This window comes from Urocitellus parryii, chromosome 8, assembly GCF_045843805.1.
Source record: "Urocitellus parryii isolate mUroPar1 chromosome 8, mUroPar1.hap1, whole genome shotgun sequence".
Classification (NCBI taxonomy): domain Eukaryota; kingdom Metazoa; phylum Chordata; class Mammalia; order Rodentia; family Sciuridae; genus Urocitellus; species Urocitellus parryii.
The window spans coordinates 37,551,232-37,695,410 of NC_135538.1; the positions used below are offsets into that span (position 1 = coordinate 37,551,232).

General features: G+C 37.1%; 1 protein-coding gene across 2 annotated transcripts; it reads right to left on the reverse strand.

The window, feature by feature from the left end:
* Window positions 1-1,245: 1,245 nt before the first annotated feature.
* Ncoa7 (nuclear receptor coactivator 7) lies at window positions 1,246-121,414 on the reverse strand. 2 transcript variants are annotated; one of them, XM_026381123.2, is made up of 15 exons: window positions 121,360-121,414; window positions 75,728-75,948; window positions 58,329-58,408; window positions 54,379-54,486; window positions 50,124-50,237; window positions 49,481-49,606; window positions 47,866-48,050; window positions 42,627-43,663; window positions 41,799-41,967; window positions 14,138-14,285; window positions 7,879-8,004; window positions 6,181-6,333; window positions 2,732-2,827; window positions 2,284-2,357; window positions 1,246-1,894 (listed from the first exon to the last, which is right to left on the reverse strand). In XM_026381123.2, the coding sequence occupies exons 1-15, from the start codon at window positions 121,407-121,409 to the stop codon at window positions 1,759-1,761; spliced, it is 2,823 nt and encodes a 940-aa protein (XP_026236908.2). In that variant the 5' UTR covers window positions 121,410-121,414; the 3' UTR covers window positions 1,246-1,758. The 2 variants fall into 2 exon arrangements, with proteins under 2 accessions (XP_026236908.2, XP_026236932.1); XM_026381147.2 differs by lacking the exons at window positions 14,138-14,285; window positions 41,799-41,967; window positions 42,627-43,663; ... (5 more) ...; window positions 75,728-75,948; window positions 121,360-121,414 and adding an exon at window positions 9,301-9,384.
* Window positions 121,415-144,179: the final 22,765 nt, after the last annotated feature.

The following is a 144,179-nucleotide window of genomic DNA, read 5'->3' on the forward strand; positions in this document are numbered from 1 at the left end:
AGAACATAGCACAATAATTGTTGATCTGATAAGAGGCCATTGGACAGTTTGTTCTCTTACAAATAGCCTAAAATGGGGAACTAAAATAAGAGAAATATTCTAAGAACTGCTTTTTTTTAAAAATGCAAATATGTAAATACTGCTTGTTATAAATTTTTTCTTTCAAACATCACTGTGGAAATAATTTGTGACATACCTCTTCTCAGCTTTGGCTATTATTTAATTTTTTTCCATTAGTAGTCTTTGGTTTTCATAAAAGTCTAGCAATTAATAATATTAAGTTTTTTATAAGGCTTTATTATTATTTTTAATAAAAGAGGTTCTTTGATGTGAAAATGAGTTCACATTAAAAAACAGTTTTCCTTTTTATTCCAATTTTGGTATAAATGCATTTCTTTGCATTTTTTCTCAAATAAGAGTCTAAAACCCAAGACAATTGGTCCAATTTGACATTTTTTTTCATCTGATTTTTTAAAAAGCAGAAATTAAAACACTCCCTTTTAAAATAGAGGCCTGCTCATTAATGTAAACGTTTGGGGGAGAAATTGTGCAAAAGAACACTATGAAAATAAAGTTTTTGTTATCAACACATATGGTTTTATAAGAAACATAATTTTTTTTCAGAAGCAAGTTTTGTTTTAAGTCTGGGTTCATAAAGGTTTCCATTTCTATAAATGTCAAGAGATGGTATATTCTGCTTTACATGAATATGTTCGGGTAATTTAAAATGTACCTTTGTAATCATCAAATAGAAAGCTGGCCTAGGGTGGCACATGCCTGTAATCCCGGTGACTCATGAGGCTGAGGCATGGGGATAGCCAGTTCAAAGCCAACCTCAGCAACTTAGCGAGGCCCTAAGCAACTTGGCAAGACCCTGTCTCGAAATAAAAAACAAAAAAAAAAAGGGTTGGGGATGTGGCTCAGTGGTTAAGTGCCCCTGAGTTCAATCCCTGGTACCAAAAAAACAAAAAACAAAAAACAAACAAACAAAACCAACCAAACAAAAACAAAACAAAAAAACCTGACTATTTCTATAGTCAAATCAATAAACATTGGTAATGGGCTTTTAAAAATTTAGAAATATATATACTGCTTAAGACCTATCACCCTAAACAATCAGGGCAAAAAAAAAAAAATCAATATAAAATTATATAAATCAAACAGACTTGTTCCCAAAACATAGCACAATATGTATACATTTATTTATTTCAAGATTTGACATATTAAAAGAAAAAAAAACCTGCCAACATATTTTAGACAATACACTAGAAATAATAAATAAAACTGTTTTTTAAAAAAATCATATATTCCCTTTAAGTGCTGTGTCCTTTTAATTTTTCTAAATGAGACTAACCTTTTCCATGGCAAACAATAGCTGTACATTTTGCAATGAAAATTTATGCCGATAAATACACAAGGCATGGATATATTTCCACAGTATCTTTTTTTTCACAGTTACCAAAAATAAAAATTGCATTCAACTCATATAAACACTCCAATTCCTCACTGTATGGATTTGAAAGAAGTGGAAGAACAAAGTCTTTGAACAATCTGGACTTCAAATTTCTTTCTTCAGTGTCTGCCCTCCACACGTACCTTTCAGGATCTTTTTGCAAAGTGACCATGCTCTGAGATGATGGCAGAAAGAAAGCATTGTGGGATGAGGCAGCCTGGGCTGGGGCTTCATTTTCCAGCCAGCTTTAGGAGGGCTGATCCAACCCAGTCTTTTTAATGTTATATTTTAAGGCAGTCCAAATTTCACTCAAATGTCCACACTTCTAGGTCCTGCACAATGAAGTCTTCCTTTTTGGAAAGAATGTCATTATTGAAGGTGCTGCATGAGTTGCTTCGTCCATGGTATAAATCAGCATCTAGCCATAAACCAAATCTTCCCCTGAAAACAAGTTAAAGGAAAAAAAAAAAAGGAAATACACTTAGATCTTACGTGGCATATTTTCTGTTCTCCCTTGCCTCTTCTTTCCTTTATGCCACAGACAGTAAAAACTCTAAATTGCTTGCAAAATAAAGGCCCTCATTCCTTCATTTTGTTTAAATGACCTGTCTTTCCTAAAAGACATGGGGTAGTCATTTCTCAACTAGGTACATGAACAAATGATTTTTATCTTTGATTAATTAGGATAGTGTCATGTGTTAGTCCACTATCCTAATTAATTAAAGCACATGAACTAGCAAAAAATCTGCTGACACTGAGGTTTTGGTTAACTGGGTCAAAACAGACTCTCAGAGGTCAAGTGGTAAAACAATGACAAAGAAAAACCTTACCCTCCACCACCAAGTTCTAAAGAACTTATGTCTCCATTGATAAAATATGAGTTTTCTCCACTCCACTTAAAGACCTTGGGGTAGAAAACAAAACAGAGAACAGACATTTTAATCGGGAGAAATAGCAAAGACAGAATCTTAAATAGAACTATTATGTGGAAGGGAGCCACCCACCTCCCTTTGATGGAGAAGGCTCCTGATTGTCAGACCTGGCCCATACAGAAGGAGATCTCCAAAGTGTAACAAAGTAGGAAGGACCTTGCAGTTACATGCTGGTATAATCTGCATCCCCTCCCTGGTTCCCACACTCCCAAGGCCAGGGACCCTTAAGCAGTTTGTGTGCTACAGTCATAAAGTGCTGACCCAGGCTGAAGTGAGTTCATAAGTTCATAGGACAGTCCTTGCCACTCCCACTACTGAGGAATCAAACATTTCCCCCATCAGGTACCTTGAAATTAGGGCTAAATGTGTAGAGAAAAGTTTCGCCTGTGCCATAATAGTGGTCACTGAACTTGAAGGGATGAGTTGCATATGCTCCAAAAATCTGTCAAAAGAAAACAAATGTGTACTTTCAAACCTAAGCCTCCCATAGAAAGGCTTTCTGAAATATTTTTTTTTTTTTACAATCTTGTTTTAAGATGTAATTATACCTCTTCCAGCAAAGATTTTACTAAATTGGAGCTCTTGAGTAAAAAAGACAACCAAACAAAAGAATCCACCAAATGTCCCCATTTTTGATTGGAACCCAAGTGGCCAGGCTTCCTGGTATATGGAAGAGCCATCAGAGAAGTCAGAGAACTTGTTTGTTCAAGGCCCACAAGTTGCTTCAATCTTAAAAGACTGTCAAAGTCTACTACAGAGACAAATTTCCTTTACAACATATTGGGAACATTAAACAAATGATGATGTGTCTTGCACACAGAAATGCCTGCTTGGGAGAAAATGGTCACATCTCTCAAGTGTTTTATAAGTGGAATTATGGCCAGACATTCCCCAGCAGAAATAAATTCCCTTCCCCTTGATTTGTAAAAACAAGTAATTAATATGCTTATTGATATGCTTAATAAAACTACCACCTAAACATGATGATCAATATATCTTAATTTGAGATAACTTTTAATGAAAAAGTAACTTCATAATCCTATGGGCTTTAAAGGTGAAACTAGATGTGTTTAAATCAATGATTCTTCTGCTTTTTCATACTGGGAGGCTGGAAGGATAGGTAAGTTACATGAGGAACAGTACTTTCAGAATATGTATGGCCACAGCATCAGTACTTGCAGGGATGTGGGCTGGCAGTGGTGAGCATATCTATTTTAAAAATGTCTCTAGGTGATTCATGTATACCTTCTGTTTCAAATCTCTGTGTAGAAACATTGCTTTAATGAAGGTTATCTGAAAAATTTCTAAAAAATCTAAAAAAAATTTTTTAATGTGATCATAACCACAGTATGCTCTCTTCTTTACCAATTACACTTGAAATACTAAATATTGGGTAGAACAAAAGTCTAGAAACTTTCTAACCAATGTTATTCATACTTCCTATTACCAAATTTTTCTGTTAAGAACAAAGAAAAAAACATTAAAATTCTATTTCACTTTCTTCAGAGATCTTTCAGTAATAGTACTAAAAAAATAACATGAAGTATCTCTTTTTAAAGACATGGTGCTAAAATATGATAAGATGGGCAATAGCCATAAGTAGAAAATGGGTTCCTTTCAGACAAATCAACATTAAAAGATATCCTTACTCTCTGACCTCTGCAGGATTCTAAATAATTATATTCTTTCTTAACTCTAATTTTTTTTAGCCAACATGCGAATTCATTTAAGGACTTGGATATTATTATCCATTGGATAATACTAGGAAATTACTGTGATTGTTTTTTGTAATATCTATAGCACTGTGGCTATATAGGAAATGTCTATTGTCTTTTTTCCTGTTCATTTATTTAGGAAGAAACTCCATCAAACAAGTAAATAATGGTATGGATCTACATCATATAAAAATGTAACATTTTTAGCAATAATAGAATAAACTCATCTACAGAAATATATGAAGACAATAAAAAATGCTAAAATGAAGGTTAATATAACAAAACCTATAAATGTATATTTATTCTTTTTTTCTCAACTACAAAATGTAAATTAGTAATCATAGCAGTTTATTTTTGGGTTTGGATCTACTATATCAATGTATAACAAACAGCACTACAGTAAGTGGAGAGGTGTAACAGAGAACTAAAGGAGTAACATTTTTACACCTCAATAAAATTAGATTAGTAAAAATTAGGTGCCATGTTACTTGTCTGACGATTGTTTTCTTGTTTTCAACAGTGATTTGTGCTATAAATTACTCCACAGTCCAATTCAGTTACATTTAGGTGCCTTTGCAAGGGCAGTTTCTTCGGCCAGTCTATGGAGTTTATCCTGATTCTAAGAAGATTCTCCTTAGCTGTCTTTTTTCCAGGTTCTGTCTAGGAAACCAGACTGTCTAGTTCAGGTTGTTGCCTTCACAGGACTACCAGCTTCCTTTTCATTGTTTACCACCAAATTTTTCATTGTTTTCTAGAGTGGGACTTGAACTTCCCTATACTTATTTAAATAAGTTTCTTGGAGATAACTTCAGAGCTCTGTTTTATAGCCTGACTCTTCCCCTGTGAAAAATCTCCAAGTGACTGCTCTGGAGCTCAGACTAGACAATAGCCTGCTTTTCTCAGAGGAATAATCCTGCTTTATGAGCAAGGTGCTGGGCAGAGGCAGTAGGCTGTGGTCTTGGCTTGCCTCGCCTATGGTGCAACTTCTGCCCCATGAGCTGAAACAACAGGACCGGAAATCTCTAAATTCAGCCTGCCATGCCATCGAACAGCCCTGTGAGCAGCGGCTGGATGGAGGAAGAGAGCCTTCTCCCTGCCTTTAGGCCACACTTGCCTGGATTTAAGTCTCCGATACACAGATCTCAGATAGGGAATAAGAAGTGCTGGGAACCTACACTTAGAGGGGATACACCACGACTGGGAGAAGAGGGCGTCCTGTCTTTTTTGGCCATGTGTGCCTAGAGTAAGCTTCCAACAATCTGCACTGGGGATTATGGGGGCAGGAAGTAGGCTGTGTCCCAAGTGGCAAAACACCTGAATACCACACAGATCAAACTGAAATAAATGAAGATCAGGCTCGACTTGTCTTTCTTTTGAGACATAATAGACTGACCGGGTAGTAAATGAAGGAAGCCACATACTCCAAGTTGATTTGAGGGAAGAGCACACTGAAGAGTGGATGGGGGTGGTAATACTTAGATTTAACGAGTGCCTTCTAGAAAGGTCAGCTGTAACTGGTGACCATGCAATTAGGAATGGCACAGAGGATTCCCTGATGCTTCTTTAACAGTTGGGCCCCTGGGCATGACACACTGAGGCTTTGCCAAGCTCCCTTCACAGCCACAGCAGGCAAGTTTTGTGGGTGCTACTTCAGTTACTTGGAAAAAACTCTGGTGTGGCACTGGAACTTATTTCTGAAATTGTCCCCAAATCCAGACCTGACTTTTCTCAACTTTTCAGCTTTAGGTTATTGAATACCATTATATTTTCCTACTCCATGGTCAGCATAGGAAAAAAAAATTCCTTAGAATGTGACTATACTTAGAGATTATGTTCCATTTTCTTTTTAGAAATGATTCTGAAGTACATAGGGGTGCAATGACATCATGATTGGAATTTACTTCAAAATACCTCGGGAAAGAAAAAACAAAGATAAAAGAAAGAGAAGCAGCACACATGGCAAAGTCAGGCTAACTGTGAAATGTGGGTGAGGAGAACTCGTTGTACTCATCTCTCTTCTGTTGGGTAGATTTGAAAATTGACACTAAAAAGTGTTCTCTCTGAGAGAAGCAGGACTCACCTGATTATCCATATCTTTGATGACCAATAAGACTGGACTATCTAGTGATGCTGATTTCCGATAGAGAGTTTTCAAGCTGGTTCCATGCTCTATGGTACTGTAGGCCAGTCTCCATGGATACCCTTGCACCCTTGCTGGAAGGCGTCGGGCCAGCTGCCAGTACAAGAAGATGCAAACACACAATTCAACCACAAATCAGCAAATGACTTGCAAACCTGAGACATAAAATATATGCCTGTGGTTCAAACTCAAAGTTTTATATTTACTTATGCATTGCTTGGTCTGTGGTGGTAAATATTTGCCACCATAAACCAAGAGAGAGAATGGAAAAAAAAAATCATTGCTTTAAAGCATTTACTTTGGCAGGGAGGCTGTTCAGAGGATGCTTCTCCTCTCGGGGCCTGACTGTGGGTTCCTATGCTACTGAGGTATGCTGTTTAATAAGAGGTATATGTTCTGAGAAATGTGTTGTTAGGCAATTTTGTGGTGATGTGAGTATCATCAAGTGTACTTACACAAACTAAGATGCCTGCCATTCACTAGGTGATATAATCTTAGGGTACCATGTCACACCTGCAATTCGTCATTGACTGAAACTTTGTCATGTGATATGTGACAAACTTTCGAAGACACTGATCAAGGCAGGTAAGGAAGTATGAACTAGACACATACTCTTTTTTTTTTTTTAATATCACAATCTGACTTTTAACAAATAGTTCATACTTTTCCAATGGTTCTTTCTAAACTTTCACAGATTCAGAACAGCTCGCGACAATTATGGCTTCCCACAGATCTGATAGCAACAAAACACAGGTGCCTTATGTTAGATGTCAGAGGTTATCTGTCCACCTTGTACCTGCACCTTTCACCCACATCAATATTTAGCTTAAACTTAGCTGCCATAAATACCAATGATGTATATGTCTTCGAAAATATCATGAAAGGAAGTGATGACATGCTGTCTTCAGAATGTTTCAAATCAGTTCCAGACACTGTCAGCATGAACCCTACTTATATTTAGCTCCTTGGTAAATTGTCTTGATTTTCCTGGGCCTTCACTGGCTCATATGTAAACTGAGGAATTAAACTTGATGACTCTTTAAGTTCTGTGAAATTCAGGTTTCTAAGCTAACTGACAAAAGAAGTACAAGTGATTTCCTACCAAAGTTCAGATATAAACACATAATAACATCTCATAAAATACAATTACCAGATTTTTCAGAAAACAAAATCGCAAAGAAAATGACAGAAAAAGAAAAATTCTTTCTAGAGTCAGGTGTTTTCATAAAAGCAAGAAAGTATACTTGCTATATTAATTTTATTGAGCCCTATAAATAATAGCCATTAGAACTCTGCAATAATCACTGGGGATAAATTTGGATCCTTTTAAAATGCATTAGGACCTTGGTAGGACACTTATATTTCTTTATAAGATAAGAAGTAACTTTTCCTTTAGATATGAGAGAAGGGTATTCATGTCTGATCAGTTGCTTATACTCCCAGAAAGGCAGTGGAAAAGACTGTTACAATTTTTCAGAAGCAGAGAAGCTCAGGCTGGCCTTGGTTAGGACTTCACATTCCTCCCTTCAGCCCTGGCTCATCCCTCAGCCGGAGTGAAAAGAGCCAATGCAGTTAGAGTTGGGGAGTATCTCTGAAGGCCTAGCAGACCCTCATCCCAAGTCCCCAGGGAGGACCCACCTGCTCTATATGCATGTTCTCCAGCAGCGCACTTTGGGGCTGCAGGATTGGGAGCCCCTCCTCCTCTTCGTCCTCATAGTAGCTGCACGTGCTCTTCCTGCGCTTCGCCTCCTCAACGGTAATGATCTGAGGCAAAGAAAAAACAACCCAAGACAAAAATGACTTTTCCTCAACTGAGAACAAAGCTATCTTGGATATCTGACTGACTGAAAAGGGAGAGTTTTGGTGGCAGGACATAAGTTAAACAGGCATTTGGGGAAATGGTTAATTTTTTGATTCCAGATCAAATGCACAACTTAGTTCAGCTGAGGCACTTCATATGTATGAATTAAAATCACCCATTTTCCAGTTTTGCTATTGCTGCTGATTGCTCATTCCTTGCGTGAGAGCTGTTTATAACTCCACGAGCAATTTATACCCTTGAAAATGGTCGAAATTATTCTTCTTTAGCCTGCATCTAAATTTAAATTGTCAAGGAAATAATCAGAGATCACTCAGTGAGTAAGTCTTCTATAAATAGGGAGTTTGGAACAATAAGGACAGTTTTTAATCAAGGTTCTTGGTGTTTTCTCTCAAGGTTGTGCACATAGCAACTAAGCCAGATAGAAATAACAGCTACCAGGAACAGCAACAGGAGAAGCATGAAGCTTTGCTCTAAATTACAACCAGGTTACAAATATTACATACAGTTCAGAAATGGCCAAAGTATTTTTCCCTTCTAAACTGAAAAACATTATATTGTATACAACACTTATTGTATAATTATAGTCATCTTTATAAACTACTGTAGTCCTTCTTGCTTTAAAATAGATTTTTTTTGTCCCTTTTAAATTCTGGATAAAACACTAAATTCTTTTAAAATTAAATTATATCAGACAGCTAATTCATCCAAATGCCTAATTACAAGTATTAATGACTTTTGTATTATAGAGAAAAAGCATTTAAATGTCATCTAGTGAAAGTTGTTAGATAATGCATTACTCAATACTCAGTTTCCAAACCACACAGTGACATATACAAAGTAACCACGGCCATCTGGGCCAGATTTCTGGTAGGGAAATTAGCTTATAAATTTTACCATCTTCTGGAAGAGAATTTAGGTAGAGAGAACACTTCCAAAGAAGCACAACCAGCATTTTAAATGTATTAAATAAAGCAGCATGTTTTTGGTGAAACTTATACTTATCATAGCTAAAAAATAAGGCTGTAGAATGAAAAAAAAAATCCTCAAATATGGATTTCTGATTCACAGTGAAAGAGGCAACCACAGTATATCCATATTCACAACAAAAAAATTGACCAGCTCTGGTTGAAATGCTAGCATAATCCTCTCTCCTTAGAACGAATGTGAAAACATACTGGAGTGGCAGATCAGTGAGAATTCAGCACCTTATTATCCCTCAAGGACACACTCCAACCTACCTTCACAAAAGGCTCCTGGTCAGGTTTGGCACAATAGAAAATCTGAATGTCCAAGGGCAATCGTGGGTCTCTCATTGTGACCGTTGAGAGAAGTGTAGCCCGTCTAACAAGGAACAGGTTTTTGCTCTCTGCTTCCACACCAGACACTGGCAGGCACGCTGAGCTACAACTGTTTTTCAGTATCTAGCTTCCTGATTAAGTTTCTGTTTCCCTTAGGAGGAGGTTCAACATTTCTACAGGAACACGCCCAAATTAGGATTTACAGAGAACAGACTTCCTGCCAGGCAGAGCGTGAGACTGTAAAATGACACTTTCACCTTTGAAATGGTGGTTTCCTAACAGTGCAATAAAACCCTATTGTTTGAGGGTGGGTTTTTTTTTTTTTTTTCTTCCTTCATCTTGTCCTTTTTTGCTTAATTGTCCTCTGGCTAACTTTGCTTTTCTCACCCTGACTTTTTTCAGAGTTTTCTTTCTGCCCCTTCTTTTAGGTTCAACCTCTGATTTTAAATGGTACATCTGTTCCCGGGCATCAGTTTTAATCTCAAAGGAAGGCCAAAAGGGAGCCTTCAATTGAGGTCGGTTTATTACAGTTAGAACAATTTTGATCCCAAGTCATGTTCATGGGGTATGAGGGATTTAAAAGAATGGGAGAACATCTGGTTTATATGAGGCTGTGAAAGAGGTCAAATTAAATTCAGATTTACAAAACTACTGGCAAAGTAATATTTATCTTTCTATATTTAAGAATTAGTCTTCATGAACAAAAACCATAATGAGTCCTCCTCTAAAGATCAGATAGCAAGGACTTGGAAAGAAATGTAGATCACCCCTGGTTCAATTTTCAGTGACACTGAAGCCAGAATTAGATAGGCAGTCAGTATAGGTAAATCAAATCAGGTCAGAGGAGGCCAATTTGGGGGAGTCCCAGAAGTTGGAAACTGCCCCCTGAGGGCTTGAAATGCCTTCAGAGCCCTTCCTTCCTCTACCCTATCAAGATAACCTGCTCCAACCTGTTGCAAGGTAACCTGTCCCAGGAATTGTCCCCCCCCCCCCCACAGAGAGCTATCAAGTTGTTAACTAATGTGTCCTGGCCTGCTCCATCCTGCCCTTTCCCCTTCAGTCCACCTGGTTCCCACCTTTTGGCCATCCCACTGAGCATTTCCTAGGCCTAGTCACACATGCAGGAAGGAGAAAGATAAGGGGAAGAGGGCAGGAGAACAAAGGAAGCCTAAGGTATTAAAAGGCAGAATACCTCACTTCTTGGGATACCAGGATACAAGCTATAGCCCCCTTCTCCCTCCCAGGAGAAGTCAATGTCACCCTTTTTAAAATAAATCCTGCTTTATATGCTTGCTTTGGAGTGCTTCTCTAATGTTCAAGCTTCAACAGGTGAGGGAGCAGAACTGGTCACTGATAACCAGTGCTATCAACCCTGCCAGATCTTAGTGGCCTTTCACTCTTGTGGACTACTATGGGGATCAGGGTGCCATTGCACGGCCATCCTGGGGCCGGTTATAAAATGGAGTCTGGCAGGTCAATACACAGTCCCAGGTCAGCTAGAACTGATCCTCGAGGTAGGAGTCTAAACACAAACTGGGGCAGAATCACTCAGATTCGTTGTCAACATGACAGCACTTTCTTCAGTCCCTGGCACTTTATGACAGCTGACATTTGTGAAGTGCTTTCTGTGTGACATTCACCATAACAGGTGCTTTGCCAGGCATAGGGACACAGCGCAGTCCATAGGCTCTGGTGAATGAGGAGATAGTTGAGAGACAACTGTAAATTAATGAATAAATAAATCCACATGATACGTATGCTAAAAGCTATAGAACCTCAAAGGAAGTGGGGGGTCACTTGGGTGTTCTGAGATGCCTTAGTTCACAAAGGAGATGGTACTTTGGTTTGTGAGTAGACGGGGAGATGTGCCAGGTGGAGGGTACAGCGAGAATACGGAGATGGCTTCTAGGTTCACTGTGGCTGGAGACTAGAGAGCAAGGGAAGCAGAGATAAAGGAGGTGGATGAGGTCTGGTGAAAGAGCAAGAGCAGAAAAAATGAAGAACCTTGAAGCCATGAAGGGCCTAGCACTGATCCTATAGGTTAGCATTTCTAAAACTAAGCTATTCTTCGAAACCATCTAGGAAGGGTCTAGGATTTAATAAAAAAAAAAAAAAAAAAAAAATTCCCAGGTGTTATTCTCATGATCTGCCAGGTGGGTAACAATTGCTCTATGCAATGGGGAATTAATTACTGAAAGCTTTAAGCATGGCAATATATGAGCATGCTTGTGTATTTATTTATTTTTTGGGTACCAGGGATTGAACACAGGGGTGCTAAATCACTGAGCCACATCACCAACCCTTTTTATTTTAATATCTTTGGTAGGTGTAGATAGACAGCATGCCTTTATTTTATTTGTTCATTTTTATATGATGCTGAGAATCAAACCCAGTGCCTGACACATGCTAGGCAGGTACTCTGCCACTGAGCCACAGTCCCAGCCCCACTCAGCCCTTTTTATTTTGAGACAGGGTCTCCCTAAATTGCTTAGGGCCTTGCTAAATTGCTGAGTCTGGCATTGAACTTGCTATCCTCCTGCCTTGGCCTCCCAAGCCACTGGGATTACAGGCATGTATCACTGTGCCTGGCTGTGCTTTGTATTTAAATAAGAAGTTAAATAGGTAGCAGGCATATAAAAATGTGCATACACACACACACACACACACATATATATATATATATATATATATATATATATATGACCTTTCAGAACAAAAAAAGACCTTTCAATATGATGAAGAAAACAACAGAAATCATTAAATACTGCTGGGAAAATGGCTATTAAGAATATCATTTAAAAAAAAAGAATATCATTTACCATACATTTAAACTCTTCACCTCAATCTACAGTTAATTTTTAAATTATATATATATATATACACATATATATAGTGATATGAAATAATAATAAATAAATTAAATATTATTTATTTATTATTATTTCATATCACAATAAGGATAAACATTCATGCTTGATAACAAGTATAATAACATCCTAAAGGGGTTTTGCTTTCTATTGCAGTCCTTCAGATACTTTGCCACTGAGTTATAGTCCCAGCTCGAATTTAAATTCTTAATCATAAAGAGTTCAAACAGTGTGATGGAACTGTTAAGACTCCTTTAGGAAAAAGGGAGAATAAGAGGACATCACAAAAAAAATGGCTAATATACATTCAAATTCATTCTATCCTTAGTAATCAAGAAAATAAATATTAAATTATATCATTTCCAAAGTAGCAAAAATTTTCAGAAAGAATAATAGCAATAATAGCAAAAGCACAGTGAGGAATTTATCTTTACTTTGTTGGCAAGTTAAGCTAGTATTATATTAAAAATCAGGAGTGTGGGGCTGGAGATGTGGCTCAGCGGTAGCGCGCTCGCCTGGCATGCGTGCGGCCCGGGTTCGATCCTCAGCACCACATACCAACAAAGATGTTGTGTCTGCCGAGAACTAAAAAATAAATATTAAAAATTCTCTCTCTCTCTCTCTCTCTCTCCTCTCTCACTCTCTCTTAAAAAAAAATCAGGAGTGTTAAAAAATTAGTGCCCTTATACCTTCTAATTCTAGGCAACTAAGGAATAAAAACATTTGCAGATCATCATATCCTTATGAAGTTTGAACCAACATAAGTTTTCAAGTGGGGAATTGTTAAATAAACTATAACAGAGTTCCAAAATACTATGTAACCCTTAAAATTGAAGCTCTTAAAAGTCTTTACTACTACAATTCTTACAATGTCAGGTGAGAAAATCCAGACACTTAATAGTACATAAAGCACAATTCATCTTGCAAAAACAAACAAACAAACAACAACAACAACAAAACATGACTCATTCCCTGCCACATCTAGAAAAAAGGCGAAAGCAAAATAGGAAAAAAAAGGCAAAGGAAACATATAAAAGTGCCTAGTGTTGTTAGATATTATTTTAAATTTTTCTACAGTATATTTTCCAAAAGTTCTAATCTTCCTCCAACAAGCAGGCCTTGCTTTATAGAATGGAGAGATAAAGCTTGTTTTGAGATCTTGAGTATAGGGGGATGGACTGATGGGCAGATTGGGACTGTAGGGTTGTTCCAAGTTCAAGGGAAGGTGCAGAAATCCAGACTAGAGTCAGGGGAACCTGCCTAGGGAGTGGTGATGGAGGGGAACAGAGGTCCCACACCACCTAAGGTAAGAATCAACAAGATTCCAACTAGAGGTGATTAGACTAGGTACGACGATGAAGGAGATAATGTGGTATATTTAGACTTCAGACTCTGGCATTGCTAACTAAAATGGAAATACATGAGAGGAAACAAGTTTTAGAGAAGAATGACTTTTACTTTGGACGTCCTGAGAATCAATACCTGTTAGCTTCTAGGGAAGCCAGGATTCTCCTTCTCCACCCATAAAGGTGGAAGAAGACTGTAACAATGGATTGGTTCCAGGTAATGCCAGTGGGTAGAACTTGAATCTGCATTGGGCAGGGGAATCCTGGCCAGTATTATTTTCCTCATAGTAATTTTGGACTTTTGTCTTCCACGTGGAAAGAAAGTAGAGATAAGTAGCTGGACTAATCCGGTTCCTTCTTTCTAGCTATCTTTTCTTTTCCACTGTCACAAGCATTGGAGAGGGTGATGGGACCTTGGAAAAGGCCTAACTATTGCTTACTTCTCCAGATTGCAGGAGCTCTACCTTCTTGCTAGCCAGTAATTAGAATCCCAATGGAAGGCCATTTTGACTGTGTCCTGCATTTTAGGGACCACGATAGCCTAGTCCCTTCCCACGTGCTCACCTCCCAGCTCTTGGTTGTTGGCTCACTGAAGAAGTTGTCGATCATATTCAGTTCTTCCTTTTCCACCACCACAAAGCCTTGCTCTTTGGCATCTTTCCCATAGACATCAGGAGACCACTGAACAAAGAATGTGTACAAATGATCCACCCTGTAAAACATGTTTGTGATACAGGTTAACACCAAGTCCTCTTTTCTAGCGGGTACTAGTAGGGACTTGGGTAAATGAAACCATCATTTATCTGCTAGGCAATTCTGTTTTGCTAATTGGGAAATTTCCTGCTGTTGAGATTATCTCTAAAAGTGGCTTCTAAACTCAGAAAATAAGAACCAAGAAATGAAAACAAAAGTCCACAAGCACTGAGAACTATTAAACCTGTCTTTTAATCTATGGGAAAACTGAAAAAAAGAAAAACTTGATATTTACACCAAATATTTCTTCCTCATTGAGTTTTCATTTCACTGGATACTTGTATTCACTGAGAAAAAAAATGTTGATCTAAAACCTTAGTTGGGAGCAAAGATAAACAATATTCCTGTGGGTCTTCATGTACTATTATAATTTTAATAAAACATCTCTGATAACTAGAAAGTGTTGGGAATGACACTAGTTATCATTTTAGAATTAGAGACCCAGTTATATTAGCATAGGAATGTACTTTGCTTCTGCTTTCTCTGGTCTCTTACATGTTTAGAATATGGAGTTCTAAAGCATCTCTCCTCTCTGGGCTTAATCAATAGACAGATGGCTATTTCTGAGCAGAGACTGGGGGTTTTAGGTTTCAGTGCCTGGGTACCTATGTCTATCACAGCAGGGGAGAGGACAACAGCATCACAGAATTCTTCAAGTCTGTGATTACAAAATAATTCCAACTTGAGGGTATTGTTTGGGATAATGCTACTTTAGGATTAATTTTAAGGAGCTTATAATCATGTCAAAGTATTATCATACTACTAATAGGACTAAAGTAAAAACAAGTGTCACCCCCAAATCTGATATCCCGAGATAAAACTGGTTTTAGGTTTCCATGTTCCTCGCTGCTCTTGTCAAGTAAATACAGCTAACACACAATTCTCATTGTAACCAGAGACAAGGTGTAACTGTTATATGTAACATTATATCATATTCATTTTACCTCATTGCTGTCTTCCTCTTTAACAGCTACGTTTCATGAAATCAATAAACCACATTTAGCCTGCATTTCTGTTGTTAGGATATTTAGCTTGTAGATTTATTTGATTGAATGAATGTGTTTCAATGAATATCTGCAGGCTATACCTTTTACCATCTTTTGAATCATTTCCTCAAGATTAGTTCCCAGAAAAAGGGATTAATGTTGGCCAAAGGGCATGATTTTATAGCTCGATACTGATATTGCCAAATCAATTTTGAAAGGCTGACTTGTTTATTCAACGTGAGAGCGGTAGCTTGTATCTAAGTTTCATAAAAACCTTGCTGGACCTTTTCATCATTTAAAGGAGTTCACTTATTTAAGTTTGATCAACTCACTTTGGATTTCTTTTGAGGTTAAACAATTATTAGTGTTTTCTTCCTAATTGGAGTCATTCTTTTGTGATTTGACTCCTTGTGATTTGTGGTGTCAATATTTTTCTTTTCAATTTATGGAAGCTTTATGTAAAGTAAACATTAACGACTACCCAAAGTGTTTCCTAAGCAGTTGCTTCTGTTTTTAGAAGAATTATGTCTTTTTTCCCATGGTTTGGAATTACAAATTTTCACATATTTTAAAGGGGTATTTCCTTTCAGAGTTCTCCATCTAAACATGGAAAGTTATTACCCAAGACTAGATGTGTTATCAGTGTTATGTTCACATTTCTAATTAAAAATAAATATGGATATTGATACATGTTATGATTGAGCAGGCCTATGATTGTTATGATTCACTTTGGCTAGATCATGGTGTCCAATTTTTGGTCAAATACTAGCCTCCATGTTGCTATGAAGATAAATTTAGAGATGTAATTAACATTTAATCACTAGACTATAATAAAGCAGATTACTAGAATTCTTCCTCTAGATTTTCTTTAGACATGAGACTGTAGCATCAACTATTCCCAGGGGATCCAGCCTCCAGGCCTGCCCTCAAAATTTCCACCTTGTCAACCCCACAGTCACATGAACCAATTGCTTAAAATGTTAACTGCTAGAAATTGGAATGTGGTAGGAAAAAGACATATTCTCTATCATATATATCTTTAAATTATTTTAATTTTTGTAATAGGCAGTATATATATGATTCAATTTTAATATATATTTAACAAGGCATCCAATGAGAAGCTTCCTTCTCACATTCCTGTCTACATCACAAATAAAGGTGACTACTTTATTCACTTATTTTGTGTATTTGTAGTGTTATATATGTAGATATGAATAAATTTTTGTCTTCACTTTGTTTTTAGTATTTTCTATCTTATTTTTTCAGTTGACATCACATGCTAGTTATCTCTCCACATCAATATACTGACAGCTTCCTCATTCTTTCTTTTATACTTATATAGTATTTTGCCACATCAATTTAATGTACTTTATGTAGCCTTTCTCTATAGTTGAATAGTTGGGTTGTTTCCAAGATTGTGCTACAATAAATATGCTATGATGAATTAACTTTGTATGCACCTCATTTCATACAAGTACAGATAAAGCTATTAGATATCTTCCCAGAAATAGGATTGCTTTGTCAAACAAACAATCTGAGTCAATTTTAATTATGTAATAATATAAATCATATAATTTTACAATACCATGTTTTCCTTTATAGGGATCACCTTATTAATAGTTTTCTTCCCAATTTCTGATGAGAAATTAACTGAGAAAACATGAAATAAATCACTAGTGCAGAAAGGCTTGAGAAGTGTAAAATTCTAATTCTTCTAGTTTTCTCAATACTTAACAAGTTGAGTCCATCTTAAATATATTCTGGAGTAGAGTTGAGAATTAAGTATACTTTGCTCTAACTTTTGGAAAAGGAGACATTTATTTTGTATCTGTTCACATGACAAAATATTCAAATATAAAAAACACAAATTACTTGTTGCTAACTTACTTGTGAGAAAGACAAAAGCTGCCTTTCCCACCTGGGCTCTAGCTCATTACTATTACCATCTGCTAGGCCTTCAGGTTGCTGGAAGTGAGGCTCTGGTGTTTTCCTGTTGGGCATAAACCACTTCATAGAACTTTAGTATCAGGTGAGGCCACCCTATGACAGTGACGAATGGAGACAAAAACAAGACTGCTCTGCAATCATTTCTGAATACAGAGAAAAACAAGACACTGTGCAGCCACAGAACAAGCAAACACCCCTTAATCTGAGTACTATAAATGACTGTGCTTCTTTACCAATTACAGCATTTGTAAAGGTTAAATTTAAGTTTTTCTCTCCTGTTAAGTTTAAGTTTTTCTTTTCTGTAAGTTTAAGTTCTGTTTTCCTGGATCCCGAAACTTATGTTAAAAACAGTTACTTATGTCAAAATGTACCCTGGCCCAACACCCCCTGACAATACACATGATAATTCTGTAATGGTTATTTTGTAACAACCCCACTCTGGCACCCTAACTGCCATATGAACTTCCCTGTTTAAACACTGTATAAAAACTCTGCTTAAGCTGTACTCAGGGCTCCAGTTTCTCTCAGGAGAACTCTGGGCCCCAGCATGCTGATCCTTGCCCCCCCCCCCCCCAATAAACCCTTTGCTTTTGCATGAGACAAGTCTCTTGGTGGTCTCTTCCTCCGACGTTTGCCTGACCCTAACACATTAGTCTTGCTAGTCTTGAAACTCCCAAACTTCCTTCTGATGAGAATGGAAAAAAAAAAAAAAAAAAGAAAAAAAAACCTACCACTGGCCCGTGTTGGGGTGACAGGTTCTCTGACTAGCACGGCCTGGCTAAATCTACATATGTACATCACTAGGCTTTGTTTCCATAAATTGTGATAGTTTCTGAAGGACCTGTGGAGAAGCAATCTAGCTGCTTCTTCACAGTTTAATCAAACTGAGTAAGATTCCTTTTCTCCATAATTTGCTAATTTCTTATTGCAGGCAGGTGGCCAAATCCGGCCAGCTGGGATCCAGACAGGTTCCCTTGGCTTGGCTGCCAGTAATAGTCTTTCTCATTTAAAGATAAAAGACACCCAATCATGGAATTATCCCTGCTTCCTTAAATCCTCCCCTCAAATCACCTAATTCAATCCCAGATTCTGTAAATCCTTTCTAGCACTACCCTTTTATTTTTACAGTGCTGAGGATGAAACCCAGGACCCCACACTTGCTAGGCAAGCCCTCTACCACTGAATCATACCCTCAGCCCTCTAACACGTTTTTACTGGGTGAACCATAGTTCCCTACGATGTGTTTTGTCACACAGAATCAACCTGACTTGTTAAACCACCGGTGTGTTCCTGGATGACTCTGGATGGACATCAATGTCCTGACACTTCCTGCACACCCAAATGTCAGTTCCTTTGTCTTGGTGAAGCTTTTTTTTTTTTTTTTTTTTTTAAATATTAGAGCCTGTGGGGTTATTGGTTATCACTTAATTCAACTATCTTCCCTTAGACATAAGGACTGAGGGATCTGAAGTCAACTATCAGTATCACAACCAGGCCTAAACCTCTTGAGGTGGCAATCAGGGTTCTTTCTACCACATTATGGAGCCTCTACTTATTCCACATTGACTTCTGAACCACTTCCCAGTTCATTTCCTAGTTATGACACAAGACATTTTTATTACTTCCTGGACCCACTTTACATGAAGGATTGCGTATTCATCCACTAACATTGGATCCTCATTGTGATGTTATCATTGAACACCGAGTGAAGAAGCAAACATTCTGAAAAGACTTAGAGCTTGTGCTGTCATGTATTCTTGTGCAAGAGAACAAGTGAATGAGAGATGAGTCACAGATTTGCAGTTAAGATAGTATTCCTTCCTAGATGTAAGAAGAAAATGTTGTGAAAAGTGCAAGTCTATAAAGATTTTAAGGAGAGAACCTATGTCAGCAATTGCCAGTCAGTTCCATTTCAGGTGACAAAGACATTAAATTGCTCAGGGTGAATATTTCAACTGTCCCACTTATTTATACCAATACAAGATATGTAGAATTTACTACTCCAGGGTTAGGATACAATGGGACATTCCCTGCTTGATCAAGACATCTCATTCCCATAAACCATTGGGAAGCTTAGAGAGAGGGAAGATTTGTATAAGGTTCAAAGAACTTCACAAGGAAAAGCATAATGCCCAATGTTTTCTCTTTTGAAATTCAATATTATTTGAGTTTCTCAGATGAATTAAGGTGGGTCAACAGAGGTAAGCCCATAGCTAAGGATAACACTCCCTTCTCTACCCCAACATTCTTAAGGGGAAACTCTCCAAGAGGGAAGGAGGTACTCCATTCTTGCTAGGATTACTTTGGGAGCAGACAGATTTGGGCATAGTGTACTTCTAATTCTGAAGTTTAGACCAAGCCCCTGCCACTTGGGCATGCTATGAAAGGAAAGGCTGCATAGGTATATATGTGTGTAGCAAGTAGGGGTGGGTGGTGTGGTCAATTCTGGCATATAGCATTCTTGCCTGCTAGTGGCATTCTTCCTAGAAAAAATAGCTCAGCCTGGGACAACAATCTATGGGAACCAGGGGAGGGGGCTCATCCCAAGCCTTTTCTTTCAGGAATGCTGGCTTTTCAATGAATGATAAATCAAAACTCTGTTTTGTTTTTTCCCAGAGTGGTCTATTCTGAAGCAGCCAATGGTGGGTCAAGGTCAAGAGCAGTCAGGGGCAGGCCTTTACATTGGTTGATCACTGGGCTTCTTGCAATTTCCACAGGAGGAAGGTCTCTAGAGATGGCAAAAGACGATTCTCAAAACACCATACAATAAAGACTCAGTCATAAAAATGTTAGTATAAAATAGAGAAACAACCTTATGGTGCAGCCAGAGCTGATGGAATGTAATGCTACCTATAAAGAAAAGCTGTGATTCTCTGTCTCAAGGACCTTACATTGCCCAGTACCTCTATGAGGCAAGAATTACTGTGTGACAGAAAGATAAGGAAATGAAGGTTGTGTGATTTGACAAAGTGTCCAAACACCTCATCCCTAGATACTTTCCAGTCAGTCTAAGATGGCTGCCTATTTAATAAATGCTGAACTCCAAGGAGGTAAGGTGCATTTTTTAAAAATCTGTCTATAGCCAGGGGTCATTGGTCAGTTTCTTCTTTGGCTTTTGGTTTTATCAGTGAAGCCAAAGTAGATTCTGGGTGGTTCTAAGGGCACACGCTTCCCAGGCCCCATTCCTGCCCCTGCCCCTTTTACCAGTAAGCTCACAGGACTAGCTTTCAGGCCCAAGGACCACCAGTCAGTACTTAGCTCCTTTCTTGGGGAAGTGGGTCAGCAGCCCTGAATAGCCTCCTTCCTCTGTCCAGGCAATGGGCTCTGTCTCTGCAGCCAACAGTTGCTTCTTGCGTGGGAAGTCTCAGGTAAAATGAGACAGGAAACTTCAAATGCTCATTCTTCCGTGGGGCACCCTGATGGGAAACCTTTAGTCTTTTCCCTTAGATATTCTGGGCACTAGTGCACCCAAATTTCATTCAGTGTTAGTTCCCAGCATAATAGGCCCTCACTGTCTTATACAAAAAGGGCCCTCATGCTATTATGCCCATGAGGGAAAAGGAGAAGGAATGAAGAACTGAAGTCATCTGCTCTACAAGAGAAAATTCAAATCCATTTAGAATCAATTTGCTTACTTAAGTTCAACCGCCCTTGGAGACCAAATGGAAGGAAAAAATATCCCTAATTCTAGCTCTACTTCTGCTTAATGTCCTTTGTTTATGCTATTTACACTATTTAATTGGGGAAGGACAGGATATGACTTCATCTTTATTTAGTTTTTTAAACTGGATTACAGTTACCTTAAGTTTACTTAGTCTAATTCTTGGAATGGTTCTTTTTGACTAACGGGAGTTTCCTAATAGTTTCCAAACTAAACCTTGACCCCTTTTTACAGAGGTCTGTTTACAGACCTCAAGTCCCCAAATTCCCCTCCTTGTCCCTTTGCCTTCTGCCTTGCCCATGCCTTCCTGCTGACAGTACTTGCCTTGCTCTCCCTTTGCCCTCTCCTCCTCCTCCACTTCCCATTTAGGTCCTACTGGATTTATACTTCCAACCCAATCTTTTCCCCTTGCTCTCACTAGTGCCCCTGATAACCTACTTCCTCTGTGCCTGCCCTTCCAAGCCACCTCCTATAGAAACAGCCACACTCACTGATCTAAATCCTCTTTGGGGTTGATGAACATTGCTGGTTTGGCTCCTTCATGTGTAATGGATCCAGTACTAATCAGAGGCACCCAACCTCGGTGAGGAAAAGCCCTCCCTAAGTGAATCCCCACACTCACTGTGGTTCTCTTCCTTTTGTACACCATCCAGTTGCTACTCCTCTTCACCCTCTCATGCCCTCTCTTCTTCTCCCTGCCTCCTTTCTGAGCAGAGGATGGTCTACTGAACTATTAGAATGTGTCCCCTGCCATCTCCCATAATGATCTATTTCTTCAGAAGAAGTACTTCCTTTTCTTTGTTTTCTGGGTGCTGGGGATTGAACCCAGGACCTTGAACCTGTCAGGCAAGCACACTGCATCCCCAACCCAGAAGCCTCTTCTCTGACACTCTGACAGTCCCACTCAAGGAGTGTGGGAAGCCGTTCTCGCACGTGATTAAGCTACCTCCCTGGCTAGGTGTGAGGTGCTCAGACCAGCTGTGTCAGAGCTTCTTCCCCACCCTTCCCAGGTGCCAGGGCTTGTCCGTGTGGGGGTGTGACTGACCATTGACCTGGAAACCAATCACTGACCCTGACCTTGGAATGCTGTCCCCCTCGACCTTCATTGGATGGAATTTTCCCCTGAATTTTTTGTTCCCCAATAAAAGCCCACTCTCTGGCGTGCCTCTCTCTCTCCTGCTGGTCTCTGGTATAAACCTTGCTACCACCAGGTGGCTAGAGGCAGGAGCGGGGAGAAGCCGTCTCTTAGCTGGGCAAGAAAAAAGGTAAGTTGAGTGTCTTTTATTTGATATCTCTAGTTAACTTCTATGTTTGGAACCTCTAGTATGAAGCTAGCGTGCTGGTCGCACAACAGAGTGGGTATTTCCGCCATCATTTCCATCCCTGCCCTCCCATCCTTTCGATCCCTCTATTTCCTTCATCTTGATCCAGAAGCTTACTTGCATTCCCCGTCCTTAAAAAAATGTTTCTGGAAGTTTCTTTCTTCCTAAAGCCCCTTCCCATGCTTCACTCTCCCTTCAGAAAAAAAGTGGGTTATTATATTTTCCAACTCCTTTTCATTTCTGAATTTCCCTACTTTGATTTTATTAACCTTTTAGCATATGCCCTTGTTAAATTAAACCTGGTTCAAACAGTTTGGCTCTGTTTCTATGGGCCAAACTTTCTGGAACGAGACAGTTTTAAAAATCTTTTTCCTTTTCTCACCACCAGTGAAACTGATTTTTTCCAAGTCACCAACTATGCAAATCAACACTATCTCAGTCATCATCTTCTTGACCTCAGAAAATGGCTATTGATGGCTTTTTTGATACTCCCTCAGTGACTCACTCTGTGGTTTCCCATGAATCAGCTGCCCCAGGACACTGTCCAGGGCCTCTGGCTGACCCAACACCAGCATCACTAATTACAGCTGCCCTGGCTGCTAACTGGTCCTGAAGCGGTGGGTTTGAAACCTATAGGCAGAAAACTAGGTCAAGGACTGGGTCCTAGGAAAAGAGGAAGCCGAAGTTGTTCTGGAAGGAGGCCAAGAAAGAACAAAGAGGTGGCCGAAGTTGTTCTGGAAGGAGGCCAAGAAAGAACAAAGAGGTGGAAGTGAGCTTATTGTCTCTCCATGGATTTTAGGATGAATTCAAACTCCACGGGGGTTTCCTGGAAGCTTTGTTTCACGCCATTCTCCAAAATGCTCTCTGCCCCAGCCACATGCTCCAGCATCTTTGCTCTAGCATCTAGTCTGGCTCTGTGTTCATGCTATTCTTCCTTTCTCTTTCCTTCCCCTCTCTCCATCTCACTCTCTCTCTTTTTCTTTCTTAGAGCAATGAAAAAAGTTAGCCATCTGGAGTAGCATCTCAGGTTGGGGTCAGGGACAGCTTCCCAGGGACCGGGGGAGAACTAGGTGTTGGGAGAGGCTGAAAATGTCTATAGTTGGAGGAAGGGGAGATGGCACCCTCTGGAAGGACATGTACAAAGATGTGTCTTTTAAGGAGCAGGGTCCCTGTAATAAAGACAAATTATACAAGGCAGAGAGAAAGGACAGTGCAGTCAGGTCTAACAGAGGCCTCTGTAATGGAGTCAGGACTGTTGAGAGGCAAGAGATCTAGGTTCTACATTGGACGACGGCCTGGTGGTGGGAGGGAAACAAACTATCCTAATATAGGATCAAGACAATGAGGCAAGCCAGCCAGTGTCCCAGCTGAGGCATTTGTGGGGAGTAAAAACTCAACTGGCAGGGGTGGAATCACTGAGGAAAGAAGGAAGGTGCGGGACTCACCCTTTATGGAATGGCAGGAGATAAGATAGAAGATGTAGCTGGTGGGTCATTGAGTCACAGAGAGTCTTAGGCATAAGATAAAATGCTTAGACCATATCCTGAGGCCACTACCTTCCAAAGCGTGGCACCGGTGGCCCCAGTCTCTTCAGAAGATACACAGAAGAACACATTTTAATAGTTATGAGCTTCTATAAAGGCCATTTATAATAAACACAATAAGCAGATATGACTGCTCAAGAAGAGGTTAAGTAAAAATATTTTTAAAATTTGTGATGATTTGATTTAAGTAATTTAAAGACAACTATTAAGTAAAAATGGCATGGGGATACAGGGACCTTTGCAAAGGGAAGAATTTGTGTCAGCAGCTGAAGACTCGATGTCTCCATGGGCCATACCTGCACACAGGTAGCAGGGAAGATGCATGACCAGATCTGGAGTTTTCTAGGACTGTAGGGTGTCAAGAAGGGAAGGCCAGGAGGAGACAGGACTGTCCAGAAACAAAGGCTTCGTGCTAGGGTCACAACAGTGATCCAGGTAAGAGATGCTCAGAGCTAGACTTCAAGTGTGGTGGTGAGCTTAGAAAGACACCCACCATGGACACTCTGGGCACCAAAAGAGCCCATCTAGCAATGGTATTCACTCTGGCACTCAGGCATTGTTTAGGCTTTCTGTTTAATCTCAGACTTGGGCTTAATCACATTTCTTCATAAACTTCAAAAACGTCTTCCTCTTCAAGTAGAGGAAGGGGATTGAAGGGGGCGAGAGAAAGGACACGACAAAGGAAGAGCAATGGAATGAATCTGACCCTAACATTCCTATGTACGTATATGAATGGATCCCAGTGAATCTCGACTGCATGCAATCTACAAGGCACTAACTTAAAAACAAAAACAAAACTATAAATGAATAACAGAAAGATCAGTAGAATAGAGAAGGGAACAGGGGAAGGGAGGAGGGAAGGGAAAGGGGAAGTGTTGGGGAGTGAATTAGAGCAAATTATATTCTATGCTTGTATAATTATGTCATAATGAACCCTATTATTATATATATATATATATATATCTAAAAGGAACTAATAAGAAAAAAGAATAAAAAGGGGGGAAAGTCTTCACCTTCAACAAGGCTCTTTCAGGGCTTTATTCACCCCAAAGGAGACACCACATTTATGATACAAATCCCTATTTAGCAGATAATGTTGTCCTCTCTGAAGAAGAGATTAAAAGAGGGTGAATGATACAAGCTCTTGGAAAGCAGTGCTTGACCTCAGAGGCAACAAAGCATTGCAGACTGAAGGAGAAGTAATAGCAGCAGCAGCAACAAAATTTCCTTTTGTGTTTGGATGAGCTCATTTATTCTCACTGTGACCCCAGGAGGTAGCCACCATGACTATTATTCCTATTTAGTGAATAAAGAGACAGATTGTTACACACAGATTAACTGGCCCAAGGTCACACAGCACAACAGGGCTGGACAATAAATGATAAACCTCAGGGCGGTTTATGGTCTTCAGCAGTATGCTTTGCCATTTCCTTGATGATCAGCCTGACTGCCCTACTTTTACCACTTTATGAGCACCTGTCCCTGACACAGTTGCAGGGCTGGGAGACAGAAAACCTGATGGGGAACTAAGAGTTGACACTTGGGGTGAAACATTATTCTACTACCATTCATACCTTAGGTATGTGGACTTTAGGTATGATTACCATCTTATTTCATTGAACAAGATTCATTAGTAGTTATGGTAGGATTCCCTATTGCTTCCCTTCACACTCTTATTATTATTACTATTATTATTATTTTTAGATGGAGTCTCATTTTTTTCCAGGTCCTGGGATCAAGTGATCCTTCTAATTCAACCTTACAAGTAGCTGGGAAAACAGGCGTGTGCCACCATGCCCAGTTCTCCCACTTAAAAAAAAAAAAAAAATAGCTGTGAGTAAAGAAAAAGGCCTGAGTTCCCAAACTGGTTCCACCTGTCATGAGCTGGAGGCTTTGGGAGGGTTTGTTAATCTCTCAGCTTCTTAAAAGAAAATAAGAAAGCTTCTCTTCTAGTGGTAACAAGAACACTAAGGGTGCAAGGAAGTTTGTTCTACTTTCAGACATATTTTTAGAAACTCCCTTCTATGTGGTGAACTGAAATGCTACCATGTAAATCAAGAAATGACCAAAATGATCCAGAGGTCATTGGAATATTATTTTCCTATCAAAGGCTACTTGACTTGTGGGAAAAGAAAATAGGACTGCATACAACAAAATATAACCTAGAAACTAGACACTTGACTCAAATATTATAAACAGATGTGCTGAGGGTATAGCTCAATGACAAAGCAAGTGCTCAGAATGCAGAAGACCCAGGACTCAACCCCCAACACCACACACAAGTGCACACACACACATACATGATAAGCAGGAACCGTTAAATAACTTAATTGCTATTACATTAAAAACATACTTCAGACTGTGATGTAACCCAGAGAATGGGAAAAACTGAAATAAAGAATGTGGCCTAGAAAGTACTGAAGTACATATGCATGTAGCCCCAGAGGCCACTTGCTTTGTTGATTATAAATTATTCAGATATACTTTAGTCTAAAACCTCCGGAGGTTCCATTTCTGAATACAGCCTCGGAAACCCAATAGAGCCTCAGAAATGCATAGAGGTCAGAGCTGGAAAAGCACCACCTTTCAAAATCCAGTCTCAATGGCCTGGCTGAAGGACCTTCCATGAAATGGTACTTTCAAGGTCTTTTCCAGTGTCAATCTTCTACAACTCCAAATTAAACCAGTGCTTAGTAATGCCCTGGTATTGTGTTCGTTTTTAAAGGGTCTCAGGGTATCTATCGAAAGAAAATTTTATTTACAGCATCAAATGTTTTGACATTTTATTTACAACCTATCAATTTTTCATGTCTATTTCACAATGTGACTGCAGTTGATAATATTGTATTATATACAGTAGTGTCCTCTTATCCCCAGTGATTATGTTCTAAGACCCCAGGAGACGACTAAAACTGGAGAGTACCATACCTTATATATACTACATTTCCCCCTTTGCAAATTAACTATGATAAAGTTTAATCTATAAGTTAAGCATAGTAAATGATGAACCACAATAATAAAATAAAATAATTATAACAATATGTTGTAATAAATATTGTGTGAAATGTTCTCTTTCTCTTCCTCTCTTCCTGTCTCAACATAGTTATTGTACTCACCTTTTATTCTTGGGCTGATGTGAGATGAAATCATGCCTACATCATAAGATGATGTGATGACATAGGCATTGTGACTTTGTGGTAAACTACTACATAAGATTTTCTTAAATGTAAGTGCTGAGATACTGCAATAGTCAATCTGATATCCCAGGTAACTACTATGTGACCATAGCGGGGTAGTGTATGGATACAGTGGACAATGGTATGGTTCACATCCCTCTACAGGATGGCACAAAGTAGCACCAGATTTCATCACATTATTCAGAACTGTGTGCAATTTAAAATGTATGAATTGTTTATTTTTGGAATTTTCCATTTAATATCTTAGAACCACAGTTCATCACATGAAACAAACCTTAAAAAGTAAAAATGCAGATAAAGGGGGGACTATTGAAATTTGTTAAAAAGTGTTCTTATCAGAATAGACAATATTAAAAAAAAAGAATGAAAAAAAATAGTTACCATGTCAGGTGACAGACATGTTATTGATTGTCATATATATTCCACAATGTCCATAAATATGAAATCACCATGTTATAGCCCTTAAAGATGTATAGTTTTTGTCAATCTACCTCAATAAAGCTGGAAAAAAAAAACCTTCTTTTTTTCTGGTTTCCCAAAGACAGCAGGAAAGCTCAAACAAACAAAACACACAAAAAACCCCCCAAAAACAATCACTTAAAAATAAGTAAAAACTAAAAGTTTATGTTAACATCAATGCTGGAGGTCTTAGGATGGCATTCCATAGCTTAGACTCAGCAGTGATAGCATTCATATTGATCTTCTTACTTTTAAAAAATTAAACAATAGTCAATACTCAAAAATTGGGAGACCTTACACATATAATCCACTTTTTATCTTATTGGAAAAAGATACAGAGGGCAAACACCACCAGGACCATATGCCCACACAGCTGCAGAGGTTCACAGCAGGTGTTCCTAGAGCAGGGCTCTGCAAATGACCCCGCTCCCCAGCCTCCCTCACCTCCATTCCCTGCAGGCATTTAGATTTGCAATAGAGAAACCCTCCTCCCACTTAGCTGCAAGACCCCAACAGATGTCTTAAACCCCAAATAGTACCCAAACTACATAAACCTTTTTTTTCCATACACACATATCTATGATATAGTTTAATTCATAAATTAGGCACAATAAGTAAAATGTAATACTTATATACCAGAATAAAAGTTGTGTGAATGTGGTCTCTCTCAAAATATCTATTGCACTACTGTGTATTTTAAGATTGCAGTTACAGATAACTGAACTCATGGAAAGCAAAACCCGTGGATAAGGGGATTGCTGCAATTCCTGTTTCTGCATACTTAATCCAAAATAGTGTGTGCATCACTGATAGGCAGAGATTAATTAGCATGCAGTGAAAAGAGGACTAAAATTACTCCTCAGAGTGCTGGCACTCGCTCCTCCACCAAAAAGCACAGCCACCACTGTGAAGAGCTTCCTTAGAAAGGAGGTTATGATTCCAGGACCACAGGTCTGATGTAGAGCCAATGATTAACTCAAGACATTGGCCAAGGCTGGTTTCTGAAGCTACTGAAAGGCAGCTGCTTGATAAGATATTTCTGGAAGGTAATAAATTTCTAGAACTCCGAGGTGGTGAAATAAAAGGTACAATATTGGGGAAAGGACTAAAGAGTAAGCAATCACTTCAAAACCTTTAAGGTACTTTTCAAAACAGAAGAGAAAGTATTCATGTCAGTGATTAAAAATTCGGTGACATCTTCAGTAGGTTTCCAAAATTGCTATTAAATGGGGGAGAAGAAGGGCAATTCATGTCAGATTGATTTGGAAATAATTTGGTAATCTTTTTTCTTTTCTTTTCTTTTCTTTTCCTTTCTCTCTCTCTCTCTCTCTCTCTCTCTCTCTCTCTCTCTCTCTCTCTCTCTCTCTCTCTCTCTCTTTCTTTCTTTCTTTCTTACCAGAGATTGAACCCAGGGGTTCTTAACCCCTGAGCTATACTCCAACCCTTTTAAAAATATTTTATTTAATGATAGGGTCTTGCTAAATTGCCTAGGGCCTCCTTAAATTGCTGAGATTGTCTGAACTCACTATCCACTTGCCTAGGCCTGCTGAGCTGCTGGGATTACAGTCACTCACGTGCCACCATGCCCTGCAGGAATTTCTCTTTATTAGCAACATTCTCAGCTTAAAACATCACAGTAAAATTACCGTATATAGAGGATTAAAAATAGGAAAGAAAGAAGTCAACTTATCACTGTTTACAGGTGATATGATCTTATACTCAGAATATTTTTAAAAACTCCACCAAAATACTGCTAGAGCTAATAAATAAATTTAGCAAAGTAGTAGGTTACAAAATCAACATACAGATATCAATAGCTTTTCTAAATACCAACAATGAATCTGCTGAGAAAGAAATCAGAAAACAATTCCATTCATAATAACATTTAAAAAAACTGGAATAAATCTAACCAAGGATGTGAAAGCCCTCTATAATGAAAACTATAGAACATTGAAGAAAGAAATTGATAAACGTAAGGTCAACACTCCAACATGTGGGTCTAGGTGATAACTCTCTTCATAGGATCCCTAAAGCTCAGAAAAACATGCCATCATGGCATCAAATTAAAATGCTTCTGCACAACAAAGGAAACAATTAGGAAAGTGAAGAGGATTAATATCCAGAATACGTAAAAAACTCATAAAATTTTGCACCAAAAAAACCCCACCAAATAACCCAATTAATAAACAGGCAAATGAATTAAACAGACATTTTTCAAAAGAATAAATACAAATGGCCAGCAAATATATGAAAAAATGTTCAACATCATTAGCAATTAGGGAAATACAAATTAAAACTATATTGAGATTTCATTGCATACCAGTCAGAATGGCAGTCATTGAGAATAGAAACAATAATAAATGCTGGAGAGGACATGGAAAAATAAAGAAAATTTTTATACTGTTGGTAGGACTGTAACTTAGTGCAACCACTATAAAATTCAGTGTGGAGGTTTTTCAAAAGACTAGGAATGGAACCATGATATGACCCAGCTATACCACTCTTCAGTATTTATCCTAAAGAATTAAGATCAGCATACTATCGTGATATGTGCATACCCATGTTTATAGCAGCACAATTCACAATAGTCAAACTATGGAACCAGTATAGATGTCCATCAGCAGGTGAGTAGATATAAAGAAAATGTGGTATATATACACAATAGAGTTTTATTCAGCCATAGTGAAGAATGAAATTATGTTATCGCAGGAAAATGCATGGAACTCAAAAACATGTTAAGGGAAATAAGCCAAACTGAGAAGGTCAAGGGCCATTATGTTTTCTCTCATATGTGCAAGCTAGAGTGTAAAAGAGAAAAGAAAGTTGTTGGTGGTGGTGTGGATGTGTGACTGCATGTAAAGCAAAGGGAGATCAGTAGAATAGATGAAAGGAACCAGAGAGTTGGTGAGGGGAGTACTGGGGAGGGATAATGGCCAAATAATATTGTTATACTGTGTGCATGGTACTAGTATAGAACAACAAATTCCATTCTTGTGTACAACTATAATGCCCCAATTTAAAAAAAAAAAAATGTGGAGAAAAGAAAAAACGATTACAGTCTAGGCTGGGAGTATAGCTCAATGTGGAATGTATGGAGCCTGGGTTCAATCACCAGGAAGGAGAAGGAGAAGGAGAAGGAGAAGGAGAAGGAGAAGGAGAAGGAGAAGGAGATAGATTACAGTATGACAGAATGATATGTGGTACTTAAAAATCATAGGATTTGTATTCATACTCTGAAATATACCTGGTTTGGCTGAGTATATTCTAAGTTGTTCCAGAAAGTACATTAAAGAATGTTCAACCCTGAGGTCGTCTTAGAACAGTGATTAAAGATTCCAGTTTAGCCCTGATCCTACTAAAAGTAAGGTGACTTTTGATCAGAAAATTCCACATTAACTATAGTTAAAAGATTTCATGCTAGAAAACTAGGTCAGCTAGTAATTCCTTTAATTCATACTTTGTTCTCTAAGAATAGTGCTGTTAAAGGCATATTTCTCAGTTTCCAATGGGATTCTTAGGATTTGGACATCTTCCTATTTTAAAATGAACTTAATACAAAAATCAAATTTCTTTTTGTTTTGATTTTTGCTTCTCATTATAAAAGTTATGCATGCTTACTAAAGGCATGCACCTGGAATATTTAATAGGAAAGAAAGACACCCTTAAGTAAAAGCAGTTTACATAATAGTGTATATATATCGTCATATAACATTATTACATTAATCAATACATAGAAAAAAGACCAAAAAGTTACACAATTAAAATGAATTGGATTTCACTTTGTGGAACAAAATTTTTCTTTTTTGTATTTCCAAAATATTATAAAAGTATATATCTTTTAATTATAAGGAATAACTAGTAACTTTGAATCTATTAGACCCATTTATCCATGTACCCATCCAATTAACATTAAGAAATATTTATGACATACTAGACGCTATGCTTTTTCTAAGACACAATGTCAAACACTTGATCCTTGCCCTCAGGAAGCTTATAGTCTAATAGGAAAAAGCCACAGAGAATCCATATTTGTAGAAGAGTTTAGGAAGTGCTGGGATGGAGGTGAGAAGATAGTGAAGGGCACCTAAATCACACAGGGCAAGTTTCATAGAGGACAAGTTTAAACTAATATATGAATTTAGGTGAGGTGGGATGGGGCAGGAAGGGAGAGATCTCAAGAATGCCATCCAAGAATTCAAATTTACATTTCTCAAAGTAGAAACATGGCCATCTGTCCGCAGAAGGATCAAAATAGAAGCAAGAGATCCAAGTAGAAGCAATCGATCCAAGAGATGTTAAGTGAATAGAATAATCTGGATATGGTGGTGACTGACCCTTGTGGGGAGGTGACTGAGAAGTAGGATTATGTCTTCATTCTGGCTTCAGGGAATGAATGGCTCATGATACCATATACCATGGATAAAACAAGAGGCACAAGTAGTGGCTATTATGAGCATAAAGCTCTACTCTAGATAGAGCTAAAAACTAAACAATGGAACATACTTCATTATAAACACCTATAAATTGTCCATGGGACAAGCTTTCCATTGAATATCTTTAGGAAAGTGCTGACCTAAAGAATAGGCACTTTGGGCTGGGGCTGTTGCTCAGTGGTAGAGCATTTACATAGCACATGTGAGGCACTGGGTTTGATCCTCAACAGCACCACATAAAAATGAATAGATAAAGTTTATATATATATATATATATATATATAACTTTTTCCTAAAAATAAGGCTTTGACTGTTCTATTCTTTGAGCTAGGCAACCATAGGGAATTCTGGAGAAATGACATATTCTACAAGAAGTAGTACTACTACTGGTCAAAAATTGAAATCTGAAATGTATACATACAACATGGATAGCACCATTTAGAATGACATACCTGTGCACTCCTGCGTACGTCACGCATTTTTATTTTGAGAGTCTAAAAATCCCAACTATAGTTAGGAATTTCAATTATGTTCAACATTATGTAAGAAAATATCATGCTTTTTAAAACAGAATCAACTCATACATGGTGAGTTTATTAAATGTGTGTACAGGCATAAAGCATAACTATATACCTTGTATAAATTCAAGGGTTTTTTGATATTAGATATTAAATAGAGAAACAGCATGTCAGAATATTTTTAATAAATGTATTATAAACTTGCATATCAAGGTAAAGTACATTTTCTAATATTAAAGGAATCACAGAAGACAAAAACTCTCAGTTCAATGTGTTACCTTACATTAAACAAAAGTTATAAAAAAGTTCCAAATCGACTTTAAGATTTTAAAGCTACATGTTTTCTTTTTTTAATCATCAAACTGGTGTTGATAAAGGATCATAATACTTAGGTTTTTCAACTCATGGGGAGGACACTTCAGTGTGGTATAAATTGCTACTACTTTCACGTGCTATATGCATTGTAAGCATGTAACGTGTTCTCTGACTTGGTAGGACTACCTGAAGGATATTACTAAGATGTTTAATGTACCACTGTTTTTTTTTTTTGTAACACTGTTTTTAATGGCAAAAAATTCAAATAGATAAATGATTAAATCAATCAGAAATTACAAAGATGGTGTTAATTATACTGTTTACATATACATAATTATATATGATGAATAAAATGCACACAACATACTATATAGAAAAATAACTGAATGTAAAACAGGTTCTCTACCCATCTACATTCAGCTTACCTATATATTCAAGTGTTGCCAAAATCATTTAGCACAATTATTAAGTGGAAAAAAATATGTTCATGGCTCTCCCTATTTCTTCTCCTCTTTCTCTTTTATTATTTTACTTATTATACAAATCACACTTAACTAATTCAGTTTGGATTAAACATTTATGCATCACTTGGCAATTCTATCTAATTCCTGGTGTTTAATACTGCTTCCATCTTACTTATTTTAAAAGCTGATTTATAAAAAATCAAGTTATTATAAAGCATTTTGGAGATTAAGAAGCCATAAATAATTGGATAAAAAGGAGAATAGTTTTAATTTGAACAGGAATCATCGGTCCTTTCTACAAAGGAAATAACCTCTTAGTATTAAGAAAGAAAAGAGAAAAGGAGATAATCACATTATTTTTTAAATGTAAAACAGAATCCAAACCTAAGAAATACAATCAGATATTAAGTATCCAGAAAGTGTTAGAAACTACTTTCTTCTTTTCTATATTTTTATTGGTGAATTATTGTTGTACATGGTGGGGTTGTTGTTATATACTTGTACATGCACACAACATAATAATATAATTTGGCCAATATCATTCCCCAGTTTTTCCCCTTTCCCTCTCCTCTTCCCTCCCCCTGATCCCTTTTCTGTATTCTATTTATCTCCCCTCACTTTTCATAAGATTTCTCCCCATATACCTTTTTCCTCTTTAGCTTCCACATATGAGAGAAAACTTACAATGTTTGCTTAACATAATGGTTTCAAGTTCCTTCCATTTTCCTGCAAATGACAAATCCTTCCCCATTATGGCAGAATAAAACTCCATAGCATATATATACATTTTCTGTTGACAGACACCTAGGCTTATTTCATAGTTTGGCTATTATGAATTGTACTACTCTAAACATGGGTATGTATGTGCCACTGTAGTACAATGACTTTAATTCTTTAGGATAAATACCAAAGAGTAGTATAGCTGGGTCATATCATGGTTCCATTCCTAGTCTTTTAAAAAACCTCCACACTGAATTCTATAGTGGTTGTACTAATTTACAATCCCACCAACAGTATAAAACATTCTCTCCACATCCTCTCTAGAATTTATTATTGGTTATATATTTACACAAAATGTGTACATTTTGTATACATTTTGCTATATAGGGAAACTGGTTAGCCATATGTAGAAGAATGAAACCAGACCCTGGTTCATGTCTTCTATTCCGTACCAATTGTCTAAATGTCTGTGTTTATACCAGCAACCATTTGGTTTTGTTGCCGTAGTTCTGTAATGTAATTTGAAGTCAGACATTGTGATATCTCCTGCGTGGTTTTTTTGGCTTAGAATTGGTTTGGCTATTCTAGGTTTTTGTTATTCTAAGTGAATTTTAGAACTTCTTTTTCTAGCTCTGTTAAGAATGCCATTGGTTGGCTGGGGTTGTGGCTCAGTGGTAGAGCGCTCACCTAGCACTGGCGAGGCCCTGGGTTCAATTCCCAACACCACATAAAATAAATAAATAAATAAAGATATTGTGTCCGACTATAACTAAAAAATAAATATTAAAAAAAGAATGCCATTGGTATTTTGATGAGGACTGCACTAAATCTCCATATTGCTTTTGGTAATATGATTATTTAGTAGTATTAATTCTGCCTATCCATTAGCACGGGAGGTCTTTTCATCTTCTTGGGTTTTCTTCAGTTCTATAATTTTCATTGTTAGATATTTTTCACATCCTTGGCTAGAGTATAGGATCATATCATGTACAAACAGTGATAATTTGATTTGTCTCTGATCTTAATTTTTCCTTCCTTCTGTTTTGAAGTTGGTTCATGTTTTTCAAAGGCTTTGAGATACATCATTAGGCCATTTGTTTGGTATTTTTCTGATTTTCTTATGTAGGCACTCATACCTATAGATTTTTCCCTCTTAAAACAGCCTTCGTTGTATCCCAGAGTTTCTGGCTGGTTTTATCACTATTCTTAATTCTAATTTTTTTTTTATATTCTACCCTGATTTCATACATCTTTCAGAAGTGTACTATTCAATATCCAGGTGTTCATATAACTTCTGTAGGGTTTTTTAGTGTTGACTTCTAATTTCATTCAATTATGATCAGCTAAGATGCAAGGAATTATTTTTTTCTTTTTCTTTCTTTCTTTCCGTTTTTATTTTTTATTTTTTTGTATTTTCTAAGAATTGCTTTGTGACCTAAATTATATTTTTTGGAGAAGTTTTCAAGAGCAGCTAAAAAGGAAGTATGTCTGGCTGTTGTTGGAAGAAACATTTTATAGATGTCTATTAACTCTATTTGAGACCATTTATATTCAATTTTATTATATAGAGATGTTTGTTATTTCCTGCCATTTTAATTAATTTATAATTTTTAATTCTATCCTATTTCTCATTTGCTTAGTTACTCTTCAAATGAGAACTGTCCAATTGTGAGCTTTGTGTTTTTTTTTTTCTGTATGAAGTATTTCTTTAAGTACTTTCTGTAGGGCTAGCTTAATAGTTATGAAATCTTTTAGTTTCTGACTATCTTGGAAGGTTTTAATTTACTTCCATTCTGAAGCATAGCTTTGCTGGATGTAACAATCTTGGTTGATAGTTATTTTCTTTTTAAATTTTTTTTAGGTATACATGTCAGTAGAGTGTATTTTGGCATAGTATACATACTTGGAGTATAACTTATACTAAATCAGAATCCCACTCTTGTGGTTGTACATGACGTGGAGTTAGACAGTTCCTTAATGGAAAAGGAAATGTGACAGAGAAGTAAAAGAAAGTTTAGAATGTTGAAAATGTGAACAGAGAAATTACAGAAGAGATGTAGCAAGTGGTGGCTATAAAGGAGGAGGAGGAAAATTAGAATTAAAAAAAGACAAGTAAAGGAAGAAAGAGAGAACATGAAAATGTGGATGTTAGTGGGAAGAGAAAGAGAAATGAGAAATAAGCAAACAAAAACAAAACCTAAAAATAAACAAAACCCCCTAACATTCAAAAGACCAGGAAAAATAACCAATATAAAAATGAGAAAAAACACAGAGAGAGAGAAAGAGCCACAAACCAATTTGTGTGTGTGTGTGTGTGTGTGTGTGTGTGTGTTTTATAAAGATGGACGCACTCCCAGGATGGGGCTGCTGCAGAGTTCTTTGAGGGGAGTTCTGGTGGCTGGGGCTTGAGTAGAATCAAGCGTTAGTGACTTTGTTGGCTAATGTCTGCTCTGGAGAGTTTAGATCAATATACTCCTAGGACCAGGCAGATGCTGATCTCTGCTAGGAGTCTAGATCTCAGGAACTTCCCAAGAGTTCTCCTTACAGAGCAGAAGAACCAACCTTTCACAAGTCTTACATACTCTGCTGACCAAGAACACTGCCTTCCCAGGCTTTGTCCCTGAGTGTATTCACACTCACCTGTTAGTTTCCTGACCCTCTTTAGCTCCACCTGAGGTCTGCTAGGTACACCCTAGGCCACAGGGCAGGCACTTTCTGAGAAAGTATGGCAATATTTGCTATATCTTGGCTCCTGCAGTAGCTCTCACCTCAGTTCTCTGTTTGCCAGTAGAGAAATAGCACTTTTCAAACAACAGTCTTTGAATCTACTAAGTTCGGGCTGCTTTTCTGATCTAAAGGGTTCTTCTGTGCCACATGTGTCTGTTGTGTTTCTCTCTGTTTGTATTATCATTCCCCTTTGTGGTGAACCCATGGGGTATGCTGTTGACTAGGCTTCTTGTTCTTGGCTCAATGCACCTGCATTTCTGAGTCTCTAAAGAGACTGTCTGATGCTGAATTTCAGTGAATTCCCTCTTTCACTCACTTTGCTGAGAAAAAAGTACTCCTGCAAGTGCCCTCTAATCTGACATCTTGAATCTCCTGGAACAATTTTCAATAGCTTTTCATAAGGTATTCAGGTAAGGTCTCAGGCTTATTTATCTAGAACTAGCCCAATGCTTGTCAGGAAGTCTGCACTCAACAATTGTTTGTTCAAATACGACCTAATTGCTTAGTCCTCAAAATGACCAATTTTTCAAAGTAAGAAATTATGTTTTGCAGGGATAAAGCATTTCATTCATTTCCTAGTGATTCTCATTCATGTCTGCCTGATTCTGGGGACCATTAGGTAATGGGGCAGCCCATGACTCCATAACTTTTTCAGACCAGAGGATATTGTCTTCTTATATCTTAGATAGTTTCTAGCAGAGGCTTACACAAAGTGAAAGTGCAAAAATAAATTCTTGTTAATACCAACAACCTTACTGCTTACAGCACTCTATCCATTGAGGATTACTTCCAAATAACACCATTGCTCCCAAAGGAATGTTTCATTTTTATAGATAAAAAGCTATACATCAATAAATAAACCAAAATTTTTAATAAAATTCCTTGCAAAAAGTGTTTTAAAATATTAGGAATTACTAAAGGAAATAGTATATATGGATGAGCAAATTCTATGAGTATAATCAAGTATAATAAAGTTTTAAGTACAAAATCAAATTCCTATATTATGGAGCTATTCAGTGTAAAGCAATTTTGTCATCCAGAGGATATTTGGCAAAGTCTGGAGACATTTTTGCTTGTCACAACTGCCAGAAGCTACTGGTAACTAGTGGGTAAAGGCAATGGTAAATGAATTATAGGTAAATGAATCCTATAATTCATAAGCTACCTCCAACCCCACTAACACTACAACAACTAAGAATCATGCAGCTGAAAATATCAATAGCAACCAAGGTTGAAAAATCCTATACAAGCGTATAGGCTAAGCATCTCTAATCAAAAAATTAGAATCTGAAAATTTTTGAATGTCATTTATGTCGGCATTTAAAAGTTCCAGATTTCAAATGTGTTGATTTCAGATTTTTGGAATAGGGATTCTTATCTGGTAAAACCTATGCAAATATTCCAAAATTTTAAAAAACTAAAATCTGAAATACTTCTAATTTTGAACATTTCGTAAAAAGGCTTCTGAATCTGAAGTAGACAATTAAAATAGAAAGGAATTATCTACTGCCCTCAGGGTTAAATGAGAGAGAAAACAGAAAAATCCAGGATCATCCAGGTATATATGTCAAATTCTGGAAATTTTATAAACATCCCAAGCACACTACTATTATCCTCAGCTGATTCAAGAGAAGTACCCTGATTCTGTACATTGTAAAGGAAGGCAAGATTAGGTAGAGTTAATTTTTTAGAAAAAATAACCAAGGAAAAAAGCAAACGTTTTTACAAAGGTATCAGGAACAACAGAAAAGAAGAGTAAAACAAAGATTTTTTGAGTTTTGTCAACATCAAAATATTATTTTCCTGTGACAGGGAGCTTTGGTGTATTGTATGAGCTAAAAACACCAGCCTCTTGAGAACAAGTTGCCACACCTATAAGGTCTGTGAGAAGACACTGTACCCTAGGAAGGGAGCTACTGTTAGGGTGAATTCACTCTGCTGCTGAAATTCCAACAGATGCATCCGTGCATTAAATAGAAAGCAAGATGAAATATTCAGTTTGATGTAGAAAAGAAATCCAGAAATTACCATCTGTTTGAGAAAAATAGTGCATGCCTCTTTCTAGCTCCTCCTTAAGGACTTCTGTTGAGGTTTAAATTCTGAAGAATTTCAGAAATTGGAATAAAAAGTGAACTAATTTCCTACTGTGCATTTGGAAGTGTAAGTGGGAATTTACTATAGGACTGTTCCATCTGTACCCTTTTAACCTAAAATGTGGGTTCCTTTAAAGCAAAAAGATAAGGAAATACAAAAGGAGATAATTACAGCAAAATTTCATAATATCTACATGGAAACAACAACAACAAAAAACCCCAAACCCCACAAAAAACCTATTAACATTAAAAAATATAATGAAGGCAGCATAAGGATTCCCAAAAAAAGTTTTGTTAATTAATAATTCACTCAAGAAAGAAAGCTATTCTTTTAAGTATAAAATCAAATTCAAAAGAAAAGTAAGTCACAGAAACTATAAATTACAGTATAACAGAATGCAGCAAGTGACCTACTTTAAAAAACTCACAGAAGTCACTGGTATAAGAGGTCAAAGAGAAGCACTTCTTAGTACTTAGAATTTCTTCTGGGTTAAAAAGTGACAGCCCAACAATCACATGTGTAGGATTGCTATAATTATTCTATAAGAGTTTTTGGTACACACAGTCCTGTTAAAGAAAATATAGTGGAAAAAATTTTCTAATACTATGAACAATGCATTTTCCCAGAGAAAAAATTATGTAGAGATGATTTTTCTGATAAAGAATGAAAGTTCCCACAAACCACAATGTAGCTGAAAGTTTTGATGATGTTTTTCTCACCTATAAAATCAAAAATTGGCCTAAATCTCAAAGATACTGTTTAATTTTGAAATTCTAAATTTAGTACTCTAATGTTAAAAGGGCTTGAGAAATTCACATTGTTTGTGTGGAAACAGTTTTCAGTAGTATTACTAGTTTAAAAGTTCAACAAGATACAGCGGAGGCTGCAGACACAAGTAGAAGACTATATTACATTAATGCAAAATAAATTATGCTTAATGTCCATATTAATGTGCTTTTATGTCTAAGAAAAAGCTTATTTGAAAATTCACTAATAAAAATCCTTTTTTTTTGCATTGAACTATAATTTATTCAAAATGAGCCAACTCCCCTAATAAGAATTATCATCCTGGGTAATAATCATCCAGAAGACGTGCCCTCACTTGGAATTAATTTTGCTTTATGGAAATTCATGCTAAGGGAGCTGGCTGAGTGATTTTTTTTTTTCTTGGCAGATGTGTTAGTTGAAAGATCCGCCCAGATGAAGATGTCTGATGACTAGTCAAGAAAAGCAAAGATATGTGGGATTCACAGTCAAAAGTGACTGCATGCCAGCACTTGTTGTTGTTTGACTTCATAATGGCTGCCAATCTTACTGGAGTGAGATGGTATCTTAGGGTGGTTTTGATTTGCATTTCCCTGACTGCTAGAGATGGTGAGCATTTTTTCATGTACTTGTTGATTGATTGTATGTCCTCCTCTGTGAAGTGTTTGTTCAGGTCCTTGGCCCATTTGTTGATTGGGTTATTTGTTATCTTATTGTCTAATTTTTTGAGTTCTTTGTATACTCTGGATATTAGGGCTCTATCTGAAGTGTGAGGAGTAAAAATTTGTTCCCATGATGTAGGCTCCCTATTTACTTCTCTTATTGTTTCTCTTGCTGAGAAAAAACTTTTCAATTAAAGAAAGTCCCATTTGTTGATTCTTGTTATTAACTCTTGTGCTATGGGTGTCCTATTAAGGAATTTGGAGCCCGACCCCACAATATGTAGATCGGAGCCAACTTTTTCTTCTATCAGACGCAGAGTCTGCATGTCCTTTGTAAAGACAGTTTTACTCTAACACATAACAAAAGGAAAACATGTTTTTCTGAAGAAAAGAGTTTCTTTCTTTTTTTTTTTAATCATAAGCATATCCTCAGTGATATACTGTTGAAGAATTTCTAGGACACCATTTCTGCTATCTTAGGCTGTCACAAAATCAAGAAAGTATCTTTGGTAATTTAAAAATATAAATCTCTCAGCACTCCATGTTCACTGGAGCACTATTCACAGTGACCAAGATGCAGAGTCAACCTGAATGCCCATCAATGAATCAGTGTAAAGAAATTGTGTTACACACACACACACACACACACACACACACACCATGCAATATTACTTAGCTATAAAGAGAATTAAATCTTGTCATTTGCAGCAGTGCAAATGAGCCTGGAGGGCATGATGTTAAGTGATAAGTCAGGCACAAAAAGGTAAGTATCAAATGTTCTCATATATGTGCAAGCTAAAATGGTAGATTCTAGAAGAGTAGAACTGTGGTTGCTGGAGGCTGGGCAGGGTGTGAGCGGGGTGGGGGGATAGGGAAAGGTTTGCAAATGGGAACAAAATTATAGTTAGGTAGGAGCAATAAGTTCTAGTGTCCTACAGCAGAGTAGAGTGATGACAGTTCACAGACATATGCTGCTAGAAGAGAGGAATTTGAATGTTCCCAATCCCAAGAAATGATAAATGTTTGAGGTGATGGACATGCTGATTATCTGACTTGATCATCACATTTTATAAACTTTCACAGAAATACCAGCTCTATCCCTTAAACAAACCCACAACAAACAATTATTGTGTACCAATTTAAAAATAAATGTTAAAAAATAAAAAATACCAATCCCTCTGAAGGTATAGCCCCTTGATCTACGTAGGTGCCACGTTTCATGTACTGAGTTTCAAGTGCTGAGTCACAGATGCACCCTCCATAAGGCCAAAGAATATTTATTTACTTCCCTACCATTAAAGCACTTGAAAAATTAGAATAAATCCTGCCTCTTTACTGCACTTAGACAGGTTTGGATCTGCTCCATGGTGTTCTTTTATTCTCACAGAAGAGCACTTCCAAACCCTGGCACTGGAGACGATCTATATCTTCCTTCATTTAAAAATCAACTGCATGGGAAGTTAATGTGCACAGCACCTATGATGACCTCATGTTAGCTATGTCAAACCACCCTTTAGCAGAAAGCCATCCAATATCCTTGCAGAAACTCCACAATCCTTAAGACAAGGTTCTTATTGAAGAATAAAAAGTAAGAATAAGGAATATCCAAATGCAATTGGAATCTAACCAGCAAATTTTCTCATCTCACTCATACTTACCTTTCCCGCGGAACAGCAAACCAGTACTCTGGCTGCTTTCTTCGTTTGCCGTACTGCTGGACCATGGCAGCAGTGTGAGTGGCAAAGGATTTTCTCATTGGTTTTCCCACTTTGATACACAGAAACATGGGTGGGGTCTTGCTCTTTTCTTCTTTTGAAGGAAGAATATCTGAATCACAGATGAAAAAAACCTCCCTCAATACTGACAAAATTGGTGACAGTAAACTTCAACATTCAAAGAATAGCATACAATCCCTCTTAGTGATGGAAAGTCATAGCATATGGCATGAACACCATTTGGCTACTTCATATTAGAACTAATAAATTTTCCAGACCTGCTTAAGCACAGAGGAAAAAAACTTGAAATGTTTCAAATTGGTATATAACAAATAGGTGCTACATACCAGAAATAAGCATAAAAACCAACACAACAGCAAATAATGTAGAATTGTGACAATCCACAGTTGTATGTATTAATAAATGATATCAGGACCCAATTTTGCCACTGTGCAATTCAGTTTAGAATTGAAATCTCTTCAAAATCATTTTAAACCCTTTTAGATTTACAAATCTAACATAAAAAGGAAAACAACTTGAAATATATTTTACAAAATAAACTGCTTTTGAAATAGAAATCTGTTATAGTTCAAGTTCCAAAACATACCATATTTTATGATTTTTCCCTAATCATTGATGCTAATAGTAAGGAAGTACTCGATTGAGAAAACACTACTCTTAAATAATTGTATACATTTGCTACTACAGGGGCAAGTTTTAGAAAGGCAAGTTATACAACAGAACATAAAAATATGAGGGAAAACAGCTCACCTTCAATAGGTACCTGAATTCTCTTTAAAAGCCATAATTGAATTTCAGATTTATTATCCATTTGTGCACCTTGACAGATATTGTCCAGAGTAGAGTCCAAGGATTCTTTTACCATATTTTCTTCAGTATTGGTGTCTAGTTTCAGTGGAAGGGGCTCTCTCTCCTTTACCCATGTTTTATCTGGCTCTTTATTGCTCTCAGTTGTGGGGTCACCAGTCTGGGGAAGAGAACTACTAAGGGTGATGTCTATTCCCACTGGCTCAGTATTTTTGTGGTCACTTAATTCCTTCTTCTGCAAATTTTCAGATAACTGCGACCCTTCTTTATTCTTATTTAGGTAGTACTCAATGAGTTTAACTTTATCTAGATCTTCATGAATGTTCAGTGTGTGTTCCACCTGGCTTTCTGGGGAACCCGACTGCTTGTCCATTTCTGGCATTACATCTTGTTTCTCACAGGCTTCTAAGTCTAGGGCTCCCTTTAGCTCAGCATCACTCTCTACTTTTGAAAAGTTCAGGGCTGACTGCCCCTGCATGTCCATAGCAGAAGTGATTATTTGTGACTTAGCCTTCTTTCGTTTCTCGGGGTCAACCGAAAGGCATTCCTTCGATGGGTCTCTTTTGTCCATTCCACTCTCGGTTTGAGATGAAAGTTCTTCCAAGTCAACAAAGTCATCATCTTCCCCTAAAAGGGAATTTTCTTTGGCTGTAGATTCAAATGCAGTGCGCATGTCAGAAGATTCCTTGCTGAGCTTAGTGACTACGGGAGATTGACTCAGGGTTGTCTCCTTAGTGGGTTCCAGTTTCTTTAATTTCCCTGACACTGAGCTACCTGAGGGCTTTGTATGTGTGAGTTCTGTTGACTTCTCCAGAGGTCCTGTTGATTTGAAATCCGAAGTCATCGTTCTTTCTCCATTTTGCTGTCTTTTTTCCCTATTGACGGACTTGAACTTACTGAAGGGGTTGATATCCTTTTCTGAAGCCAGGTCTTCCCATTCTCCAGGCCTGTACAGAGGACAAAGATCCTGAGGTAGGTCACTGTTGGGGGAAAAATGGCGGGTGCACATGGAATGTTAAAAATAAAACCGAAAAACAAAATGGAGGAAAGGAAAAAATTCAACAAAAAATAAAAACACAAACATACCATAAATTAAACTTACATTAAAATGATTTCAGAATAGGAAAAGGAAATCGAGAGACTGATTTGAAAATGAAATGTCGAGAGACTGATTTGAAAATGAAATGTAAGTCAACTAAAGAAAATGACAAAAGAATGAATCAAGTGATTTGCATACTGTACTAGAAGCACATGAATGGTTTTGGAAGTTACACGTGAACATGTAGATGTTATGCATATGATTTTAAAACATGAAATAATAACATTTCTGATTTTCATGAAGGAAAAGATAAAGGAGAGGAAATATTTTGGTACCAATAATGATAATTCCTTAAACATTCAAAGCTTAGCCTTTTTATACAATAATGTAGAAAACAACTACATGAATTCTGAAAGGTGCCTATTTATTTCTGAAAGCTGCTTATTTAAGTGACTGACCTTCAACTACAACTTTAGGTTTCATAACCAGATGCTTCCAATAAGAAACAAAAAACCCCAACCTATTACTCCCAAAGGAGACACAGAAAGAAACTTCCATTGTTACTGTGAAAAATAATATATAGTATAACTGTGAATATGCCAGTAGATCCATTTTATAGTTTAAGAATATTACAAAAAGTAAGTTTCATAAAAGCTCTTATTTATAACACTTTAAGTTTCTTAAACATCTCTTTTATAATAATAACACTTTACGTTATGGCGATGGGGTAACTGATTGATCAGCTGTAACATATAGTCCTGAGATCTTATTATCATTAGATGCCTGGCTGATGTTATTAATTTCCTTAATAACAGATGCTTTACAACCTAGATTTGAATTACACATAAAAATTTTTTAAACGTGTTCTCTTAAGTTCAAAATAAGTGGCAGGAAACATACACTTTTAAAATTATGACTAAAAATGTCTTGAGTAGCCCCACATTTCAACTTACCACTATCAGTAGTGCTGCTGCTGGGTTCAAAGAGAGATATTAAAAACCCTTTATAAAAGTAATGTTCTCAATTTCAGAAATCATTTTATTTTCCTAAAAGGCCAGATCATTTTCAAGTAACACTTTATTATTCTGGCTCTGAGGTAAAGAATCATGACAATAAAGCAACAAAGTACCAGGCAGTTCTCAAATTACATGAAGATTGTTTCCCCAAAGTTATTTTATAAATCACTGGCAGGGAATGTCCAGGCTTTTTCTAATATAAAATAAAGGCCTATATATTTGTTAAGCTACGATAAATGCCTTAGAAAGTATCCTTATTTCATTATTTATTTTAACTCAATAAGCATTCATCGAACCCCTAAGTGTCACATTCTAAAATATGATTGCAACAGAGTCTCTGGGCTACAGGAAGTGACTCAAAATGTTCTGATCAACACTACCATCCCAGGAGATATTAAAGACGCTTCAGTTCTAGAATCAAATAAGTTAGTGCATAGCATGATCTCCATGTTGGAACTCAAATTTTAATTTGGCATATTAAAGATTGTAAGAAGTCCTACAAGAAAGAAACCCAGCTCTTCACAGACTTGACTAATAAGCAAATTTTTCTTCCACAAACATTCAAGCCCCTTTCCTACCTCTTCCTTCCCTGTGGAACATGACAGCACATTCAAATGCACTCTGATTAGCCTCCTAAATTACCTTGTCCACCCCCTCTGCTTGTTATTCTACCTAATCCAAACTGCCAATTCCCTACTTGGGACTAATTTAACCATCTGCTTTTTCTGCACTGCAGCTGCCAGGCACTGCTGGGGCACAGTGTACAATGGTGTCAACTGGCTCAGTTGTTAATTAATGTTTTTCTAGACTCAGCCAGGCATCTAATGATGATCGATGATCCCTTCAGTTGTTCTCTTCCTCGTCTCTGTGGCAGCTGGAGTTATAAAATGTCCCCCACACCTCAAAAATACTAATACAAAACCTGAAAGTGAGACTAGGAAGACTTTACACACTCCCTCTTAAAAATCACATGCTGCAGCTAGACAGTTTGTACTCATTTTACAGTTAAACCCTGTAGGAATAATGATATTTTAAATTTTTAAATAATTGATGCAATTCTGAAGATAATAAAAAGCTCATTTCATATTGACTGCAGGCACACATTCTGTTTTCTTCATTTGTGCAGATGTTGCTCATTAGACTAAACACCTTCTGTATATACCTGCATCTGTGGCAGAAATTAACGGACAACCCTGACATAACTTTAACAAATTAGGAGCCAATTCCTGACTTTCCTTTCTTCCCCCACTCTCAGAATTATCTCTATATTCTAGATCATTAAGCATAATCTCACAATAAGAAAATCTTTCTGTAAAAATATACCTTTCCTTTGTATTATTAAGCAGAATTTAATATCCTTGGCTGAAGAACAATAGTATTACTCTATTAGGAGCCCTCATCTGGCAAGAAATGTTTCTTTTGATGGCCATCAACTTCCAAACTAAACTATATTTTTACCTATTTCTTATCTCCTCTTATTGCCGAGAGCCCAGTATATACTCCTTCTTTCCAGAACCAGCTCCTTCACTTCCTTTCCTCTTCATCTAAGATCCCAAGGCAGCTGGACATTCACTCACATGGTTTCTTGTGGAATGCTGCATGCACAGTTGTTTGTAGTGCCATTTAATCATTAATTCTTGTCCATGTGTCTGTGACACCAGTAGAATGCAGGCCCCTCTAGGGCCCTGACCCACTTGTCTTCATATCCTTGGCACAAAAGACTGACACAATAAGGCACACTGAAAGCCTCAATACTTATGGATAGATAACAAGATTCCCATGGAAGAATAAGCAGAACTTCAGATATAAACTACGAATTCCAGTAATAACACTCCACACTTATCAAGGTAATTTACTAAGAGTTTGGGTATTTCAATGCATTTAGTTCTATAAGCTGAAGAATACTATTCACTTTGATTTACAGATGAGGAAACTGAGGCATGAGACTGATTAATGTGAGCATGTCGAAAAGCCATAAGTGGCAGAGCCAGGGGAATCCAATGTGGTCCTAGGCTTACTTATCATGCAGTTTGCCTTACCTGCTATACCTCCTAAACTCCTCAATGAACATTTCTGGCCAGAGAATTTAGAAACTCCCTCAGTGCTCACATTCTTAGAGAGTCTTCAGTGGTTTAGGCTTAAATGGGGCTGAAAAGGTCAGATGATAAGAACTGTAGGAGTCCCAGGGAAACAGCTGGTATAAATAAACCCCTAGGGACCTTATGTCTAGGTTAGTTCCCTAGTTACCTCCCTTCTTTGCCTATGAATCTCAAGGACTAATTCCCTTTGTACTGTTAGGACCTGCTGCTGAGGGCCTCTACCTTCTTATCACTGAGGGTTTCTAAAGACTTTTATGGTGACATTTATAGAGAAACAGACACATTGGAGACAGGACTGTTGAAATCACATTATTACTGTAATCAGTTCTTTGGGCTTTCTTAACTCGTCTTCTTTCTTCCTGGGGAGCTTCCCCTCTTTCTAGTTTTTTAAAAATAATAAACTCAGTGTTATAAAGCAAAAGTAATCAGGACTAAAATAATATTCATCTACATTTCATAGAAAAAGCAAGAGTATCCCTGTTTCTTCACACCACCTAAGACAGTCTAGCCACAGTGCAGGTGGCTCCAACCTGTCCACTCAAACCCTTCTTCGTGTAGGATCCAGGGCAGAAAAGAGCTAGGAAGACTAGCTGTCTGAGAACTTAACTGATGATGAACATACCTCTTAGCAATCCAACCCAGAAGAAAACATTATTGTCTTACTGGTAATCAAACTAAAATTCTTTCAGAGAAATTTCATTTCTTCCTCAATAAATTTATTAAGAACATGCATTGCTTTTCAGAAAAAGCCAAACAAATATAATTTTTACTGGCATTAGCAATTGCTGACTTTTTGCTTTTCTCCTGTAGCCCTTCTATGTTCAATTTTCTTATATAATTAGCTTAATCACTTCCAGTTCTCTTTATTCTATGTAGTGTACACATTTTCTACCTTTCAATTCACCTTGGCACAACCCCTTGCTTCTATGAACCCTCTCACTTCTGCAAATGCCCTCCCTTCAGAATTGTACATAATTCTTTCAACACTTCCTTTTTTTTTTTCTGGAAAGGAAAGAAATGGCTCTTACGATGGCAAGGCATCTTTGATCTTCATGTGGGAAATGTCATTATAGAGGGCAATAGAAACCACCTCTTCCATGGGGCAGATGAGGCCGTATTCCTCACACCCATTTTCAATGACCAGGGGATCAGACTTATGAGGGTCAAACATGATGTTGTTAGGAGTTACAATCATGACACCTCCAACCACACCCTGTAGGAGAAAAAGACAGAATTACTTTGGGCAGAAATGTTTCCCACAACCATTCTAGACACTTTAATTAACTCATCCTGCAACTCCATTAACTCTGTGGACCACAGTTTCCCATGTGACAATCACATCCCCTCTAGACAAACAGGCTAAAGAAATGCAATGTTGGGTGCTGGGTAGGGAGGCAGAGAAAACAGACTTGCCTCACTGTGGCAATGAACCAAGGCCTGGTTTTAGAAGAGCTGCAACAGAACAAATGTGGTGTGATTCTCGTTCAGACATGCATGTCTCAGATTCCAGAGTTCCATGTCTGAAAAATGAGAGGGGTTGTCCCAAGGGCTTTCCTGATCATGAACATGGAGTTTTACAATCCACTCAGCAAGTCTTTACTGTATGTCCAGTGTTACAGCAGGAGAATCAGGATCATGGTGCCAAAAAACAATACCAATATTTTTCTCTAAAATGTTTAGAAAGCCCACATCCAGCAAAATTCAACATAAATAGGAATATAAAAATAGCTGCGTTATGGAAATTAAAAGCCAAAAGCAATAGCTTGGTGAATCCTAAAAGTCTGACACTTGGCCAGATATCATTATAGTAGACCATACTGGCTAGCGAGACAGTATTTGCCAGGAACAGGGGATACAAGTAACTCCCTGTAGGTAAATAATTTTTTGATATTCTTAATGTATCTAGTAATCATCTTTGTGAAAATTTTTACACTTTGGACATTATTAATTCTTACTTGTAAAAGTTAGAAATGCACACTAATGACATATTTTCTGACTATTTGAAACCTGATATAAGTTCTGTCCTACGAGCACAGGGTATTAACATAGCCCCTTCTTCAGAGGCTAGTTAAAGACCAACAACCAAAAACCAAAAGCATGACATAGCAGACAGTATTTTTAACATTAGCATTTCCAGCGGAAACACAAGCTGAAAGCTTCTCATTTTTGAGATTAGGTAATAAGTTCTGTACAGGGATTATCTCTTTTAATTGTGCAACATTCTGTTGGTTAAATTTTATTATTGTTCCTATTTTATAGATAAGAAAAATGGGAGCTTAGGAATTTTAAATACCTTGCCTGTGGTCTCAGAGCTACTGGATTGTGGGAGTGAAATTTAAATTCAGTGAGTCTGATGCCCCTGTTTGCTGTTAAACATATAGTATACTATCTTCCTGGCAATTTATAGGTCAAGAACTGAAAGATAAATCAGTTCAAGGTCATATGGAATCACATTTTAACTCAATGATCATATTTCACTCAATAAAATGCTAGGCACCCAACAGAGGAAAACATATGTTTGTCAAATCTTAACCTTAAACTTTGCATAAAATATTTTAATTTCCCCTTCTTTCCAGTAATTTGTAAGCTTGTTTGATTTTCCATAGATTCCAAGAAAAATAAATAAATAACATTGCCATATACCTTTCCATCAGTGAAGTATCGACAATTCATTTTTAGAAATTTCACCACACCTGGCTCATCTTCTTCAGAAGTAGATGATAAGACTCTTTCAATGGGTTTTAAGGCCTTTCTTGCTAAGTCAGCATCCTCATGAATGCAAAAATTTTCAAAATCAAATAAAAGTATTTTAAAACAAATTACATGTATAAAACAGCACATAAGTTCCCCTATAAATAAACTGTTTCTGTTTAACTTGAACATAAAAAGGCAAATGTTCATTGTCTTTCAAAAATATCACAAATATAACAATAGGTATCAGAATCAAATGAAGATTTTTAAAAATATATGAACCCCTAAACTGGCTCATTAAGTGTCTTACAAAATAACCTGAATGGAAGAATTTATAGATTCCTGATTTAAATTCCCTAGAAAAAAGAGGAGTATAAATAATCTGTCCACATTGTTGGGAGTTTAACTTTATACTTTCACACAAGGCATGCAATTTCACCTTTGAGACCTTATATGTGAACTGGTCTGTCTTGGAGAAGATGCATTCTCTGAGCTAATGTAATCTTGTGAAAAATAACATTGGATTCTACGACTCACAAAAAAATTCTTTCTGATAAAAATGAACTTCAATGTGTGACATATAGAACATACATACAGGCAGTTTATCATATTCTGCATCTGATGACGAAGGAGAGACAGTAGCACCAGGACTAGATGATGAGAGCCTTAAAGTACTAGAAGGGAAGTTGGCATCTGGCACAAAAAGGACCTGAGAATGAGAAAAAAGAACTGAGTAAACACCAACAACTTGTAAACTCCTAGCTAGTATTTAGAGACATCACTCTGCACAGGAGTGTGCTCAATACATGACAAATACCTGGGTAGCTTTCATGGAACCCATAAATAACATGGGGTCTTCTAGACAGATCCATATATGATACTTAGCAATAAGAATGTGTACGGTGCCAAAGGCGTATAGTAGGTACTGCAGGAGATTAAAAAAAAAGGTGGAGTAAGGTTTTCCAAGCAAGCCATGTGAAGCAAGTGAGGTCTCGAACAATCAGGGATTAGATGGAAGGGAGGGGAAAGCCTTCCAGGAAGGGAACTAATACAGGTTGGGCATCCTTCACTTGAAATGCCTGGGGTCACAAGTGCTTCTGATTCAGGTTGTTTTTCCCCCCCCCCCAGATTTTGGAATATTTGTATAGACTTTACCTGTTAGGAATCCCTAATCTGAAATCCAAAATGTTTCAAATGTACTCGAACAGTTTCTGACTTTGAAGCATTCTGGATTTTGGTATTTGGATTAGGGCTGTTCAACCTATAGTATAAGGGAATAGAGGAGAGAGAAGCATGGCATGTTTCTAAAAAGAACATCCGTGACAGGTAGAAATGAAACAAGTCCAGGCTAGATGACTCCAAGCAGGACTGAGTTGCAAAGTGGTGAGGTCCTTATATGATAAACTGTACAAAGTAATCTATAGATAATCTCAATACTTCCTCTTCCATTGGTGTCTGGGTTTTGTAAAAATTAAAATACCACAACAAGTAGTATGAAATACCCACCTCCTGTAAAATAGTTTGGTTTATGAAATGCTATTATGATCCTGTCATCTTTTCAGCATATATCAAATATAATCTTAAAATGGTGACCTTCAGTGTTATAAAACAGAGTTCAGAGCTAATCTTGTAACAATTGATCTCAGATCAATACTGTTATTTAGTGACTCCCATTCTTCCAATCATTTTAACTTTAGTTATTCAAATCTTACTTCAATCCAGAATGACTTGAGGCCAAAACAAAAAAACACATTAATATAAAGGTCAGAATATTTAAATCAAGGTGATGTAAGATGAAGATTGATTACTATGAAAACTGTATGCTTCAAAATTACTGAACATTCATTGATATGTGGGCCATAAAACCAGCTTGTGAATTTCTATACAATCAATGCAGAGGAAGGCATCAGGAATTAGCAGAATTCAATTTCCATAAGATAAAAAAAAATCCAAAAAACAGTTTTTTAGAAGTACAAGTATTCTCCCATTCAGTCTCATTAATAAAAGAATATTCTACATTGAACTATTTGTACTCAATAATCTACTCATCCACTAACAAGAAACACAATGACTAGTACCAGAGGGCTGTTTTTTATAACACCTTCCATATATAGGTCAATGTCAAATGACAAAGTTCAGAGTTCTTGAAAGTGGTTGACAAAGGACTAAACATATGTGGTCTTAGTATACTGTTTCTTATTTATCCTTCATAGCAAAACTAGAGGATGAATGGATGGGATTTTTCTTAAGCAATTCTCTATTAATGCTAAAATGTTTATTATTTTGCACCTGAATGCTTGAAAAGTATCAGGTAACATATATTGAGATTCTGTTGTCTGACACATTCTCAATGGGATAAGGCCTAGCCTGAACAGCTAACAGCACTGTATATAGAGGTGTCTTGTGAAAGCTGAGAAGCTTACCCAGAGCACATGCTATCTCAACATGAAAGTGGGCCTGGATGACAGACAGAGGTGAGGTTTGCCTACTGCCTCCAGAAAATAACTGTTTGCTCCAACACATAGGCCTATGGGGACTCGAGGTCCTAAAGTCCATTACCATAAAGTAAAGCTGCCATTTTAACCTGGAAAAAATTTTATGTATGTGCAGCCAAGGTGTCCTGTGAATGTAAAAACATCTTAAAATACATATCCATAGGGTAAATTTTGAGTGTTCTCAAGATAAACTACTTGGTAAAGTACATTCTTTATACGTGTCCTCAAATTTGACATAAGTATCAGAATAAACTTAAGAATATTTTGAAAAATATCTTATATCTCAGATTTTGTTCTTAAGTTTGTCTCATCTGTTTTTTGTCATGAAAGCCACAAAAATTCTAGAGTAAGATTTTAGTTCCTTTGAGGTCATGGTCACTGACCTAGTTAGACTAGTTTCTTCCTACCTCAAGGTGATCATAGTGTTTAGAAGGAAAAGTCTCAAAATTTCTGTAACCAGAACAGATCAAACTGGTTTTGATTTATAAGATCTACTGAGGTGAGAGATGCCTACCCCTCCAGGCACCAAGATAGAATATTTTAAAATCCTTGAAAGCAAAAGTCCATCTACAGTGTTAAAGTTCCTCAATCTTTCTAACTTTTCCTCAATTCCTTATCTTTGTCAGGAAAAAAAAATTATAAGATAAGACTCAGGACAACTAATAGCACATAACTGTTTAGTTCTATAAGGACTGGCCACTATAGTAAAGACTAAAAAGGGCTTCCAAAGGCCTGGGTTGTGACTCAGTGGTAGAGTGCTCACCTACCATGTATGAGGCACTGGGTTTGATCCTCAGCACAACATAAAAATAAAAACTAATTAGAGGTATTGTGTCCAACTACAACTAAAAAGAATAAATAAATAATTTTAAAAAATGGTATCCGAGATTAGTGGTCCAATACGTAACTTCAGAGATTATGAGACTGAGATCCAAAAAGGGAAGTGACTTGCCTAGGTTCAATTGCCAATATAAGGCCAAATGGAAACAAAGCTTTGGGGATCCCATTTCTGATATTTTTACCAGTTATAGGCATATTAAAATAGTCCTTGAATTTCTATTGGCTACTGGAGCTTCATTTAGTACCAATCAATTATTTTGCTACTGGAACTTCATTTAATATGAATCGATTATTTTGTTTATGGACATAGCATAAAGAATCACCCTAAATTACTTTACTAAGTTCTAGGAGCTATAATCTTTGGCCTTGGACTGGTAAATACATGCCTAGATTCTCTGCTATGGGTTAGCTATACATTATGTAGCATACCACAGATTATAAAATAAACCCAACAATGAAGAGACTAGTATCTATTTTCCTAGAGATGAAAATTTATTAATTTCTGAAAAGTTTTAATGCAGATCCCCCATCCTCCAATTACTGGTACTGGCAGTATACTAATTTCTCCTATTCATAAGAATATAAATACCTTAAACACTAACTAGCCAAATTGTAGTCTGCTGGTTTCATGTGCTACCTTGAAGAACATTGCCTGAATGATGTTTTACTTATAAATAATGTTATTTACCTTGAAAGAATTAAATGTCACTATGATATAAAGATACACAAGATGCTCTAAAAACCCAGCAATGGAACCCAAATGTGTTTATGGCAATTGAGCTCTACTATGAATGAGACTGGATACTTGACCTTAGTTAAGTGCTTTCAATGACTAAGTCATTTGAATCTATTGGCTGACTGTAGTTTTAGAGTACAAATACCAGGATATCTTATCATGTAGAAGGCACCATAAAAAATTTACTACATTAACCTAAAGTGACAAGATCATGCATTTATCAATTTCCATCAGTTTAGTGAATAAAATACTAAAACTTGGGGAAAAAATTGGGGTGATTTATTTTTGATGGTCCTGCCTAATGTCTTTGTCTTTAGTCGCACTGATCATTCTTGTTATGGTATCAAATTGAGAAAAAGATGACAAAAATGTTGTCTTACTGAAAATAAAACAACAGCTCATGTACCTCAAACATTAAGTTTGATGTACAATGTACTTCAAAGAAGGAGAATAAATTGAAATTCACTAAATTGAAATTCTGAATTAAGGATAGCTATCTAATATTTAAGAGGAAAAAAAGTTATATGAATTTAGAACTTCTCCTGATGAACTTAATTAATGATAGTGTTAAGTGTGCTGGTCATTTTCAAAGTATTAGCCTCTGAACAGTTCATAAGTATTAGGATGCTTTCAGAATTCTTGGATCTAAGGAAGATGAAAGATTGAAATGAACATTATCATTGATGATAATAGACTGACACTAATAGTAAAGCATTAAATATTGCAATAAAAGATAAATGCAAAATTTCTGAAGTGATACTCAACAGGAAAGTAATTACCTGGCCTGGAACAATAGTATGTGTGAAAAGTTTATTCAGTTCCACTAATTTATTGGGAGTGATGTTAAACTTCAGTGCTATGGAGTTTAAGGTGTCCTGGCTTCCAGCCTAGAATAACCAAACAAACAAGATTCAATATATAAACCAAAAAAAAAAAAAATCCTGTGATAAACAGTATTAAATCTGTTCATGATATGAGTAAATAAACAAGCAAAAGTTCTATCCAGAGATACTAGGTAAACAGTGACTATATTCTCAATTCTTACTAAAACCATGCAAAAGCAATCTTAAGTACAATTCATTTCTGAGCTCTCTTTCCTCCAGATTTCACTGTCTACTAATAGACTTCTAATTTTACATTGGCATAATGAGATCTAATATGTAGGAAACTTAACTTACGTAAGGAGAAAAGAAAAAAAACCCACATATGTAGTACCCACCCACAGGGGAAGTGGGGCTACTTTCTCTTGTGGTTTTCTGTCCATTTACTTGTCTCTCCATTGTACTACTAGTGACCTGCTAATGGCTGTTGGCCCCATGTTCAGCACAGTGCCTGAGACACACAGAGGGCACTCTACTGACAAATGAGTACTAAAGATGGCAAGAAATAATGAAAAGCTACCAAGAATTTTTCACTGTCATTAAAAGGACAATTTTCCATGGTCAATGAAATTAGTGTTAGTCTTTCAATTTTTGAAACTTGTGACCTATGTTCCAGGTGTACACTTTTCATGCCTTTCATAACAGAGGAGGAATAGTAATAGAGAGTAGTGAAAAGACAAGAAACAACATAGTAAAAATGCACCACTAAAAAAAAAAGTTGGTTTTCTGCAGTCATGCCAGTCTCCAGGAATGGCCTCCCCAACCAGAGACACTAGATGAATTTGTGGGAGGTGAATTTTATGACTGTCACTGAATAGTTCCCATTGATAGCCCAGGGTTAAGATGGGTGGCAACTCTATAAGCAACACTGAATCTATCGGGTGGGTTATAAATTATGGGTGAATTTGAGGTGTCTAAGGAGAGTATGGACTGGCAAGAAGGTAAAGATGCAAAATTCAAATTAAACTCCATTGCCCTCAGAATCAAAAGGACCAACACAACGGACCGTCTCAGACTAATAAAAGGTTATAGTTATAAATCACGCTGAAAATTGTGTCAAATCTTTTCAATAAGTTTTTAATTTTTGGTGTGAAAAACTGAAAATCTAAGCAACATGCCCTACATCAACCCTGGGCATAATAATCTCTACTAAAACTAAAGTAAAAATAGTTTTAAAAATATTTTCCCAATACTGGATATTGATCTAATATACTCAGCACAGAGGTTTTCAAGGCTTAGAGCAGGTACAAGATACAGATTGCAAATGCTGACTCTAGAATCAGATGGCTGGATTTGAGTTTTAGATCAGTAATTTGCTGGTTGTACAACTTTTGGACCACTCTGTGTCTGCTTCTCAATCCATCAAATAGAGATAATCATAATATCTGCTTTATAGCACCAGCTTCATGATAAGTGATCAATACAATTGTTTCATATTTTTATGAGTAAAACCTGTAAAAGATCCTGTATGCAGAGGGTTCAAGGAAAGAGAAAATCTTTAATTATCTGCAACTATCACATAAAGATTAAATATGCATATAGAATTAGACCACAAAGACACTGATAGGGATGCTTAAAACTAAACCAAAATGCTTGAACATCTACTTCTTGGTATCAATATAAACAATTCAGTAAATGCTAGCATAAAGTCATCTTTTATTTCCAATGACAAGGATAAAAATAACTTGCTAAAAATTAATCTCCATAACATACATAATGCATATTTGCATTACTAATTTGATCATTTGTTTATATTTGTTAACTAATTTGGAGGTTGACATTTACTTTTATTTTATTGTTTAGTATACACTACATAGAGCAACTCCTACTAAGTACTTCTTAGTTCTTTGGATAGGCTTGTGAATCAATTGTTGGATACACACAAGTCTTAAGGACTATGGCTTTAGAATTAATGTTCTCAATGACAAATAATGTAATAATGTTCAACAGTGCTAGTTCATAATGAATTAAAATAGACCTATCACTGAGTAACCCCTTTACGCCAAGCCTTGGATTAATAAGATTCAGCTCCTGGTTTCCAGGAGCTCATGGTGCAGTAAGAGATGAGTACATCACACATAGTGTGGGGCTGTGGTAATGGATACATGCCTAACATCATTCACCTATTTATTCAACAATATGGGAGCCTACACCTTGCAAGGTGCCAAGAATATCATACAAAAAGGGGTCTAGTCTCACTTCATGGATATAAAAATTAAGGCATGAAATAGATATTAAAATAACAATCACAGTTAGGAACAATGTTAAAGTGGCGCAATTTATGTAAAGAATGTGATTCTATGAGAGAATTAAATGAAGGGATCTGGCCTAGATTGCTGGATGGCCACAGGAGGGAGGAATAAATATAGAGAGTTAGGGGAACAAAATATCAAGGATAAGGGTCTGGCTTGTACAAATATATGCACCATGGAGCCATTGCTTCTGGAAAAAGGACCAAGCATGGAAGAATAAGTGAGTATTTTGAGTGGGCAACTGCATGTATGGCTTTGCTCTCAGAAAGGGTGCCTAGAATAGAGACCTACACTTGGTAGGCATTGTCATATTTACAGATAATTCAAGTCATCAGTTTGGTGGTTCTAGCAGAGGACACAGCTACAAGTATGCCTTTAAGGGTGAAAGTAGTCTTCTTCTATTGGGAAATGTTGTCTTCATTAACCCACTTTCAGGTAGGTAACATGGAATGGGGAGGGAAGGGGACACCTGACTAGCAGCTGGATCAGCCTAAGCAATACTAGCCATCATCTACCCTCAAATCATTGGTTTACATAAATTTGCTCAAGGAGAAAACATGGAGGGAAAAGAAATGAACTAAAATAGGTCTTAAGAAGCTTCATTATTTTACGGGTATACAAGAAGAATATAGCTAAGGGGCAAGATAGAAATCTTCAGGGAGAAAACATGTAAACCTAGTAGTATTAAGAAATGTTCATAGACACTTCTCAGAAGGTGATAAACAATCAATCAACAAATATATGAAAAAATGTTCAACCTCTCTAACAATGAGAGAAATGCAAATCAAAACTACTCTAAGATTTCATCTCACTCCTGTCAGAATGGCAACTATTATGAAGACAAATAACTAAGTGTTGGCGAGGATGTGGGGAAAAAGGTACACTCACTCATACATTGCTGGTAGGACTGCAAAATGGTGCAGCCAATATTGAAAGCAGTATGGATATTCCTTGGAAAACTGGGAATGGAACCACCTTTTGACCCAGCTATCTCACTTCTTGGCTTATACGCAAAGGACTTAAAAATACCATACTACAGGGTCACAGTCACATCAATGTATATTGCAGCACAATTCACAATAGCTAAACTGTGGAACCAATCTGGATGCCCTTCAGTAGATGAATGGATAAAAAAATGTAGTATATATACACAATGAAATATTACTCAGCAATAAAAGAGAATAAAATCATGGCATTTGCAGATAAATGAATAGAGTTAGAGAAGATAATGCTAAGAGAAGTTAGTTAATTCCAAAAAACCAAATGCCAAATGTTTTCTTTGATATAAGGAGGCTGATTCATAGTGGGGTTGGGAGGGGGAGCACGGAAAAGTTAGATGAACTCTAGATAGGGCAAAGGGGTGGGAGAGGAAGGGAGGAAGCAAGAGGGTAGGAAAGATGGTTGAATGAGATGGGCATCATTACTCTAAGTACATGTATGAAGACATGAATGGTGTGAATACATTTTCCATACAACCAGAGATATGAAAAATTGTGCTCCATATGTGTAATATGAATTATAATGCATTCTGCTGTCATATATAACAAATTAGAATTTTAAAAAAAGAAACATTCATATTCCCCTGTTTATACTTACGGTGTATTCCATGGTGCCGTGGGGCTTCTGAACCACCATCTTCTTCTCTTTTTTATCATGTGTTTTATTTTGATTGTCATCTAAAGAACAAATTATGTGTAAATGAATAATTTCATTGTCAGGATTGAAGATGGACTAAATCTACATTGTATGAAAATCTACTATGAAATTGAATAAAACCCCAAAAATGATACTAATAGAAAAATGGACTAAGGGCAAAAAAGACACACTCCAAAAGCATATTATTCATCACTGGAACTCCTGAATAAATGATTAATGTTAAATATGTTTAAATAATACAAATATAAACAATAAGGTCATGCTTTACAATATTAATAGTCTAAATAGTAATGAATAACAATGTCGAACTTAGAGCAAAACCAGTATAATCACTATATAAATAGTGCATAAATCAGTTCAGTCCTTTTAGAAAGTGATTTGGCAATATGTAGCTACAGTTATAAAAACGTTCCTTCTCTCAACCCATAATCCTCCCTTAATATATCCCAACGGCTGGGCGCTGTGACACATGCCTACAGCCTCAGTAACTTGTGAGACTGAGTAAGGTTGTAAGTTTGAGGCCAGCCTCAGTAACTCAGCAAGATCCTGTCTCAGAATGAAACATAAAAAGGGCTGGGAATGTAGATCAGTGGCAAAGTGCCTTGGGTGGTTCAATTCCCAGAACAAAAAACAAATAAATAATTTTTAAAAATCATCCTAAAGACAGAGTCAAAAGAAAAAGCACAGTGTATGTCAAGTATATGGTTATTAAAAAATATTTATAAAGATAAAAATTTAGAAAGACCTACACACCTAACAACATTAAGTTGGATGATAGATTTTGCTGTTTTTAAAAATGGTTAACCACTAGCAACTGCAAATGACTTAAATTAATTGTTACGGTTAAATACATCTCAGTACATTAATCCAGATATCATAAAACATACACATATTGCCATGGATAAAAAATTTAAGGACAGCAAGAAGGTAAAACAAGAAAAGATGCTCCAACTTGCCTATGAGCAGAATGCAAATTAAAACCAGGTATCATTTTCTACTTATTAGGCTGAAAAAAATCAGAAAGCTGGATATTCTTATGCTGGCAGAAACATGAACTGCTACGAAGAATGTAAATTGTTTCAGTCATTCCAGCAAATTAAGCATACACAGTCTGCCTGCGAGTAGCCTATCCCAACAGATACACATCCTTTCCATGAGCAATTCATTTTATACGTGCCATAATGATCTGTTTCATCCCAATGTCCTCTGAGGCAGTGGGGAACTGCAGGGCTGGGGGCAGTGTAAGTAAAATTTATAGCTATGATCTGGGATTCCAGTCAATAATTAGAAACAACAAGCCAGGCGTACACATAGCAGCAAGTTTACATCAAGAGAAACAGAATGGTGGGTATAAAACAGTATTATTTATGTACATCTAAAACAGATGGATGTAAAACAACCACAAACATTTTTCAAGGATGTGTAAAAATAAAAGCCTGTCACACTGATCATAACAGAATGACATGGAGTAGGGAGGGGAAATGAGGATAAAGGGGAAATGAATGAAGAAGTAAGAAGGAGCCCAGCCCTGAGCCGTGATGAGAAGTGGAATTAACTCAGCCACTACATCTGAGGTTCCACAAACACACACACACACACACACACACACACACACATACACAATCAACAATACCATTTCATCTATATAATAAATATAGGGCTACTGGGTGAGAACTGAAGGTAACAAAGAATCTGGAGAACAGTTCATTCACATAGGATTTACCTGGCTTTTAACTATCTTCTTTATACTGTTTAAAATTAAAAGCCAAGAGAAAAAAATAAAGATGCTGCCATAAGAATCCTGTTCCAGTCATTTATACATTCAAATCAGATCCATCAGAGAACCAGAGACCCTGATAATTCCTCTAGACTAATTTAAAAAAAAATTTTAAGTGGCCATATCTAAATTGCTTCAGGAAGATGGGACTCAGGATTGTGGCTTCTATATCTCTAGATAAGAAGATTCTACACAGCCTCACTTCAAAAAACCCAATTACAATATTTTAAAAATCTTATGAAAATGTAAAAAACTGGGTTGCCTTGTTCCTGGAAGGTAAACAATATAATGTTAACAACATTCTTCCTTTATCTCCTTCTACAGAATCAGAAGGTGGATACCCCAGGCTAAGATTCCAAGATGAATTCTTCCAAAGCTTCCTTTGGCAGTTCACCAATTCATTCCTTTTCACATCATATCCCCATTTTCTCTGTGGCACACTCTGTCCTTCTCACAACATCACAAACAGCTGTCACCTGACGTCCTCCTGCCGTCAGAACAAGCTTTTTATATTCTTTGGTAGGTGCTTCCTATTTCTAGATCCCAAGCTAGGCTTCCTTCTTATCTGTGGCAGCTCCTGGTCCATGCCTTTCCATAAGCTGCATATAGCTATCTTTGGTCCCAGTGGGGAGCACTCTCAGAAGCTACCAATTCAGGAGCATTTACCTATGCCCAGCTGCAAAATAAAAATGTGTGCTAGGGGGCTGAGGTTTGGTTCAGTGGTAGAGCCCTTGCCTAGCATGTGTGAGGCACTGGTTTCGATTCTCAGCACCACATAAAAATAAATGAAATAAAGGCCAATTGACAACTAAAGAATATTTAAAAAATGTGTGCTAGTTGAACTTTTCAGGATGAACTTAAATATGTACACTTGAATTAGTACAAAAATTAATTACCTTCCATTGGCACAGGTGGATAGGAAGAGAAAAATTTCAAAAACACAACATTACAAATAACAAAGCAAACGTCCCTCTTGAATCTAAGATTCTGAAATCCTTGAGGTGTATAGACTGTGATACACCCATTTTTGAATGTCTTGAGCCTTGACATACATGGTTAAATGAACTTTTCAATACAGTCAATGAGCCTGACATCTTTGATTGCAGGTTAATATTTGTCACTGAAATAATGTCACACTGGACAAATCATATGCACCTGTCAAAGCCACAAACCAAACACTATATTTTACAGTTGGCTCAAAAGAAAAAAACAGGAGTAATTGGCAAATCTAAAGATTAAATTTAATTTTCTACATGTTATTATAACACAAGGTAAGGTTTATATTGCATTTTTTTTTTTTTTGCAGTGAGTTATAAAGATATCCAACTAGGTGTCTCGATGAAGGCAACCCTGTGTGTCTTACCAAGGACGAGGCATGAACCGTCACAGAATCGACTGCTTTGCTGTGCTTCAAGATGGGGCTTCAACTCCAGTGTTTTAGTTAAGTGAGGACCGAAGACACAATTGTCCCCCAGTGACCCTGACACCTGCACTTCTAGCCCCAGGCTTCCTCATAGCCCTTTATACTTACTAAATTCTGACACTTTCCCTTGCTTTCAGGAATTCTGAGTCAAATGATGTCAAAGTATCTACTGCCTGAGGGGAAAGTTGGCCAGGTGCTCCTTAGGGATTATTCTAAGTAAAGCAACTAAACCTCTCACCTGCCACACCTGTGAAATGAAGTCCTCAAAGCTGGTTTTGCCCTCAGTATTTCTAATAAGGAAGTACTTGTGACAAAGTTGATGAAAACCCTCGAGGAACAAAACACAGGCCCTTCAGCCTAGCCTGTCTTTTTCTGCATACATCCTAGAGGTGGGATCTAGAGTGGGGAGTAGGAACAGGCTGTCTGCCTTGACCTCAAACCATGTGGGCCTTGGTGTCCTGCCACTTGCCTTCCCACCCTGTAAGAGAGCCCAGAATGTCCAGAACATGAGGCTGTTGGCTCCTGCATTTGAAAAGATGTCAGATAAAAGTTTCCTGAAAGGAAACTTTTTCTCTCTGGGCAGTGGGGCTAAAGAAAGGAAGGCGATCCATTGGCACATCTGGGGCAGGGGCACAGAGACAGGTTCAGGAGAGATCATTTGCAGTCGTGACCTGTGGAGTCTCGGGTGATACTATGACTACAAAGAGAATGCATTTTTTGGAGAAGGTCTGAGGCTTGAGAATGGCATCTAAAGAAAGCTTAGATTTGGTGAATAAAAAGAAGTGAAACTGGGGCTGGATTGTGGCTCAGCAGTAGAGCACTGGCCTAGCACATGTGAGGAACTGGGTTCGATCCTCAGCACCACTTAAACATAAATAAAAGAAAGTTATTGTGTCCATCTACAACTAAAGTAAAATATATATATATATATTGAAAAAGTGAGACTAATAAAAGAGAAAAGCAATTTTGGGGATGGGAGAGTGAATACAGTATCACATAGGCCATGGGTGAAGAGAGGGAGGGAAGGGAGGTGTTCTCTACACTATCAAATGCTGCACAGAGGCTGAGAGGTGGAAATCTGGGAACAGATAACTGGAGGTCACACAGAGCTGCTGAAAGTGGAGGAAACCCCTGAGAGGGACAACAGCAGGGGTAAGGTCATCTGCTAAAATGTAATGGGGTAAAGACAGGATTGGGGAGCAAAAGGAAGTGGAAGTTGGGAGAGCTATTATGGCAAGGATAAGGTTGTGATCATGTGAATATGGAGAAGGAATACAACAATAAGGGTTCCCCCCAGGGTGGGGTCTCATCAGGTGGCAGGCCATGTGAGAAGTAAGTAGATAAACTGCTGAAATGGTCACCAGTAGAGTTTTTGATGGATGCAAAGAGGAGGGCAGCTGAGACTCAACCAATGGCAGGGGAGGGTTAGTGAGAGGCTGGAGGAGTTAGGAGAATGGCAAGATGAATGAACTTCCTATTGCTGCTGTAACAAAATACCACAAATTTAGTGGTTCAAAATTAAAAATAAAATCAGAGGTACTGTCTTACAGTTTCACAGGTTAGACATTTGACATGGGTCTCACTGTTTTCCTTCTGGAGTTTCTAGGGGAGGATGAGCTTTCTTGTGTTCTCTAACTTCTATAAGTGATTTTTCAAAAAATTATTATTACTATTTTAATCAAGGTCTTTTTCTCCATCTGCAAAGCCGGCAGCACTGGCTGAGTTATACTTATGCTGCCATTTCTCTAGTTAACTCTCCTCTGCCTCCTCCTATCAGTATTAAGATCACTTGTGATGTCTCCAAGGCAACCTCATTAATCCAGGCAGATCTACTTAAGACCAGTTGATTAACCTTAATTCCACCTATAACCTTAATTTACCATTGTCATATAATCTAACAGATTTTGGGTAACAGGATATAGATATCTTGAGGGCTGTTTTTCTGCCTACCACAGATGGAGAACAGATTATGGAAAAACACAAGAAAGGAAGCTGAACTTCATAAAGGGGATTTTTGAGGATTCGTAGTTTTTCAGATGTGGCCGATGCATACACTAGAGGGAAAGGTGGGGAGCATTAAAGGATGTGGTACTGGGTAGAGGTTCTGGTTTTGAGAAAAACAGGCAATGAGTCAATACAACGTACATCCAACCTAAGCATCTGTGTCACCGCCACTGGGACCAGGTGAAGTCAGGAGAGTGGACATTAATTATTATTGTATTTGAAAACCAGCAAAAGAGATAGCTGTGAATTTCTTTCTTGGTTCTTGATTCCATAATTTCTACAGAGACATAGGAAGGAAGGGTAGACAAAAAGTATGTAGCTTTTTAATTTTTTTTTCTGTTTTTAATCAGTTATTTGAACAATCAAAAAAAGAACTTTGGAAAATTATTAGGTCTTCCAATTTATTAGGAATCGTTCTGCACTGATCTTATACTTACTTAGTGTGTGTGTGTATTTGTGTGAACCTTTTCTCTTTTAATAATCCATCTCTCCCTACCATCTTTCTCTATCACAGAACCATCTGACCAGGGTTCAGGAGGCTCACAGCACAGGACCCTCCACACCTCATTGTCTACAGAGGGAAGATGGTTTCCATGGCATCCAAATAAGGAAAAATTAGGCAAAATTGTCTTTTTCTGTCCTGTTCATTTATGAAAAGGAGAATCTGTTTCCAATGACAGGCCTCTACCTATACTGGAAATTGATGCTTTCAGCTAAGATAGTTTGGTGGCATTAACCAGAAAATCAGCTCATCTGCCATCTCCTTTATGCCATCAAACATCTTTCTGATTACTCTTTGGCTTAGGGGTCCAAATGAGCTGAGTTCAATGTGTGAATCTAGGTATTTCTGTAGTTGTGTGATATGAAGCAAGTTATTTGGAGTCTTTGTGCCTCAGTTTCCTCATTGTAAAATGCAGAACTATCTTATACTGTTGAGAAAATTAGAAGATGAACACAGTGAAAACCTCAGAGCCTGGTGGAGAGTAAGTGCTTCATAAACATTATTATCATTAATAACAATTCCCTCATTGTAAATATCTATTTGAACAGTTGTGTGTTGAAAGAATTATGACATATCAGCAAAAAGGTTTTATTCCAGAAATGCAGCAGTAATAGACTATTGATATAGATTATTGTGAATTTCTTAAAGGAGAAAAACCTTATCTGATCATACATGCCAAAAAAGCATTTGATAAAATTAAACCACTACATCATATTTTTAAATGAGCAGAATGAACAACAATAAAAAAAACTCCAAGTACTAGAAAATGAAAAATAGAATGAACTTCTTTAACACAATGATGAATTTTTAGTTATTCCTTGATATTCATTAGAAATATCCTTCTCAGAAAGCAATGAAACCCTAAAGAAAGGATATCAAAAGCAATTTCCTAGCTGGGCACAGTGGCCCATGCCTGTAATCCCAGTGGCTTGGGAGGCTGAGGCAGGAGGATGGTGAGTTCAAAACCAGCCTCAACAAAGGTGAGGCATTAAACAACTCAGTGAGACCCTGTCTCTAAATAAAATACAAAATAGGTCTGGGGATGTGGCTCAGTGGTCGAGAACCCAAGTTCAATCTTCAATACAAAAAAAAAAAAAAAGCAATTTCTTCACAGGAATGAAAGCTGAATGACTCTATGACATCACCTCCAGGTCTGCAGTAGCTGTCTGATTACCAAATTCTGCCTAAACAAAGTCTCTGTGAGGCCCCTGCCCTCCAGCTCTATAGAAGAGATTCCACGGGTGCAGGGGGAGAGCTCTCCACCAGCACTGGTAAGCTCCACCTCACTCCTTTTGCTCTTGGGTTGTGCTGTGGAAGACAAAGGCCTAAGAGCGATTCCTGTGAAGCTCTTAAGGCTTCCGGACATGGTATCTACAATCCCACCAAATGCAATATAGAGGCTAGTCAGAAGTATTTAAAGTCATAAAGCAAAATCCGTAATGGAGATAAATTCAGAGACATATAAACACCATGGAAACAGCTTGGAAACCCCAAAGAGAAAGAGGCAATCCCCGCCCCTCATAGGAAGGGCACTTTTCACAACATTGTGAAGCAACAACTGGAACCGTTGATGATTAAATTACTAATTATTAAATGAGGTTTGGTGAACATGGGCTACAATTTGGAGAAAAACATTTCAGGGACCTGAGTGTTTGTAAATGGTCTTTTAAGAAATGAAGCCCTCCTAAAGTTCTTATATCAGAAACCAAAAACAAATATTTAAAAAAATAATAATAAAATAACAAGCCATGGGTGTAGACTCCGTAGGAGAATGCCAGCCTAGCATGCTCATGGCCCTGAGTTCTATCCCTAGCACTGCAAAAAAAAAAAAAAAAAAAAAAAAGTAAAGCACTAACCAGTATCAAGATAAGAATTTGTACTTTCATAGTTTATACTTGGCTTTGCCCTGAAATATCCAGCTAAAGCAACAGATAAAATACTGAAAAGAAAGAAATAAAAATTTGATTATTAGTAGATGAATTCTCTACCAGAAGAACCAATATCATTATAAAAATGTCAAAAATTCATAAAATTTGCTCATTAAAGGGGTCAGATATAATTCTTTTTAATGTGATGGAAGTCTCATGCATAGTAGGTATTCAACTATAAGATATCAAGGGATAAATACAATTAACTTTCTCTCTATATACACACACACACCCACACACACACACATCATGTATATGTATAAAATTAAAAAGCCAGCTGGTTACAGTGGTGCATACCTGTAATCCCAGCAGCACCAGAGGCTGAGACAGGAGGATTGCAAGTTCAAAGCCAATCTCAGAAACTTGCTAGGCCCTATGCAATTTGGTGAGACCCTGTCTCAAAACAACAACAATAAAAATATTGGGCTGGGGATGTGCTTTAGTAGTTGAGCTCCCCTGGGTTCAATCCCAGTAACAAAAATAAAAATAAACAGCTTTATTGAGGTAGATTGAAGTATATACTGGTTAAAGGCAGAGACATAATGCTCTTATACAGGAAATCTTACACTTACAAAATTTCATTTTCTCTTCAAATCAATGTTTAAATTAAATGTCATTAAAAAAATAAAATTGTTTTGGAGAAGGTACACTTGCCAAATTGACAATAAGACTCTCCAAAATTATGTTTAAAAGAGAAATGATGGTAGGAACATTCTACTGATGTAAAAGCCACAACAAGAAAAACATTGCAGCAACATGACTAAAAAACAGGAATTAAGGGTAAAACAAAAGAACCATTATAAATCAGTGAGAAAAAGTTGGCTTTTCCCATAAATATCCTATAACTTCAGGTTAGTGGGCTGGCTGGTTATTGGGCAAATAGCAAATGACTTGAAGCCTGCCCCTTAATTACCATGCAAATTTGTGTAAGTGACTTTACTTCACTGAAGACAATTTCCTAATGTGTAAAATGGGGATGGTATTGGACTCCCACCGAGTTGCCATAAGAAATAGATGAGCCAATTCAAGAAAAGGCATTTGTACTGAGAAAAGCAAGGACTCAAAGAACATTAAAGATTATTATTAAATGGGGTTGGGTGAACATTGGCTGAGATTTGAGAAAATTTCTATCACTCTTGAATCCATGCAGATAGATTCAGGATTTAATAAAGTTGAGAATGGTGGCACATAGCCTGTAGTCCCAGCTACTCTACTGAGGCAGGAGGATCACTTGAGCCTAGGAGATTGGGGTCAGCCTGGGCAACAGAATGAGATTCTGTTTCCTTTAAAAGATTTAAAAATAAAAAATAAAGTTACCAATAACTTTGAAGAAAACTTACTTACTTAAAGAAATAATTTGGTCTTTATTGGTGACACACACTTCTTAATTACTGGCTTGAATGTAAAAAGCACAATTAAAATGTTCAATGCTGTTGTTTAGCATCTTAAGAGTACCTTCTGGAAAATCTAAGTCACAAACTGTTACAGTGGGAAAAAAATGTGTCAAGGAAGAAATAATTCTTTATTTTATCCTCTGACAGATGTCAGGGAATATGTGACACTTCCCTTCCTCCAAGCATGTCACAAGAAATATGTTTTAAAAATTTGTTAGTAGTATTTGATATTATTTAATATTGTTAATATTTTACTAACATGAGTATGTCATAACCAAAACTCTATAATGCATGTGCCTCAAGGGCAGGGAAGTTGTCTACTTCAGGAAATGCTTCACCTCAGAATTTAATAGGACCTGCACGGAGTAGGCCTCACGTACATGTGCAATGAATGACTAATCCAGGTGACTGTCAACTGAGTAAAGGAAGACACAGGTGACTTTTGATTGTTTGGTCAACATTCAGTTTATATCAGCCATAAAAATGAGTGGGCATTTGGAGTATAACTACATATGTGCCCAGGTCTAATAATCAATCCCAGCAGTAGTAAGGGTGGTAGTTAATCCCCTGAAGTTTCAGTCTATTCATTCAAATTATAGCTCAGGGGTAAAGGAAACTCTATAATTACTTTGTTCTTCTGTATTAAGAAATAACAGTGTTCCTGGGAAAATTTAGGAGACACTAAAATTTTATTTAACTTTGACTTATTTTACTCCCAGAGTTGATCTGGGATTTTCATGCACAAGAGAGTAGGTACGAATCCCTCCTGCTCCATGCTGACCCATCGTGGACTTTGGCAAACAACTCAGCTTCTCAGCATTTGTAAAAACAGGCTACTACTTCCTGTAGTTGACCACGGTGAGTCGTAAGTTAAATAATGAAATAGGGCATCTGGTCCATAGGGAATACTCCTCCAAAATAGGTTCTTTCTGCTCTTCCCCATAAGATTGCTTCTCCCCACTTTCCTACTCTTTTCCACCTTTCAAAAGCTCATTTCTTTTTTATAAATGAAACAAGGGCTTAATTTGTAAATTTATACTTTAGAAGAAAATATAGGAAATATAAAAAGCCAGTTCTACCTAAATCAAAACTATGCAGAATCACGGTCTTAGTTCATTTGGGCTGCTATAAGCATATCAGAAACTGGTAAAAACATCATAAAATATCAGAAACAACACATATTTATTTCCCCTAGTTTTAGAGACTGAAAAGTCCAAGATCAAGGTGCTGACAAATTTAGAGTCTGGTAAAAGTCCTCTCCTGGTTCAGAGATGGCACATGCTCACTGTGTCCTCGCATGGTGGAAGGGGCAATGGGGTCTTATTCATAAGGGTTTCACTTTCAGGATATAATGACCTCCCCCAAAACCTCACCACCTAATATCATTACCTTGGGGATGATGATTTCAGTAGATGAATTGGGGGTGATATACAAATTCAGACCATAGCAATCATTTTTAAATACAGATGAACAAAAAGAAAAAAAATACCTCCATTCAGAGAACCAGTGTTTATTTTCTGGTAAATATACTTCCAGCAGCTCTCCAGACTCCATTGTAAATGTAGATAGGTAAGTTTTTAAAATAAAATTGTAATCATGATCTATAAATATGGCCAACCTACTTTTCTACTACAATAATGTTTTGTGAAGAACTTACATGTCATTAAGTATTTTCCTACATCATTTTAAGATGACACATTGTAATCTTCTCTGTCATTTGTTATTTTTATTATCCTGCTACTTTTTTTTTAATGTAATGTCGGTCATTGTAGTTAAATCTTTCTAATATGCTCAACAATAAGGAAACAAAAAATTGTTTCCTTAGGGTGAACTTCTGCAGGCAAAATTGTAGGGTCAAAGCATATGCAAAAAGTACCACTCTTGATAAAAATGACCAAACTGCCCTCCAAAAAGATTCAACCACATTATTCTCCCATCGTCAATATCTTTGTAGTTTGATAATTTATGTTCCCCAAATTCACATGTTCAAATCCTCCTGGTCAAGGACATGGTGATAGGAGATGGAAAGTTTGTGAGGTGACAGAACTCTCATGAATGAGATTAGTGTCCTTATCAGAGAACCCCAAGAGAGACAGACCTCTTGCCACTTCCCCATGTGAGGTGACAATAAGACTAAAATGGCAGACTGTGAGGAAATGGGCCCACACCAGGCTCTGAATTTGCCAGTGCCCTGATCTTGAAATTTCTAGCCGCCAGAATATGAGATCTATCTGTGGTTTATAAGCCACCCAGTCTATGATATTTTGCCCAAACAGACTAAGACAGAGTCAGGGTATTTTATTTTTCCATGGACTCTGCTCAGTTCATTTCTAATTTGGTTTTACAACAATTAAAAATCACTGGTCATAAGCTATTGCCCAACATTTTGGGGTATTCTGTTGCAGTGAAATTTTCCATAATACAAGTTATAGTAAGCACAATACAGGAATCAGGGAATGACACTTGCATGATGCAGACCATTTTGCTTATAATGGGACTAATCCCAGCTTAAGACCATTCAGAGTGGAGCAGGGCTTTTAAGACATCCAGTCATCACACTCCTGTTCCAACAATGACAAGAACAGGTTACAATATACTGTGTTAATGGGAGTCCTGGGACTGTGAAACGACAGGGATAGGGACTGCGAAGGAGTTTCCTTGAGCCAAAGTCAGCATGATCACAGCTAGGTTTGCTCAGGGATGCTTATTTCACAGCTACCTCCTTGTAGGCATCCATACCTCCTTGTTTGTATAAAAATGTGACTTTAGCCTCTAAATCCCTTTTTCCCTTCAGAACAATTTTTTCTGTAGAACAAGGTTACCACACTGTTGATATTTTGAGCTTTTTTTTTAATTTATTTTTTTTATAGTTCTAGATGGACAGTATGCCTTTATTTCTTTAGCTTTTTATGTGGTGCTAAGGATTGAACGAACCCAGTGCCTCAAACATGCTAGGCAAGCCCTCTGCCACTGAGCCCCAGACCCAGCATGATATTTTGAACTTTTTAACATAGGGCAGTTTTTGAAAACAGATAGATGGAAACACCAAGAGTGATGATGTTGAAAACAGTACTTGCAAGAAGAAAAAGCAACAATAGACCACTGAAGCCCAAGAGAGGTCCAGAATCCCCTGCTGAAGACTTTAGTAGCTTATAAGTACCGTGGAATAGAAACTTTACTTTTCTCCCTGGGTCTGCGCATTAACTGCTTGGAATATGGAATGAAGAAATTGGTTACAACATATTTATAAAGACTGTGGAGCAGGTGAGTATGCCATGTAGTAATGGGATATGAAAAACCTAATTTCCTCGTATTCAAGATTCTTACTTTTTGCTTTATTTCCACTCTTATTTCTTAAAATTTTATAATTATCAATCTGAGAATTGTAAAAAAAAAAAAAAAAGTAAACTGCCACATAAATGGGAGGTGTTAGATCTTGGGTTTTAAGAATTATGATGCTTTTTTACATTCATGCACATAAGCATATTACAATGGTTATGTATGTTAAATTTTATGTATTTAATTTTATTCATGTATTTAAAATTATAATTTAATTAAATGCAAAGCTAATCACTAATTCATGACTTTTTCATTCTTAAGGCCTAGATTTTGACATGTCACAGATAATATCTCTCCCTCCCAGTAAATCTGTTTCGGGAAATCTATGACACAACAGGTACATTTCCTGGGGTTTCATTTATCTAAGAATGTCTTCTCTTTAAGCCTGAAAAACAACTTTCACTTACAGCTTTGAACTAGACGTGATGACCCTTGTGTTCTCTGCCTAACTCCTCCTTTACTCCTCTGTAAGTAACTTTTTCAAGACTTATTTTTATTTATTTTTTTACTACTTATCTATGATCTATAAATATTTGCTACTGTGTTTCCAAGCACTGAGTTTTAATTCTACCCTAAATATGGTGAGCTCTTTTAATTCCTATACTCAGGCATAAATTTCAGCTCCTGAAAGCATTCTCCTTGTCTCACACAAAACTTTAATTAATATGTCACAAAAACTTTAATATGATTTCCTTGATGGTCCCACGAAGCACAGGGCTGATTATTTCCATCCAAATAATTTCAACTTATTTTAAACCCAAATCCCTTAAACCCATCCTGCTTGAATAGAAAAATATTTAGTTAGGATTGGTGTTTTTGTTTTATTTTTGGTTTTGGTCCTGGAGACTGAACCCAGGACCTCCAGATGGCAAGCACAATTCTACCACGGAGCCACACTCAGCCTCCTCATTAGGTTCTTTTCACATGATAGTTCTTTTTAATCCTGCATTCTTTGATCCTTTGAGTTCTGAAGTGCCAGAATAATCATTAATTCTGAATAGAAGAGCAATATCATTCTACATTTATGGCTTGACCTATTTGTGTTTAGAAATTAATTTATCCAAATAATATAATCTTGGCTTTCTTAACTTGATATATGAAACAAAAGAAAAATGATGGATGTAAAATTTTCACATGTATGGATTTTAAAAATCCCTAGAAAAAGGTAGTTTGTGTATGGAAATGCGTCAAGGTTGCCACTGTGGAAGATAACTTAGTAGTTGTTTGCGTTCATTTTGTCATGGACACCAAAAATCTATAGAGGGAAAATAGAAGATTCCATTTGTTTTTTACTGTCTTTGTTTTTCTTGTCAAGGTTCTTTTGAATTCAGGAAGAAAAGCAGACTTGAGATGATTAATACAGACAATACAGATTGGTTATCAACAAGCTAAATTCATTGTGCATCCTGCAAACTTCTTAAACAAATATTTGACCGTGTTAATCACAAAACTGGCCATAATCTAAGTCCTTTGTGTTTGATATAATGACCTCCCAAGTACAATTCTCCTAAAATTCCTACTATACTCTCCAGGATTTTTGGAATTATGCTTTTTATATTAAAATATTACATAATCATAATATATTTTATTCCAATAGAGCTTGCTTCCCTCATTTATAAAATTCCTCCTTCTCTTTCCAATCTTACACCTTTATAACTATGTTTCAGATGAAGAACTTCCATACAATGAAATATCATTCGCATTTGTAATATTCTATTCTTATCTCCATGTTCTTAGAAGCACAGAAGTATACTATTCTAAGATTCAGGAATAAGCATTTGTTTAATATAAAAGTTTCTTGACATAATTTTCATGCTACTTCCATATGTTCTGTTGTTGTAAGAGTTATCTTTTGATACATTTAGGAATATTCCAATATACTTTTATCACATTCAACTTAATAGCTACTTTTGAAAAATTTATTATGATAAGTTGTTACTGAACAATTCTTATTCCTTAAGAATTGTTGAATAAATGAAAAAAGGAGTCCTATACATGAACAAATACAAATGAAAGCATGGAAGTGCTGAGTTCACTTGTTCCAGAAGCTTTTTTTTTTTTTTTTTTTTGATGCCTACTGTGTGTCAAGCACTATGAAAGGTGCTGGATCTAGATTGATCTGATGCCATCTGCCTCAGTGTAATTACTTCACTTCCTTTTCCCTAGTCCGCTCTCAAAACTGAAACAAAACATTTATGGCATCAGCATCATGTTGTTATAATGAGGCGATTCCAGTGACTCAATCTTTCCACACCATTCTTTATCAGTATCTTAACTGCTGTGTTCTAGTGTCAAGAGAGAGCAATGAGTTATGGCCTAAGGCTTAAGTGAGGCACAGATAAATCTAATTCAACAAGTTAAAACATAGCTTTTGTCAAGACAGACTTCTTTAGATCAGGCAGGTAATACCAGAGAGGTAGACTGGATACCTACAAAAAGTAATCACCCTCTTATATCTCACTGACAGAACTTTCTCTAATGTTCTTTTTGCAAAGCCCTTGCTTTTACTCTATTATATTATTCAGTTCTCTGTATTTTATGATTATTAACATTTAAAATAATTATACAATATTTAATATGCAAAAAGAAAACAAACTCCCTTGGAACTTCTGTACTCAGAGAAAACTGCTATCAATGTTTTGTTATATATCCTACTCTTTTTAAATATACACATTATCATTTGCTGTCCATAAACTTCTTGTTTTGACTCTCTGTGTGTTCCATGGAGCACTTTATTTACAGATATAAACTCACCTAACACCTGCAATTTATAGGTCTTTCAACTGCAATCTAGGCCCCTCTAGACAAATCCACTTGGTACCTCAAAAACAGCTCCAAACACAAATTCATCATCCTCCTTCCTCCTCCTTGAGTTTCCTAATTTGTTAGTTCTTGACTCTCACTCACTTTACTGCACAGCATACGCTGCTATTTCCCTAAGAAAAACCTGTCCTCAGTGGGCCCAGTCTCTGCCCGCCTTCCATCTGCCTTCTCATCTCAGATTCATCAGAGAGAATACAGTCCTCCAGCTCCCCACTAATGACAAAGTGAAGTCTACATCCTTGGCAGGCAACCGATCTTCCCATTTTCATGTCTCTTCTCCTCCCTAGACTACAGCCACCAAAAGCTGCAGTGAATTGGAACTGGAGTGACCTTTAACTTGAGGTCTGATGCTCCACCTAGTGGTACAGCATGATATCCTGGGATAGGAATCTAAGCCATAAGCCTGGGTCAGATGCTGTGAGGTCAAGCAAACCTGCTAAGACCTGAGTTTGTCATCTGCAGGCAGATATGGAAAGGGCCCAGAAGCCCTGGAATTCAGTGGCCCAGACAGAGGTTTGATCTAAGCACTCTACTCTCCTGAGGAAAAGTCCCAAACCTCCAAACCAGTTGTTCTTGTCATTCCTGAGAGAAGAGGACATGCTCTAATGGCATCTCCTTATTTATTGCTGCCAAATAAAATCACACCACTTTGACTGATGACTACATGGTTACCTATATCTTTCAGAATGTTCATGAAACATAAACAAATAAAAACAGGTATTGCTCTTCTATGAATTTATTCTTCTATTCAATACACATTTAAAGAGTCACTCTAGCCTACAAACACAGAATCAGACAAATCCATGGGGAAAAAGTGGAAATCTAAGCTGGACAGGGACAGAGAGGGCTTCCCAGATGAACAGTGACTGAGCCATGATTCTGTCAGTCAGGTAGAGTTAGTCAGGTAAAGACAAAGGTATTGTTTAAGTCTCGGTGATATTATAACAGTATACCACATTAAAAAACTCTTCTATCACAACAAGAAATCATGGGCAAAACAAGATGTAGAAGGCAATTTTTATTCATTCTTTTCCTCTTGTTGGATATAAGGGATAATATCAACACTTTTAATTTTAAGAGGAAGTTTATTAATTCTATAGGAGTCTCCTTCAATATGTTGACAGTTTATATAGTATACTCACAAGTTGAGATTAAAAGCACCCATTTATCTGAGTTTTGCTTCACATAATCATCTTGGCCTAATGTAATGCTGCAAACCACATGCTCTTAGCTGCAAATTTTTCATCTATCCCTATCTGAACAAAGCCAGCAATGCAGCACTTATTACTACCTTGATGGCAGTACATTTTATCTTTGAGGAACACAGTAAGAAAGTCACATGAAGCATAGAGACTGTTATTCTGGTATTAATGGGGACCAAGTGGACGGCCCTCTGGAATAAGCTCCCTTACTCTTCTATAAGACATGTCTTACATGCTGCATTTGTAATGTGTTCTCAGATGCCTCCTTCAGTTTTCTTCCCATTTACCTAGTAATTTGAGCATGCTGTAACCTGTATGCCATAACAAGTTCTGACTCTGGGTACCCTTTCTTTGCATTCTCTTTGGAAACTATTCCATGCTTACATATGACAAAACAATAGAGGAAGCTGAATGATTTGAGTAAAGATAAATATGCCATCATTGCTTATGCAGTTTCAAATGTAACAGCTATTCTGAGAAACTATATAACACTGTGGAATTTTTCTAAGCTTCCCTTTAACTAAAATGCCCAAGCATTTTTTTTCAATTGACAAATATTAAGTCATATCTCCTCCCTATTCTCTTGTTTAACTGATGTCAAAAATTGCAGGTGCTTCTTTCATGGATATACCTATACACATTAAGAAAAATAATAAACATTTCTCCTACAGGGAGAATAACCACTCATTAGATAAATATTTATTAGCATACGATATGTATTAGGCACTATGCTAGATGCTAGGAATGCAAAGTTGAATGAAACATGACATTATTTCATTATTATTCATTTATATAAGATGTTACATATATAAAGAAGAGCCTGAGGCATGTGGTAGCTGCTCATAAATGGATATTATTGTTATGATGATTCACTTATAAATTAGTCTTCTAAAAATAATTACAGATTTTTAAAATGAAAATACTGCCATAGAGCTACCAATACTTACCAATACTATAATATCTCTTCAGTTCTGTACGTCTGATTTCCTTTAACTGGTTATTTTTTCTTTTTTTCTTCTCATCAGTAACATACTCTTCTTCTACAGCAATGTTGCACTTGTCTGGTTCCAAAATGACTGCATTAGCATCTTCTTTCCCAGGATGTGTCCTTGTGGCTACAGCTGAGGCTGTCTCCGCATTTTGTTTGGCTTGCTTTTTCTTTTTCAATCTAAGAATAAGGGGGAAATAAGGGGAAAACAATGGAGACATGATTTGCTAGAAGGAATCCTATTAATTTCATGTTGTCAAGCTTTGAAAACTAATTAACTGATGCAGAAAACACATTCCTTATAATATTCTTTTTTTTTAAAGAGAGAGAATTTTTAATATTTATTTTTTAGTTTTCGGTGGATACAACATCTTTATTTTTATTTATATGGTGCTGAGGATAGAACCCAGCGCCCCGTGATGCCAGGCGAGCGCATTACCGCTTGAGCCACATCCCCAGCCTGTAATATTCTTAATTACATTTTCTTGGTTTTAAAATTTTCTCATCATTTATGTCGTCTTATGTGGAGGCCTATAGACCTTCCTCAATTATATCCACAATATATGATAAAAGTGTCAGGGCTGGGGTTGTAGCTTAGTAGCAGAGCGTATACCTAGCATGTGTGAGGCACTGAGTTTGATTCTCAACATCACATGTAAATACACAAATAAAATAAAAAGCTCCATCAATAACTAATAAAGATATTTTTTAAAAGAGTATCAATAATGCCCTAGGCCTTAGGGAAAATGAGATTCTCTATAGGCTACTAAATGTTGAGTAATCTTTTTTTAAACAAGATATATAGTACCCTTACTATAATGCCATATTTGGTGTGTTATGTGTTTTAAAAAGCACTTCTGGTGTTCCGTGATACTTTGGACTATTGGGCAAGCACATAAGTAAAACAAGTCCTTTATAATTGGCTCACGTGTTCACTATTAAGTTCTGGCAAGATGTGAAATGGTTCAGAACTAAATAATTCTTTTCCTTTACACATGTTATTACAGGAGTATTACAGAAAGAACAGAATTTCCTGAGATAGAAAATGCCATAATAACAATATATAATTATCATTGTGATTACTAGTAATAGCTGATAATTACTACTAATAGCTGATACCTTAGTAAACATATTTGATGCTTTCAATTTTTTACCTCTGAGTCCAAGACATATGAGAGAAAGTTTGTCACAATTCACTGAAATCCAATAACTCAAAAATAATTTCCAGTTGGTGCATTAGTCTGTAATTATTTCATGTGTCACTTCTATGCTTCTGGTCCTTTTTGAGAACGTCTATGCTTTAGCAAAGTGTAAACTCTTTGTTCTAGAACAAGGGCCTTGGACTCTCATACCTGTGGCACTCTGCTTACACGCAACTTTTTTTTTTTTTTAAATGAGGACATTTCTTCATGTCGATAGAAATTATCTAGGCACAATTTGCTTTCTCTTATTTCAATCCTTTGTCTTTTTATGCATCTGGACAATGGATGAGGAAAGTATGGGTATAAAACTGACATAACTGAAGGATAATACAGAGGTAATATTTGGTCTTCTGCTGCTTTGCTCTGTGACACTAGACAAATACCTCCAACAGTCAAGAAAGGTCTCTCCTTAAGGCCTGGGCCCATTAGAGAGCTCTACACTCAGTCTAGAAACCAAACTCCTCTAGCCTCAGTCTTCTCATATTAAAAGTGACAATTGGGCTGGGGCTGGGGCTCAGTGGTAGAGCACTTGCCTCACATGTGTGAGGCACTGGGTTCAATACTCAGCACCACATATAAATAAATGAATAAAATAAAGGTCCATCAACAACTAAAAAAAATATTTTAAAAGAAACAACAATTATTTCCTTATGTATCAGCAGAGTTTTTTAAAATTACGATTAGCTGAGATAATATATCTCAACATATGATGGAAAACAAATAAGATCCAAAGTAGTAAAATATCCCCTAACCCAATCACATATTAACATGAAAACGAAGCATGGTAAGGTGCTTTGGGGACGAAGGCCCCCTATTCCAATAAGATATTTCAAGTAGGCTGTTCCACAATGAACACGGAGAAGCAGTTCTTATATTTTTCACTGACTAATAAATCAGTACATGGCTCAAGAGATAAGACAGTTGGAAAAAAGTCACCGATAAATACATTTTTTATGTTCGCTTGTTATTAGCTATCTCTTTATGTTGGCTTGTTAAATAAAATCACAAACCAAACAAATTGGAGACTCATAAAGAGGGACCGTTTCAGTAAATATGGTTTCATTTTGTATCATCTGATTTTAAACTCTTTTTCTGGAAAAAGAGTAGGTAGATCTTCATAAAAGTTTGGTCTGATAATGCCTCTAATAAAACAATTTTTCTCCTGATCAGGATTACTATATGAGACTCAATTGAAGCGCATGAGCCTAGTTAATATACAGACATAATTTTTTTATGCAGAGAGGTTTGTCTCTGCAGAGAGCTGGTCTCTCTCCAAAATCATCGCTACGGATGGGCTGATATTATTTTCCAATGCATTCGCTGAAAAAAAAAAATGCTTGAAATGAACCTTTTTGCACCATTCAAAAATGATTTTTCCAGGAGAGAAAATAGATGTTGAAAATTAGTTTTATGCAGCCTGAGATATGCTGCCTTTTAATCTTCTGAGTTTTTCCACTTTAGGTTCATTGAAATGTCCTCATTTCACCGCCTTCATGATAATTAGAGTCACTCAGATCTAGGGCATGTGTTTCGATGAACAGAGCACTGTTTGGGGACATCTCATTAGAGACTGATTTTCACACAGAGAAATAACAAAATGGGATACATTGTTTTATTCATTTTTTTCCCTTTTTCACACGGAACATTATTGTCAACACATATAGCCAAACAGAGTTGTTTCTTCAGGGAAAAAAAAAAAAGACCAGAAAAACAGCAATTCCAAACTTGTTTAACAGAAAAGAGAGCATGATTTAATATCTGAGAAATTCTATTATCATCTACGTCTATTGTCTAGAGTACTGCGGGAGAATTTATTTTTATGGAGGCTGTCAATATAACTAGAAAATTCTGATCTTGCAACTCAACTAGAAATCAGATGGATTTTTGGAAACCTGTAAAACCCCTCATTCTCAGCATAGAAATGTATTTTTGACAACTTTTCTAAGGATAAATAACTGCCAACCTAGAAATGTGGTATGGATGATGATCTCCAAACATTCCTCTTTAGAGTGCTTGTTCTCTAGCCCTTCTCTTTTGTTTTTTCAAGCCAATATCTACTGTGGTAATTAATCCTCACAATAGGGATTTGTATCACTAAATGGGTAAATCACTAATTGGTCATCACTAAGGTAAACTGGAGGAAAAATGGTCTTGCAGAAAAATAAACTCCACTTATTTCATGTAAGCTTTTAAAATGACATCGGGTATACATTTATTTATATTGTGAACTAAAAACAATACTTGGCAAATCATCTTACAGATAAGTGACTGAAAAAACTATTTAATGGACATTTAAGATTTGATTGTGGTGAGCACATGTTAAAAAACTAAAAAAAAACCAGAACCCCCCAAACCTTTATTATTTGCACTTGTCTTTCTTTAAAATAAAATCACAATTACATAAAACAAGTGTTTTAAATTCAACCCCCTCCCACTATTGTACCCAAGCCCTGTCAGTTCTAGCTCCTAAATCTCTCCTCATCAAATTCATTCTTGTCTTCTTGATCTCTGCTCCCACTGATCATGTCAGTCTTTCATTCTCTCCCTGCCTGTCTCCTTTTTACAATATTATTTATTACTCGTCATTACAAAAATAACACTTGTTCCCACTAGAAATTTTTCAAAATATAGGAAAATACAATGGATAAAACTTAAGTGCAGTGCAGAATCTAAGAAGCAATCATGGTTTGAGGGAGATAAATGAAAGCCAGAAGAGAAGGGAAATGGTACCACTCAGACTTTCCCCCAGTACAGAAGAATGAAGCCATGATTCTGAACTTTCTATATATGTGCCTTCCCATTATGGAATATTGAAGAGCTTTTTTGCATTATCATTATTCTTGAATCTGCCAGCTTTTTTACATTAAAATAGTGAAGGCACTAGAGGATACAACCAGACCTCATTTTCTCCCAACTCGTGTCCCGGCCCACAGTTAGCAGACCCACTTAGAGGTAAAGGAGGTGATAATGCTGAAGAAATCATTGTAGCTGAATGAAAACTGTTTTTCTTCTGAAGCTTTTTCCTTTACTAAAGGAAATGAGTTTGGGACCCTGGCAGCAATAAAAGGTCAGGCATTGAGCAAGATCCTCTCTGCAGCTTTGCAGAGAGGTCCCTTCCCTAGGGTGCGGTGCTCATTGTTAGAAAGCAATACAGAAGGCATCAGGTGAATAGGCTCTTGTGAGTGCTTACAGTGAAAGCTTTATGAGGACAGGAATTTGCTCTTAATGCTGTGTTCCCAGGGCCTATGCAAGGCACACAGTCACTTAATTAATGCTTCTTGAATGAATAAATGGAGTCCATGTTCTGATTTGGTTGAGATCTGCTCTCCTATGAACATGCCTTTTCATAGCTTTCTCTGATTACCAGCATGTTCTCAAAAATAAACTCCCATCTCCTTATTCAGATTCTTGATTAAAAAGAAACTATACTAGCCACAGATAATTGAAATGATTCAAATTCTAGATTTTTTTTAAGAAAATATACTAGCCACATATAATTTAAAATGTATTGAAATATAGAATCTTTTAATATTAAATTAGTGGTATGTCTCTTTCCTTAATTTTATAATTTAGGGACCATGTGTTTCTGAAAAACATGCCATAGTACTGCATGGTCCATGGGTAACCATTAGCCAGTCATCTATGGCTGTTAAATTAAAGTAAAATAAAAATCTAAAATTCAGTTGTAAGAAACACATTTCAAGAGCTCAGTGGATTTGTGCTAGTACTATTCTACTGGACAACATACACAAAGAACACTCCTGTTACCACTGGGCAACCCTGATTTAGAGCGATGATAGCCCTTTTAGCAAGAGACAGAGGAAAAGGTGCAGATGAAAACAATTTAACAATTAATACATATATATGATATGTTTTTAAGGCTACACACACACAAAAAAACTGGTAATGTGAGTTTCCAGAAAAAAGAAGTTATTAGCTGGGACCAGGGATGGGGGGAACAGATTAAGAAGATTATTGTCTACTGTGTTCTCTTTTGTACTTTAAAAAATTTATATTACTTGAACACTAACAGGTATTCAAAAATAATAACAACGATAATAATAATAATAATAATTTTGGTAATGGGAATTGAACTCAAGGGTGCTTAACCACTGAGCCATATCCACAGCCCTTTTTTCATTTTATTAAAATGAAAAAAAACTGAGTTGCTTAGGGTCTCCTCGTTGCTAAGGCTGGCTTTGTACTCACAATTCTCCTGCCTCAACTTCCTGAGCTGCTGGGATTACTGAAATGTGCCACGCATCAGCTAAAGATTTTTTTTTAAATGTAAAACTAATTTAACACTTTTGTCAAAAAACTGAGTTAACAGTTTCAAAAAGATAATTATAAAAAGCTTGAAAGCTTTCTTCTAACAACAACGGATAGCTGACTAAGGAAACAGGAACCCTGGCATGCAGTTATAAATGTTCTCCGTCTCACAAAAATCCTTTGAGGTAGGCAGTTTTATCTCTGTTCCACTGATAAGAAAAGGAAGGCTGAGAGAAACTAGGGCCATTTCCCAAGGTCACAGGGCAGAAGAAGTCAGAACCAGTTGCCAAGGAGCCCTGGGGGATTACCTCTTTTAGAACTGTTTATGGCATACATGTCTATTTTGACTTTAAAATAAAATCCACTGGACCTTGAAAATTCTATGAACCAGGTGGGGCAGAATAGCCTAACAATTTTGTGGACTTCAACAGAAAGCATACTTCCAGGAAGTCTGAAACCCAGATTTGGGTTTTGACCTTGGCCCTCTTAGAAATCAGCTCTGTGACCTTCTTTGGAAATATGATTAGCTCTCTGGGGCTTCTAAGTAAACAAAAGCAAGAGGATGAAATGATTTTCAAGGTCCAGCCTGGCTCTAGAAGTTTATATTTGGCTGAGAAGATTAGGAAACATGCAAAAGTTGTTTTGACGTTTTAAAAAATATTTTTAAAAATCCAAGCTAAACCTTTCCAGGAGTCATACACATCCCTGTTCTCCTCTGTGTCTCATATCTGATTGCATTTTCCTTCCACTAGAGAGCCCCTGACCTGGGAAAGCACAGAGGTCAAGATAAAACACCATCCACACATAAGGGCTATCAAAAAACAAAAACAATGCTAACCACCTAAAAAGCCAACCCAACAAAAAACACACTGCCCTACAATTTGGGTCTGATAGCTATAGAAAGTAGAACATGTAAAAATTGATCAACCATGAAGACCTTATAGACCTCTTTAACACATAATGTCTTCTTATAAAATTGCTACTATAGGGAAATAGAGTACTAACATAAAAGATGCAGATATACCATCACTACACGAAAAGAGTTGCAGAATGCTATTATAATATCACTTTATTTGGGAGAGGGTAAACAATTAAAAATATAGCAAAATGTCCTCAAACCAATAACTATATAGTTGTAGAGGTCTATATATTTTTATAGGTTGGGTAGGTGCACAGGAAAATTTTTGGTCAATGGGTAAAGGAAGAGAAATTTTACATTTATATAATTTGGTGTTACTGAATGTTTTGACACAGCAAGCATATTTTACTTTTGTAATTATAAGGCCAACAAAGAAAAAAAAATAAATGTCAGCAGCTACGGCAATGTTTTGTTAAAATCTCAGTTGGTGATTTATTCTTTCCCCTGAGTCAAGCTATTGCACTCAATTTCTGGATGGCAGCACCACCCTGTTCCCTGTTTTTAATCAGACAGAGCTGATTGAACTCCCTCTGTGCCCTTCCCCTGGTTCTTGCTCTTGGCTATTCTGGCTGCAACCCTGTCACTATACTGTTCTGACCTTCAGGATCTAGGTTGTTTTTTCCTGGTTGTCCAACCCGGAATTTACTACTTTCAGAGATTGGGGAAACAGTGCTACAATGGAATAAATTCAGCATCCGGGTAGACATGTTTGTGTTTTTTTCTTTTTTAAAATATTTTTTAGTTGTGGTTGGACAAAATACCTTTATTTTATTTATTTATTTTTATGTGGTGCTGAGGATTGAACCCAGGACCTCACACATGCTAGGCGAGCGATCTACCGCTGAGTCACAACCCCAGCCCCACATTGTGTTTTAATCTTCTCTTATTCCTTGGGTGCACATCCTGGGCAAGTTATCAAATTTAAGCCTCAGGTTCCCTCATCTTGAAATAAAAATAATAGCCTCAATTTTTTTTTTTTGATGATTAAAACAAACTGTACACAAAGGGTTTACTTTACAACTTCTATTAGGGTCACAATAAGAGCTCCACAAATTGCTTATTTGTTGTGAGTGGCATTATTCTTACTTGGGGATTCTGTGGATCCATGTAAAAGAGAGAACACATAAAAATTTCATATACACACACACACACACACACACACACACACACACATATCAACAAAGAAGCCATTTGACAAATCCCAAATGTTCATATATGTTCACATTCTTTTTCTCACTATACATAAATAATTTACTTCACTCCACTATGAACTTACTTACTCACCAGTACAAAGTTATTTATTAATTCTGAAAAATTTTATTCCTTATATTTCATTTCACCATGTGACTTCAAAAATGGAGGACTAGTTTTCAATTTCAACTGCAAATTCTTAATTGTGATATATGCTAAAGAAAATCAAACTTAAAGGTAGAGGGAGAAAACTAGTTTAAAAAAAGAAAAAAAGAAGAAAAAGAAGAGAAAAACCTCACTTGACAGAAATTCTCATGGACTTAATGATCAAAGAAAATTTTAAAATTTAGGAATCATTGGAAAAATCCATAGATTTGCTGGGCATGGTAGCAGCTCTGGAAGCTGAGGCAGGAGGATCAGGAATTCAAAGCTAGCCTCAGCAACATAGTGAGGCCCTAAGCAACTTAGTGAAACCTTGTCTCTAAATAAAACATACAAAAAGGGCTGGGGATGTGACTCAGTGATTAAGCACCCTGGGTTCAATCCCTAGTACCAAAAAAAAAAAAAAAAAAAAAAAAAATCCACAGATGTACCTGATCCTAGTGTAAAGTACACATCCACTTTGAGATGTGTCCGTTTTTTTTCATTATGTCTAATTATGATGAGATGTCCCACCTTCTCCCAATGAAATTCACCAATTGAAATGAAAATAATTCTGGTTTCAAAGAACCACTACAGTTAGAAAAGAGATCCTTTTGCTTTTGAGTTCAATAACTATTGATATATTCTTATGTAGTGCACATACACCTAAATGTATGCTGGGCCTCAAGAAATAAACCACATTCTAACAAAAAGCAATGAATGCAATGCCAATCAAAGGCAAGCCACAAAAATCCAATTTCTCTTTCCTAAGACTTCTTTATGCTACTAAAACAGCGGGCCTCAGCAGATCTTAGGGGTCTTCAGTAACCTGAGCAAGAAGCAGTGGCAAATTCTCATTCCAAGAAGTGTTGGGCTGGGATATGGAACATTCAGAAACCTGACAAGTTCTCCCCAGTACCAGGATTACAATGACAATGCTACAGAATGGTGCACACTGTGCAGAATGTTTGCCTTGTATTTACGAAACAAGACATGCTTTTGTTGCATATATAGGTTACCCCATGTGAGCGCACAGTTCTCCCTTCTAAGTCAGCCTGGGTCAGGGGCCTGAAAACATTCTAAGGAAATCACTAGTATAGACAATGTTTATAGACAATGGTAACTCCTTGATCTAAGACAGAGTTATATCCTGAAAAACTTACCAAAAGTCAAAAATATTTAAGTCAAACTAGATTTAATTCTGCAATAAAACCATCTTGAAGTTGAAAAATCATTAAGTCGAATCACTACAAGTTTTATTTATCTCAGCTATAAACTGAGGATGGGAACCAGATCAGGGAATTTAGTCAAGGTAGTAAAATAATTGTGTTAGAGTAATGAGCAAAGTCCTATAAATATAATACTTAAATATTAGGAATTTTGCTGTTTACCAACAAAGAATAAGGTGACAAACCCAGTAATGCAGAAGTTAATAAAAATCTGCAAGTAGAAATGCCAAGAGAAGTAGCTGATTTCTTTTTTGCTTTATAATGGCATTATGCATATGGCATATTTAACTTAAACTAACTGGCTGTATTAATTCCCTATGGCTGATGTAACTGATGACTTAAAATAACACATTTTTACTCTTTTAATGTCTTGGAAGTCAGAGGTCTGAAATCATCTACACCTGGCTGAAGTCAAGGCAGGGCTTATTTCCTCTGGAGTATTTTCCCTTGCCTTTCTTCTAGAGCTGCATTTCCTGTAGCTCTCTCTTAAATCTTCGAAGTCAGCAGCACAGCCTCTGTCCTCAATGACACCCTCATTTCCTGGTAGTCAAATCTCCCTCTGCCTCCCTCTTACTTGGACACTTACGATTGGGTAAAGACCCACCCAGGTGGTCCAAGATAATCTCCCTGTCTCAGGATCCATAATTTAGTTACATCTAAAAGTTCTTTTTTTTTTTTTTTTTTTTTTGCCCAAAACAGGAACATTCTCAGGTCCTGAGGATTAGGACCGAAGCATCTTCAGTGGTTATTACTCAGCCTAACATACTGGATAACTGAACATTTGAGTTATAAACAACTGTAAAATGAGTACCCTATCCCTGTCCCAGTTTCCATACCCAAATCATTACCACATCTGTGCAATACGTTGTGCACACTCCTTTAAGGAGTTCTCTGCTTCCTTTCATTTTATGTTGAGTGTCTCCAAAGAGCCTTTTGAAGGTGGGGATGGTAGCAGAAAAATTTGCCAGTGTTTTAAAGGGTTCCATCTCATTTCCACATCTAATCAGTTTAATGTGCACTGAAATCAGTTATTCACTGTTTTGATTACTAACAGAGCCAAAAAACAATTTCAATTTTTTTCTTCTATTAGAGTTCCTTATCATGTAAAGAAATAAAAGTTGGGCATGGTAACACAGGCCTGTGATCCCAGTGACTTCGGAGGTTGGGGCAGGAGGAACAAGAGTTCAATACCGGACTTAGCAACTTAGAGAGACCCTGTCTCTAAATAAAACATTAAAAAGGTTGGGGATTTGGCACCCCTGGATTCAATCCCTGGTATCCCCCCCAAAAAAAAAATTCTATTTGTGTGGGAGAGGGTGTCATTTTATAGAATTTTTTTTTTTACTTAGAAAGAATCTCTTGCTCTTACCATTTAACAAGTTTTATACAAAAGAGTGGGATGTATTTCAATAACACATATTATACTAAAACAGCAATTTTTTTCTTCCTTCCTTGTTTCCTTTCTTTCTAAAAAAACCAAAGTCTGCTTTTATTATTGCCCCTATAGCCCAGCCACCATTTGGAAGGAATGATAGTGTTGATAAAGTACCATCTTCAAACAGAGAGAAAATACAGATGGATCTGAAATGGCTTTCAGTGACTTAATGCCTTGATAAGGAAATAAGGAGGAAACTTATTTAAGGAAATAAGGAAACTGCTCATGGATCAATGCTTCATTTCATGTTCCTGACAAAGTCTTCTCCTTTCTTGATGGAAGTTTTCAGCTCAGGAATGGCCTCTGTGATCATTTTCACCATCCAAAGAAGAGACTTTGCTGATGCCCAGGTTTTTCTCCAGGCCCTTTTCCACCTGCAGCAATGTTTTTGTTGTTGTTGTTCTGATTTGTTATATATGGCAGCAGAATGCATTACAATTCATCTTGCACATATAGAGCACAATTTTTCATATCTCTGGTTGTGTACAAAGTATATTCACACCAATTTGTGTCTTCACATATGTACTTAAGGTAATGATGTCCATCTCATTCTACCATCTTTTTTACCCCCTTGCCCCCCTCTCTTCCCCTCCCACCCCTCTGCCCTATCTAGAGTTCGTTGAACCTTCCCACGCTCCCCTTCCCAACCCCACTATGAATCAACCTCCTTATATCTGAGAAAAAATTCAGTATTTGGTTTTGGGGATTGGCTAAGTTCACTTAGCATATATTCTCCAACTCTATCCATTTACCTGCAAATGCTATAATTTTATTCCCTTTTTTTCTGAGTAATATTCCATTGTGTATATATACCACATTTTCTTTATCCATTCATCTACTGAAGGGCATCCAGGTTGGTTCCACAGTTTAGCTATTGTGAATTGTGCTGAAATAAACATTGATGTGGCTGTGTCCCTGTAATATGCTGTTTTTAAGTCCTTTGGGCATAGACCAAAGAGTGGGATAGCTGGGTCAAAAGGTGGTTTCATTCCCAGTTTTCCAAGGAATCTCCATACTGCTTTCCATATTGGCTGCACCATTTTGCAGTCCCACTAGCAATGTATGAGTGTGCCTTTTCCCCCATATCCTTGCCAACACTTATTGTTGTTTGTCTTCATAATAGCTGCCATTATGACTGGAGTGAGATGAAATCTTAGAGTAGTTTTGATTTGCATTGCTAGAGATGTTGAACATTTTTTCATATATTTGTTGATTGATTGTGTATTACCTTCTGAGAAGTATCTGTTCAGTTTCTTGGCCCATTTATTGATTGGGTTATTTATTTTGTTGGTGCTTAGCTTTTTGAGTTCTTTATATCCCCTAGAGATTAGTGCTCTATCTGATGATAAAATCTGTCCCCCACAGCAATGGTATGGAGAAAGATGTATGGTCCGTTTCAACAGCAATGTGTTTTGGTGACATAATTCTTTCAGAGAAAGTTTATTTTCCTATATTCTCTTTAGTCAATCCATGCAATTAAAGCATAGCTCCCTTGAAAATTCTCATGCAGAAATACAATCATGTCAGGGATTCTGGTCTCTAATTTTAGCCTACCTTCCTATTAACTGCTTAAACTGTGGAAACATGGAGGCAAATAGAGACCAAAAAGATACAATCTGAAAAACAATCACTTTAGTATACAAATTAGTACTATGCTAAAGTACTAATCATAAAGTTTATGGTCAGTAGATATGACCTGCTGACAGAAAACTACTGGGAGTGGCATAAAATTAGAATGTGCTCTAGCTCAACTTCTTGCCTTCCCCCGACTTTTAAAAATATATCCCATTAATTTATTTTTTTCACAACCTTAGACGTGTATGCTTACCTTTTTATAATAATATGCTTTCAAAGTTATAAACTAGAAATGGCCTCATAACTCATCCTGACTTTTAGATACTTTCAGAAAGAATAGTCTAATATCAGTATAAAATTTTTAAACTCAGTTTGGCAGATACCCTACATTTAGTTGGTTTGTATCCAAAATGTCCATTTAATGTCTTGGAGATGTTTTTTTTCCAATTAATATATATATATATATATATATATATATATATATATATATATCTCAACTGGAAAAAATTGTATGTATATGTATACACACACACACACACACACACACACACACACTAGTTGTTACCATGGGAAGTGATACTGATCAGAAGCAGGATTCATGGAGTGAGTGACTAGTAAAACCTACTCTGAAAAACTTTCTGGCCAGGCACAGTGGCTCTGGGCATCTAAGATAGAAGGATTGCAATTTCAAAGCCAGCCTCAGCAACTTAGGGAGGCCCGAAGCCACTCAGTAGGCCTTCTATTTACTTCACGGATTGTTTCTTTTGCTGAGAAGAAGCTGTTTAGTTTGAATCCATCCCATTTATTGATTCTTGATTTTAATTCTCATGCTATAGGAGTTTTTTGAAGGAAGCCAGGCCTAATCCAACATGATGGAGATTTGGGCCTACTTTTTCTTCTATGGTCTCTGAAAACACCTGGAATCCTAAGTGATAAGTATCTTTGTATTCTAATGGATGACTCAAGGCTGTGAGGGGAAGGTGCCTTGAGACCTTTAGGATGGAGAGTGGTCACCAGAAAGACCAGTGTTGGAATTTTTAGCACCCACCCCGCACATCACTCCCTCTGGAGAAGAGAGGGGATGAAGATTGAATCAAACCATCAATCATCAATGATTTAATTGATGATGCCTACATAATGCAACCTCCCTTAAAACTCTTACAGGCTCGAGTTCCAGAGCTTCTGAGGTGATGAACATATTATGGTGCTGGAAGGGTGGTATACCTGAAAAGGCATGGAAGCTTGGTGCACCTCCCATACCTTGGTGCATGACCCATACCTTAGAGTAAGAATCTCTTCTAGTGGGCTGTCCCTGAGTTGTGTCTTTTATAACAAACTGGTTCAGTGTAAGTTATTTTCCTGAGTACTACAAATCCTTCTAGGAAAGGTAGAACCTCAGTTAGGGATCATGAGAATTAACCCCCAAATTTGGAGATGAGATGAACAAAAGTACATGTAGGCTGGGGATTGGGGGCTTTTGACTGGCATCTGAAGAGAAAAAGGCCATCTTGTGGGATTGTGCTCTTAAAATTGAACTGAATTGTTGGATATACAGCTGGTGTCTGAGAATCAGAAAACATTCAACGGTAAATTTTGTCAAAGAACCAATTTGGAACACAGAAGAGAAGATGGACATTGAGACTGATCCAGAAAAACATCGAGTCAACTCTTTTCTCTGATCAGAGATACGTGACTGAATACCTGCAGGCATGTTCCCTTAGCCCAGGAGCAAATGATCATTTAAAGATCCAAATGACGGAACGATGAGCATGAAAGTGGAAACATTCTACATAAAAATCTGGATGTCAGGTTCACCTCGAGGAATTAGAAGATGGAATGGCACTGACCTACAGTCCCAACCTGTAAAACAGGAGGTGGCAGCAGTTTTTCTCCTTCAAAAACGTGTGTGCCACCTTGTCACATCCAGTTTCTTCCTTTCCTTTCACCAGTGCTACTCATCATCCACTCGTGCCTCCTGGCTCTGGGCCCTGTGGTACTGTTTATAGTCTCTGCTCCATGCAGCATGAACTTCTATTCTCGGATCAATTCAGATCACGAGAAGGCTGCAGACTCAGACGTATGGTGCTGACCCGCTGCAGCAGAGTTTTCATTGAGTCATACACTGGCCTCGTGCCCTCTCATTTCACGTGGCATTGCTGCAATAAATCGCTTCAATAAATTGCTTCTATGGGTGTTGCTCAAGACCACGACATTTTTCTATGTTGCCATGTGAAGTCCTATATAATTTTAGAGTCCAGGGGTAGGAAAGGTTTCGTCATTGGAGGGGCTGCTGCGTGTTCCACTGAGGAATAGAGAGAAATATGAAAGGAATCCCTTTGTAACAGGGATCATGAAGTTGTCTGGAGTCAGCCAGACAGCAGATAGCATACAATGTCATATCCTGTTTTTCCATGCCATTGTCTATGTTCTCTGGTCTGGACCTTCAATTTTTAAATAGTATTTTATAAAATTATTTTTAAGGGGAACAAAGAGGAAATAATAATAGGGATGACCTTGGCCCCATTCCCTGTGCTGCTCTTAAGGGTAACTGTGGCTTAGGTTTTTTCCCCTTTTCCTGGTTCTGGGCTTCTGTGTGGATGTGAGAAATGAATTAGGAGGAGGACAGAAATGCAAAAGGACATAGAAGGGCAGAAGAAATAGAAGAAGACCCAAAGGGAGAAAAGGGGACATGAGATGTAGTGACTGGATTTGGGGAGAGTTGTTGGGTACATTTTAAGAAGGAGAGAGTTTGGGGAAGCAGTTGAGAACCATGTAAAAGGTCAGAGACATGGGAAAAGAGGACTTTTAAATGTCTTATTGACTATAATGCATTTATTCCTACGCTTGGATGTTATCTGGGAGGGGAATTAAATATTTGAATTATTTTCTCTGTTATACTTACTTCTTTGCATGTGATGATGCTGGAACAGGAACAAGACAAAGCTAGTTGTGCATCACATGGGTTGTATATGTGCTATTTTTCTAGGGTATCTTAAAGGTGGGGCATGAACGAATCAATAAATGAATGATAAAATAAATAACCTTCAGCACCGGAAAGATAAAGCTTGCTAATTATGTTATTTATGTCAAATTTCATGAGTTTATAGAACCTTTGCCACTTAGATTAAAAGGAACTGACATCTCAAGTGAAGTTGCCCTACAACCTTACCACGAGAGGAGCAAAATCCACCTGATATCAGATCATTAACATAAAGAATGAGGGGGACAGAACAACTACCCTGGGAATGAACGATATTCTACACCTGAACACTTGTTTTATTTCCCCCAAATAAAAAGAATTGGTATTTCCTATTATGAAGTCTATTATATATAACATGTCACATTGTGCACACAAGTGAAACCAACTTCATTACATACCATGAATCAACCACCCTCTTCAGCAGCAGTCTTTACTAGAGAACTTGGATTTTATTTTGCTTTATTTATTTATTTATTTATTGGGGGCGGGTACCTGGAATTGAACTACGACACAAATGCTGTACCATTGAGAACACCTGTGGCAGTCTTTTTAGTCTTTTTTGATAGCTGTTGATAAAAGGCAAGGGAATTTCTGATAGATTTGCTCTTGGAAATTCCTTTTAATTTTAATAACACATTCTAAATCTCAAACATCTATAATATGGGAATAACAGTCATCCAGATTTCAAGTGGATTTCTAAATTTTGCATGGATTAAGCCACGAAAACACTCCTTTGGACTTCATTTTGGGTGAGACTAAAGATTTCCAAAGAAAACAAAAAAATGTAATGATAATATTCCATCAACTGGGGAAATAGAAATATGTTTTTAAGTTTGTGTTTGATTGTTTTTGGATGAACCCAGAGGCTCCCTGCCACTGAGCTATATCTCCAGACCTTTTCATTTTATTTTGAGACAGAGTCTGGCTAAATTGCTGAGACTAGCCTCAAACTTGCAAGCCTCTGCTTCAGCTTTCTGAGTTGCTGGAATTATAGGTATGCACCATCATGCCTAGCTGTCTTAAACTATTACTAAAACTCTTTGCAGATAATACATCAAATATCCTACAAATAAAAGTCAAATGAAGGAATATTTCTTTGCTGTTTGTTCAGATTAGACCCCCACCCTCCAAAAAAAAAATTTCCAATCATCCTGATCCCTTAAAAAGAAGGGCTCTATATTTAATTCATGTATGCATTACAATTTCATGATGACATGGGCATAAGCCAAAATTCAGCATTTGTCAATTATTATACCCCTGGTATAACTACTATACATACAAAAGGTACTTTGTATAACTATATTAAGTCTATATTTAGATATTGTTTTAGGGAGGATTGGAGTGGTAAACACTGAATTAAGTTTTCTAAATTGTTCATAAAACTGTCATAATATTTAAAATTTTAAAATAGTTAAATAATTTTAAATGATAAAATAATTACCTCAACTAGTAAATTATCTCTTCCACCTATTTTCCGAGAAGCATTATCTAAATAATAGGATCTCAGATGGAAAGTGCCTTAGAATTCCAGTGTCTAAAAATCCGGCAAGACTTAATGTGTATCAATATACTTTTTAACTTCAGTACCTAGTACATTGCCTGAGACACTATAAGAAATGGTAGTAGATTTTCACTGACCTCCCTGCAAACTATTTCTCCTTGTTATGGCACTATGGCCCAATTTTCAATAAATATACACTTCACTCTAATACCAGATCTCCATAGGGTTCCACCCTAGCCCCAGGAATTAAAAACTTGACAGACTTCTGTCCAATCAAAGCATGGAGCCCCAGGTGCTGTGCTCACTCCAAGAACTGGCACATGATCTAAGCCAGATCAATTAAAACACATCTCAGGACTTGTGTGACCTACTGGCAAGCATAATTCTATTGTCTGCTATTGCACAAGAAGATTCTGAGTTGGTAGCATTTATCAAGTAAAGTCTGAGAAAATAAGCCAAAAGAATGAAAGGACTTAGATACTGACAAGCTGAGTCATGATGCCATTATTTGAGACCCCTAATCTAAGCACTCCAAAAGATAAATCTAATCCCAGACTTTTTTCTTTTTTTGTACCAGGGATTAAACCCAGGGACACTTTTTACCAATGAGCCACATTCTCAAAGCTTTTTTTTTTTTTTTTTTTTTGTAGTTGTAGATGGACAGCATACCCTTAAGACAGGTTCTCACTAAGTTGCTAAATTGCTGAGGCTGGATTTGAACTTGCAGTCCTCCTATTTCAGCCTCCAAATTCTGGGATTTCGGTTATGTGCCACTGGCCTGGCTAACCCCAGACTTTTAACTTAATGTGAACCAGTAACCCTCAAATGCCTTCCTTTCTTCTTAAGCTACTTTTATCTACTGTTTTATTCCCTAGAAAGGGGGAAGAGGGTCCTATGAAGGAAATTTACATAAGAGGGAAGTTGTTCCATATGAATGACCCCCAAATGTGGGTCCAGGAGTTGGGGATGGCTGGTAGCTGGGAAGTTGGTGGTCATTATCAGGTGACAACAAAATAGATGTCTGATGTATCTTAACACTTGATTTTTGGCCTTGGGTTTAGCATATATAGCTTTTACAATGTTGAGGTATGTTCCTACTATCCTTAGTTTTCCTAGTGTTTTGAACCTAAAGGAGTGCTATATTTCGTCAAATGCTTCTTCTGCATCTACTGAGATAATCATTAGATTCTTATCTCTAAGTCTACTGGTGTGATGAATTATGTTTATTGATTTCCATACCTTGAACCAACCTTGCATCCCTGGGATGAACCACACTTGTGTTTTGGTATGCAATTTGCCAGAATTTTTGCATTTATGTTCATCAGGGATATTGGTCTGAAGTTTTCTTGTCTTGAGGTGTCTTTGTCTAGTTTTGGTATCAGGGTGATACTAAGTCTTATAGAATGAGACTGGAAGAGTTGCCTCTTATTGTATTACATGGAATAATTTGAGGAAAATGTCTTATAGAATCTGTCTGATCCTGGGTTTTTCTTGATTGGTTGGCTTTTGAGGATGTCTTCTATTTCATTGTTTGAAATGGACCTGTTTATATTGTGTAAGTCCTTTTGATTCATTTTGGGTAGGTCATATGTCTCTAGAAATTCATAAATGACATTAAGATTTTCTATTTTATTGGAGTATAAGTTTTCAACACAGTTTATGATTATCTTCTGTATTTCAGTAGTGTCTGTTGTGATATTTTTTTTCATCATGAATTTTAAAAATTTGAGTCTTCTCTTTCTTTTCATTAGTGTGGCTAAGCATTTATCAATTCTACTTAATTTTTTCAAAGAACCAACTTTTTGTTTTGTCCAAGTTTTTGAATTGTTTCTTTTGTTTCACTTCTATTATTTCAGCTCTGATTTTGATTATTTCTTGTCTTCTACTACTTTTAGTGTTGACTTGTCCTTCTTTTTCTAGGGCTTTGAAATATAATGTTAGGTCATTCATTTGTTGACTTTCTATTCTTATAACGAATGAGCTCAATTAGATGAACTTTTCTATATATGTTAAACCCAAGGTCAAGATCATTCTAAATGAAGGAAATTTGAAAGTATTCCCTCTAAAAACTGGAAGAAGACAAGAATGCCCTCTTTTTTAATATTTATTTTTTTAGTTGTGTTTGGACACAATATCTTTATTTATTTTTATGTGGTGTTGAGGATAGAACTCAGGGCCTTGTACCTGCTAGGTGAGTGCTCTACCACTGAGCCCCAACCCTAGCCCAAGATGCCCTCTTTCACCACTTCTATTCAACATCATTCTTGAAACTCTAGCTAGAGCAATTAGAAGAAATTAAGGGATAGAAATAGGAAAAGATGAACTCAAACTATCACTACTCACCAATGACATGATTCTATATTTAGAAGAGCCAAAAAAATTCCACCAGAAAACTTTTAGAACTCATAAATGAATGCAGCAAAGTAGCAGGTTATAAAGCCAACACTTGTAAATCAAATGCATTACCATACATCTGTGATGAATCCACTGAAAGAGAAATTAGGAAAACTACCCCATTCACAATAGCCTTAAAAATAAATAAGTAAATAAATAAAAATACTTAGGACTCAATCTAACAAAAGAGGTGAAAGACCTCTATAATGAAGACTACAGAACATTAAAGAAAGAAATTGATAAAGAACTTAGAAGATGGAAAGATCTCCCATGCTCTTGGATAGACAGAATTAACATTACCAAAATGGTCATACTACCAAAAGCACTAGACAGAGTTAATACAATTCCTATTAAAGTCCCAATGACATCTTCATAAAATTAGAAAAAGCAATCGTGAAATTCATTTGGAAAAATAAGAGACCTAGAATAGCCAAAGTAATTTTTAGCAAGAGTGAAACAAGAGGCTCCATAATACTAAACCTGATATTATCCTACAGAGCCATAATAACAAAAACAGCATGGTATTGGCACCAAAAGAGACATATAGACTGATGGTACAGAATAGAAGACACAGAGATAAACCCACATAAACACAGTTATCTCCTACTAGACGAAATACCCCAAAACACACATTGGTGATGTTGGAAAAACTGGAAATTCATATGTAGCAAAATGAAATTAAACCCTTATCTCTCACCCTGCACAAAACTGGACTCAAAGTGGATCAAAGACTTAGGCAATAGAACAGAGACATTGCACCTAATAGAAGAAAAAGTAGGCCCAAATTTTTACCACACTGGCTTAGGAACCACTTCCTTAACAAGACTCCTAAGGTGCAAGAAGTAAAATCAAGAATCAATAAATGGGATGAATTCAAACTAAAAAGCTTCTTCTCAGCAAGGGAAACAGTCAATAATGTGAAGAGAGAGTCTACAGAATAGGATAAAATCTTTACCACATATACCTCAGCATTAATCTCCAGGATATATAAAGAACTCAAAAAACTCAACACCAAAAAACAAATAACCCAATCAATAAATAGGCAAAGGAACTGAACAGACACTTCACAGAGGAAGAAATACAATCAATCAACAAATATATGAAAAAAATGTTCAACATCTCTAACAATTAGAGAAATGCAAATCAAAAGTAGGATTTCATCTTACTCTAGTCACAATGGCAATTATCAAAAATACAAGCAACAATAAATGTTGGCAAGGATGTGGAGGAAAAGGTCCACTCATACTTTGCTGGTAGGATTGAAAATTGGTGCAACCACTATGGAAAACAGTATGAGGATTCTTCAGAAAACCTGGCATGGAACCACCGTTTGACCCAGCTATCCCTGCCTTCAGTTTATACCCAAAGGACTTAAAATCAGCATTCTACAGTGACGCAGCCACATCAATGTTTATAGCAGTTCAATTCACAATAGCTAAACTATGGAACCAACCTAGATGTCCTCAACAGATGAATGGATAAAGAAATGTGATATATATATATATATATATATATATATATATATATATGCAATGGAATATTACTTAGCCTTAAGAAAAATGAAATTATGGCATTTGCTGGTAAATGGATGTAGCTACAGAATATCATGCTAGTTGAAATAAGCCACTTCTGAAGAACCAAGGCCGAATGTTTTTTTCGATATGTGGATGTTAATTCACAATGAGAGGGGAATGGGCTAGGGAAGAATAGTGGAACTTTGCATTAGACAGAGGGGAGTGAAGGCAGGGGGAAGTAGTTTTGGGGTAGGACAGATAGTAGAATGAACTGGACATTATGACCCTATGTGCATATAACATTACATGACCAGTGTAATTCTACATCATGTACAACCAGAAGAATGAGAAGTTATACTTCATTTATGTGTGATGTGTCAAAATACATTCTACTGACATGTTTAATTAATTAGAACAAATAAAAACCTTTAAAAAAAAAGACTTAATTGTGAGCTTATGAAGGCCACATTACTGGAGACTTAGAGGGATTTTTAGAATTCTGGAGTAAGTTGTCTACTTCCTTTAGCATTCCAGTTATGTCTTCTAAGAGACAGAGACGCTTGGGCTGTACTTGGTCCCTGGAAAGTAGAGCATGATGGAAATACACACTGCTAACAGAAAATCTTTGCCTGTAACTTGCAACAGCTGAGTAGGGTGATCTGGGTTAAATAGCTACCTTGCAGGACTCTACCAAGATGTTAACCTGGGTAATTTCTAAGGCACTTTCCTGCCCCAAAATGCAAATCAAAAGTAGGATTTCATCTTACTCCAGTCGCAATGGCAATTATCAAAAATACAGGCAACAATAAAAAAGTCTATTAAAAATAAACAACCAAGTAAATAAATAAATATAAGTCATGTAGAAATTGATTGTTCGCAGAAAATCTTCCGTCATTCTTTATGAAAATTCTGAGGTTGTTTTTCTTTCTTCTTCTTCTTTTTTTTTTAATCCTTGGGGTTCAAACCCAGGGTCTTGCACATGCTAAGCACCCTACAACTGAACCATAGTCCCAACTCTTAGACTTTCCTTACACTGTAAAGGATAAACTGTGTTATGTCCACAGATACCTACTCATTATTTCTGTTTTTAAGTCACTTTATTTTTCAATGTGATGATTTCAGACACACATATAAGCCTTTCATGAGAATTTTTCATGGTTAAAACCAAATATTTGTGTGTTTTTTTTTTAAAGTCACTTGCATTTCTTCCACTGTTAAAGAACATTTTTGCTTTTCAGGATTCTTGATCATTCCTTAATATTCAGACCAAATTTTTATGCTCACATTATTATTCTTTTTAAATAACAGCAAAAAGCTTTACAGCTTAGCATGACAATGCTTTTTAAAAGATCTGTTATTATTTTAATTTTTTTGTTGTCGTTGTAGATGGACATAATACCTTTATTTTATTTTTATGTGGTGCCAAGGCTCGAACCCAGTGCTTCACATGTGTAAGGCAAGCACTCTACCACTAAGCTACAACCCTAGCCCAACATCCATTATTATTTCTCAGAAAAAAGCAACACTGTAGAACCAACCAAAAGGAAGGAGGAGACAGATGGAAGAGGGCTTTTTTTAAGATAGTAGCCTCTCCATAATTTGTCTATAAGAAGAACATGGGGACAGCACCGAGTCACAGAAGGTACTTTAACACATGAGTTAAAGTCGCGTCTCTTATTAGGACTGCGTGTCTGCTTGGGGGAAGTGCTGTTGGCAGTGCCACTTAGGGTGGGCGGAGAGGCTGAAACCCCCAGAGCACCTCTTGTCTCCACCCTGAAACAAAAGACCAGCCTCTTACGTCTTCTAAGAGTTTCAACTCTCTGCCTACCTGGATAAGCGTCTTAACATGTACATGTGTGATCTTCATTATAAGCACATTTGCCTTGCTTGGTTTCCACTTTTTCCTTAATTTGTCATTTTGCCCTTAATGAGGTTAAACTATGCGGAAAAACTTAAATTTGTGACCTCAAATTAACAAATCATGGCATTTCTAGGGCTATCAGTTGCGGTCTACAGTCACATCAATTGGAGTATAAATTTAATTTGGAAAATAAAAACACCTCTTTTGTTAGGCACAATGCCTCGGAATTAGAGAAAATAATTTACATAAGATACAAGGAAGAAAGTGATTTGAAGTTCCAGAGAAACACTGAAACCAGTTACAGAATTTTGGTAGACAAAATACATGGCAGAGGAGAAAGAAGGCCTAGAGGCCAGGTTATACTGTGATACAACAAAGTGATGATGCCCCACAGACCTGAAAGGTGGACCAGCTAAGGCTGTTTAAAACCAGGGAGGTGAAGAGACTTTAGCTGTCCATCCTGAGTCCTGTCAAAGAACTTCCCACCTGTGGCAGTGTTTCCCAAGAGGTGAACTTGGGGATGAGCTTCACTCTAATTGGAAGGGAATTTCAAAGTGGCCTACCAGTCAAAGCTACTAAAACTGTGATCTTCAAGTGTCCTTGTAAGCTAAGCCCTCATGGACCCTAATTGAAGGCTCTTAAATGACCAATAACAAACTGGACTAGTTAAAGCCAGTGGTCTATGGGTCTTCCGGACTCATTCTCCCCATCCAGGCTGCAAACTTCCATCCTTAGTAGCATGACCAAGGAATCAGTGTTATGTTCTCTTACTTGCAAGGAATAAATAAATTCAGAGATTGTTCTCTGGATGTCTAAAATAACAGAGAGAGAGAGAGAGAGAGAGAGAGAGAGAGAGAGAGAGAAATGTATTTTGGGATTCCCTATCAGGGGGAATGAAAGCAATCTAAATTTGACCTGGGAAGGTAAGTTAGGTTTGTTTGTTGTTGTGGGGACTGAGGTTAGGCAGGTTTAACATACAACATAGCAAAGTGGCAGAGAACTTTCTAAGAATGGTCAAAACCATCATTACAGAGGAAAGTCTCAGACACATGGTTGATATGGATTCAAAGCAGAGGAAACTGGGAATGATTCCCTAGTGTCTTTGAAGTTCTGGGTTCAAATATTGTGGATCTTCCATGATATTTTCCTCTTATCTTCTAGCAGAATATTTTGACTGTAATTCAAAAGATAAGTCTGGAAGTATATAGTAGATAGTAAACTGACCCAAATGATATGCTTCTCTCAGGAAATAAGAAACATCTCTGTGTCCCAATTACACGCAAATTTCATGCACTTCCATGCATCCAGGTTATCTGTAAAGAATCTCCCTTCTGTTTGGAAGTCTCTTTCCTTCATGGCAAATTGTTACTCACATCTAAGCACAGTCTAGTGTTGCTTCTTTTATGATGCTCAGGATCCTCTGCACAATCTCTTCTTCTACCCTACACCCTTCGCACCTGGCAGTCACCTTAGTTGCAGTGTTCATCTCATTGATGCTACTTTATGAGCATCCTGTGTTTGCACCAGACCATGCATTCCTACAGATGTTTGCTGAGTTTGAGGATAGATGAATATGAGCTCATAGTCAGAGACTTCAGGGAAATTATTCAAAAGAGGGATGATATGGTTTTCCAAAACAAATTATGAGCCTATTAAAAGGCAAAACTAAAGGCATCTCAAGAAAGAAATGTGGCCCCATGAATTCGAGTTGGATTGAGTACAAAGAGAAACAAGAAGCAAAGGACAGAACCCTGCAAGAATGAAAATGGAATGCTAAGGCTCAGAATGAGCAATATTGTAAACAATGCAAAGGAAACATAACCAGGAAATTTTAGGGGTAGAAGGAAGAAGAATCAAGAAGCAACATGTCCACTGCCTTTGGCAGATTGGGTGAAGTTAACTTATTTAAGGGAGAAATCGATCTAATTTTGCCATTACAATGCTACTTTCCAGCTCTATCAAAGAGAATAAGCAGAAAAACTAAAAAGGACACAGTATCCTTGGCTAAAAAATGAAATCCAACAGGAAGCCTCTAGCTCTACATGATGCAACCTTCTGTGTTGTAGAACCATTATGTCTACTCTGAAGAATCATAGAGAAATAAGATTGGAAATGGGGTGTAGAGAACCTGGTTATCAAAAGAAAATGCGTGCATATGCATGCATGCGCACACACTCGCGCGCGCAACCGCGCACACACACTCAACATTGAGCAACCTGATATCAACACCCAGAAAAATAAGCTGAAAGATAATAGTTAATACATTTGTTAACATTTGAAGATGAATTATTGGCTGCTAGAAGCCACCATAGGTACTAAAAATTAGTAAATATAAACTAACAATTATCTTTTAGATAGTGCTGCAAAATTTGGCATAATGATTAGGGAGTTACAGAAACAGTCTATTAAGATCTCAGCAAGGGCCTTGAAAATGTCTGTCTTAACCTTCTTGAGAATAAGATGGAATAAGGTTGGCTCTGAACTACATATTGTGGGGTCGGGCTCCAAATTCCTTAATAGGACACCCATAGCACAAGAGCTAATAACAAGAATCAACAAATGGGACTTACTCAAACTAAAGTTTTTTTCTCAGCAAGAGAATCAATAAGAGAGGTAAATAGGGAGCCTACATCCTGGGAACAAATTTTTACTCCTCACACTTCAGATAGAGCCCTAATATCCAGAGTATACAAAGAACTCAAAAAATTAAACAATAAGAAAACAAATAACCCAATCAACAAATGGGCCAAAGACCTGAACAGACACTTCTCAGAGGAGGATATACAATCAATCAACAAGTACATGAAAAAATGCTCACCATCTCTAGCAGTCAGAGAAATGCAAATCAAAACCACCCTAAGATACCATCTCACTCCAGTAAGAATGGCAGCCATTATGAAGTCAAACAACAAGTGCTGACGAGGATCTGGGGAAAAGGGTACTCTTGTACATTGCTGGTGGGACTGCAAATTGGTGCAGCCAATTTGGAAAGCAGTAGGGAGATTCCTGGGAAAGCTGGGAATGGAACCACCATTTGACCCAGCTATTGCCTTTCTCGGACTATTCCCTGAAGACCTTAAAAGAGCTTACTACAGGGATACTGCCACATCGATGTTCATAGCAGCACAATTCACAATAGCTAGACTGTGGAACCAACCCAGATGCCCTTCAATAGATGAATGGATAAAAAAAAAAATGTGGCACTTACACACAATGGAGTACTATGCAGCACTAAAAATGACAAAATCATGGAATTTGCAGGCAAATGGATGGCATTAGAGCAGATTATGCTAAGTGAACCTAGCCAATCCCTAAAAAACAAATGCCAAATGACTTCTTTGATACAATGAGAGCATCTAAGAACAGAGCAGGGAGGAAGAGCAGGAGGAAAAGATTAACATTAAACACAGACATGAGGTGGGAGGGAAAGGGAGAGAAAAAGGAAATTGCATGGAAATGGAAGGAGACCCTCATTGTTATACAAAATTACATATAAGAGGTTGTGAGGGGAATGGGAAAAAAAAAACAAGGAGAGAAATGAATTACAGTAGATGGGGTAGAGAGAGAAGATGGGAGGGGAGGGGAGGGGGGATAGTAGAGGATAGGAAAGGTAGCAGAATACAACAGTCACTAATATGGCAGTATGTAAAAATGTGGATGTGTAACCGATGTGATTCTGCAATCTTTGTAATGTTTTGAACAACCAATAAAAAAATTAATAAAAATAAATTAATTCATTAAAAAAGAGAATAAGATGGAAACAGCTGGGTTAGAGAATTTGGTTCAAGTGAACTTAGAGCAAATCCATTTATAGTAAGTTGAAATACTAAAATATAATCATTTACTGTATCAGTGGTACTAATATGCCATGAAGCATAAGCCTTCCAATTCAGCCTTTTATCAGCAGCTTGGATAAGAACAGAGAAGGCACGGTGTTCAGGTTTTATATCTCAACCAAACCAGGAAGGACAGAAAATATTTCAATATTAAAAATCAGGCTTAAAATTCCTTTTTCCCTCAGAGTGGGCATAACTGTTGTCAATAAATAATTAAAAATTTTAGTTTTATTGATATATATAATATATATATATATATAATATTACTTATTACCAAAATAAAGGGTAGTAAGTAATCTTTCTATAAACACATGGATCAGGTTATTCCAAGATGGTGAGGAATCTTAAAACTCTATCTTAGATGAAAAGATTCTAAAACCTGAACTATTCAGCCTGTAAAAGAGAAGGTTCAGGGGCTTGGGTTGTGGCACAGTGGTGGAGCACTTGCCTAGCATGCAAGAGGCACTGGGTTCAATCTTCAGCACCACATAAAAATAAAATATTGTGTCCTCCTAAAAGTAAAAAAAAAAAAAATATTAAAAGAGAGAGAGAGAGAGAGAGAGAGAGAGAGAGAGAGAGAGAGAGAGAAAGTTTCATGGAGAACCTGACATCATCTTAAACAAATGTGATGGTAACATGTGAAAGAGATATTTGCCTTATGTGTGGATTCCAAGTAACTAGGAATAGGTAGAATAAGTTGAAAAGCCATAACTTTTAACTAAAAAGTTGAAAACAACTTTCTCCTCTTGATAATTTTTTTAAGAAATCAGAGGCTTCAGAAGTACTTGGTTCATCCTTAGAGCCAGAAAAGTTCAAGTTCAGGTTAGAAAAGGCCTTTTGTCAGGTGCTGTGGAAATTTCAGCTCCCGAAGGGTAGTTCAGATGACTTCTGTATATCAACTAAAAGATTTTATGATTCTGAAGTTAGGCATAGAGCCTGTGTTGAGATAAAAACAAAAATAAGATGAAATTAATATAAATCTGACACTTGAAAAATGCTGTATTTTCTTTCAAGTCTCTCAATAACTTCTTCCAGTCCCCCAGAGCATTATCTAGTTATCACATTACCTGGTGCTTCTATAATCTGGACCTATAAAACTAAAGTTCCTCTTAGAATGTGCCTACAAAACTAAACCATGTGAAGAAGTGCACTATAAGAAAATAGTGGGATGCTCAGAATTCTGTATGCATGAATAGAAATGTACAGGTTGTTATCAGAGCTATGCAGACCTAACCACTTCACTGCGTGTTGTTTACATGATGATACAGGAACATACTTGCTGGTGACTTGCTTTCTGTTCACAGAAGAGGGTTTCACAACATATCCATCAAGCTACTCTCCACAAACATATCCTAAGTCATGTTCTTACACAGATGTCACTGCCTACAGCATTGAGATTAACATCCTGCATTTAAAACAGACACAAATGATTGATGCTCACTTATAACAGCATAATGATAATAAAACACTAATATGTTAAAATCCAGTCACTCATAATGTATTTTAAAAATTCCTATCAGTAAGAAAAAATGTTAATCATCAGGGCACTCTAATTCCTAGCATTAATTATACATCTGTTCCTTAAAATGACTGATGAAAGTTCTACTCAGTAAACTGAAATACTTAGGAATTCTCTAAATACCTTTGGACATACATTACAAAAAGGTCATAATTTAATAATTTTATTAATTGCTATAAAAATTTTTATGGAAAAAAAGTTAAAATTTTAGAATTGAAATTGTAAATTGAGAATTATAAATTTAAAACCTAAATTTTCTAAAACATTTCATTTAAGATACTATAATTGAAAGTTTTATTATGGAACAGAAACATTATAATTATTGTTCCATTATATTTGGAGAGGACTATGGAAGTAGTTAAAAATAAAGGCTTTGGAGTTGGACACAGCAGGAAGAAATCTCAGCTCCATTACTTGCTAGCTAGTTGTGTAACATAGGGAGGAACTAAACCTCTCTGTTTCCTTGCCTGTAGAAACAAGGAAAGTAATTCCAACTACCTCATGGGGTTGTTCTGAGGACTCAGCTTATAAAGCTCCTGGCACAGAATGAGCAAACAGCAAAAGAAAACCCATAGTACCACTAGTATACACAGGTAAAACTTTGTAAAATGTTATAGGCCTGAGATGACCAGGCTGTAAACAATCCAGTGTGGCTCTTCTCCTGCTTCCCAGCTTTGCTGATGTCCTTGTGACATTACATAGGAGTCTGCCTTCCAGCTGACCTCCTAAGGGATCCTCCTCTGATGATCATCCTCATTAACCAAGAAGCATGCTCTAATATCTCCTTCTTCCCCTCCATCTTTAAACACACCCTTCTTTGACCACCATCATCTCCTTCCTGCTACAGCCTATATTTTTGGCTTCCTCTCTCCAGCCAAGGTCCAAGAGAATTGCCTAGAAGGTTGGGCTCCACTCCCTTATTTCCCATTTCACTCACATCAAAATAGCTTCTACCATGAGTTCACTAAAATTGCTTTTATTCAATCAATCATCAGTGACCTCCAAGTGGTCAATCTTTTTTTTTTTTTTTTTTGTACTGGGGGTTGAATGCAGGGATGCTTAACCACTGAGTCACATCCCCAGCCATTTTTAATTTTTTTTATATTTTGAGTCAGGGTCTCATCAAGTTGTTTAGGGCCTCTCTAAGTTGCTGAGGCTGACTTTGAACTTGTGATCTTCCTACCTCAGCCTCCTGAGTCACTGAAATTACATGTATATGTCACCACACCCAACTTCCAGGTAGTTAATCTTAATCATAACAAATACTTTCACATCCTCTTTATTTTTTATTTTTTTTAGGTTCTGAGTATTAAGCCCAGGGCCTGAGGTATATGAGGAAGCCCTCAGTCCTCATCTTAGTTTGACTGTCAGCTACTTTCAAAACTCTTGATCATTCTCTGTTCTTTCCTTCTTGAAATGCTCTTTTCCTTTGGCTGCTATGATTTGTCCTCTTGAGGATTTCATCTTATTTTCCCTTTCTGTACTAGACCACTGAATTCTGCAGTTTCCCAATTCTGTGCCTCATTCCTGAGTCCTATTCTCTTTTCACTGCACACTCTTTCCCTGTAAGATCATATTATCTCCCGTGGTTGAGTTCAATTTCTTAAATTTCCATCTCAGCCTAGACCCACTCTGTTTTTCACTCCAGATTCACATACCCAACTGTACATTTATGGTTCCACTGCCATGTCCTACAAGCTCTCAAATTTAACACATCTGTCGTGTTCCTCACAACTAAAACACCCATGTGATCCGGGCTGCACGAAATAATCACACAAGAGACAGAGATACCTTTTTCTTTGGGGTCCTGTGATGGCTTCTTTGACCCTTAAGGGTCCACAGAAAGAGAGACAGCGAGCAGGCACTGAATCCTTCAATTGAGGAGAAGCCATTCAAATGAGGCAAGGGGTCAGGTTTCAGGGGGTTAAGTCTAGCTTCCTGGTGTCTGCTGTCATTAGGTTGACTGACACCTAGGAAGGCCACACCCAAAGGCAGAGCAAGAGAAGGGGACACACAAAGGGCATTTCCATGGAACATTCTATCCAAAACAGAGCAAAGAGGTAGCATTACAAAAGAATAGGTGAGTATAGCTCAATTCCATGGGTGACACTCCTACATCTGAAAACACGCCCTCAACTTCCTGGATGGAGGCAACATCCAGGTCACTATGAAATGTAGTGACCGGTCAAGTCTCTTGCTTCAGGATGGAAGTCACAAATCATTCAGAGTGGCTCCCCACATACATCCAGACTTTAATCCTTGAGATTCTCTCTCAAAACTGTTATTTTTCTAGTTTTACCATTCAGTTAATGGTAAAACTCAATCTCAATTCTAAAACATGGCCAACGAGGTTCTGAATGAGCTGCCCTAGACTGCCTCATCACCCTTCTTGTGCATTTCTCCCTTAGAAGTGCTCTGTTTAAGACATACTGGTGGCCTTGCAGATCCAGGAACCTGCTAAGCTTTTGTTCACCTTAAGGTCTTTGCATCTGTTTCCCCTACTAAGAATAGTCGCTTCCTTTCCCCAGCAATTCTAAACACCTAGATTATCTAGTGAACTCCTACTCATACCCAGGGTCATTAAATAACATCAATGACCTCAGATGACATTTGATGACCTGGGTATGGGCATTGTATGGCATTTAAATATCATTGTTCTCCAGAGGTCTGCCTTGAACATCACTCCTGTGATGTAGCTACTGCTCTTGCAATTTGCACTTATAACATCCTGTTATTTTTCCCTCATAGCAAACACTGCAATTTGAATAGGTCTGCATTTGTTTTTCTTTGTTTAATGTCCCTCTGAAATGTACTCTCCAGCAAGGACCACATTTGTTTTGTTCACTTTACCTTCTGGGTATAACAGGTGCAGGCACACAAGGTCTCTCTGAGATGTAAGCAATGCATACCTTTCTTCCCATAAAACAAACACCACCATCTTTCAAATCCAAAGATAAATACTGTATGACTCCAATAAACTCTCTTTAAAATTTTTTTATTGGTGCATTATAATTATACATAATAGTAGGATTCATTTCTATCATATTTGTACATGCACATAATCTGATCAATCTCCTTCCCTCAGTAACTTCCTTTTTCCTTCCCTTCTCTCTTCCCCATCCATTAGCTCTATTCTATTTGATCTCTCTATTATTATTTCAATTAATGCATTATAATTATACAGATAAACAGGATGCATTTGTGGTATATTCATACACGGACATAAAGTAATTGACAGATTTCATTCCTCAGTACTTCCCCATACCCTTCCCTCCTCCCTCCCTCTTGATCCTCTTCCTCTACTCTCTTGGTCTCCTTTCTATTCATGAGACTTTTTCACTTGTTTCAGTCAAAGAATTGGGAAGAGTTTTAAGTAATTAGTTGTATCCAAAATAGTCATTTATTCAAACTTAGAGAAAAAAATTTCCCGTGTCTTAAAAAAAATAATAACAGGATGAGGAAGGTAAAGATTGCATATATAGGTTCATAGCCCAATTAATTTTATCATTTTACATTTCCAGTGACCCATTAAGACAATGGCATTCCTTATGAACTGCACTTGAAGATAATATAATATGTATGAGTTTACAAGTAATTTTTATATTTAAAAATCCTTGAATATTCTTATAAAAGAAAAACCAATATTAATATTTGCATATATGTATGTATATGTGTGTGTAACTCACGTTATTACACTTAAAATATTTCTACTCTTAAAAAACAAAAATGTCCAGATTCTATATGCTGGAAATTTTGGATTAAAAATTTAAGTTTTTATCATTAGCTAATTAAAAAGTTGATTTAGCACTTTAAAAGTAAATACCCTTCCCTTAAAAAGAAAAAAAAAATGGAAACAGAGATTGCTCCGACTCCAATGACCTCACCAGCATCTGCTTCAATTACCTTCTGAAAATGAAATAACCAAATTACCATTCAGCTCTCTGCTGTGCTAACAAAATTAGTCTGAAATATAAAAATTCATCTGCCTTATGTTATATATTATACAATTTCTAAAACAAATCTCTTTCGAGCTCTAAATTGTGAAGTACACCCACCCTGGTTGTTATAATCAACATAAAATTCTCACATAAATAGGAAAAATTAATGGAATGATTAATGACTTAGCTCAAATCAGCCACAACCGTGATTGAATTTAAATCGCCCCACCTACAAAAGGGGAACAATCAATTTTGATTCTATTATGCTTTGTGTAACAGATGTGTTCTTGAAAATGTATGTGCAAATGGTATTTTCAAAAGCCATATAGTGATTTAGAAATACAGTTAGAGCTTGTTTTCATTCTTTAGCTAAGGGAAAAAAAAATATTTAAATCATGAGTAATTGGCCTTTAACTTAACTACTTTATAAGTTCAAATGATCATATTTTGGCCACCTCATTTATCAGATATTCCATAAATACACTACTAAAAACATTGTTAGTTTTATTGATATAATCCATATTCTCATTTTCTTTTTCTTCTACATTTAAACTTATATCATGCTCACCATTCTCCACACCTAAACAATTCTTGTCTCCTACACAGCCATCAAGCTTACATTTCTCACTTTAGTCCATGATATGCCCACTTGATGCTATCGTTGACTTTTCCTCAAATGAAATCAGGTGAATGGTTCTAGGAGCACAGTTACTCCTAGAACCTTCTTCTTGTTCTCTGCTACCTTCTGCTTCTGAAGCTGCTAGATCCTATCTTACTCTGGGAAGAGACCCAAGAGATCACTCAATCAAGCTCACTTGCCCTCCCTCTTGCTCCTAGAACACTCAGATGCAGACTCCACTTTGTTGAGAAGTCTGACTTAGCTTTGTTTGGTGCTGAATGATGTTTGCAAACCATAGACCAACTTGGATCTTGGTAGGTCTCCTTAAACCTGGCCTAACTGTCCATTTCAATACTATTTTTATTTATGTGTGAGAAGCAAAAAAATTCAAACAAGTAGGGAAGGCTTCTGCATGTTCCCTGATATAATATATCACAAAAACAAGAACAGGAAAGAAAATGGAACCCTGTTTTTTTTTTTTTAATGCAGATTATACATGGAATGGTAAGCAAAGGAAAAGAGAAGTAAAAATGTGTGATCCAATCTTGCGTGGCTAAAGCACCAGATCACTACTTTTACAACAGAAGTGCTCAAGCTGGGGGATTTCAGCATTTGACCCTGAATCTAGAGACAAAATAAATACTAGGGGAATTCTTGTCACATTTCAAAAACTGTAAGATCAGGAGACTGTTGACCTTTTTTTAAGTTGGTATACAGGCATGTATAAAGTTTCCTGGGTAGACCACAGATCCCCTAGTTTGTTCCAAAGTTCTTCAGAATACCTTTGTACTTAAACAGAAGATACTAGTTTAGTACTTCAATACATTTAATTATTACGATAATCACTTTATTATTTAGATCAGTAATTTCCACTTATTCTTGTACTGAGAACTCATAAAGTTCTATATAATTCAATTCAACATACTTTAATGAAGAATACAGGTTATGATTAAGAGTGTAAGCAGGGAGGTGAGCTATACCTGGGTTGAGACTTGGATCTGCCACGACCTAGTTATGTGACCTTGCACAAGTTACACAACACCTATAAGGCGTGGCATCTTTATCAGTAATTACAATGATAACAGGAACTACTTCATGGGAGTAATTAGAAGACTACATGTGTATGCAAATCAGTCTCTGTTACATTGTAAATATTCAATAAATGTTAACTATCATTCATAGCAAATGATTGGTGACTGGCAGGTTCAGGGAATAGGGCTAGACTCCGAAAGGAATATAAAAATAAAAAATAGCCAACAACAGTGACAAACAAATAAGGCAGAAAATGTGTGTTTTCCTGGGTGTAATCCAAGACAGATTGTTATAAGGGTTCCAAGAGAAGACATAAGAAAGACCAGCAATGTCCTCTATGTTTGTTGGCAGGGGAGGGTACATCTAGTTATGGGATGGAGGATAAATGAAACTGGAAAAGCCTCAAGGTTACAGTGCCATACAGATCAGTTTGACAGAGTGATGCTCACATTATTGTATATAAGGAGAGAACGGAAAGGGGAGATCTTTGTAAAAGATCTTTGTAAAAGGCAAAGCTTTGAGGGGACAAAATACGAGACAGAGAAAAATCAAAGTAAGACAAAGACAGAAGGGTAGGAATGAGTCAGATTGTACCAAACCTCAAATGTCAGGAAAAAAAAAAAAAAAGACGTTGGGGCAGGCACAGAAATTACATATCTGAGCTTTGCCCAGGAATACTAACTAGCCTGGCGAATTGTGGGGACAGATGTGCAATTGGGATAGAGGAGGTGAAGGTTGCTTGGTAGAATTTTCAGATGCAAGTTTTGGGGAATAAGAGGAAAATTTCTACTAAAATCAACAGCTGAATTGCTAGTGGGAGCTGTGAAGCTTCAGAGATGGGAGGAGGAAGCATTTCCCAGTCGAGAGCTCAGTTTTCTGTTGCTGGAGAGTCATTCCACCAGCACAATGAAAGGTGTCAAGTGCATTTATGTCTTGGTTCAGTTTGTGCTGCTTAAAAACAAAAATTCCACAGGTTGGGTGGCCTGAACAACAACAGGATTTGTCAAAGTTCCAGAGGCTAGGAAGTCCAGGGTATAAGTGCTGACTAATTTGGTTCTTGCAGAGGGCCTCTTCCTGGTTTACAGATGGATACTTCCTTGCTGTGTCATGCCATAGCAGAGTGAGAGAAATCATTTCTCTGTCTCTTTATAAAGGCACTAATCCTATCATGAGGGCTCACCCCTGTGACTAATTACCTCTCAAAGATTCTGCCTCCAAATACCTTCATACTGGAGATTTAAGGTTTTTATACATGAATGGCAGGGGGGTGTGGATGGCAAAAACACTCTGTCCACAGCAATCTGACAAAAGTTATCTCAAACCTACAGTGCCACATTTAACTCCAAATTCAAGGGCGGTTCAGCTGAATTCCTACTCAACTTTCAGAAGCAGTTAAAAAGAAGTATGTTGGGGGTAAGCAGCTTAAATCATTTTTCTTTACTTGGCATCTAGAACTTTTTGTTCTTTTGTCTTTCACTAAGGGGCATAAACTAGGCCATGACTCTGGATAAGTTTCAGGGGATATATAAACTCCCTGAAATTCACACATAATGTGTAACTATATATTTATTTATATATTCCTCACTTAGAAAACATGGTTTTATTTTTAAATTCACTAGGTTGTTTTTTTTTTTTTTTTTTTTTAAATTTGTTTTGTGGTGCTGGGGATCAAACCCAGGGCCTGGAGCATACTCTTTTATCACTAAAAAACCCTGTGAACCCCTTATTTATTTACTCTTTTTATAAGAAATAAGGTCTCACTATGTTGCCCAGGCCAGCCTTGAACTTGTAACCCTTCTGTCTCTGTGAGCAGCTGGAAATACAGGTGTATACTGCAATGCTCATTGGTACTTATTTTTAAACGCATTTTTCTGAAGACTACAAATTTTAGTTCATTTAATCCTCTAAGCTATCTTATAAATAAGTACTATTATGCCCATTTTAGAGAGAGACAAAAAGGAAAAAAAAAAAAACTGTACCCAAGCCCTGCAGCTCATAAGTAGTTTGACAGAGAAGAAACCTACAGAAGGCCCAAAAGCAAACTTTGCCTTGGTTCCATGACATGGTTCCATGTTACGGTTTTGTTAGGTCACTTTATTTGGTCTTGTTCCAGTATTTGGGACATCCAGTCTGGGATTTCAGGTTAAACAGAAACATACTAGTCATTAATCCTTTTAAATTAGTTTAATAGGAACCCATGCTACTGTGCAGTGGGAAAGCATATTTGTAGAACAAGTACTCTTTTGCATGCCCACCTTTTGAATAACTGGTTGCTGGGTATTAGATGAATATTTTTCAAGAAAATTCAGTTTTCAATCATGAATAATAACCTCACTCCCGGTACAGTAACTACCAAAGAGTCTTGTAAAATGATGAGTCAGTTTTTGATCATGGTACTCATTTAAAAAAATCATTTAAAAAATATAATCCAATGTGTGCACACTTATCAATATTTACAATGAAATTTTCAAGAATCATTATTTATTCCGACTGCATAGAACACACTGATATTTTCTACTTCTGTCTCACTAAATCAGACAAATATGCCCCATTTCATTAATATGATTAAAAACATGAAAATGATAAGTAAACATTTCTCAAAAGATGATGTACAAATGGTCAACAAGTATATGAAAACATCCAACATCATTAGTCATCTGAGAAATGCCTATTAAAAAACACAATGAAACATCATTTCACCCCAGTCTGAATTACTATTATCAAAAAGACAAAAAATATCAAGTCCCAGTGAGAATGTAGAGAAAGGGGAAGTCTCATATGCCATTGGTGGGAATATGAATTAATATAGCCACTGTGGAAAACAATATGGAGGGATCTCAAAAATCTAGGTGGAGAACCCTCACATGATCCAGCTATCCCACTACTTACATATATCCATAAAAAAAATATTAGAGATCCCTCCACTCTCAAGCTTATTTCAGCACTATTCACAATAGCTAAGGCAAAGAATCAGCCAAGGTGTCTACTGATGGACACAAAAATGAAAATAATGGGGACTCAGGTTGTGTCTCAGTGATAGAGCGCTTGTTTAGCATCTGTGAGACACTGAGTTCGATTCTCAGCACTGCATATAAATAAATAGATAGATAGATAGATAAATAAAGGTCCATTGACAACTAAAAAATGAATATAATGAAATCTTGTCATTTGTAGTAAAGTGGATGAGTCTGCACAATTATTATGTTAAGTGAAAAAAGTTGAGAACAGAGAAACAAATTCCACATATTCTCACTTTATGTACAAGTTAAAAAAGTTGATCCTGTTGAAGAAGAAAGTACAATACTGGGTACCAGAGGCTGAGAAATGTGGGATACAGAAGGGATGGTTAACAGGTACAGGGCTACAACTAGATAGGAGGAGTAACTTCTAGTGTTCCATAGCACAGTAGAAGAGCTATGGTTCACAACAATGACTTGCATATTTCAAAATAGCTAGTAGAGAAGATTTTGTATGAATAATAAATGTTTGATGTGATGGCATATGCCAATTACCCTGATCTGATCATTGCACATTATATACATGTATTGAACTATCACAAAGTAGCCCATAAATACATACAATTATTATCATCAATTAAAAATGCTGGTTCAATCTACTATATTGATTTCATGATCACCCAGTGGGTTGTAACTTACAACTTAAAAAGAAGTAGTCCACATAGAATTAAATCAAGTAACTCAGCCTATTCCTTAAAGAGGAAGCAAAAAGTCTAACTATTAATGGCTAAGTGTTTACAAGCCCTTCTTTTAATCTCTAGAAAAAAGTTAATGATTTCCTGGAAACATTAGCAGATCAAAATTGACCATGAATGTTTTTCCCAGTAGTGAATGATAAGCATATGTAAATGTTCCCTTAAGAGCCTTCTGATCTGAATTCAATCAAGAAAATAAGAAACATAAGTCTAACACAACATTGAAGCTCATGCAAGAGTTTAATTGTAAATTAGCAATAATGTCAAGGCACTAGCTGCTTTTTCACAGAAAATGATTTGAAAAACCCTTAATTATTATAAGATTAATAAATTACTGAGGACTGAAAATTCTGTAGTGTAAGACTCACAATATCTTTATATTCTACATTGACGACAGTGTTGTAAATATTCTCTTTCATTTGGTCACCAAATATTTGACAGTTGTTATACCCCAACCACGATTTAACAGGCACACAGAAAAAGCACTGAACCATTACAGAGTCAGTCCCCCACCTGCCAGGTGGCCACTGAGAGGAGATTGAATATGATCACAAACAAAAACAAAAAGGAGCTGTGAGACCATGCTAGAGAGTATTCTAGATCAGGGCTGTGGATCACTACAGGCACACTACACAACAGGTATCTAGACAGGTTCTTTGAAACTGAGATGAAAAAAACAGTTTTCTATAAAGACAACTATTTTTCCTATTTTGTACATTATGATGCTAATAGTATGTTCTAATCCACCTTTTGGACAAAGTGAAAATTAATACTACATGCAAGGTAAACTGAGGCAACACGGAGTAAAGAAAAAACTATCAGGTAGGGCATGGTGCCCTGTAAGCCCAGCAGCTTGGGAGGCTGAGGCGGAAGAATCACAAATTCAAAGCCAGCTTCAGCAAGCTAGCAAGGCCCTTGCAACTCAGCAAGACCCTGTCTCAAAATAAAAAATAAACAAATTTAAAGGGCAGGGGATGTGGCTTAGTGGTTAAGCACCCTGGGTTCAATCCCTGACCCCCCCCCCAAAAAAAAAATAAACCAATCAGAGATATAGACATGGAGAAAAGGGTGCAGGACTCAAACTCTGTTTAGCTAAATGATTTAGGACAAGTTATTTAACCTGCTAAAAAACAGATTCATCACCCACATCACTACTCATAAGATCACTGTGAGGATGAAGTAAGAGTTAGTTTGTGAAAACACTTTGTGAAATACCAACAAATGCTATCATGATCCCCTCTAATTGGAATCAGTAAGCATGGTAAAACTGTTAGAAAAAAAAATGAGCAAATATTAAGAAGGTACAGAGTTAACATCGACCAAGTACTTAAAATTGTTCTGTTTGCTTTTCATGTATTGACACAATTAAAACCTGTGATATGGCTAAATATCTGAATTGAACAACTGGTAATTAGTGTCTCCTCAAATTTCAGACCAACTAAGGGTGGCAGATCCTGAATGGCCCTTGGCCAACAGAAAAAAAACAATCTACAGATTGTTAACTAAAGAAAGGGCAAGAGTTCACATGGTTCCACCATGTGTTGTATTCATTCTTGGCACAGGCACACCACAAAGAGATGGCGCTTCTCTAAGGTTCAAAGACTGCCTCTGTGGGGCTGAGGAGAGAGCACACCCAGATGTCTCGCCCAGTCCTGCTGCACAGCCAGAAAGACCCGTCCAGGAATGCATTTCCCTGGATCTTGGGTTCCATATTCCACCAAGAAGGCAGATGGAGTGTTCCCATCTACTATCTCCATTCGTTTCTATCATGGGCAACTACTCTTTTTAGAATAAGACCCAATCTTAGAAAAGTACATGACTGAAATGCAAACCCGGACTTCCACCGGTGCAATATCCAGACTGAATGTTTCTGACTGTCTTGGTTGGTTAATATTACGATGGTAACAATATTGTGGACAGATAAAGTTGACATGTAGCGTGGGATGACTCCAATTAGAAACAAGTTATTTTTGAAAAGGTTACCTATTTGTTAGAGCTTTGGAACCCAGGATGCATGTCTCCAAATAATTTCACAGTGGTGTAAATGAGTTGTTGAGCTGTCAGGACTCCCCATACCACGAGCAGCAGCAGGTCAGGCAACCTGTGTTCTACAGGACTTGTTCTGCCACAAATATGCCACAGGGCCTTTGGCAGTATTGTGGACCAACAACTCTGGATGGGGAAGGACAGAGCTGGCTCAAATCCTGCTTTGCTGCCTACCAGCTGTGTCATCTCAGTAAAGTCATCAACCCCTTTGAGTCTCAACTTCCACCATGGTCAAATTATATTTGGGGATGGAAATTTTCATTTATCAAATGTTTTGTATGAAGATAATTTAGATCAGTTTTTGTAAGTCTTTGACACAATAAGACATGCATACATAATGTTGATCTTGAATCTTGGAATAAGATGCTGATCACAGCTACAGGCAACCATCCCAGAGCTCTGGACACCTCCGTCTCTGCAGGACTACTCTGAGGGCCTACCTGATCCCTATCTCTGGCATGCCTGAGACATGATAGTGTGTCAAGCAACACCATGATGAGGCTCAATTGATATGTATAAAATACCCTGGCATGAAGTAAGCACATTGTTGACATTTTTGCCTCATGGGCTTTCCGTCCAACGGTTAAATAAATGGGTACCTTAGATTTCTCAAACCCTTTTGGACAATATATTTCCCCTCCACGGTATCCCAGAATCTAATTCTTCCTTAACAAAGTATCTTTGGGAAATGGCATGATTCCATTTTGGATCCTTGTAATTGCTCCTTCCTCCTGAATCTTAATAACAGGAGCAGCTCATAGGAAGTGAGTGTGGTGTTAAGATGTAGATTAGGTGAAGATAAAAGTACAGGTAGACATAGAAGTATGGTCAAGGATAAACTGTTGTTAAAGGAATGATTGAGTAGTTGCTTTGCTAGGTAATCATATCTACACTGACCACCATCTTGGTTTCATTTGGTTTGAATGAGAAAGCTACATTGTTTCCTAGGCATGCTTCATAAAAAGTGAGTTCAAGTATCAGTCTCCAGATGCTCCTCCTGGAAGAAGGGATAAAAAACCAGCTGTCCATCTCTGGTCCTCCTTATTGCGCCTCATTTGGGAGTCTTTCCTGTTCTGGTTGGGATGCTTCCTTCCTCAAAGCCACCTTAGGGGTGGATTATTATTAGTCATATTTGACAACTGAGAAAATGTAGGGTACAGGAAGTTTAAAAGACTTGCCCAAGGGGATACACCGGAGTGATTTCCAAATATTAAGTGTTCTGCTAGTAGGTGGGAGTCCAGGTTACAGAATTGCCAGGGCAGAGGCTAGGTATGGGAGTGGGAGGAATCAGGAGTGGGGATGGGAACTCAGATGAGTTCCAAACTCCACATCCTTGATCACTGAGGCTGATGACAAAGGTAGTGGGAGATCATACCACGCAGGCTCTGAAGCGGGTAGGTCAGAGAAGAGACTAGGCAGGAGAGGCAGTTCTGCTTTTCTTGATAACCCTGGGACAAGATGGGTGGGGAGCCAGCAAGTCTGGGACCTACATGAACAGCACAAGATTTGCTGAGGAGTCTACCACACCACCTCTACACACAGGCTCTCCCAGAGCTTATCAAAAGGGAAAAGTAAAACCTCCCACCAAATGCTGCTTTGGGTTATCTACAAATGTATTTTTGATGTCCTCAATTAACCCCTGATCCTGAAAAATATACTTTCAAAAAACTTCAAACACACAGGGTTGGGGTTATAGCTTGGTAGTTGTGTGTGTGCCTAGCATGTGTGAGGCCCTGGGCTCAATCCCTCAACATAGAGGGACCTACACGAAAATCACAGAAGTTAAATAATGAGAAATGAATGTGGAATGAGGGAGCCCTGTTTGGCACTTTTGAAGATACTTACATTCTAACCACAGGGGAGAGAAGAGGAAGCAGGAGACATAAGAAATAAGGATCACCCCAGAGGACAGTGTAATTATTAGTCCTCTGAAGTATAATTTGCTTTAATAATTTAGTTTTTCACTTGGTTTTCAAGATTTTTCAGGGATCAAAGGATTAAAATAACATATGTAATATACTGCTCATACAAATTCTTTGCAAAAAGTATAGAAAAAAGATGACTTGAATTTTTTCATCTGGAATGAACAACTACTAAAAAACTACACTGAAACCGATAAAAACTAGATGGGCCAAGGTCAGGGATTTCTGAACACTCAGCAGAACTCACCCAGAATAAACCTACCTACGGACAATATTAATTTGTCTTTCTACATAGAATTACACAGGCATATTTCAAAATGTGCTGTAAGAAAGGAGGGTTAGGAGACTCTTGAATCACTAATTCCAATCTGAAATTATCAAAAAATAAGGTCTTTTAAAACTTCACCTCACTTCAATATTAAATTGAATTGGAGGGAACATCAATGAAGGCGGTATGGTAAGAAATTATTTATCAAATAACAGTCATACAATGTTGATGAAATCACATAAAAGATAGCACACAAAGAAAATGTTGACTATTTAGCCACTCCGGAGTTGTTACAGTTTGGATCTGGAAGTCCCCGCAAAGATGATACTGAAGACTTGGTCCCCAAAGCAGCAATGTGGGTGATAAGAGCATGAAGGCTCTAACCTCATCTGTAGGTTAATCTGTTTGATGGACTAACGATCTGAATAGACTACTGGAAGGTGATGAAAACTATAGGCAGGTAGGATATGGCTGGAGGACTAGGTCACTGGGGGTATAGCTTTGGGGACTGTGATCTGTCCCTGGCCCCTTCCTGTGTCTGTCTTTCTGCTTCCCAGTTACCATGAGCATCTCTCGTCTGCTATCCCCTTCTTCCAGGATGGTCTGCCTCACCTTGGCCCCAGAGCAATGCAGCCCTTTGACCATGGACTGAGACCATTGAAATCACAAGTTAAAATACACTTTTCCTCCTCTAAGTTAGTTTTCTTAGGTATTTATCACAATGATGAAAAACTGACTAAAACAGGAAGAAAATAGGGAAGGGGGAAGAAAGAAAAGAGTTTAAAAGCAATTTTAGGATTTCAGATACATAATTGTGGTAACATGCCTCTGCAAAATCTTCATTTGGATTTCCTCTGAACACCAGGAGAGATTTGTGTAAGGTGGTGCAATTTAGTTTAGAGAAAACTGATTGCATCAATTACCCTTGGCCTGACTTAACATTTCACTCCAGGGAACTTCCTTGGACTGCCCTCAGGTACACTGCTCTAGAAAAATATGCCCTATGTTGTAAGAAACTGGCTCTCAAGTAAATTCCATTGATAATTCCCCTATTGATTCTATGATAATTCCAGTTTCATTAGAAGGCATTTGAAAAGATTTATAACTTTGCTTCTTCTTTGATGATGTTTTTCTTTGTTTGTTTTTGCTTTTACTAGTTTGACCATTTCTGGCTTCCATTCCACAGCTAAACCATCCATCTCTGGTCCTCCTCTTTGTTGAGGGATTGAGCCCAGGGTTTGTTGGTCTCTCTCCTTTTCTCTCTCCTTTGCTCTCACTCTTTTATTTCATAGGGACAAATTGTGTTGACTCTCAGCACTAATTTTTGTCCTTGTTGATATGTTCTTATATTCCCAAGGTCACACTTAAGCATTTTTTAAATGTTTTTTTTTTTATTGTTAGAATACTTGTCAAAAGAGGTCACAGTAAGTCCAACAAATAAATTTGACTTTCCTGAGCTGAAAAAAAAAAAAAAAACTCTGCTGTTTTCCAGAAGAGTTTTGGTTTGTATTCTCAATTTAGGTTCTTCCCTTATTGTACATTTTAGGGACAAGAAAAACTTAACATAGAGCAGGTTATTAGTGAACCACCAGTAACCCTTTCTATGGGAAGCTTTAAACTTATTTTCAATTCAAACTGGGAAAGCACAACAGTTTTTAAAAATCACTATGAAGGGCATCTATAGGAAAAAAGAGAGAGAGAGAGAGAGAGAAGAATAGGAAGAAAATAACTTTGACCTAAATTCACCCCAAAATTATCTCAAGATGGATTATAAACTTAGATATAAAACAAAATATTATAAAACTTTTAGGGGGCTGGGGTTGTGGCTCAGCGGCAGAGCACTCACCTAGCATGTGCCAGATCTTGGGTTCAATCCTCAGCACCAGATAAAAATCAATAAATAAAATAAAGGTATTGTGTCCAAGTACAACTAAAAAATAAATATTTTTAAAAAATTAAAAAAAAACTTTTAGGGAAAAATCTTTAGAACCTGGAGCTAGGCAAAGAAATATATATGACACCAAAAACAATCATAAATGGGGGAATTAATAAATTGAACCATATCAAATTAAAACTTTTTGTTCTGCAAAAGACTCAATTAATAAGATGAAAAAATAAACTTCAGACCAGGAGAAATATTTACAGACCACATAGCTGACAAAGGGCTAATATCTAGAATATTATAAAGAACTCTCAAAATTCAGCAGTAAAAACTTCAACTACAAAGGACTTGAAAAGAAATTTCTACTGAAGAAGATATACAGATGGCTAGTAAACACTTGATAATATATATTTAACTTTATTAGCCATTACAGAAATACAACTAAAACCATAATAAGATATTACTACATCATCAGAATGACTGAAATTAAAATAGTCTTACTACCAAATACTGGTAACAGAGAAACTAGATAACTCATACATTGCTGAAGGGAATGTCAAATGTTCCAACTATTCTGGAAAAGAGTATGGCAGTTTCTTACAAAATCAAACATATACTTATCATTTGATCCAGCAATTATACTTTTGGGCATTTATTCCTGGGAAATGAAAATGTTATATTCACACAAAAACTTGCACACTCATCTTAAGCAGCTTTGTTTGTTACAAAGCTGGAAAAGACCCAGTGTTCTTCAATGGAAGAATGATGAAAAAGCTGTAATACATCCTTACCATGGAACACTACTTAGCAATACAAAGGAACAAACTCTTGATACATCCAGCAGCTTGGATGGATCTCAAGTAAACTACAGACTGAGAAAGCCTAATACCAAAGGTTATTTATGATATGAGTCCATTCATGCAATATGGAATATGTAACCTGATTTATCAAGTTACAGAGATTGAGAACAAACTGGCAGTCGTAGGGGGTGTCAGGTAGAGGGAGGGAGGTGAATATGGCTACAAAAGGGTAGTACATGGGATACTGTTTTTGGAACTGCTCTGTGTCTTGGCTGTTATGGTAAAACACAAGTCTACACATGTGATAAAAATGCATAACTGGGCATGGTGGCGCATGCCTGTAATCCCAGCAGCTCTGGAGGCTGAAGCAGGAGGATAGAAAGTTCAAAGCCAGCCTTAGAAAAGTGAAGCACTAAGCAACTCACTGAGACTTGTCTCTAAATAAAATACAAAACAGGGTTAGGGATGTGGCTCAGTGGTCGAGTACCCATGAGTTCAATCCCTATAACCACTCACTCCCCCCACAAACTGCATAGAACTAAATATGTACAAAGACACACAATGAGTGCCTATAAACCTGGTGAAATCTGAATAGAGTTGGTAGACTGTATTAATATCAAATTTCTAGTTGTGATATTATATCACATTATCACATTATATTGCAAGATCTTTTCACTGGGGAAACTGAATGAAGGATATGAGATATCTCTCTAATAATCCTTACAATTACATGTGAACAATTATCTCAACATAAAAAGTTATATAGTTCTTTTTATTTTAAATATCCCATTCTCCTAATGTCTCATCTATCACATGCCTGATTTCTTCTTTCTCCAATCTTGTTACTTTCTATAGTCGAGATAATGGAAAACATTTTGCTATAATAAGTAGTTTGACTTTTGGATTCCTACACTTCTTATTTATGATTTCTTATTTTTCATTGGGGCACACCCATTGGAGACAGCCCTCTGTTTGAATACTGATTCTTAGGCTATATGAAATTTATAGAAGAATGCTTACTTTCTGAATCTTAGTTAACTCACTGATAAAATGGAGATAAAGTAATCTATGTCATAGGTTTATTTCGAGTATAAATAAATAAAACACTTATACATAGCAAATCCTTAAATTGTTTTCCTCATTTTCCTATTAACAATCTAAAATCCAGCTTAATTTCTAGATAAATACATCAACAAAAAACTTTTGCATTCTGACTACTAAAATGATTTCTAAATGTTTTAATATTTTGTTTATTTTATTCTGATTATTGAGTGGCTGCATATAGATGTTTAAATCTATAAATCATAGCCTGTCATACACTAGATAACTACTATTTGGATAACAAGAAATGTTTGTATGCTGGACAAGCTCAATCCTTAAAAATTATCTGGTCACTAATGATATCATTTCAGCCATTCAACTTACCTACAAAAATACTTTTTTAGTCCTGACCTCCCCACAAGGTGGTAAGCTTTCAATATGACATAATTTTTACTTATAGCTCAACCAATTAAGCTACAGAACAGCAAGAACTGAGCATATGATGGACTGAAATTCGAGGTGTGTTTCTAAACACGGGGTTCAGAGCAATCTGCAGGCCAGCTGCAGTCCCTGAGCACCACTAGCCTGAAAGAACTACCGAAGACAGAAAAAGAAGGACCAAATGTTATTCCTCTACTATTAATTTAAAAAGGACAAAGTAAGTATTTTAATTTCCACTAGTTACTTGCTCTGCTTATAAACAGTCTCAGAACATGAATATTTTGTTTTTAAAGCACTGATATAATTTTGCAAAAGAATGCTTACCGAGCAAAGTAACTTTGTTTCCGTTCCTTCTTCTCTTCCTTGGTATCCATAATACACAATGAAAGTGCAAAATATTTGGAAAATCCTTTGATTTAATCAATAAGTCATAGCCCTGTAATAAAAAATAACAAAGCAACTATAAATTTAAAAGTTTATAATGGCCAATATGAAGAATAAAGCACAGGAGAGTTACATGGCCAAAACAAATGAAGGATAAACTTTAACCAGGAACAGAGTCACATGAGCCAAATGTAAAATGAAAATGCCCATTGGGGGAAAACGTGCACACACACACACACACACACATCTATAATTAGGAGATGTTAAGCCACATAGCAAAATGCTTATGGAAAACCAAACTGTTTTTCTCGTAGTTAACAATTTATTTCAAAATGTCCAAAATGAAAACCTTCACTGATGTAGAAGATTATAGTCTAGTGGTGCAGATGCAAATTATTTTTTAATATTGAATTCATAATCACTATTTCCAAGTAATTAATAATGAATATGTCTCATATATAATTATGCAAAATGGCTCACTTAGGTGTTTACAAGAATGTTTTTTCTTTAAAAATAAAATAACTTCAGCATTCTATTTTAGTTTCAGTAACATGCCAGCAAGTACATCCCATTTGAACGAATGTGGAAATGAAAGTTCAAAGACTTAAGAAGCTGTTCTTCAGAATAGCTTTCTATGCCTGCCTCTCCCCGCTGCCTGACACCCTCACCTCTGCTTGCCAGCAGGGTTTAAACCTATAATGAAAGGTTGTCTCCAGATCAATCTTCCTTAAATACCACTTTCATCATGCTATTCCCCTGCTCAAAAATTTCCAATGTCTACTTACTACCAGCTTCCCCAAATGAAATTTCCTGCAGAGCATTAACACTCCTAAAATGTCTCCCTCTTCCTTGAAGCAAAAATATGTTCACTAATCAAATTCAGATTTTAAAAAAGCAAAGTTATAGTTAAAAATTAAAATTTGTTTTTTCATTTCAATATAATACACCATTTAATCCACAGTACATATCACATGAAAAGTACTATGGTAAGTCCCAGTGTTCAAGGGTAAATGAGACAAGATATGTCCTCTAAAAGAAATCACAGTCTGATGAGGGAAACATAGGATTTCAAGACAATGAGGTTGCGAAGCAGGCAAGAGCTATAGGACAAACACTTAATTAGCTCCATTTTAGCCACAAGGTACATATTTCAAAATATCATGTGGTACATTATAAATATACACATTTTGACAATTTAAAACACAAATATTTAAAACAAGAATACTTGAACTTCATGTAGGGTCCACTCTGTGCCCTTGTCACACACACACTAAGGTTGTAAGTGTGGGCTTCCCAGGTAAGGGTCAGAGGAACCAGCTCTGTCTTGAATAAGAACACAATAGTTCCCTGCTACTCCAGGGTCCACTGTGAAGTGGAGTAACAGTGGGAGCTGAAGGTAAAGGCAGGGAAGGATCAAGGTCAGAGAGGACTTTAACCCTAACTCTATATCATGTGCTACCTGCCTCTTCATTGCACCCATTGGCTCTTACTGAGAGATCATGCTGAACCCCACAGCAGCACTTCTAGTAGCCATTACCAAACTGATCAGAGCCAGCTCATGACATACAATGGGGTTTTCATGAGGGAATGTGGCATAATCATATACAGAGCTAGAAGATGGACTTGAAGGATTAAGAAGAAGGTGAAGTAGATGGATTAGAAAGAAATCACAGTAAAACTAGTGAAGAGAGCAAGACCCAAACATAGGCAGCAGTATCTAATCCAGAAAGAGGGGAAATGGATTCATGAAATACTTTGGGGACAAATGAGTTGGAATTTGGTGACCCATTCCATACAGACAAGGTAGGAAAGGAAAGACTTCCAGAAGGCCCTCTACCTCTCTGCTTCAGGGACCAGGTGGAATATGAGAGGAGAGAAAAAAATACAATACACAAGAAGAGGGCAGACTGTGTGTGGTATCAGGGGACAGAAGAAGGTGAGAAATCGATTTTTGGCATGTTGACTTTGAGGTGCCTATGGATGGCCATCCCAAGATGATTCACCAGACATTTGATGACATCAAAAGCACAGGAGGGCAATGAGAGCAAGAGAAAAATAAAATAAAATTTACCAGCATATGGTTGTAGTTAGGAAAAAAGGAAAAAAAAAAAAAACAAAGATGAGATCATCCTGGGAGCTTGACAGTTGTGCACAAGACCCTTATGGAACCATGGGAGACAGTCCCAGCTCTTACTGTCCATCACTATGTCCCTGACATAGCTCTGCCACCAAGGAGCTTATCACCCAGTGGAAAAAAAAGACATGGACAAATAACTAAAATGTAGGGTAGTAAATTGGAGCTTGCCAATGAATAAAACTGGGAATCTAGAACATGCAAAGCTCAACTTTGATTAAGGCGACAAAAATCAACCTTTCGAGGTGGTTAGGATAATTCAATAGGTAAAGAAGAGAGAGAAGCAGTTCCAGCAGGAGGGAATGGAATCAACAGAATGGGAGTCAAAAGGCAAGAAAGACAGAGTGGTCACCTGGCAGGGAAAGGGGGCCCCTGATGCCTGTTTACCATGTCATTTATTTCAATATACTCTCCATGTTATCTCTATTAATTCTTCTAATCACGTGATGATTCAGATATCTTTATTTCCATCAAGCTAAAGCTGAGAGATGCCTTAATTTCCCTAATTCAACAACACTAGCTTCAGTGGAACAGGGATTTTAATCTAAATTCGTGTACATTTCAGTGTTTTTCACTAACCTTTGGGGCCAGAAAGCAACTGTAGATGAACTAGAAAAAGTAATGTGGAATCTATAACCTCTAGTGCCTCAACACAGACTCTGCAGGTTAAAACAAATGGAGCTGGCCTTTGTGGGAGGGGGTCCTTGAAGACCTCCAATCTGTGAGGCAGAGGGTGTGGTAGCCATGCTACAATTAGTTGAGGTAATTAAGACTCATCCAAGAATTTGGATGATGAAAGAAAGAAGAAAAAGGAAAGATGGTGGCTGAGGGTCTGACTCTGGAGAAGAGTCTCTCACTGTGGGGTGAACCCACTGGGCTCCTCCTCGACTCTTAACCTTTATCTTACTCTTTCTGCAGGCTTGAGGTAGTCGTGTTCTCCTCCTTTTCCTAACCAGATCTATCAGAAGGCCTAACTCCACTGATGTGCTCTTCCCTCTCTTCATCAGGAACTTACTTCACATGTTACTTGTCAGTTCCCATGAGGCACATACACTGTGTCTCACACTGTGTCACACACTGTGTGACAAGGTCACTTCACCTAGCCTCCTCAGCTCCAAACCCTAGCTCCCTTGAAGTCAAACATCACCACCAAGTCTCACCGTTTCCTTTGGTGCCCTAAAAACCAGGCACCAAAGTAGATAGAAAATCCATATAAGAGCTAAATTCATTCAGAATTGGAGATAAGGTCAACTATATGGCAGATCGATAAAAATGGAAGGATTTGGGCTGGGGTTGTGACTCAGTGGCAGAGTGCTTGCCTGGTATTTGTGAGGCAGTAGGTTCAATTCTAAGTACCACATATAAATAAATGAAGAAAATAAAGGTTCATAAAAATCTAAAAAAAAAATGGAAGGATTCCTCTCAAATTAATAATTACTTGAGGATGGGGAATGTAGACTCATGCCAGCTTCTTTCAGATTCCTGAAGGAATAGAATCCAGGGCTCCCAACCATGCCTGGGGCCAGGTGGCTTATTTTGAAATTCTTCTCCTACATGCCAAAAACACATAATGATCTGTTTATTGAGTTTCTCCTCATGAATAAAAATGAAGTCATAACAATCTAATTGGTACATTTTTATATTGCAAGCTGAGCCAGAAACTAATATTTGATTCCAGTAGAAAAACACTGACAAAACTAAGCAGAAGAGAAACAGATTACATGATCCTAAGATCAACAACTGGTGCTGCTGTGTCTGCTTAGACCAAGTAAAGCTTTTATTTTATTTTTCAATATTCTATTAGATAAATGAAAATATGATAATCTATGGTTTCTTTTAAGTTTCTATGAATTAATTCCTTAAACAAGGCAGATTCAGTCCTTTCTACTCTAAACACAGGAGCAGATTAACCAGAAAGAGGTAGGCAGTAGATGCTATAAAAATGATTTGCACAGAGCATCACACAGCAGCTTTCATGCTTCAGTGAAGAACCAAAGCTCCTTAAATCAAACTCTAATGGGAACTACATTTTCCATTATAAGTGGTTATAATAGGCTTCTTAAAAGCCCTTCACTCACTTAATGTTGATTTTTCCACACATCAATACACTCTAGACTCATCCAAACACTGACTTACAAGAGTCTCCTGCATTTATGGTGTATTGCAGATCACAAAGAATTTTACAAGAGAACACAAGTTGGATCTTTAGCCTAAATTTTTTTTTTTTTTTTGCACTCTTAAGTCAGGACAGCTCATTTCAACCCAAATTCAGTTCATTACTCAAAAACAATGGCACACAGAAATATTCACCTCATAAGAAATTTGTTAAAGACAAAGTATTTTTTTGTATTACTAGTAAAGTGTGTCCAATTTGAGAACATGGCACTGCTTAAAGAGAATTCTAGAACAGAGACTTCCGTAACTATATCTATGTGAACTGCACAGCACAGCAAGCACAGCATGGCTTTTTGGATTCACATCTAACACACTGCAGTTTTTTGAACACTCAGGCATAACCAGGCAGAACTAATCTATGATACCCATCAACTGTTTTTCCAACAACATGTTTCCTAATACACAAATGAAATAATAATAGGAACATGCATGCTGGCCTGGTCACACAGAGTTTTTCCACTGAAGGAACAGACCAAAATGTACTTTCTACGCAGACATTTCCCCTTAGAAAATACTTACACTTATACCCATACATGATGGGTATTCAGTCTCTCTCAAAGCCACATACTCACCTAAACAAAAGAAGAATATTCAAATTTCAGTGTTAACCAAGGTCAGAAATTTGAATACTTTCTTTAACAAGAAACTGAGGAAGACAGAACCAGGTACAAATGTGTGCCACAAACCCACAGAGGAACAACCAAGAGACGATGCCCCCAAATAAGAAAATGTGTATCACAAAAGCAAAGCAGTAACAAAAAAGCAAAGTAAAGGTGAGAAAGAGCCAAGAAGTTAGGACTTAAGCAAAGTGATGACTGAGGGAGAGCTACCAATCTGCTACTTGGGAAAGTGGTATAAATTGTCTTTGGATGGCAAAATGAATGGAGAACTCGACCCTTGGTCCATTTTTTCTCTGCCCAGGGAACTTAAATTTTACCTGAAAAGAATTAAGCAAATGGGATTGTCAGTGCTTTCTTAGCTGAGTGAAGAAAATCCATCAAAGCTCCTAGCTATTCTAAATGAAGACCGATCTATGGGCTAGACCGATCATTCTACAACCTCTAAGAAGAGGACATACAAATGACATTTCTACAATGTAGAAAGCAGAAGTTGTCAAAGATGTGAAAAATGTCCCAAACCTAAAAACTGGAAAATGCATTTTAAATTTCAACACAATTTTAGAAAGGGGACTGTACAAACTACACAATGGGGGACATCACATTGATCCTCAGGTGAGCTCGAGAACTGATCATTAAATAGCAACCCGTGAACTCTGAGACCCAGAATGGTTACCCAGAAAGAAACCATTTGGCAGAACAAGGTGGATCCCATATTGAAACCTTCCACCATCAACCAAGAACTCTGATGCAGATCCAAAGAGGAAGGCAGCTTTCTTCAGACATGAAACTCAGGAAGAACAGGCAGCGGCATCATCAGCTGGTAAAATGAGAAGTAGTGATTGCTCTGGTGTGGGTAGACAGAAGCACAGAGCACAGAGGGGAAGCACTGACTTAACTGGAAGGGAAGGAGAGTCAGGGAAACCTTCCTAGGTGATGTCAGTCCTGGGCTATGAAGGAGGCACAGGAATGTCCCACTGAATGCAGCAGAATGAGGATGTGCACACCACTGAAGGGAACCTGTGGTGCTCAGGGAATTCTGACTGGTCAGGTATGGCAGGAGCGCAGGGCTGGTGGAGGAGAGGAGGTTGTGGGGGTGATGGCTTAGTCAAATACACTGACCTCATTTCCCTCTTTGGTATAGGGACTATTCCACGAAATCAGGGAAATGAAGCAAACACAGTGGAACTGTGTATAAAAGGCATTTGATCAATTTCTCTTGATCTGCTTATGGATAAGATGGAAAAAATGTGGATTGGATGTGTGATTGGGTTTTCCCATGATCAGATCAAGAAAATCAAGGAAGAACTGAGCCACAAGGTATGTGCTGACTGACTCAGGTCTGGAAGCTGACCTCAACCTTCAACCTGAAAAGGAGATGTTAATAGCAAAAGGTAATATTTTTTCTTAGGCCCTGTCCTTGCCAGTAAATTCAGCACTGACTAAAATGAAAATACAGCGGCCTCCTCATCAGCCTTTTGGAGGGATAAAGGATATCCTGGATAACTGCACTCAGAAAGACCTCAGCTATTCATATAAGGGAGTCAGTTATTATAAGGCAGAATTTACCCCCACATGAGTCTTTTGTTCTATTGGTGAAGTGGTAAGGGATGAGAGAGGTAGGGTTAAGTGTCAGCACCAGCAAATGTGATTTGTGGTTTTAGATGACAGTAAGATCCATATGCCCATTAGTACCCCCACAAAGGCACTAATGCAATCAAAATAAAAAGATTAGATAGTCAGTCTGTTCCACATATTTGAGGATTAGAATATATCAGGATGACTGGATTTAGTTCTGAGTCTCACACTTACGGAAGAAAACAGGGTAATAAGAGCAACCAGGATTGTTAAATGGCATAAAATTAATTTTAAAAAAATATTAGTCAAGGGAGTTCGTCATGTTTAGCCTAGAGAGAATAATTTTGATTAAATAACTGTTTTTAAATATCGGAAAGACTGTTATTCAGTATAGGATTTAGGCTTGATAGATCTTCAAGGGTTACACTCAGGATGAAACATTAGCTATGGAGGGAGGGAGATCATGGCTCAGCATAAGGAAGAACTGTCTTACAAACAGATGCCAAGAGCAGCCTGCAGATTGAATGGCTTCCTAATCACCAAAAGTGATTTAGCACAAACTGAGTGGCCACTTTATGGGATTGCTATAAAATGCAATATTCAGCCTTATCAAAACCAACACCCTCATCTAAAGAGATAAATATTGTATTATATGCCCTTTTTAATATTGAAATGAAATTCACAGATAATATAACCTACTTACACACTTGATTTTATGAAATCAGTATGATGCCCAAAGGAAAGTATCTGGTAACAGCTATTTCAATATATAAATTCTCAGGTTTTAAAAATGCATGTAATGCCAAAAAATAAATGTATAGCAAGAATTTCAAGAAATACATTCACAAGCATGAGTTCATAAAAGACATAACGAAATACTCAGGTGCTTGCAACTTATGTAGGACAAGTTTAGATACAAGAGAAGAATGATTAGAAACTATTTTGCTACATACAAGAAGCACAGGAAGATGAAAAGCAGTCATGATGGGAGGGGTGGGTACTAGGAAAATTGGGAGAGACACAAGCCTGATTAGAATCCAGACTCTACCACCTATAAGATATGTAGCTTAGCTGGACACAGTGGCACTTGTCTATAAGCCCAATAACTTAGGAGGCTGAGGCAGGAGGATCACAAGTTTGAGGGCAACCTCAGAAACTTGGACACTGACTCAGTTAAAAAGAATTGTGATGTAGCTCAGTGGAAAAGTGCCCTGTGTTCAATCCCAGAACAAAAAGAAAGAAAAGAAAAAAAAAGTAGGCTTGGACAAGTTAACTAATTTCTCAAACCTTTATCTATAAAAGAGCTGTTATAGAGATTAAATGTGTTTTAAAATGTGTCTTTAAAGTCTGATGCCCTAGGGAACAGGAAAATATAGCTATTGACTGTTGCATTTCAGTGAATCCTAACATTCAAGAGCTGGATTCAAATTTACCCTAATTTTTTAAAAAATAACATTTTTTGAACATTGACAAGGTACACCAAATTTTTGTTAAATGCCAGTGTTATTTAATATTTATGGCTATAAAAAGGAGTTAATATTCTTATGTTTTTCAGATAAAGGAGTCTCATGTTGAGAAAGATTTTTTTCAAGATCAAACCTGAGTCCAATCCATAAGAGTTTTACCAGAATGATCAGTTCTTGTCTAATACCAAAAAAGGAACCACTAATAATATTACCATATAGGATTTTCACATCAACTTATGGTTCTTTCTGGATTTAACCACCAACTTTCAAGCCACTTGTCCTTCAGGATGTAAATACCGACTTGTGTTCAGGTTAGATATACTTACTAAATGTATGGCAATGACTTTGTCAGTGCCTTCAATCAATATTTGTTTGCTGATTGGAATTTAAAGAGTTAAGTACATCCTCTCAATTCCTCGAATTAAGTGAATTATCTCTTAAGTTTTCAGAAGTGTGTTTGGATATGCCAGAAATATTTCTGTTAGCAGTTGGTAATTCTTTGTTTCTGTTATCTCAAAATGTTAATCTTCTGCCAATCTAATTATTTCTCCTACAGAAAACAGAATTGACAAATACAGAGAACCAGAATTTAGGATTCTAATTTTTTTTAAATTTCTTTATTGATTTTAAATTACAAAAGTTGTTTTTTGGGCAAACACTAGAATTGTAGCTCCTTTCTAGAACTAAAACTTGTGGTTCTGTAAAAATTCTACCAAAGATATTGAATGTATTAAAGCTCATTCTTTCATTAATACTTGTAACATATAAAAGTCAGTTCTGAACAGCTTTTTGCTTTCATAAAAAGGTATTTTAAAGGGAGACATCTGCATCAAATTAGATGAAAAGTTATTGAAGGCAACAAAAGCATGATAGAGTCTATTCTGTTGATCTCATCTCCCAACAACAACAACAACAACAAAAATCTGGGTACTTGTTGCTTATATATGATTGCCCCTCACAAGTTGGGGAAAATCTGGTGCCCATATCAGATTTTTGGAGGCACGTTCTACTATTGTGACTCTAAGATAAATCTAAACGTAAGGAGCTCCAAGCATCAAGAAAGAAAGAGGTGATGTGGGAAGAAAAGTCTTGTTTTCAATTACTTCTGGAATTCATTTTAATATCACCAGACAGACTCATTCCTAATATCATAGGTTCTCTAGCTTGTTGCACTTTTCCACAGACATTTTTTTAGCCTTATCAAGGAATAAAATCTTCTTTCTTCTCTATTGCTGCAGATCTCAGTTTTATTCCCCAAAGTCCTGCAGAGCACAGGCCCCCATGTGAATCACTGTGCCTATACCTATACTCACGGCAAAGGCCTCCAGCCCTGCCAGGGTCCTGGTCTTGCACCATGCCCAACTCCTTCAGCTCCTTCCAGGAGAGAAATAAGTGAGTACTGCAGCCACCGCAACTATTACTATGGCTGCTGTTATCCTTGTTTGGTGGGGTTGTCTAGTGGATGGATCTAAATTAAAGAGTTAATGAAAACAAAATCAATGAAATAATGGTTAAAAGGTGTTTTAAAATAAAGGAAATGTCTTTCCAAAAAACACATATGGCCTGTAAATAGTAGTTTTTGAGGATTAAATGTGTCTTCTGAGACTTTATCATAAGAGACAAGGGGTTCACTTTACCAGGTGAAATGCCATTTCACCTAGGAAAAGATCACATCTGTCTCAGTTGTGGTTGAGATATGAGATTGGATATGTTTGCAAAATACAGTGACAATATGCTCAAACATGTAAAAATGTAAAATAAAAAATAAAAAAATGATCACTCCTTGTAATTTGCTTTCAGCATATTTATTCACATGGAGGATTTAAGTGTCAATATTCAGTTAGTAGTGCTGTGTAATATTTATGAGTTGTTTTCAATACAGAAAGCATTGAAAAACCTACTTTATACCTGCCACTCTACTAGTATTTAGATAAATAGGGTCTAAAACCTATGAACACAAAAAGAACTCAATATGCTCTCAAGAAGCTCCTGCCCCTTTTTAAGGTTCTGGGGATTTTACCACTGAGCAACATACTCATCCCCTTTTATCTTTTATTTCAAGACAGCGTCTTGCTAAGTTGTTTGGGGCCTTGCTAAGTTGCTGAGGTTGGCCTTTAACTTGCAATCCTCTTGCCTTAGCCTCCTAAGCTGCTAGGATTACAGGCATGTGCCACTGCACCCAGCAAAAAACAAACAAACAAACAAACAAACAAAAAAAACCAACTCCTATTTTTGACAAGGGCAATGAGTTACATAAAATAATCAAGAAAAAAGGGTCTGGAATTTTTATGTTAAATGTACAATGCACAGAGGAAGTGCAATGGGAAATGAAGAAGGGGCCAGGTAACATGGGCCAACATTATTTGGGAAAGTCTCAGGAGTGGGACATACTCCAAAACTATAATTCATGGTTGTATGTCAGTAATGCTATACAACTATCACCTCCGTGAATTGCAAACAGTTTTATCCTGAATGAAAATGTTCTCTATCAGAGCATACTTAGGAAGACAGCAATTCTACCAGATTCTGTCTCATCTGTTTTGGGTGACGATGGAAAGGCAAATAATGTGCTTTGGTCAATACAGAATGTGGTAGATGCACTAATGTGGGCTCAGGAAGAAGGCCTAACAAGAATCCATGGGGCAGGAAATGTGACGAATGTGAAAGTGAATCAGTTTTGTGAAGTACTCTGGACTTTTCCTGGAAAAAAAAAATTAAGCATATAATATTCAGCTATAATTTTTCAGGAGACTGGGTTAAGAAACCAAGTCTATGGTTTATATACATTTTCTTTGACAAGTTGGTTGAGTTGATGTAAAAGTTCTTGCAGAATTCTAAAGAAAAATGACTCTTCAATAGTCTGGATTGTTGTTCTCAATGTATTCCTTTCCCTCACAGTAACAGAATTAGAATTAGATATCCATACTCTTTGCTATGCAACTTTTGGTGCTTTAAATTAGTACAGAAAGCAGGTATACATCACCATTCAGTTTGGTATGTGACTTGTTTGGATCAATAGAGTATGTGGATTAACAGTGCTATTTATTCAAACACAAGACATGAAGAGACCTAGTTTCTGCTATCAGAAGAGTATGCTCCAGGTAGCTAATTTTCCTTCTTCCACTTCAGTCCCAGGAAAAAGTCATATGAAACAGACCTGAACCTCAGCCTCAGCTTTGAAGTCCAGCTCAGCCCTCCCATGTCCAGCCCTGCCAAGAGCAGCCAAACTGCAGTCAACCTGCAGGTCCATGAGTGTGAGATAAGTATTTGTGAATCAAAGCCACTGAGGTTTGCAGTTTGTTATGCAGTATTATCAAAACAAAAGGCCGAATATAGCCTTGTAAACATCCTGATCCACAAACAACTTTATGGAGTTTTACCAGGAAGATCAAAACCACACAGTATATAACACCACCTACATGAATAATTTTATTTAAGGCCTGAGATACCAAAGCCCAGAGTCAGAAGCTGCTCGCTGACACCAATAGCTGAGGCTATTTGTCATTTAACCCATATCCAACCTGCATGGCTCTCAGGTGTTAGCTAAGAAAGCATCATTAGACACCTTATGCACTGTCCTGATGTGTTGTTCTGGAAACTCTCATATTATTGTTATGGATTGAATGTGTTGTTCTGGAAACTCTCATATTATTGTTATGGACTGAAAAAGGTAAGTTAAAGTCATGGTCCTCAGTGCTCCATAATGTGACTTTATTTGGAAATTGGATTATTACAGGTATAATTAATTAAGATGAGGTCATACCGGAGTAGTATGGACCCTTTACCCAATATGTCTGGCACTCTTATATTGGCCATGATACACACACAGGGAAACAGCTACTTGAAGACAGGCAAACTTGGAGTAATGTAGCCACAAACCAAGGAATACCAGAAAACTACCCAAAGACTAAAAGAGGCATAGGGGGATTTCTCTAAAGGTTTCATAGAGGGCTGACAACTTTAGATAGCTTCCAGAACTATAAAAAAAATTCCTGCTGTTTGAAGTCACCAAGTGTGTGGTTCTCTGTCATGGCAGCCCTAGGAAACTAATACACTGATTTTAAATTTTTAACATCCTTTTACTTTTATTTGAATTTACTTTATGCTGAATTTATTACCATGCCATAAGTTTTTGTTTCTTTAGTTTCTTCTGGGATATCTTCCTCTTCTGTGCAACCTCCTCTTCGGGTTTAGAAGCAATTTATTGCTTTTCAGTGAGGATCACCTCAATGTGACAGGGGGAACTCATGTGTGGGTTAATCCAACCATGACCTCTTTCAGTACAGTGGAGCATCTTGGGTGCTTTGTTCACCCAGGTGTGTTCAATGACCAACGAATCTATGTCTAAACCCTTAAGTTCAGCAATCCTCCCTGCATTTTTAAGCATGTGCAGCAAAAATGCAGCACTTTTTGGTCCACTAGCCCTGAGTCCAGCCCCACTGTTTGGCCTGGGCACACCTTCCAACTCCACCACTGTAAGGCCAGAATGACACACATTGCTTCTTTAAAGTTATATCTTTCTGGTTTTCAGGTATTCCTCAGTTTGTGGCTATATTCCTTGGTGGCTTTTCAGATGTGCATACCCTTGATGACCCGTGCAGTTTCATGAGTGTTCTTAAAAGTGAAAACAAAGATTTGAACCTCTTTATCTGCATGATTTTGTGGTGTTTTTTAGGTCAAGAGAGTAGTGGACCATTTTCACAGATCACCTCAGGTTGCTTACAGGAAGAGGAAGCTTAAATTACTTTTATACACTATCACTGTTCCAAAAGAATACTACTGAAAAAATTTGATTATTTTCATACTGTGTCTATTCTGCCACTTCTTCTTATAAAGGTATTTTAAGTATTGGAGCAGGAAGCTCATCCAGTTGACATCAATATTCAAGAGATAATTCAAGCACAACTTACCTGAGTAGGCAGACTAAGAACTGATCTCATTATCAAAGAAATATTTTAACATAAAACGGGTTTTGAAATATTCTAAAAAAGCAGCATTACCCTGTATGCCACTAATATCACACTTTCTTTAGCAACTTTACACTAACAAAAATCATGTTGCTGGGTTCCTTCCTGCACATTTATGCTACCTTGTGTCATTTTCTAATTCTTTCCAACCAGACTGAAAGCCCTATAAAGACATAGAGCATAAGTGTGCTCACAAACATACGTCACAACTCCTTGTTTAGGCTGAACACAGAATCCATGGTTAAGTTCATTGTTTTACTTGTTATAGCTAAGTAACAAACTTATTTCAGGTTATGGAACAATAAGTTCTTGCCTTTTACTTAGGTTAGTGGTTTCCACTCTTAAAATTCCTATTCCACATCAACGAAAGTATCTGAGCATGAAATCCTAAATTTTTACTTATAAAAACATGTCTTTTGCACCCATATATGCATTGTAAGATATTAAAAAAAATAGAAGCCACAAAAAGAAAAGTTGATATAGATCTCCTAACAATTGCTTCTCTACCTCTCATGGAGTCTAGACTACTGGTCTAGATTATCAGAGTAGATTTGTGGAAACATCAGGATTTGGTCTTTTCTAGGAAATGCAAGATCTATGATATTCTCACATTTGTGAACTTTAAATCTATTCTCTGACAGATTCATGAAATTGTCGAGATGAAACAAGCAATGTTTTATAGTTGATGACAGAGTTGTCCTTGTAACTAGGATTAATTTGTATACTACTAGACCCTATTATAAATGCATTTGCTAACTGCAGTGTTCTCTGTTAATTGAGCCCTTTATTTCTGTAGATTTTTGTACTAAAAATCTCTTATCAGATCTTCAACCAAAAAAAAAAAAAATGAAAGAAATGACAGAACATGCTGATCTTGAAAATATGAAAAGAGAACCGTGTGCAAAGGGGAAGACAGAACCAAAACCTCATCAATCATTTCTATAAATGTCAACAACACAATAGCATCGAATCTTCCTGTGTTTCCTGTACAAGTATGTGGATAATGCTGTGCTAGAAAACCAAAAAACAGAGAATAATGCAAAACACAACTCCTGTAAGCTTATTGCAAGAAGAACTTAGCAATAATGTGAGTCAATTTTTAGTTCATTTGTGGTAAAAAAAAAAAAATTATCAAAAGAATTGAAATTAGATTAAAATAGATAGTTTGGACAGTGTTCATAAAATTAAATATCAGTCTGGTGTGGAAGACTGACTTTAAAGAAACGTGAAAGAAACTTCAGAAAAGGAGGGCAGGAGGTAGCTTGGAGGCTGGAATTTCTCTCCTGTACACGTGGAATTACTGAGTATCCAGATCCCAGTATCCAGTGGGAGTGGGAGGTATGGCTGAATGTGTAAAATGTGGAAAGGATATGGTGTCATCATCACCTAAGCAGTATTCTCTGGCTTAACTTCCCAAGAGAAAGCCACCACTAACACAATTTCATAAATCATTTCACTTGGCCTAGTTATTCTTCTATGATATCAGGTTGGGTGCTGGTTAAAATGAGGTAGAGTGCTTGCCTAGCATTTGTGAAGCTCTGGGTTTATTTCTCCAGTACTGCAAGAGAGAGAGAGAGAGAGAGAGAGAGAGAGAGAGAGAGAGAGAGAGAGAGAGAAGGGGGTGGATTTAGGGCTGATCTATACACAATGTAAGCAAGCTAAATGTAAGAAAATACCAAGCAGATGATGTGTGGGTGAAGGGATTGAGGAAGTGAAATATTAGCAGCTTCAAAAAGAGGAAGAGAAAGTAAAATTTTGATTATGTCAAAATGAATATGCATTTGGTAAAGAATAGGAATATAAAACTTATGTGAAACATTATTGGTAATAATTTTAACAATTATCATTGTAATATAACAATGTGAAAAAATATATAAATCATCTATAATTGATGAGTCAATGGAAAAAGAGCTTTAATATTTGGTCACTTTGTCTTTTCTTCTATACATACAGTTCGATGTTTAACTTAATTATTAGGAACATCTCCCATGTGGTTAAATATTGTTCAAAACCATTATTTTAATGGCTAAATATTTTATCATATGTAAGCACTATCTCCTTAAAAATTACTCCATTGTTAGATTTTTCTTAAATTTTTTCATAATTCCTTTTATAATAACTAATAAAGAATTGCTTACTCTGTGCCAGGCAGAGTTCCAACTTACCTAATTCTCTGTATGATGTAAGAGGTAGATACTATTATTATCTTCATCTGACAGATGAGGAAAATCATGGTATGGGAGAAAGTAGCTTGCCTAAGTGCACATAGGTGGTTAAGGGTGGAATGGGATTCCATGCTAGGTAACTGACTCCAGCATCCCTGCTCGTAACACCTCTACCATACCACCTGCTTTGCAGAGATAATGAGCTCATCAATAAACATCAACATCAGCTCTGATTATTTTCTTAGAATATACTCAGAATACAATCACGTGGACCAAGTGATATTATGAGCCTACCTGCCCTCCATCTAAGGTATAACAATATACCCTTTCACCATCTGTGAGATATAAAACCACCTCACCCTTGCCAGCACGTGGCTGACTTTTAAAATCTAATTATAATAATCTGCATTTCTTTGATGCAATGAAGACAATATTTTTTTATGTCTCTTCTATCATTAATTCCTGTTTCGTGAATTTTCTGTTTCTATTTTTTTATTTTATATATATAAAAGCTATGGCATATTAAACCGAAATTATCTGGAAATATTTTGTGATTGAAAATACCAAAGACAGCGAAGGCACAGTGAGGCTCACAACTGTAATCTTAGCAACTCAGGAGGCGAAGGGAGGAGGATTCACAAGTCTGAGGCTAGCCTCAGCAATTTAGCAAGATATCCTCAGCAATTTCATGAGCCCATGTCTCAAAATAGAAAATAAAAAGAATTACAGATATAACTCAGTGGTAGAGACCCCTGGGTTCAAACCCCAGTACCAAAAGAGAACAACAACAAAATCAAAACATTGCTATATTTGTTTCAGTGGAATTCGGCAGATAGGTATTATCTTGGAGGAATCACTAGAAGCTAGTGAAAAGGATCACCTATATGTACCTGAGACCACAGAACTGACCAGCCCCTCTCCAACAGATGGATGAATAGTCTGGACTGTGACTTACATCATACAGCAGAGGCCATCCTTATCCAATTCTAAAATATTTCCACTGTTATTACTCTTATCAACATGTATGGGAAAAGAAATAAGTAAACCTGATGTTGTGAGGTCAAAATTACAGAAGAATAAAGGAAGATTCAGAGGGATCTCACACCGAAAGAATGGTCTCATGAATTATTCCTATTCAACAACGTATATCTGGTTAGTGATAATCATCATTCAAAAATTTCACATGAATGGGACTAAACAAATGCTTTTCAATTCTTTTCTGAAACTTTTGGGGTTTTTTCTTTCAGTTGTTTATAGATTCAGCTATATTTTGATTTCTCACCATTGCTTTTCCCCATAATTTTATTGTTCCATTATAATTATACATAATGTTATATATTCACACACATTTATGACAACATAATTTAGCCAATATCATTCCCCAGTATTTCCCCTTTCTCTCCCCTCCTCCCTCCCCTTGGTCCCTTTTCCTCTAATCTATTCTTGCTGTCTAATGCTCTGTTAATCAATCATCAAAAGCAAATTACCATGGGGGTGTGGGCATGCCTGTGATCCCTGCTACTTGGGAGGCTGAAGCAGGAGAATCACGAGTGTTCCAGGCTATCCTTGGAAGCTCAGTCGGAGACTCTGTCTCAAAACAAAAAAGGCTGGGGATAGACGTAGCTCAGTGGTAGAGTTGTTCTTGGGTTCAGTCCCTAATGTGTACTGGGGTGGCAATTACCTCATACCAGACACTTTGCAATAAAACCAGGCACTTTGCAATAAAACCAAGCACTAAGAATATCTCTAATTATTTTGATTAGAATTTGAAATTTCACTTACATACTTTGGAGTCACTTTTTAGGATTGGCTATTCTCTCTGGATGGTTCAGGTCATTTGTTAGGGTTGATGTCTAATACTTTCAGTCTCTCAGGCATAACATTTTTTTTCTGTTAGATCCTTAATCTTTAGTGACATCCTATTTGAAGCCTTCAGCCCCTTTAGGTACCAACGACAGAGGAAACCTCAAAACTGAGGCCTAAAAGACACTCTCCCAAACGAGGGCCCTAATGAATTCCTTTGATGAACATTAACACAACATTTCAGAGAGAAGTAGTGAAGCAAGCCAGAGCTGCTAAAAATAATATGGGTATGTGTTAGATTGAAGTAGGGGTGGTAGGGTAGGGAGACAAGAGGAATGAATGGTTAAATAAAAGCTTCAGTTTTTTTTCTTTTTAAATTAATCTTACATGCTAACAAAATCAGTTAATTTTTACTAGAAAGGCACTTTTGCTACTTATGAGAAATCCTTATTCTCAGTAAAAAAGTCAACTTGCCATACTAAATTACAGTGGAAGTTTCCATGAGCTAAGAAATCTCAACTCAGAAAGGGCCCTGGAGGTGACCCCAGAACTGAGTGTGGTTTGCTAACAGTAAGTGGTAGACAGAGTGCTCCATGGAGAGGGACTGGCATGGAGGGACCCCAGGCATGTGCAGGAAGTGATAATCGGTCTTACAATACTAAAACCATGATTATCTTGGGGTTTTTACATAAGCAAGGCAAATGGAATTGTAATGGTGCATGGTGACCTTGAACTTTCATCAGACATTTTAAAGTATTCCAGAAGTACAGGAAGGGATCTCAGCAAAGAATGATCTGTAGGACAATCTCAGGAATGGCAGGAGACAGAAGATAATTCTTCAGGACCCAAAACACTATGATGTATGATAGGGATTCTTTAGAAGGCTTGAACAGGGAAGTGTAGAAAGAACAGTAGCTGAAATACATAAGGAAAGAAGAATGCAAATCACAGTCAAAACATCTGAGGCACCGGACAAGGGTAATGGAAATGAAATCAATCAGAAAAATGGTTAAGAGACAAATTAGCAGGCTTTATATTTATATTTGCCACAAATGCATAAAATGTCACTATAATATTCTCAACTGATATCACCATTACTCATGGAGAGGGGAAGCAGATGCATATTCATTTATACCTTTCAAACCACATGAAGGTATTACCTATTTTTTTAAAAAAAATAAATTTTAGAAAAAGATATGGAGGTTTTCAGAATGTGATGTCTCATATAAAACCCTCTTCAAACTTCCTCCTATGTTTGAAGTTGCACGTCTGAAATCAGATTATTTTTATGTCAATGACTCAGACTACACCTGATAAGAGACAACCTCCCTGTTGATGTATGTACCAAACTTAACCTGGAATCACATAGTGGTAACTAGAAACATTCAACCAGCCTAATAGTTGTTTAAAAACACAGAATAAAGAAAGTCTGGTCACTTGGCCCAGGAAACACAATCTTTTAAATTTCAAGGTAAATAAAAGAAACTCAGAGAAGAATATCTGATTTATCAAAATGCCTATGAATCACCAATGTAAAGGTCAGATTCCAATTTGGTTTGGTGAGTTTTGAGCTAGTTTGGGCCAGCCCTTTGGCTAAAAATGACTTTTTAAAAATCATATAGAATCTCCCAGTTTCATATAACGTACAAGGCAGGTGGCTTCAGATGTATTTGACTTAAATGGGATGACTTAAATTGAATGGACATAAACTTAACAGCTAAAAAAATAAGTGAAATTCATTTTTACAAAACCATGTAATGTTGTTTGGCTATATATAACTCAAACACTAAATTTATAACACTTATTGAAAACACATTTAAAGTAACTTATTGATTAAGCTTGTTGATTAAAAACACAGTGCATCCAGGGATCAACTCTCAAATGTTTTCATTTATTTAGTTTTATGTTTTATATTGTACCTTGTTCACAAAGGATGTGAGTCAGCTTAATATAATTCAATAATTTGTGAAAATATAATTAGATAAAAATCAGAATCAAAAGAGACAAGGTAAAACAGATATACTCAAGATCAAAGGGGAAAGTTAGAACATTGCTATTTGGTTATAGGTTTTCAGGTGGTTTTATTAGAATTGAGTTCCAAATTTTACTATTTCTAATTGCCAAGTAAGAAATGAAAACAATCAATTATATGATTCTCATTTTGCATAATGTAAAAAACAAAGACAACACATTAATTGTTTAGGAAAGAACAGGTTTTCTTTGGCATCTACAGCTAAATGGAATTTCTTGCAAGAGTATTCATACAGGAACAGTAGAAGGGACCATGATCATAACCACTTATATAGTGATACAACAGTGGGTCTCTTTTCACTTGTCTTTATGATAAAAATCCCTCAATGTGGACATGATAGAGGATGGGGGCAGAGGTTTAAAGGGTGTAAAACACAGTAACCAAGTTCACAGTTTCTGAAAATCTGACTAGACTCCTGGCCTAACAACTAAGATTAGAAGGGAATTAGTGGATATTATGAACTTTGTTCAGCTGAACCTCTGTAAACATCGTTTTTCTTAAATAAGTTTCTGATCAAATTTACAAATAGACAATACATATTCTCTGGCATGTGCAGAAACAAAGGCATTTTCTATTCCTGTTGAGGGGAGACAAGCACTCAAGAATTATTCCTCAACCATCTATATTTCCTTCCTTTGAAATTCAAAGTTATACAAATGTATTCCTGTATACTTTACTGCAATTGTAACCGTGTCATTCTAATATTTGTGAATTGAGTGAATTCTGTTTAATTTACACAAAAAGCGAATTATAGGCCGATTTTAAAAGGACAGCAAATGACATTTAGCAAGGAAAGGAGAGGTTTTCTAAAATAAAACTTTGAGGAAGACTCAGAAAGATATAAGACAATAAATCAGGTTCCAGGATTGCATTCCTTGGGTGCTGTGGAGTCAGGGCTACAGGGAGGCTCTAGAGGCAGGACCCAAGAAGTGAGTCACCCAATCCCAGAAACATTGCACATTTGGATGCAGGACACACACAAAGAAAAGAAATGCCTCTTCCATTCTGCAATTATTTATGATTCCAAGGCCCAGAGTTATACCACATTAAGTGCTCAGTTTCCAGATGTCAAATGAACAAATGTTTATAAGTAACAAAGAGTATATTGTAACCATAGAGGAGGGCTCTTCTGAAATGTATAAAGTGAGCAAGGAGGAACAATGTAAATTAACTACTCAAAACACTTGATAATAAATTGTGTAAAATGTAATTATCTTTATTGCATGGGGGCATCTACTTTGTTTTAAAAATGATAACAAATTAGGTTTTTTCATAAGTTCCCTTCCACTTTGTTTCCCAAGTCTTTCCACCTTTTACCTAAAAGTATTTTCCCTTCACCTATCTCAAGTTCGTTTGAGATATAATAATAAGAAAATATGGTTTACCATATTGGGTGAAAATAAGTTTTTTAAAAAATTTTAATATGTAGCCAGAGGAGTAATGATGTACTAAGATGACAAAGGAAGAAAAGAAAATGAGACCCCCCCCCAGATAATTTTGTTAAGTAGAGACCAAAAAGAAGTTTCTACTGACTCATATATTTATGCAACATGAAAACATAAACAAAAATCATAACACAAAATATCATAGGGCAAGAGTAAAGCAAATGAAATGTAATGCAGTAATCCTTGATTTTTTTTTCTTTTTGCCCCCAAATAACAGCATTTGAAAGGAGGAAGGCATTGGATCTCTCAAACTCCTCAATTCCCTAGTTGGCAATCCTCAAGACTGATATGCTTCCATAATGAGAAAAGAATTTAGAAATTTGTATCTAGAGCTGGAAGTGTAGCTCAGTGGTAGAACACTTGTGTAGCATGCCTGAGGACTTGTTCAAACCCCAAGCACTAGGGGGTGGGGGTAAATTGTATCTAAATCACATATTTTGAATCACTTGGGAATCACAGACACATCTAAATGTTTGGTTTTTACCTTTAAACCACACCCCACCTCTAAAATGAAGTTAATATGTCACTTATTAACCAAATCACAAGTTTGATCACTAATGAGGCTGGAAAGTTTACAGCCTCAGACATGAAATAAGAGGGAGAATTGCCTCAGTTAATAAAACATAGAACAACAGCACGTGATCCTAAAAATGCCAGGATTCAAATATAAATGTTGAAATAACCAATTCTGCCTATTTGTACAAAATCCAGTTAAATTTCCCTGACCACAGAAAAAAATACATTGTGGGTTTCTGATGAAGTTCAAAACAGTACACTCAGCAAATAACTAATGAGCATCTACTACTCATCAGACGCAGGGTTGGAAAAAAAAAACACGAAGATTTTTGTCCTTTTTCTATTTATAATGATTAAGTTTTGTAAATCTCTAAATTTAAAAACGTGAATATATAATTGAGTTTACAGTGATCACTTAAACTCTAAACCTTGTTGTTTTACATGTAATAAAAAAAGACAGCCTGTGAACAAAGAATCTTACTAAAAATTCTACTATATGAACTCTACACCTAGCGAGGAAATAAGACTTCATAACCAGTTTTTCAGAAATGCTAACCATAACACATAGTTGCAAGTTGGGCTCCGCACAAGGCTGCCTCTGCTGGCTGAGCTGGCGCATCCTTCCAGCAGAACCTCAACTCCCGACACCTGTATCAAACTTGCTACTCTTAAACCCATCCTTCCTGTAAGCAGGAGGCTTTATCTAAGGAGGCTGCACCGGAATATCTCTGCCTCATCCATCTCCTGAATAATCTGATTTTTAGAAAGACCTCTAAGCTGGCCCTAAAATGTTGACGATAAGGGTTTGCGCCATCAAATTCATATACCATCCGGCCAACTGTGAAATACACAAAAATCCACAGCCACTTTCATAAGCCGCTAAAATAACGCTTTGCTCTTCTGCACGTTTGGGTGAAAAAAGACAAGAAAAACGCTTCTGCCAACCCAACTGAAAAAAAAATGCAGTGACATATTTCTACCTGAGCTGCTGAAAATCCAACGGTCTTCTCCCCAGATAAACCACATGCCAACCTGTCCTCCCCACCTCCGCCCAGCCCTCACTCCACCGGTCCCCAGGGGGTGGGCGGGAAGGGTTACGCTCTCCTTCGCCCCCAATCGGCCTCCCGAGCTGAAAAAGAGTGTTTCAGGTTAACAGGGGGCTGCGCCGAGCGCCATTAGCACACCTCCGAGTGCTCCGCCGAGCTCTAGCGGGAGGCAAGTTTGGCGGGTCCTGGCCCCTGCCCTGGCTTCTCCCCGGTAGCAGCATAAGCTGCGGGTGGCCGCGAAAGCTGGGCCCCGCCTCACCCACCTACCTACAGGGCGGGGGCGCCGGCTCCTCGGGTCCGGGAGAAGGGGCTCGGGCGCACGCATTTCTGGGAGCGGTGGCCTCTGCGGCTGGGCGCGGGGGAGCGCATCCTCCGGGGAGGGTGGAAGGAGGGGTCAGGGGAGGACCCGGAGCCGAGGAGGAGCAAAGGCCGAAGGAAGGAGCGCCCGGAGCGCGCTCCCGCGGTGCTCCGATTTCGGAGCTGGTGCGAGCAGCAGCGAGGCCTCGCCCACGCGCGGCGCTTCGCCGCCCCTGCAGCTGCGCCCACGGTCAGGGCATCCGCCGCCACAAGCTTGCGGGCCCGGCCGAAGGCGGGGAGCTGCGGGTGGCGCAACGCGGTGCAGACGCCAGCCTTTAGCTCCGCCCGGCCCGCGGCACGCTCGGCGCCCCTCCGCTGCGGCGGGGGCCGGGGAGCTCGGTGGCCAGGCTCCGAGGGTCAGGCTGTAGCTGCAGCATCCTCCTTGCGACCGCGACCTCCGAGCTGAAGGCTAGGTAGCCGGGTCACCCCCGGCTGCTGCAGCCTGGCTGCCACAGCCCG

What these genes read in the sequence shown, in the direction of transcription:
- Ncoa7 (XM_026381123.2), bottom strand. Translation starts at nt 121,409, where the DNA reads ATGGATACCAAGGAAGAGAAGAAGGAACGGAAACAAAGTTACTTTGCT. An exon ending in ATACTATTGTTCCAGGCCAG is followed by an intron (nt 50,238 to 54,378) that starts GTAATTACTTTC and finishes TCTCATTCTCAG; the next exon opens with GTCCTTTTTGTGCCAGATGC. An exon ending in AGAACATGCATATAGAGCAG is followed by an intron (nt 6,334 to 7,878) that starts GTGGGTCCTCCC and finishes TTGTACTGGCAG; the next exon opens with CTGGCCCGACGCCTTCCAGC.